At 43.8% G+C, this 144,179-nt stretch overlaps 2 protein-coding genes across 2 annotated transcripts; one reads left to right on the forward strand and one right to left on the reverse strand.

Moving 5' to 3' along the window:
* Positions 1-18,879: 18,879 nt before the first annotated feature.
* On the reverse strand, positions 18,880-73,004 carry stx18 (syntaxin 18). The gene is made up of 11 exons (XM_084316292.1): positions 72,829-73,004; positions 41,607-41,674; positions 39,537-39,652; positions 38,206-38,283; positions 33,028-33,094; positions 31,132-31,223; positions 30,046-30,137; positions 24,816-24,874; positions 23,124-23,193; positions 21,096-21,176; positions 18,880-20,118 (listed from the first exon to the last, which is right to left on the reverse strand). Exons 1-11 carry the CDS (start codon positions 72,982-72,984, stop codon positions 20,023-20,025), a joined length of 975 nt encoding a protein of 324 aa, XP_084172418.1. The 5' UTR covers positions 72,985-73,004; the 3' UTR covers positions 18,880-20,022.
* A 598-nt stretch (positions 73,005-73,602) lies between these two features.
* Positions 73,603-78,323, forward strand: LOC311229565 (uncharacterized protein; the record flags this gene model as incomplete). Its single annotated transcript, XM_084315641.1, has 3 exons — positions 73,603-73,897; positions 75,108-75,240; positions 77,885-78,323. The coding sequence occupies 3 exons, from the start codon at positions 73,603-73,605 to the stop codon at positions 78,321-78,323; spliced, it is 867 nt and encodes a 288-aa protein (XP_084171767.1).
* Positions 78,324-144,179: the final 65,856 nt, after the last annotated feature.

The following is a 144,179-nucleotide window of genomic DNA, read 5'->3' on the forward strand; positions in this document are numbered from 1 at the left end:
AATTGTGTTAGTATGGACGGTCGGCCAAGCCGGAGGCACCACAGCCGGATTCGATCCCACTGGCTCTGTGGTGGTAGACAGACGCTTAGTCCACTGCGCTACCCGGCCGCCCCGGGAAGCCAAATTCTTAATTGAAATTGAACCTGGATTAATCCAACCCAGCCCTTACAAGCAGTAAGGCCACGCTTTAAGATGCTCCCGTTTAGTTTCACTGTATGGCGCGTGTCTAATGTCCTGTGCTTTAGAATAGACACATCCCTTAATCAGTCTTGATTGGTCTGTAGCCGTGATGTAACCTAGAGACCGTGGCGGTTAGTGATTGAAGACAATGAGTCATTTTAAAGGGATGGTTTTGATTCTTGGAACCATAGCCCTATTTCTTTCTTACCGGTGATGCAGAGTCCTTTCTCAGCACAATCCATGCTGTTACTCATACTAGCTCCGGATAGTTGGCCACAAACCAATGCAAAGTCAATAAGGTCAAGCACCTGTCTGTACAAGCTGACTGAGGCCGGTGTGAGAAACAGCATGGATTGTGCTGAGACCATATCGATCAACATAATGATTGATGGGTAAGAAATAGGGTGCCTTTATCCCTTTAAGGAAACCAACCCCCCCCCCCCCCCCCCCCTAACAGTGTGCTTCTCCAAGACCCCTGTGTGTTGCCTATGCATCCATCCATTTATTGTCTTTATATAATCTACAAGGGCTGCCCTCTTAGTCAGTCGTCAAATCATTTAGTTAAGGATCCTAGTCAATTCAGACCTTTTTTTGTGAGGGTTTGTTTTGTTAATTGGTCTTTTTTTCATGCTGAATGAGTTATTTCCTGCAAAGTGATAGCAGGCCATTTCTGGCATCACAATAATATGTACACATATGTTTTGGTGTTTGATAAGCACTACATTTGTAGAGGTCCCTCTCCGCACAACAGCATTCATTTTCAGAAGCACAGTCAGTACAATGACACCGGGGAAAGCAACTGAACACAGTTGTCAATCAATCAATCAATCAATCAAATCCTTTATTTAACCAGATAAGCATCATTGAGATTAAAATCTCTTTTTCAAGAGCGATCTGGCCAAGCAAGGCAGCAGAACGTTTCAACATAAAAAAGAACATCACTGGGTTCGAGCCCAGCTCTCGGCGTTGCTACCAGCTTGGCTGGTCGTTCATACTAACACAATTGGCAGTGTTAGGGGTGGGAAAGCTGGTGGGTGGGGATTGGACATTGTGGACAGCGACTCCTACAGGTCGGTTGGTGCGCCTGTACAGCAGAATTAAGGAAGGAAGTAACGGGGGCAGCGTGAGCCTCCCACGCGTTACTCCTCGCCACTGAGAGATCGCGCTGTACAGGTGAAAAGATGCGACAGCTGCCTCCTTGTGTACCGGAGGGGACATGTGATGCAAGGCTTGGTCCTCACTGCAGCCGACCAGTGGGAGGCATAGTCTAGCAACGTTCGAGACAGGGGAGGGGAGAATTGAAGGGAGAATTGGCGAGGCGAAATTGGGATGGGAGAAAAATAGAAAAATAAGGAGAAAAAGTGGATAAAAAAAAAGAACATCACAATAAAATACAGATAAAACATTCACAGCAAGCTCCAATTTCAGGCAAGTTATCAAACAGGCAAATGATCAAACACAGTTGCACTGTCCGAGGGGACTGAGTTTGTAGGATTTTAAAATGGCTTTGAATTCTCCGAGGGTGACCAGACCTGGTAATTTTAGGTCCTCCTGTATCTTGTTCCAGGATGAAGGAGCAGCATATTTAAAAGCCCTTTTTCCCAATTCAGTTCTCATATGGGGAACTTCCAGTGTTAGAGCAGCTTGAGAACGAAGGGCATACTTATATTGCTTCGTGCACAGAAGCACACTTAGGTACGAGGGAACCAGTTTAAGCAGAGCTTTGTGCACAAGAGAGAGCCATCGAGAAAATCGTAGAGATGGGTAACTTGCAATGGCATATAGGGTGCAATGGTGCACTCGATTTCCACATCCCATGACAAAGCGTAAGGCAGAATGGTACACAGTATCCAGCTTTCTAAGGTACTGATCAGGTGCATAGTGCATACATGTAAAGTAAGTCACCATAATCGAGTAGTGGTAAGAAGGTGGTCGAGATCAGGTGACTTCTCACTTTAAGTGAAAAACAGGACCTAGTCGCCAGAAATCCTGTGATAGTTATCCACATCATAGGCCTTTTTTGCATGTTGTGTACATATTGACTAGCTGCCAACAGATGAAAGTCTGCGTCTACAGGCTGTTTCAGGCATCCTTTGATTTGAGAAAACCCTACTAGGTAAGGTAGAGAGAGATGCAACACTGGCTCAGCCAACCTGTTGTTCGCTCATGTTCCTGCTTTGAAGTGCTGCAGCTTCCTCTTCCACAGAAACACTCTTTTATCAACCCCCTGTTGCTTTTGCTACAATTTCCTGAGCACTGTACATAAAGACACAATCCGTTATTATTTTGGGGCCGTAGAAATTGTGGTTTGATGTGTAGGTGGGAAATATGCTACTGTAGTTGGAACTTTAACTCCATAATAAATCAAAATACAGTATAGGTCTGTTTCAACTTTCAAGCCAATGTTTACAAACATTAACAAAAAAAAAAAAAAAAACATTAACAACTTAATTAACAAGTACAACCTCAAAATAGTTATTTCCGGGAGGTTTCAATATCAATTCTCTGCTCATTTGATTGATTGATTGCAAATTTTATTCACAGATTGCAGAATGGGTACAAATAGTAGGGCTCAATACACACAATTGTTAAGGGGATGCAGACCAGAGAAAGACTTTCGTCTTGTTTACATCAGGGTCCCCCATTTTCAATTCATCATAACATATATGACATACATGACATACAGATAGACAGTACTGCTACATCTTGTTTAACATATTCGGGACGAGCCACGTATATATCCGTGTTTCGAATCCATGCTTAAGGGACCAACCACGGATATCTCTGTGGCAAGGTTGTTTTGGCTTTTATTCCATTTTAATAACCTATTCAAGGTATCCGAGCTGCACTGCAGATGTACCCTACTCTTTGAATTCGAAAAAGTGCATTACCGGCCAGATCCTCTTAGGGGCGCTGTATCGATAATGCAGTGTTCCCTGTGGCAGAAGTTGTCTTTTTTTTCTGGATTTCCAATGTAGTTTTCTACTCACCTGAAGCGATCCCTATAGACCACCGCAACACTTCCGGGATTCTGAAATCGAGGAGGAGATTGCGGGGGGGTCAAATGAATGAATGTGGATGAGAGCCTTGACATTAAGTGATTGCCGCTACGGCTGTGGGGGTGCTAGAGACATGATCGAATAGACTTGTATGCGCCTGAGTCTCCTGAACACGGCGCGAGACATTCCTAATCGATCAGAACTAAATTGGCAGCGAAAAAGACCGTTTTTTTAAGCATCGATTCCCCATGCACATGCGCAGATTGGCCACAGAGTGTGACGCAACGCACATCCACTGGAATGTTCCATTAGAGGGGCATTAGAGGGGGTGTTGTGTTGTGAGAATGATAAGATAGAATTAAATATACAGTAAAAGGAATACAGTACAAATATACAGAAGTCTACAGTAAGTGTAATATTGCACAGTGTTGTGCATGTATAATCAGTAGCTTAGGCTACATAGTAGGCTAATGACAGCCTATTCTAGTCTAGCAGGTGCTGGTATAGACTAGTAATGTTGATTTTCAGTCATCTATGACATTTTTTATCTAGGCAAAAAATGTCATATATGTCATATTATTATACATCTATACCAGCACCTGCTAGACTAGAATAGGCTGTCATTAGCCTACTATGTAGCCTAAGCTACTGATTATACATGCACAACACTGTGCAATATTACACTTACTGTAGACTTCTGTATATTTGTACTGTATTCCTTTTACTGTATATTTAATTCTATCTTATCATTCTCACAATACAACACCCCCTCTAATGGAACATTCCAGTGGATGTGCGTTGCGTCACACTCTGTGGCCAATCTGCGCATGTGCATGGGGAATCGATGCTTAAAAAAACGGTCTTTTTCGCTGCCAATTTAGTTCTGATCGATTAGGAATGTCTCGCGCCGTGTTCAGGAGACTCAGGCGCATAAAAGTCTATTCGATCATGTCTCTAGCACCCCCACAGCCGTAGCGGCAATCACTTAATGTCAAGGCTCTCATCCACATTCATTCATTTGACCCCCCCGCAATCTCCTCCCCGATTTCAATGTAACGCGGAAGTGTAGTGGTCTATAGCCTGTTGGGGATCATCCCTATGTTCCCCGGGTCCTATGTTCCCCGGGTTCTATGTTCCCCGCTTTGATTGATTAATAGATTTAAAATTTTATAAATGTTTATAATTTTATTAGTCCACCTTGTTTCGAACGGTTATGCTTAGGCCCTCTTTCGAACTGGTTAAGGTTAGAGTTTGGAATCAGGGTTGGTGGTCTAAAAATGTCAATCAAAGCGGGGAACATAGAACCCGGGGAACATAGGACCCGGGGAACATAGACATGCTCCCGCCTGTTGCACGGAATACGTTTTGGATCGCGGATTTCACTATGCAGTAAGGGAATATATCATCAGCCAATGGACATATCGATCTACCAGATGGCGATCGATAACTGGGAAATGCTCGGGGGATCCAACCGGCTCACGGTAAGATCTTTTTCACGTAAATTACATGCTGATCAGGCATTGTTTTGATAGCCATCCACTCGATCAATGAATGAGGCTAATGAGGCTAACGCGGTTATTGGTAATCAATCATCAGAAACGACGTCCCCCCCCCCCCCCCCCCTTCATGCATTCGTGGTGGACCATCATACCGATCATATGCAGTTTGAGTTTTAGCTTTAGCTTCTGTATAACCGAAATGCCATTGGATATAACGTTAGTAGCTTAGCAGCCTTTATCTCGCCTTCCAGGAAATATCCCAGCCGAAATCCCTTATAACGCTTATATTCACGGCGCTATAAAATGAGAACGTATTGCTGATTTTTTTTTTCTTTAAGCCATTTTGAAGGAACGGTTTATGGTCTCAATTGACAATGAGAATGGACAGATAGCAATACTATACAGTATAGATTTAGTTCTGCAAACAGCCTCACAAACTATGCAAGTCTATTATGAAATGCTGGCCGTCTAGAGTGATATTAGACGCATCCAAGTGGCCGGTTAAGAAGCACAGTGAAGTTACCGGTTGTTATTTGATTGATTGATTCAAAATTCTATTAACAGATTGCAGAATGGGTACAATACAGTACAGCTCAATACACACAATTGTTAAGGGCAGACCAGAGAAAGACTTTCGTCTTGTTTACATCAGGGTCCCCCATTTTCAATGCATCATAACATATATGACATACATGACATACAGATAGACAGTACTGCTACATCTAGACATTTATGACATACCAGATTTCCAAATACAGTACTGTTTGTGATACAAGAAGAGTCTGTCTCGCTTTTCTCTATCAAAACGCTAGGGGCGTTTAGTCCCTTGTTTGAGCCGAATCTGGGTTTAACATGGTTTGTGGAGCTCCCTCTGGTGTCTACTAGTGGATCTACTATTGGATCTACTTTATCTGTGGATGGTTTTGTGAATAAATCTCCATTATGCTTCAATTACTGTGTGTTTATTCTATAGCAATAAGGTTGGGTGAATTGGGCCATTGTATAAAAGACATTACACCACTTGTAGTTGTGTGTTATAGGAATTAGATCATGCCTAGGGGGGGTCTAACGACCCTCCGCTGCGCGTGGGGCCTAACACCCACCCCTAGGCATGATCTAATTCCTATAACACACGACTACAAGTGGTGTAATGCTTAACTACGTACTGATATGTGACACGGACTCTGATTTGTGCAAGAAAATACACTTTTAATGTAGCTAATAGCTATAGTAATAATATTAGGTGTTGATATGAATGTCCGAGGGCTGAAACGTGGTGGTGGTGTCTGTGTCGTCTCCAGGTGACTCTGCTGGTGATCTGTGCCCTGGCCTTCCTCGTTTGTGTGGTGTTCCTGGTAGTCTACAAAGTCTACCAATACGAGCAGCCTTGCCCCGACAGCTTTGTCTACACGGTGAGTGTAACTGAGGGGTACAATTCCCTGACTGTATTGTTAGATATGATATTTAATACCACTACCTCATGTACTTTAACTTCTGGCCACCCAGTACAAGATATAAGTATGATGAACACTTTCCCACCTGATGAAACGAATCCACACAAATGTACCAAATCGAAGGTTTAATACAGCAAAAGGTGTATACAACGATCACTTAATTACATTTATGATTTGAAATATGGAATATGCACTTTTATGGCAAATGAGTATTCGTAGGTAAATCAACATTGAATGTCCAATCTCTGGTTGCGCAGGGAGTAAGTATACAACCTGGAATATTTAGGAAACGATAGCGATGGTACTTAGATGATTATAGCTGGATACACTAAGGGGGGGGGGGGTCCCGCTGGTTGTAAGACAGTAGGAGGGGGGGGTTAGAGAAGCCACTGGCGGTATCCCATCTGGCCGACGGTGTCTTGGGAGAATCCAAAGTCTTGGACACGGTGCCCACAGAACCTCGGACCGCAGACGAATACAGCTGGACCCTCTGTGGACGGTAGCTGCCGGTCCACAACGGAGAGACGTGAGGCGACCTCACGTGTAGAGCGCCGTCTCACCTGGAGTCCTCTCCGGGGGGTAATTCCAACACTCCGCAGTGTTGGCCTTTATCCATGGAATAATCAAAGCACACAAAGCATAATCCAAGCCGTGGAAGGCTCGCCGTCGTCCGGGTAGAGTAATCCAATATACAGGTCCAGTCGCTCTTGGCCCGGAGCTCCTCGGATGCAATCACCACTAGGGGTCTGACCAGCCTGGTTAAGCGTCCAGATAACGTCAGGAACGATGGGGGTACTGATAACTTTAGAACTCTAACCGAACGATGCACCATACATAAATAGACTATTATTAGCTTAATAGAATACGTCCAACTCGACGGTATAGTGCCAAACTATGACTATTCAACTATTAATCTACACGATATCTCAATGCCTATTCTGGGCCAAGTAGGCCTTACTACACCGCACGTGCGTCGTGGGGAGGCTTTGCGTCTGTCACTCTGTTGGAGGGTAAAGAACTGGACTAAAAGAAAGTTCTACTTTACTTGCGCCATATATATATGCGCTATGAACAAATAGTACCATTCGTATTTCGCCCGACATATTACTGCGCGGAACCGGGGGTTGCCACGACATGTTAGGCGGCACGATTGAACTTGGACCTAGGGGTATGGCAACCTGGCGCCAGGTTCTCGTCCAATGGTAGAATGAAACTATTATGGGCTGTTTAGTAGACTAAAGGGATATTCCATGCATATTGTACAAGGAATATACAGGGGATATCAAACGATATACAAATACAATTGAATATATATATATAAATAAATATACATATTCGGTTTAATCTGATCCTTCACAACAGTGAGTCTACCATTACGAGCAGCCTTGCTTCGTCTACACTGTGAGTTTACTACCATTACGAGCAGCCTTGCTTTGTCTACACGGTGAGTTAACTACCAGTACGAGCAGCCTTGCCCCGACAGCTTCATCTACACGGTGAGTTTACTACCAGTACGAGCAGCCTTGCTTTGTCTACACAGTGAGTTTACTACCAGTACGAGCAGCCTTGCTTTGTCTACACGGTGAGTTTACTACCATTACGAGCAGCCTTGCTTTGTCTACACGGTAAGTCTACCAGTACGAGCAGCCTTGCTTTGTCTACACGGTGAGTTTACTACCAGTACGAGCAGCCTTGCTTTGTCTACACGGTGAGTTTACTACCATTACGAGCAGCCTTGCTTTGTCTACACGGTGAGTCTACCAGTACGAGCAGCCTTGCTTTGTCTACACGGTGAGTCTACCAGTACGAGCAGCCTTGCTTTGTCTACACGGTGAGTCTACCAGTACGAGCAGCCTTGCTTTGTCTACACAGTGAGTCTACCAGTACGAGCAGCCTTGCTTTGTCTACACGGTGAGTCTACCAGTACGAGCAGCCTTGCTTTGTCTACACAGTGAGTCTACCAGTACGAGCAGCCTTGCTTTGTCTACACGGTGAGTCTACCAGTACGAGCAGCCTTGCCCCGACAGCTTTGTCTACCAGTTAGAGAGGTGCACCATTGCCTCTTTTTTGCTGACCAAGTAGAAGGACTTTTTGACCATTTTGAGTTCTCGGTTACTGATACAGGGCACCGAAGTGAGTACTTTGCTTGATATTGACAATTTTTGACAGCTACTTTATTCTGTGGAAATATGTGGGAAAGCATTATTTAAAATCAAATAAAATGTATTTGTAGAGCCCGGGATCACATGGAAATGCCCCCATGGGCTGTACAAGTCAAGAAGAAACATCACAATAGATCAAGAACAAAAAAACACCATAAAATCAAATACATTTATTTGTAAGGCCCGACAACACACGTTAATGTCCCCATGGGCCGGACATGTCTTCTTTAACACTTTGCCGCCCAACCACGAGTTAACTCGGGTTTCGGTGCCATGCGTTGAGGACCAGAGCCACGAGTTAACTCGTGGCAAGTTGTTATTGTTTTATTCCATATTAATAAACGGATCAAGATCCCCGATCGACTCTGCAGATTTACCCGCCTCCTTGAAATCGGCGACATGAAATACCGGCCAGATCCTCTTAGGGGCGCCATCGCTCCACTGCAGTATCATTGAGGGCGAATGGGAAAAAAATTATTTTACTGTCTATGGGCGTTTCATATGAGCCTGGATCCCAAGCGAACATCCTCCATCTTGGATCACGGTTCGAAGCGCAGATTTCAGCCTGGAATAATGGGATTTATGATCAGCCAATGGACATATCGATCTACCAGATGCCGATGAATAATGGGGAAATGTTGCCGGCGATCACATGGGCTGACGGTAGGACACACTTCCCCCAAATTACAGCCGGATTGGACATTGTTGTAAAACGCAAGCGATTGATCAGTGAATGTGGCTACTTGAACGCACACTGTATTGCTAATCAATAATACTAATCGGCGTCCCCCGCCGCCCCCATTTCATCCATAGATGCTCTGTAATAGTCCGGATGCTAAGCAGTTTGTTTTATTTCATTCGTATATATACAACAGAAATGCTGTTCAATATAACGTGACTAGCCTTTAGCCCTATAAATAGCTTTCCAGAAAAAATACGAGACGAAAACTGCGATAAAGCTTATATTCACAACGCTATAAAATGACAACCAACCGATGGATTTTTATTTTCTTTAAGCCATTATGAAGGCACGGTTTATGCACTCAAGTGACAATGAGAATGGACAGATAGCAATACTATAAAGTATATAGCTATCCAAAAGTACATCGGTTTGTTTACAAAGCGTGGTCCTCCAGCCACATATTAGATGACTAGGGCCGGTCGTCAATGTGTTAAACAAGTCAAGAAGAAACATCACAATGAATCAAGAACAAAACAAAAACACCATGAAGTCCAAAAAATGTAAAATAAATGAATGCAACACTCCCAGACATACCCCACGCGACGGTAAGGGAAAACTCACTAAAACCTAGTAATAGGAAAAAATGCACCACAGGCAATGTGGAGGAGAGAAACCTTAGAAGGGCTGTTCAAAGTGGGATCCCCCAACTGGATGTCGGTGATAATAGTGTTGCTATGGATGATAGATGGATAGAGAATAGAACAGGCGAATAAATGTATGTATATATATGTAATGAAACACATATATATACATACATGGTAGCAATAGTATCTAAGATACAACCGATTATTTTTTTAAATTAAAATAAATAGAGCTAAGAACAACAACAAAAAAAGCATAGGAAAATGAGCGCTGGTATGAAAATAATATATAAAAAGACTTTGGTATTCCTACCATTCTTCTCACTGCCATTGATGTTGAAAATGGATGGAAATATACTCCATGAAAGTCGCTAGGCGTTCTGTAGGTAATTTACACTTGTTAACTACACCTTTACGTTCACTAAAATTACTGTATTACTCTGCTGCAAGCCATTCAAATGAATGCGCACCCAACTGAATGCAGAAGTGTGACGTGCAGGGCTTGTAGTAGAGTGTTAGCCAAAGTAAAACCACCCCAGTGGTTTTCACAACTTCAAGAGTCTCAAGGAGTATTTTCCACCCCTTTTCAACGTAATCGGCAGCGTTATAGACTGCGGCTACATTGATCCACTGTGTCTGTCCGTCTACGTCTTCTTTTAATTCATTTTCAATGAGGAGTATCCGTTAGTTTGACAGGGTTGAGGGAGTGAACTTTTGGAAGCTTTTGTTTCTGCAAATCGAATCAAATACCTACCTCCCTTTTTATTGTATCTAATGTAACTAACAGAGGAACATAATTTCATAAAACACCATTGTGCCAGTATCCAGTTTGTGGTATCTGTATCAGAGAATTGACCAGATACTAAAAACTGATACCAACGTCTTCCATGTCAGAAAGCAAAGCCACTTAATATTTTGCATTTCTTGGCACAAATATATTATAATGGGGGAAAAAATAGATTATATCTTCATATTTTTTCTTTCTTTTTTACAGCGAACCTAAACTAATAGCATAATCGTAATCTTGATCTGAATTCCATTCCATCACTGGTAATAAACATGACCGACTATTGGCCACTATTCACCTCTGCAAATCCCCAGGTAGGCTGTTGCTATGGTGAATCGATTCCTCAGTGGGTATTGCCTCATTTTCAATTATAGCCTAATCGGTTACCTCAAGCACTTCCACAGAATAAGCAACAGCAAGAGTTATTTGATTAAAGTGTGTTTCCCCTCCACTGTTGATAGGGTCTTTCATTTGAAAGTGTGACTTTCTCTTGTTATATTGGTGTAATTCTCAAATACTTCTTATTTTAAACTTTAGCTCCCCTCCCCATTCTAACCGTGAATCTCGTTACTGCCTGGTTTCTAGCATTGCATTATTACGTAGGTCTTAACAAATATGGTCATGTTTACACAGTCAGTGACTCAAACTTAAATAGGGTTTTTAACTTTAAAAAAAGTGTTTGTCTCAGTTTTCAAGCAAAAGAGCGGCTTGTAGCTGCTATTTAAAGGAACACGCCAACATTTTGGGAAATTAGCTTACCGTCTTCTCCAGAGAGAGACAAGAAGATAGATACCAGTTTCCTCTCTCTGTGCGTTCAGTAGAAAGCTATCAGACAATGAATGGAAGCGAACCTATCCTTTAAGAAACATGTCAAAAAAGTTAAACGCACAATTAATTTTAATTTAGTTAATTTTAGACAAATCCGGCATTTTTTAACAGTTGATGCTACAAAAAACTTATCTTCATTGCATGATATTCTCACATATTGAATACTGCTTCACAAACTGGTCATTTGCTGGTGTCACTGTCATGAAACACATCGAACAGCTTTATCATAGAGCCATCAAGGTATTTGCAAGGAAACCATTGGCATACCACCATTGCAATATTTTGAAACAATATAGCTTTTTGAGCTTTGAAAACTTCAAAGTCTTAAAAAGCTCTTGTTTCATCTACAAATGCCTACATGGACTAGCTCCCCCTCCTGTACAGGAATTCATCTACAAAAAAAGAAACACTGGACTCTGCACCAGGTCAGACACCAGAGGTGACTGCATGGTCCAAAGTAGACTGACCACGTTTGGCCAAAACATCCTGTCCATTAAAGGCAGTCAAACATGAAACAGTCTCCCCATTTCCATAAGGGAAAGCCCCACCCTTGCTTCTTTTTTAATTTTTTTTACTGTTTTTATGTGTCCTGTTTTTATGTATTTGTACATTTCTTACTGTTTCTACGAGTCCTGTTTTTATGTTTGGGGACAACGGATGGAAATTAGCCTTGTGCTAAATCCGGCAATTTTTACACTCCACAGTGTTCATTATCATTAATTTTGCATTGTCCCGTCCAAATAATAATAAAAAAAAAAAGAAACATGGCCGGTTAGCCTTCGGGAGAGGTGTTAGTTGGACAATGCCTAGGCTAACCGGCCATGTCCGCTTCCATTCATTGTGCTAAGCTAGGCTAATGTGCAGCCAGATAGTTTTCTACTGAACGCAGAGAGAAAACTGGTATTTATCTTCTTGTCTCTCTCCTTCCCAAATTGTTGGCGTGTTCTTCTAACATATATTGGATTATGGTGCTATTTTATATATGAATGCCCCAGAATCACATCTTCGTGCTTTAGACACAATATATCACGCTGCTTTACGATTTATAACAAACCGCTCATCCCTCACACATCACTGTGTATTGTATGATTTGTGAGGTCAGTCATCCCTGACCATAAGAAGACATACATTGGGGCAGCTACCAACTTACATAAGCACTCATTCGACCAAGAGGTGGCCATTACAATCTGAGATCACAAAATTATATCTCATATTATGTTCCCACTGTCAGAACTGAATTTAGGAAACATGCGTTCAGCTATGCTGCTCCATTCTCCTGGAAACTATTACTATTACAAAAGTTTATAATTTAAAGAAAGAATTGGGACACCTGCTTGCCATCGATTGCTTGTGTTTTTAATTTAGTCTTTTTCATTGAAAATTGAAATGTTCTCTACTTTTTAGTATGTGTGCGCTTTTACTATCTTTTCTTTTCTTTGTGTTTGTTTTAATGTTGTTTTATAAGTGATAATTAGCTTCTCGGCCAGGGTCCACTTGAAAAAGAGATGGAAATCTCAATGTGATACCCTGGTTAAATAAATGATATAGTTATTTATCTTAATGTATTGATCTATTTGACTGCTGGCTCCCTTTTTTACTTTTACCTTAAGTTCTGACTTTATTGTTTGTCCACCTCATTGCTTTGCTCCTTTCTTAACATTTCAACTCATTCTTTTACGTCTGTCTATTTCAAAGTTTGCCATAGGCCTACTGTTTGACTGACGAGAGCTACTGGATACCTGAATTTCCCCAAGGGGATGAATCTACCCATCTATCTAAATATAAATAAAAAATATATAAAAAAATTATGTGAATTCTAAGCATCCGTCAGACTCGTCACTCAGGCGTGAGACGTGTTATATAATATGGAGAGACTGGTAAGGCGGGGGAAGTCCATTGGGAGATTCTTCCCACAATCTACCATCGTGAAGCTACTGACATCATTTCAAACAGGCGACCTCTAAAGGTCACATAGAATACTCCTTTTCGACAAGTCGATGAGTCTCGGAGGTCTCCAAAACTTTGTCTTTGAACTTTATTTGCTGAAAATACTGAGTGTGCATTCCATCTATCATGTCTCTATACCCGTTTCAGTCCCGTTATCGACAGGCTGTTTGTGTGTCTGTAACTTTAAGTGCAAATGAGCTGCTGCACTCCGCTGTTATGGCATGAATTATGTCTGTGTTATGCCGGAGAATTGCATGAATCTCGCGGGAGGACGTGAAGGACTAAGGTATTTCTGCCCTAGAACATAACTATTTTATATTCTTAGTTATATTTTATATAACTACCTAATATATTCACCTACAGAATAAGTGTAATATGAATAATAATAATAATTATAAATATGTATTGTTTGTATCAATACACCACTTGGTTTGTATAGGGTCTAAAATAAGTAGATTAACGTTGTGCATTGATCTAAAGCAGAAACAGGTGTTATGCCAAGTATAGGCTGATGTGTACAACATGTACGTATCACTACAGAAATACAGTCCTTTTACATCCTCCCGTGAGATGCATGCAATTCTTGGCAGGCACTCAGAATTTGACATAACACTGGAACTGAAATTCAGATCAAACTGTCAAACTAGGCATTGCAGATGAAATATGAATTAAGGTCCAGCAATTGCATATCCTATTTCTCGCATGAAACGTTATTCAGTTCATATTTCAGTGAACCCTTTGGTGGAAAAGGAGAACGTTTACGAGGGAGCCACCATTTTGTACACACGTACACACACACACACACCAAGGACCATGTATTGTCTATGAGCCCCCACTTGACATCTGAATGGCTTGTTGAATCACGTGTTTTCTGACCTAGGCAGTGCAAAAACATCTGACTGGTTGTCTTATTTCAGTTTGTGTGTTAGTAGGCCCATCAGAGACACAAATGTATGTGCACATAACGTCTTTCATAATATGTGACCTTTAAAAATGTAATGTAGACTTAAAACCCAGCTATATCGCAACTGCAGTATTTATCCAAAACAATCGCAAGATGGTTTGTTTTTGTCCATATTGGGACACCTGTTTGCCATGGAGTCACTCATGTTTTTAATCTTTTTCATTGAAATGTGACATTTTCTTATCGTAAGATAAGATCATATTGTGCAGCTCTAGTGTTGTTATCTAAATCTTTTTTTCTTACTCACCTGTGTTCAACATTCACCCCCCCAACATCTCCTCACCTCTCTCCCCCCCCTGAATGACATGTCGTGTGTCCCCCCCTCACCCCTTCTCGTCCGAGCAGCAAGGCCGCTGTATGCCAGCAGGGCTGTACGGCTACTACCCCCCCCAGGGGCCAGGGGGCCGCGGGCGCCTCTTCACCATCATCAACCACTACAACATGGCCAAGCAGACCATCACCCGATCCGTGTCGCCGTGGATGACCGTCATGTCCGAGGAGAAGGTCACCCAGCAGCAGGAGACTGAGACGGCCCAGAAGCTGGCCTAACACCCCCCCTTCCTCCTCTGAGCGCTGGAAGGTGGCATCACACCTGCTGTGGGGGGCAGAATATTAAGTAGATAATGTGTTTGCGCAATTCAAGCAAACCCCAAATCCTGTTTTTTTATTTGGGGGGATAGGAAGTTGACGGAAGGTGACAAGTCAAAACCGAGCTGGTGTTGTTTGAAGTACAGTGCTTACTTTGTCGATGTGTTTTGGCTTGATGGAAGTGTGTCCTTAGTTTTCCTGTAACGTCAAACGCAATTTTATGGCGGCCATTTTGTGTCCCGCCCTCTATTCTACTACATTTCGGTTGAATTAAATTGGGGACACAAACAACAGAAAATGGCGCGTGTGAAAACGAGCCATCGTAGCAGGAAAAAGGAAAAGTGAATCGATGTTAAAACGGTGAAGGCGGGAGTTATTGTTGGGCAGATTTCCGGTTTGATTGAATAGCATGCGGTTATTTATTAACATTTTGAAAAACCGCGGCGAACACGCGTAAAAAGCAGCCATACGGACACGAACACTGACGCGCAGACGGACACGCAATCACTGACATCGTCTTTGTACATAAACACACGTGTGATCTCATCTCAGCGCTCTGATCGTGAAGTGACTGTGAACCATCTCGCGTCTGCGTCACTCGTTTGAGCGCACATGCTCGCATGACTTGAGTAACAATCAGTTTGCATTCAAATCTCTCTTCTTTTTCGAAATAAGTCAAGTACCGTCAGTGCATGTAAGACCTAGCCCTTGAGATCCAGCAAGTGACTGTTTTTATTAAGAAGCGTTCGTACGACGTCCGCAGCATATTACGCCTTCGAGGCGACGCGTCAAGTTTTATTCTCATGATGTTGTGAAAAAACGAGATATGACCTTTGAGAACACATTTCGAAAACGGCAAAATGTGATTTTTAAATATTTTATTTTGTGTGTGTTTTGGCTTTCTCCATACAGCTTTCTGGCTTAATCCATACAGTGCTGTTGAGACTTTTTACTAATATTTGACACAGCGAGCCTTTCATCAGCTATATTGACAGTGTCTATGAATTCATTTGAACTCTTTGTGAACAATATATTTCACAACATTTACATTTGAATCACACTACTACACGTAAATGCACATTTTTCCACAGCGTAACCTTTGTTATGCTCCTTTATTGAATGTTTTTCGCATCGCTCGTGAAGATACTGTATTGTAAAAATGCGTTGGACTGACTTACGTAGTCGCCACTATAGATGGCTATAGGCGGCCATTACGGCGATACTAGACCTAAGTTGTAGTGCTCGTCTTGTTGCTTTCCTGTATCTGTCCTTTAACTTTTGGTTGTCACAAAAATAATGTACCTTTTTGAAACATTGTACGGAATACCATTGAAGTGCATTTGCTACGTTGATTAACACATGATTAAATGGAATTTGCTTCGACAAAAAATGTAAACTTGAAGAATGGAAAATAAAAGTGCCCACATTTCACATCAACTACAAAGTCGTGGAATCCTCAAATGAATGCAAACTCGTTTTCAACTGTGTCAAGATATATTCATCATCATCATTTATTTATTCGTACATGGAATTACCACAGTCCAACAGTACATATTAATATAATCCACCAAATTCCATGGCCGAAAGGAACAGGAAGAAAAATTCTTATATATACCTGCCCCTACACATACACCGGCGATAGCCTTGTTGCGTAAAACCAAACAGAATATACCCATTTTGCAAAAATGGAAACATCAACACAACTAAATTAAATCAACATAAATAAACCCATTAGATTCATTCATTTATACACACACACATGTATCTATACATTTATATAATGTATTCTATATTATACTTCTATATACTATATAATTTTATAATTTTTATTTTATTATAATATAACTAAATCATACTATTTATACTACACCATATTGGTATACAGTATTATACAATATTTTAATACATTATTATTCTATGTTACACTGCTATATACTATATTACTATACTCATACTAGCCTATACTGCAATGCTATGCTATCCTGTTATGCTAAACTGAAAGATATATAATTAAAACATTAATATAAATGTTGATCAATCATAAAGGTAACAATTACGATAAAAAAAACGATAAAAGGCATACCACAGGTCAGTAGAGAATAGACTTTGATAATTCCAGGAAGTTGGTGCACTAGAATAAAAGGCAGACATTCCAAGTTCAGACACGAGGGACCTTAGGCATAAGCCAGTCATTTGAACGGGTTAGATACGGTCCAAAATTCCAATCTAGCATGGTTGAATAGGGTGGTAGGCACTTTCCGACAAGGGCCATAGATAAACAAATACCAGTGATCATTATGCCTCTCTGCCAGATCATAGAGGAAACAGTGGTGAGTGTCATAACTAGCACCAGTAATAAATCAAATTGATAGGCTGAGCAGCATTTCTATAAATTACAATCAAACACTGATTAGGTAACTTCAAAAATGCTTTTTCTACTATAGGGAAGCTGGTTCTATTTATGCCCTACTGTTCTATTTATGCTCTATGGTTCTATTAAGAAGCCTATTTTGTGATGCAATTTACTGACCAGATCATCTACAGTATGGTATTTAAAGTACATAAACTTCTCATCAAGCCAGATACCAAGGTACTGAGGCTACGTTCACACTTAGTGCTGAATTCAGATTTATTGCTCAGATCAGAGGATGTTCACATTCTTTTTTTTATGTGGCCAATATCAGATTCCAGTGTGAACTGGTCACGCTCCTGAACTGAACCACCAATGAACGGTAACAAAGATGGATGTAAACATGGATGACAATGAAGTCACAATTTGTGGTTTAATTTATAGGTTGATGTGCAGCGGTGGCCAGCCAATTTGTGAGCAGATGATAATGATGGCGATGAGGTGAAAGAGAGCTATTTCTTCTTTCAAAATGCTTTCAAACATAGACCTCAAGTTTTGCTTGTACAGAAGCTTTCCATATTTGTATCCAGTGACTCTCACCAGCTGAGAATTGTGATGAATATCAATCTATAGTGACATAAAACTTGCATGAATTCCAATATGACTGAATTTGACTGAGGTTGCATTGCAAAAATCTGACCTGTATCCGATTTAAGACCACATTATGAACGTGGATTTGTGCTGTTCACACTGTTGTGAAAAAACCTAACATAAAAACTGATTTGGGCCACTTTTGCATGCAGTCTTAGCCTTACATCCAGCAGCTATCACAATGTTAGATTTGTTTCTAATGGAAAAATGCATACTATCATAATCAATATGTCTGGCTCTATGAAATAGCATGTACTTTGTTTTATCAGTATCAAGTACCGGTTTAAGATTAATAAGCACATCCTAAAGAGCATAAAAGGAGAGTTGCAGGTTTTCAATGGCTAGCTATACAGAATCAGCTAGAAAATACAGAATAGTGTTGTCAGCATAAAGGTGAACCTGACAAGAACAAGTCAGTGAAGATACAATATCATTAGTTTAAATAGTAAAAAGGACTGGGCCTAGAATTTAACCTTGCGGGACACCCTTTGATGTGGACAAGAATTCAGACTGGACACTTCCTGACTTCACACACTGACGTCTCTCAAACAAATAACTATCACAGGCCATTCCATCTAAACCAATATTACATAACCTTTGTAAGAGCAAAGGATGATCCACTGTATCAAATGCTTTGGACACAAAGAGAGCAGCACAGTGTTTCTTACTGTCCAAAGCGGATCTTAAGTAATGGCTGAAATAGTGCTGCGATTGGCTCTGAATTAAAACGGAGTGACTAGAGAGAAATGCGTTGGTCGTTAACCAGGGCTTTAGTTGGCAGGAACTTGGAAGTTGGGCCTATAATTATTTAATAAATTTCTATCTCCCAGACAGCTCATTCTCTCCCGCAAGTGAGGATCAAAGGGGGATTTGTACGAGCTACACAACATTCACTGACATGTAGGTTAATTCTAATGAACAGACTGGGAGAAGCGTAAATTGGGCTACATCAGACCTCCACAGCTTATCTTTTTCAACTCCGAAAAAGCTCATTCTCTGGATCAGAGACAGTGCCACAGACAGTTACTGCAGTAGCTTCCCTGTGATCTCCAGGTTATCCGGATATTGTAGAGTTGGCGTAAAATTGGATTAAGAGTCATAAGGCAATATTCTGTAACTTAGGAGCGAAAAGAATGAAGATGAAAAATCACAATTTCAGCAAGAGTATCGCTTGGTTTTTATTGGAATCTGAGTGCTATATCAGTACAGTTACACTTTGATTTGACACCAAATAACGTACTATTCTGCTGCTTGAAAAAACAGAAACACATTCTCAAGGTTTTCGCAGTCCAAGTCTGGTGTTATCAGTGATTGGTGGACACAGTCCATTCCAAAAAGATACGTCTGGTTATTCTCAACGCAGACCCTATTTCCCCCCTATAATCTTACATCATGCCGATCGATTCCATGGCCAGCTGGAGCGTGACTGAGAAAGAGGTGCTTTCCTCTCGTACATCTTCAGTAATCCTGGGTTACTGGAGGTTGGCTGAAGCTATTCTGGTTGCAGATCAAACAAGGCAACCGTGAGACAGTCAAAGAAGAGGCCAAATATGTCCTTTATGGAACTCTCATACACTGAAAGGACAGTATTTGTGTGTTTGGTAACGTTCTTTATCTGTCGCAGAGTTGTCCCATTGGATTGCATTACAACTGAAGTGCCCAGAATAAAAAAAACACACACTCGCTTGTGGCCCAGTTGACAAGACTTTGGTGGGAATCGATCAGTATGACGCCAGAGGATAGAAAAATAGGGTCCGTGTTGACAAAAAGCGGAATTAGCCTTTAAATAGATACTTAAGAGAGACTGCAAGGGTTACATGTCTGACAAACCAACGCAAGTGTACACAGTACCCTCTAGTGCATTGAAAGCCATAATGAACAGTTAAATTAAGTGATTACAAACAGAACAGTCTCTTTTCTTGAGCAAGCCAATATAAGGACATCTGCTAATTGAGCCATTAGCATTTATTAGAGTAGTGTTCGTCTACACGGTACAACCGAACAGAGGACTTGCATATTAAGCCAAACGCATGATTCACTGCACAGGAAGTGCAAAAACGGTTGACTTGTGCTAGTGATTGACTCTAAACGGTTAGCATTGTGATAGAAGGAACACAGCATCTTCATCATGAGGATCACCCTCATGTTCTACTTCATCCACTCCTATCCAGCGTGACAACCGGTACGTTTAAAACATGTTTTTAAGTGTTTGTGTTACTTCAATGGGATAAGGCCTGGTCCAGAGTCACTTGTGGTGTGTATATATAGAGTCTAAGCGGGGTCGGGGGGGTTAGCTGTCGTACCAGTCCAGGAAGAGAAGAGAGAAGGAGCACATGACCAGGAAGAAGAGGATCCACACACGGAAGCCTGCGTTGTTTTTTATGGCCTTGAGACGGAGAGAGAGGAACGCAATTAAGAAAAAAGCCAAAACGGACTATTTGAAGATAATAATCTGTGGATTTCTTTTTTCACATGAATATATTGTTGTCAAAATAGTTTTGACAGCTTGGTGTATTTACCAGGGTGATCAATGACCTATATATATATATTTATAATATGAGACAAACTTAAGACTACATTTCAGACCCATTGCTTCCTGTCAAAGAGGATGTTATCTCTCCTTGTCAATGTTCATCCAAGTAAGGAAACAAGATGACGTTGATGATTGAAAAAAGGAAACAGCTAATAGATAGAGCAATGAGGTATGCTATTGTTAAGTTTTAAAACAGCTAAATTCTTTCAAAAAATCTCTACTCAGCACTGGTGTAATTACTCAAATAATCATGATCATGATTTTTGCCATAATCGAGCAGCCCTAATGACGGTCCATAGAGAAAACTGAATATGGTGTTTTTATTTAGATTTTCATATCCAGATTATCAATAAAACCATATACTTAAATAAGATAAGATAAGATATTCCTTTATTGATCCCCTTGGGGACATTCGGGCATCATAGCAGCATGGGGGAGGGGGGAGGGGAGGTGCATGTGGGCATAAATATAGGCAATACAATTATAATAAAAATAAACATTGTAAACAATATAATGAACTCTGAATATAAGAATATGAGAAAATAAACTGTGTAATCAATGGTGCAGATGAGGGTCTGTATGCCCTATCAGTTATATTATACATTACAATAAATAAGGGCAATAAAGAATTTGAATCTGAATAAAGGTACATGTACTACCGACCCATCAAAATGACAACATTAATATTCAAAGTCTACACGTTGCTGCCTCTGGACAGAATCTGTTGTATATGAATCTCGGGTAAGTAAAATGTCTAGCAAAGGACAGTATATATCAATTACAAAGTCCCTGTAGTGAGACAGCGAGCTCCGAGTGAGGGAAGTGGTTACCTCTCGTATGTCTTCATTGCCTTCCTTGACGTTCTCTGTAGCGCCAACGACCAGCTGGTGAATACTATCTATCTCCGTTTCCTGTCAGAGGAGGAGATGGAAAAAAATAAAAAAGGTTAACAGTCATACGACTTCAAGGCCAAATCTGTGATTGAATGAATCACTGCATTTATATAACACGTTCACAGCACTTTACAATGTACCGCGGAAATGGCCTCCACCACCATGTGTAGCACAAAACTTAGTGGGCTCAATGGCTGCCATACACTGACATGAGGCACATAACACACATACATACTGTATATTTCAGAGTTTTTCAGTTCAGAGTTTTTATTTGCCACATGGAATAATACAATCATAGTTTCTTCATTAAAAAATCATAAATAGCCATTCCATGGACAAAAGGAGCAGGAAGAAGAATAAATCTTATAATTACCTGCCCCTTATTCCTAAACTAACATGTATTTTCTTAATGGTCGGCGTATAACCTTATTTACACAAATAATCATTTATACCATTATAAAAGAAACACAATCCACAGTTAAACAAGAAAAATTTAAATAATAATAATAATGATAAAGAATAAAAAAGAAAAGAAAGAGAAGAGAAAAAAAAAAGATCTCACTATTCAGATCACATTTTGATTTTCATACTGACTAAATATTTTTTTTTTATAAATTTTTTTGAATTGATAAACACTGTTACATCCCTTAAGCTCGCTATGGAGAGAATTCCATAACTTTACACCAATAACTGAAGGACACATCTGTTTAAGTGTGGTACGTGCAAACTGATGTTTAAAATTGTATTTTCTCCTACTAAACTCACTTTCTAAATGAAAAAGATTTTGTAGTTTTTCTGGCAGTGTATTATTTCTTGCCCTAAACATAATTAACATTGTTTGAAACTTAACCATGTCTTCAAGTTTAATTATTCTAGATTTAATAAATAATATATTTGTGTTCTCGATAACTTTATGTGTGATTCGTACAGCCCTCTTCTGTAGTATATATAATGGTTTTATATTTGTCCCATAAGTATTCCCCCATACTTCAACACAATAACTGATATAAGGTGAGATGAGTGATATACCGTATATATATATTTATTCTTACCGTATATATATATATATATCTATCCACATCTGTCTGTACATACCTGCATATAATCCTTTTTACATATCTGAAGTGTAGATACTATATCTATCTATATCTGTACATATCCCTTACCTACTCTCACTAGTGATGCTGCCGGCCAGTATGACTTACTACCATAGTGTCTTTATACCTGTATCACTGTACATATCAATACTACAACTCTGTACATCTGATTAGCATGATACATGGTAGTACTCATTTATATATTTTATACCCAGTTTAAATCACCTGTGCATTGTATATTACTATTGCACTTCGCAGTTACATTTGCACATTTGACAATACATTTTAATCTAATCTAATCTAATCCATGGTGTTCCTTACACTAACTCTGGCTAGTTAGCCACAAGCTAATGCAAATTCAATGGGGTCAAGCTACTGTCTGTACAAGCTGACTGAAGCTCACTGTTATTTACTCCACAGTGCACACAAAGTAGATTTCAGTGAGCTTCAGTCAGCTTGTAGAGACAGGAACTTGACCCCATTGCCTTTGCATTAATTTGTGACTAACTAGCTGGAGCTACTATAAAGAGCAGCATGGACCGTGCTTAGAAAGGATTCTGCCAATTAACAGGACGGCACTCGCAACCGTTTGGCGTCTCTGTCGCCGTTAACAGGGACATTGTTACTGCCAAGTTACTGACAGAGTCCTCCCTGCTGGACATCAACACCACTTTCAGACAGCGGCCTGACTGGGGCTCAAACCCACAACCTTCTGATCATGAGCCTGGAGCCGTACCCATGTAGCTACGCTGCCGGATTGCAGTTTTAATGATTTGATCTTACAATATTTTACTCTGTAAGTTAAGTCTTGGCTCGTCCCAACAGTTTCCTTTGTGGATTCCAGACCAACAGGACATAAGGGACTTACTTGTTGAAGAACCTTCTCGGCGAAGATCTCCTGCAGTCGAGAGATCTCTACAACCTTTCCTTCAATTTGCCTGAAGGACAGAGACAGAGAGACAGGGTATCATGACAGATGGAGCCACTAAAGACTGGGCACAAAAGGAGGCCAGTGGGATCAAAGTGTGCATGCTTTACAATTTTGTGCCTCACATTCACCCATTCACTCACACATTCACACACCGACGGCGGAGGCAACCATGCAAGGTGCCAACCTGCTCACCGGGAGCAGTTAGGGGTTAAGTGTCTTGCTCAAGGACACTTCGACAAGCTGCCCCGGGAGGAGCGGGAATCAAACCGGGAACCTTCCGATTACCAGATGACCGCTCTACCTTCTGAGCCACTGTCGCCTTGTTGTATTATGCAGAAAATCTTTACTGAAGTATAGAGTAGGTTCACATAACTTAAATGTCTTACAAAGCATGTCACATATTCCTTGTGTTATACCGTATACATAAATTATTTTAATATTAAAATAAAAACAGCCATAAGTTATTGAACTTCACTTTATGATTTGATCAAGACTGTCATATATATAATATATATATAGTATAATGAAGTACTTCAGTAACATTTATTTTATAACAACAAGAAACACTTGCTTTGAATCATGAAATATGAAATCCCAAATTGTGTCAGAGTGGTTACGTCAATTAGACTACATGTGATTATACTAAAGTAATAACTGTAACAGTCGAGGTACACAGTCCTAACGTTGGATCGTGTTGGTGGTGAGAGCTATCAGCTATCAGGGAACATTACTGTGACTGTCGTGCTGCAGGGAACGTTACTGTGACAGTCTTGCTGCAGGGAACGTTACTGTGACTGTCGTGCTGCAGGGAACGTTACTGTGACCGTCATCTTGCAGGGAACGTTACTGTGACAGTCGTGCTGCAGGGAACGTTACTGTGAGAGTCTTGCTGCAGGGAACGTTACTGTGACTGTCGTGTTGCAGGGAACGTTACTGTGACAGTCGTGCTGCAGGGAACATTACTGTGACTGTCGTGTTGCAGGGAACGTTACTGTGACTGTCGTGCTGCAGGGAACGTTACTGTGACAGTCGTGCTGCAGGGAACGTTACTGTGACTGTCGTGTTGCAGGGAACGTTAGTGTGACAGTCGTGCTGCAGGGAACGTTACTGTGACTGTCGTGCTGCAGGGAACGTTACAGTGACTGTCGTGCTGCAGGGAACGTTACTGTGACTGTCGTGCTGCAGGGAACGTTACTGTGACAGTCGTGCTGCAGGGAACGTTACTGTGACCGTCGTGCTGCAGGGAACATTACTGTGACTGTCTTGCTGCAGGGAACGTTACTGTGACAGTCGTGCTGCAGGGAACGTTACTGTGACTGTTGTGTTGCAGGGAACGTTACTGTGACTGTCGTGCTGCAGGGAACGTTACTGTGACTGTCTTGCTGCAGGGAACGTTACTGTGACAGTCGTGCTGCAGGGAACGTTACTGCGACAGTCGTGCTGCAGGGAACGTTACTGTGACTGTCTTGCTGCAGGGAACGTTACTGTGACTGTCGTGCTGCAGGGAACGTTACTGTGACTGTCGTGCTGCAGGGAACGTTACTGTGACTGTCTTGCTGCAGGGAACGTTACTGTGACAGTCGTGCTGCAGGGAACGTTACTGTGACTGTCGTGCTGCAGGAAACTCACCGCACTTCATCCACCAGGCTGTTCATCTCACTGACCAGCCTCTGGTTCTCCTGCTCAAACTACACACAAAGCAAACGATACCTGTTCACACTTTTACATCAACACACACTTTGTAATGCATTCATACCTAGGACTGGGTATCAAAATTCGATACTGTTATGGTATCGATCAAATTGCTTCAAAAAATACTGTGGTATGGGAAATGGGTATCTCAGCAGCTATCAGTATCGAATAGCAGGTATCAGTATTGGCTAAATTATTTTTCAGCAATACCCAGCCCTATTCATAACCACTGAAGAAGATGGCCTTGATTAAACAAATACTCATCGCTGATGCAAGTCTTTCAGTTAAAAACAGCTATTAGACACGAGGTCCTTGTGTGACTTTGTGTAGTTTGAATAGAAAAGATTGGTGAATGCCCCTTTTATTTTTTTTATTTTGTTAGTGTTGTTTTTGTTTGTTCTGTAAAATGAAAACTAAAAAGAAAAACAGCTATTAGGAGAAGGATGTGTCTTTTGAAATTCTCGCTTACATAAAGCAAGCCAACACGTTGAGTGACTCAGTATACATTAATGTACCAGTAAGTGGATATGAAACTCTGGCATGTCATACAAGTCCTCATCATTATGACATCATCAAATATACATTTTTAAGGGCGGCTGATTGGCGCAGTGGGCAAGGCGCTCGCCACTAACGCAGGAGACGCTGGGTTCGAGCCCAGCTCTCGGCTTTGCTACCGGCTGGGTGGGAAAGCCGGTGGGTGGGGATTGGACGTTGTGGACAGCGACTCCTACAGGTCGGTTTGGTGACGCCGGTGCAGCGGAAGCAGGAAGTAGCGGGGGCAGCGTGAGCCTCCCACGCGTTACTCCTCACCACTGAGAGTTCGAGCTGCTGCGGTGAAAAGATGCGACAGGCTGCCTCCTCGTGTACCGGAGGGGACACGTGATGTAAGGCCTCTGTCCTCACTGCAGCCGACCAGTGGGAGGCATAGTCTGGCAACGCTCAAGACGGGGGTGGGAAGAATTGGATAATATGAAATTGGGATGGGAGAAAAATAGAAAATGGGGAGAAAAAGTTGACAAAAAAAATTATATACCGGTATACATTTTTACAAAAGAAGCCACCAGCTGCCGTTTGCACATCAGGTGATAATAATAATAATACATTTTATTTGTAACGCACCCTACCTTCCTGAGAATCTCAGAGTGCTACATAGTTAAAAAGAATAAAATAAAAATAGATATATATTAAAAAAAAAAAAAAAAACACATAGCAGAACAACATATGAAGACATAAAAACGAATAAAAGGCCTTTCTAAAAAGGTAGGTCTCGAGTCCACGTTTAAAAGTGTCAACAGTTTGTGGTGCTCTCAGGTGGTTGGGGAGAGCATTCCACAGTCTGGGTGCGGCAGAGCAGAAGGCTCGATCGCTCATTGTGTGCAGCTTAGTCCTGGGGGCTTTGATGAGGTAGGCTGTTCCGGAGCGGAGGGAGCGTGAGGAGGACTGGGGGGTGAGGAGTTCCTTGAGGTAGGCAGGGGCACCACCGTGTACGCACTGGTGAGTGAGGAGGGAGACCTTGTACTCGATCCTGTGTTCCACGGGGAGCCAGTGAAGTGATCTGAGGGTGGGGGTGATGTGGTCATGTTTGCGCACCCTCATCTTTGTAACAAGACATTTGTAAGTCTTTGTAACAAGACATTTCCTGGTGGGGGACCCCCAGACCCCCTGCTTAAAAAGTGGCCTGACTGGGGCTATATTTTGCACTATATTTCCTGGCCTGAATGATTTCCCCAGTCCGGCCCTGGTTAAAAGCCTCCAATGCTTATTAGTGTGTGTGCGTTTGAACGTGTGCATGTTTCAACCATACATTTCCATTTATAAAAAATAAAAATAAAATAATTTTTTTTTAAATGTTTTTACCTCCTATAATAGTGGGGGTCGTGGCTCTCTGACACCGTTATTTGGGGGTCGCGGCCTGAAAAGTTTGGGAACCCCTGATCTAGCCTCACGTTACCAGTGGGGATCTGTCTGAGCTCGAACAGGGAAAATACCGCCCCCTATCGTCTCTCCGGATGGTACTGCACCCCATTGGATTGGATTGAATGAAACGCATGGAGAAAAAAAAGTCCTGCTTCCACATTTTACTTGTCAGACAAGTAACCGGAGATGATCCAAGTCATTGCCCACCACAAGAACAGCGGAGAATATGTGTTTCCAGTACCCAGCGTTGGATCAATAAACACGATCGATATTTGGAATGGCGATCAGGAATTGGAATCATCTTTTTGGAGAACATGTGATCTGAGGTAAGGAATACATTTTACCAGTCTTGGGATAATCAGAGCTATTTTCACCTATATATCAGCGTGTGCCATATGTGTGTATGTGTGTGTGCGATCAGGAAAAAAGATAATCGATCTTTCAGCCCGCTTCTATAGCGTGCATAAGTACACATATACTATCGATAATCCAGCGTTTATTTGAAAACTATTCAAAATAGGCCGAAAAATGACAACGTATTTTGTGTATTCCAGTGTATTCCAGTAAAGGGCATTTATCACAGAATGTTAATTCTTTTCTGAAACTTTAAAAAAACGAGCGTTTTTCAAAATGGTATAAAACGGAAATGAGACGGTCAGGTGGCTTAGCGGAGATTGCGCTCGTCACCAATGCAAGAGGCTGCGGTCTCGACTCCCGGAGTCAGCATTGCTTGAGGCTTGGGCTGATCGTCATACTAACCCGTTTGGCTGGATTAGGGGGAGGGCAAGTCATGGGTGGGAATCTGGCGTTGTGGACAGCGACGCCTACAGGTCAGGTCTGGGCGCTTGCTCAGCGGAGGCAAGACTTGATGAAGGCAGCGTGACCTTCACCAATGAGAGTCCTCGCTGCCAGGTGAAAAAAGAGTCACTGGCTGTTGCCGCGCGTGTCGGAGGAAGCGTGCGGATGACTTCAGGATTCCCTTGCACCGACCAGTAGGAGAACATGCGCACAACAACCAGGTAGGGGAGGGGGGGAATTGGCACAACGACTAAATTGGGACGGGGAGAAAACAGAGAAAAATCTTGAGAAAGAGAGGAGTAAAAAAAATAAAATAAAAAAACGGAAATCGTTTCGACAATGTTGACTGCAAACAAGTCATTGATAAGCGACGGCCATATTAGACACACAGCCATAATTTAAGATATAGTTTATGCGTTCGCAAATATGTGAGCTCTGTCATTGAATAGAGTGGTGGCACGCAACAGGGTTCCTAGGCACCGCATGGCTGGCACGGAAAGTGTTAATGTTGTTATTTATAGAGAACTATAAGCTACTCTGTCCACAACTCTTTCATTACACAGGAGTAAGGAAAAAGGTTCTTCAGACACGTCCCCTTATGAGAGCCATCTAGAATGAACAAATATGTGTTCCTTATGCTTTCAGCAAATACATTGAATTGCTGATCCAAAAAATTATCCGATCTGTGACTCAAAACCTTGATATATTTCAGATAGATGTTGTGACGATTTGTGCTCTTGCAATTTAAAGGAACACGCCAACATTTGGGAAGTTATCTTACAGTCTTCTCCAGAGAGAGACAAGAAGATAGATACCAGTTTCCTCTCTGTGCGTTCAGTAGAAAGCTATCTGGCTGCACAATGAATGGAAGCGGACAGTGCCGGTTAACCTAGGCATTAATTAACACCTCTCTCGAAGGCTAACCGGCACTGTCCGCTTCCATTCATTGTGCTAAGCTAGGCTAATTAGCAACCAGATGGCTTTCTACTGAACGCACAGAGAGGAAACTAGTATCCATCTTCTTGTCTCGACGATAAGCAAATTTCCCAAAATGTTGGCGTGTTCCTTTAACACATTGTCCGCCATGCATTGTACCCATCCTTGGGCCCAGTCTGCTAGTGTTGTAACACTATGGAGATGTTTACCTTCTTTGCAGGGCTATAACTTTTTAAATATTATAGCTATATCGACATTACTATGGCCCATTCAACATCGGGTATCTATCGTTCCGGATGTGGGAACGTTATATTTTTTCATTCATACATTGTCGTGTTAATACCGTCGTGAATATAAGTATGTTTTTAAGGTTTTCTGCAGTAATTCCTAAAACGCGAGTTATAGGCCCTGACGCATATGATAGATTATCGATTGGCGTTTCTTTCCTATACACGCTATATTAAAAAATTCAAATGTATATGATCGGTATACATTATGCTTCATCATGCGTGAAGGAAAGGGGGGGGTCGTTTATAATTCCTTGATCGTCAGTAGCGTCTTTTTTTTTTTTTTTTTTTTTACTATGGGTTGATACGTTGATCAGATGGATTGCCGTGAAATGAATAAACAATCGGGCTGAAAATAACGCTAGATTCCTCTTACCGCTCGCCGATGAGACTGGAGGAAAAATATTCCAATTATTTGACGTCGATCTGCTAGATCCATTTCCCGTTTGTATGATGCAATAAACGCCGAAATCATATTGATTATTGCGCTTTGAAAGCGATCCCAATGCACTAAAGTGTGTATCTAGATCCACGCTACAAGATATTACTGCCGGAGGATTCTCCCAGATGCACCGAGCGCCACTTCCGGTTTGGCTTGGAGTGTAACTCGCCCGACATCCACCAGGCGGCGGTATTGAGGCGTTGCAACAGCGGAGGGAGGCTGGATGAATTATGAATGCCATGGTGAAAAAATTAAATATTGATCCCAAAAACGAGTTAACTCGTTTCTGGCGCACAACGCATGGCGGGCAATAATGAGTAGGGTTGGGCATCGTTTGGATTTGAACGATTCCGCTTCCGATTCAGATTCTCCATTTCGATTCCTGTTCTAAATTATTCTCGATTCCAATTCTTTGAGGTGCAGGTCAAAACAGGTCACAGCTTATTTCGCAGGAGATTTTTATTTTTTGAAAAATCTTAAATTTTTTTCATACTATTCACATCGTCAGTTGACTTGATACAGTTTAATTTGGTTGCTGTACCGTAACTAGTGTATTAATTAACAAAGAATCGAAATGAAGAATCGAAATGCAAATATGTTACTTCTGGTTCCAGAACCGGAAGTTAGGAACCGGTTCCTATGAGAACCGGTTCTTGGTGCCCAACGCTAATAACGAGTATACTCGTTTTTGGCGCACAATGAGTTAAGCATCCAGACTATTTTTCTTTGCAATCAAATGGTTAGACTGTGACATTTGCTGGATATGAAGAGCGCGGTGGTTCCGTACCATCTGGATCTCCTCAGCAGACAGCTCGTCCTCCGCCCGGCTCTCCTCCCATGGGTTGACGCTGTTGTCCAGGACTTCAGACACATTCCTCTCTAAAAGGGTACAAGTGTCAATCTACGGTTACACATGGTGTTTCATTGCCTTTTTATTTTTTTTTATAGATTTTTATTAATCAATTCTCACAAGTTAGATTTAGCTCAACTGGTAATCAGGTGAACCCGCAAAACATTTTGTTATTCACCCAATGTTCGCGGGTCTGATCGACCAACAACATTATTGGGATTTTAAAACAATAAAGCCATAACAATGTAAAGATACTTAACAGATGTTCACTTTATCTCAATTACAAACAATCTAGACAGGTTAATATTTGCCATTAACCTATGCTGGATCAAATGCATCAATAAAGTGCATTTTCTGTGATAAAATGTATGAAAAAGAAGCCATAATAATCAAGATATGAATGAAACAAGGTGGAGGCAGACAGTGAAGCTACACAGTGAACCTTTTTGTTAAATATTTATCATATTTACTTGTTTTCACTTAAAATGCCCATATTTTCAGGTCCAGGGGATGTGAAATATGTTCTTTTACACGTTCTTCACAGAAAACGAGCCAAACCCAATGAGTCTCAGGTAAAATAAATGATCTTTTAGTAAACATTGAAAACGGTTCCCACAGACCCGAACACCACACAAGGGTTAAACAGACCTCCAGATCTCCAATAGGTTGGGCTTGTATTATGAGTGGAATTCTACATAGTCTGAATTGCAATCCATTCACAGTGCATAAATGAAAGTGCATTTATTATGGAACAAATTTGCAGAGTGACAACAAACATGTCTTTTCAATGTGTCTCGTTTAGTTCTGCGGGAATGTCTGCGTTCATAAGCCAGTTTGTACCAGTAAGTGTAGTTTGTAAATCTGTGTCTTTTACATGTTTTTTTACAGATTTACAAACTACACTTACTGGTACAAACTGGCTTATGAACGCAGACATTACTGCAGAACTGAACGAGACACATTGAAAAACATTGCAGCAGGGACTGAGAACAGCTGGACGTCTCAGAGGACTCCTGGACCTACCGGCATTCTCCTCCTTCGTGGCCTTCTCCTCACTGGGCTCCACCTGGGGGGTCCGGTCCACCTTCCCATGATGCTCCGGCTCCAGCCTCGACCTGACGCCATGTTGACAGCCAAGAGCGTGTGGACGGTGTGGACAACGAAAACTCATTTGGCATCCGACCAGAGTGCAAATGTAACAGTAAAGTGCGATAGTAATATACAATGTACAGGTGATTAAACTGGGTGTAAAATATATAAATCAGTACTACTGAGTAATAGTGCTAATCAGATGTATGTACAGAGTTGTAGTATCAATATGCACAGAGTTGTAGTATCAGTAATACAGACACTATGGTAGTAGCATAACTACTAAGAGCAGGTAAGGAATATGTACAGATCAGATATATTATCTACAGATATGTAAAAAGGAATATATGTAGGTATGTACAGACAGATGTGGATAGATGTATATATACAGTAAGAATAAATATATGTATACAGTATATACAGCATTATTGTACATGCTATCATACAGAGTTAAATTGGTTATATGCAGGTGTATAAGTAGGTATATAGAAGGATTATATGCAGGTATATTCAGACAGATATGTTTGTTGTCATTGTTTCCTCCAACATTCCCAGGACTCAAATCCTCTCATAATTGTAATCATCACACAGTGGCGTTGTGTCAGAGAAGAGTAGAGATAAGGTGATGTGATGTGGACTCGTGGAGGCACTATTAGTCAGGAAGGCAAATATAATCCTTAGCAGAATAATCCGTTGTTTGGTTCTTAGTTGACAAAGAGCTTTCTCCCGACCCCCCCCCCCCCCACACAGCCGAGGGCATCAAACGCCGTTTTCCGGTCAGACCATCAGTCACTCAAGTCATCAAGGCTTCACAAGATGACCTCTAGAGGGCGTATTATTGACATATCTAGACTTGTGCTTTGTACAATCAATGACGATAAAGTTGAAGTGAATTGAAATCCATGGAATTGAACACAGGTGCCACGGGCTTTACAGGATCTGTGCTCGTTATCTGGCGAGTGTGTAATTTATTATGTCCGCTGAATTAAGTTTTCTTCCTGGAAAATGATTAAGCACGACTCACAGTATCACGGCATCACAATAGCATTTACAATGATGCTTTAGTCTTCTTTAGTAAGCACTAGATTTCACAAGATCCTTTCGCCTGAGCGCATTCATTTGCAGAAGGGCAATTATGTAGGAGACACAATTATACATTTTTTTTTTTTTTTATTATCTTTTTCCCCTCTCCTTTTTCCGATTTTTCTCCCATCCCACTGTTAGTCGTTATGCCAATTCCCAACCCCCTTCCTGGTTGTTGCGCACTCCCCCCTACTGTTGGTCCGGGAGGCCGGAGATTTTCACATGCTTTCCTCCGACGCATGTGCAGCCAGCCGGCAGCCAGCCTGGCAGCGCAGATTCTCACCGGGAGAGTGTAACGTGTGGAAGGTCACACTACCTCCCTCCAGATCCTACCCTCGCTGTACAGGTGCCCCGACCGAACTGTAGGGGTCGCTGTCCACAACGCCCAGGACCCACCCATCAGCTTTCCCACCCCTAACACTGCCAATTGTGTTAGTGTGAACGACCAGCCAAGCTGATAGCAACGCCGAGAGCTGGATTCGAACCCAGCGTCTCCAGCATTGATGGCGAGGCGCCTTGCCCACTACACCACCTAGCCTCATACCGTTTTGTTGATAGAAATAAACTATTTAATTAGTTGACTAAAAATGTGTTGAGTGAGGTCGGCCCTTGTTAGTTACGATACTCAATATGATGAAGTGGATCAGTAATGGAGGTTATACTACGAGCTGGGTTGGTCTATTCATTCTGAACAGAACATGAAAAAGGCATGAGCAGATGCCATCGTCAGCCAATGGGAACACTCACAGCCTCTTCTTGTCCACCACTCGCTTGACTCGTATAGCCCTCTGCTCAGAGTACAGCTTGCACACTCCTTAGAAACAAACAACAAACAACACATTCAGATTATTTCATTGCCACATATTTTCAAAATGTACATACAGGTGATATTAGTACTACTGAGTAATAGCACTAATCAGTTGTATGTACAGAGTTGTAGTATCAATATGTACAGAGTTGTAATATCAATATGTACAGTGATACAGGTGTAAAGACACTATGGCAGTAAGTCATACTGGCCAGCAGCGTAACTAGTAAAAGTAGGTAAGGGATATGTACAGATATAGATATTATCTACAGATATGTAAAAAGGAAAATATGTAGGTATGTACAGACAGATGTGGACATTGTCACAGCTTCTCTTAAATGTACATACATTGAGAAAAACGTGAGATGCTTGTTTTCCCCACCTCCTCAACCGTAGTAGATTTGTAAACAACGATCTCTACAATACAGGCATATGTATTTTACAGCAGATACATTTGTTTTTAATTCTACAGTGTAAATAGCAGCAGTTTGTGCGTGTGATAAGTGTGCTTGTGTGGTGTGTAAGTCACTGAAGGTGCTTCTGTGTGTACGCTCATGTGATCATTCAGGGTCTATCCGTCAGTAGTCTGTTTGTAGTAGCTGTTCAGTGTTCTTTTGGATGTGGACCGGAGACTGTGTGTATTGATACATTGCAGTCGTTGCCATGCAACCGTTTAGTAGCAGAGGTGGTAGGAGGTCATATTTGGTGAGTTCAGGTTAGCATCAAAGTGCCACTTCGCCCCCTACTGTTCTGTTGCGAGGAGGACATACAGGTACGTCTCAATAAATTTGAATATTGAAGAAATATATTAGTTGCCTACATGCCACACCACATTGATTCATGTAAAAGGAGCCCTGACCAAGTCATATACTTTTCAGTAGGCCTACATTTATGTAATATATATATATTTTGTATTGGTCTTATGTAATGTTTTAATTAGCTGTAAGCCATAATCATCAAACATTTTAGAAATAAAGGCTTGAAATATTTCACTCTGTGTGTAATGAATCTATATAATATATGATTTTCCCTTTTTTAATTGAATTACTGAAATAAATGAACTTTTTCTCAATATTCTAATTTATTGAGATGCATGCCACGTCATGTATGCAGAGTTCTCGAGACACAGAACACGTTGGTACGTTTTATATCCAATTGTCACATGTCCTCCTCACAACAGAACAACAGGATTCAGGTTAAAAACAAGACAAGATGCCTCTTTGCCTCTCTGTTCGATACTTCAGGCTTTCAACAGGAGATTTGTGTTTTCCAGATTAGATTGAGAGCCTGTCTAATCTTCTTCATACACACTTCATTCCTTGCATGAATCAACGTGGCAAGTAAACTATTCAATCACTGTGCCGTCAGACTCAGCCTCTCAGGTGCATTTGAAAATGGATGAGGACAAAGCTCCCAGGAAGCAATATTCCTGCACATTTCCTGGCAAACATCACACAGCAGATCTCTCTCTCCTCTCTCTCATAAGAAGTGCAAGAATGCACACGGTGTATCCTGCCCCGTAGAAGCTAACCGCAATAACTACAATATTTTTCAAAATTGAGTTATAAGTGAAATTGAACTTCTCAATATCCGTTTTATCTTGTGACAGTTTCAGAGTTCAATCTTGCTGTTTTAGAGAAAAGGGGTATAAATAATTACAGTAACTCTACAAAATCACTGGATAGTCAAAGAACGTTGAAGCCATTCTTCTCATTTTCACGGTTTGCGTCGTTACTGCGGTCAGCTTCTGCAGGGCGGTATAGTTACTGCGGTCAGCTTCTGCAGGGCGGTATAGTTACTGCGGTCAGCTTCTGCAGGGCGGTATAGTTACTGCGGTCAGCTTCTGCAGGGCGGCACAGTAGAGTTGCAGTTGTGATTTGAGTTAGTCGACATATTAAGTGTCGACATATGTGCTACGATTCATGGTGAATATTCTATTACTGCATATCTATGTTTTATGAAGTTAATTGTGAGCTATGTACTTAAAGGAAAACTCCAACATTTTGGGAAATTAGCTTATTTGCCATCTACCCTGGAGTTAGACAAGAAGATCGAGGTGGACAAGCTGATCGAGCTGGGTCTGAGCTCCGCTCTGAGCGCCTGGATACTGGACTTTCTGAGCGAAAGGCCCCAGGAGGTCAGGGTGGGGGGTCAGACCTCCAACACCATCACCCTGAGCATCGGGTCCCCCCAGGGCTGTGTTCTGAGCCCCCTGCTGTACTCACTATACACACACGACTGTGTGGCCAAGTTCAGCTCCAACTCCATAGTGAAGTTTGCTGATGACACAGTGGTGGTGGGGCTGATCTCGGACAACGACGAGAAGGGCTACCGGGAGGAGGTTGAGGTACTGGAACGCTGGTGCCAGGACAACAGCCTGCTCCTGAACATTGGTAAAACCAAGGAGCTGATCGTGGATTTTAGGAGGAGACAGCAGGAGACACACACACCACTGAGGATAAACGGGGCTACCGTGGACAGGGTGAGCAGCTTCAAGTACCTGGGGGTCCACATCTCAGAGGACCTGACATGGACAACACACATAGACTCAGTCGTAAAAAAGGCGAAGCAGCGCCTCTACCACCTGAGACAGTTAAGGAAGTTCAGAGTATCTGGGAAGATACTCCAGTCTTTCTAGTCCGGAGCTGTAGAGAGCATCTTGACTGGAAACATCACTGCCTGGTATGGCAACAGCACGGCACAGGACAAGAAGGCCCTACAGAAAGTGGTGCGCTCAGCCGAGCGTACCACGGGTATTGCACTACCAACCCTGCAGGTCCTATACAACAAGAGGTGCAAATCCAGAGCCTGCAGGATAATGAAAGACCCTCATCACCCCAACAACAGCCTGTTCATGCTGCTGCGGTCAGGCAAACGCCTGCGAACACCAGTAACGAGGACAGAGAGACTTCGGCTCAGCTTCTTCCCCCAGGCCATCAGAGCCTTGAACACTGAACTCTCCACGCACAAGCACACATGAGCACACACACAACACACACACTGTACACACTCACACACTAGCAGCCACTTTAACATGAGCACACACACACTCATGCTGCACACGCTCACACTTATGGACACTTTACAGAAGGAAAGGTCACTTTAAGAATAGTATAGTAGAGCTTGAGATTGTATAATATAGCATTGTATAGCAGTGTACATAAAGACCCAGTGCCTCATCCATAGCCAACAGTGTACTGCACTACCACAGGACCTAGCATGTCCTACCATGCTCTGTAAATAACTCATGTACAGATACCGATATGCCCTACTTTGTTTACTTGTTTATTGCACAATGTCGCTCTTGGTTGGATTCTTATTATATATTATTACTATTGTATTATGCACATCGTTACAGGCAAGACCCCCCGCATTTCACTGTATACCTGTATGCCGTGACAAATAAAACTCTTGTATCTTGTATACATACCTTTTTTCTTCTCTGTGCATGCAGTAGGAGTAGGAAGACGCGCACTGTTAGCCTAGCTTAGCGTCAAGTCACTGGAAGTATGTTCCTCCATTAGCCTAGTTCCCAACGTCTTCCTACTCCTACTGCATGCACAGAGAAGAAAAATGTATGTATCTTGTCTAACTCCAGGGTAGATGGCAAATAAGCAAATTTCCCAAAATGTTGGAGTTTTCCTTTAAGTCATTAAGTAATTTACAAGTTTGAAGAAAACCTCACTTTTTCCCCACAGCCTAATGTTGGCAGATATTCCCAACATTGGAGAAACCTGCGCTAGGAGCCTGGGTCTGAACTACGACCAGGGAGGGACGTGAACAGAGTCTAGGAGCCTGGGTCTGAACTACGACCAGGGAGGGACGTGAACAGAGTCTAGGAGCCTGGGTCTGAACTACGACCAGGATGGGACGTGAACAGAGTCTAGGAGCCTGGGTCTGAACTACGACCAGGGAGGGACGTGAACAGAGTCTAGGAGCCTGGGTCTGAACTACGACCAGGGAGGGACGTGAACAGAGTCTAGGAGCCTGGGTCTGAACTACGACCAGGGAGGGACGTGAACAGAGTCTAGGAGCCTGGGTCTGAACTACGACCAGGGAGGGACGTGAACAGAGTCTAGGAGCCTGGGTCTGAACTACGACCAGGGAGGGACGTGAACAGAGTCTAGGAGCCTGGGTCTGAACTACGACCAGGGAGGGACGTGAACAGAGTCTCGGAGCCTGGGTCTGAACTACGACCAGGGAGGGACGTGAACAGAGTCTAGGAGCCTGGGTCTGAACTACGACCAGGGAGGGACGTGAACAGAGTCTAGGAGCCTGGGTCTGAACTACGATCAGGGAGGGACGTGAACAGAGTCTAGGAGCCTGGGTCTGAACTACGACCAGGGAGGGACGTGAACAGAGTCTAGGAGCCTGGGTCTGAACTACGACCAGGGAGGGACGTAAACAGAGTCTAGGAGCCTGGGTCTGAACTACGACCAGGGAGGGACGTGAACAGAGTCTAGGAGCCTGGGTCTGAACTACGACCAGGGAGGGACGTGAACAGAGTCTAGGAGCCTGGGTCTGAACTACGACCAGGGAGGGACGTGAACAGAGTCTCGGAGCCTGGGTCTGAACTACGACCAGGGAGGGACGTGAACAGAGTCTCGGAGCCTGGGTCTGAACTACGACCAGGGAGGGACGTGAACAGAGTCTCGGAGCCTGGGTCTGAACTACGACCAGGGAGGGACGTGAACAGAGTCTCGGAGCGGAGTCTCGTGGCCGGTACAGAGAGACTCAAAAGGAGCGTCTATCCCCAGGCCATCAGGATGCTCAATGACTCTATGCAACACTAACACATCCATTCTACATTCATTGCACACACTCACTTTAAACAAACACTCACCTTTAACATTCACTTCAGACACTTTTAACACTACACCATATTTTATCTATTTATTACAAAAGATTTGCATTTTGTACCTCATTGTTTGCATTATTGTACTTCATTTGTACTTTAGTTTGTATATTTTGCATAGTGTTTGGACTTTATTCTTTTGACATTTTTTTACTGTATGAAGCACATTCTCAGGGGGCTCATACAGAACCAAGCATTTCACTGTAATGTACTGTATATGTGACAAATAAAACAAAACTTGAAATTGAAACTTTTAAATCACCTTTTAAATACATCTCGACGAGGTCCAGGACTGCTCCCCTGTGCTGCCTCACCTGAGCCGAGATCACCTGCTTCTCAGCTGCACGGGGGACGACAATACCAAACACATTTATTAACCCTTTCAGGTGTATGAGCTCAGATGTGAGATTAACATTTTCAGAACTCACTGGTAGAAATCAAAGATATAATTTTTTCTCACTAGCCATCCGGGGTCGAATCCGAGCACGATTGCCCCAAAACTAGTGTAATGATTGAGAACACTCCGTTCCATCGCCGGGGACGCTGATTCTCTCCATGCCGGGACCACTTGAAAAGGTGGTTTTGGGAGCGAATCGGCGTCCCCGGCGACGGAACGATCGCAAATGTGCAAACAAACTGTACCAAAACACGGAAGAGGCTTAACAAGTGGTTCTGTTGGTACTAACCTGCTTGCCCAGAATAGCTCGCAAATATCACTGTCAACCTGCTGCAAATGTCATTGCACAAGCTCCCACACGCGCACCCGTATTCCGATCCATGCAATAATATTCACAGGGGTATGTCTCGTCATGCGAAACAAGTTCCCAATGCATTGTCCCGTGGCCGCGGCGAAATTAATTGAGGGGCGGATTTGCGGTGATGGAGAAATATTGCCAAGTAGTTTTCACAATTTGCTTTGTCGTTACATTAGCGGACAGACATTATCAGACAGATAATCCAATAAAGAGGTGGAGTAAAATAAAATGAAATATAAACGGTGTGTCTGTGTGTGTGTGTGTGTGAGAGAGAGAGAGAGAGAGAGAGAGAGAGAGAGATAGAGATAGAGAGAGAGAGAGAGAGAGAGAGAGAGAGAGAGAGAGAGAGAGAGAGAGAGAGAGAGAGACACACAGACAGACATCAGGGCGCAGGGAATGCTTATTGTTGCGTCATCTAACTCGCTAAACTTACGCCGCTCCGTCCCGAAATGCTTTATCCAAGAGCAAAGAAGGGTTGAAGCGCCAGCTATAGCAAACCGACTAGGTGCATACCGCCACCTGCTGTATCGGGGTGTTGCTCCCTCAAGTTGGCTCGGGGACGAAACGAGATTGGTAGTGAGGAAGCTGGCCAGCGGGGGAGCGGGGACTATCGTTCTCGAGGACGGAACGGACCAACCATTCCTAATGAGAAAACGCCCTTACTAGGTTTACATGATCTACAGGTAACAGAGCAAACATGTGACTCACACATTATTTGATTTTGCTGAGTTACTACAGCTGCTGAAGTGTGTAGATATTGTCTGTATATCGCCGTATTGCTATACTTAGATGTTATACGAGTGGTTTATGAAGCGTGCACATGTAACCACACACACACCTTCAGAGCGTAGCTGCTTGATGGCCTCAGAACAGGTTCTCATGAAGATCTGAGCGTCTTGGTCAATCTGATCTCGCTCATTGTCCGTCATGCGGGTGAGGTCTGACGAGATGAGGCTGGGAAAACACAACAACAGGTCTCAGAGCAGTTTCATCTATGCTGCCAGCCTCACCGTCAGACAGTTCTCACTCACTGTGTTAGAACCCCCATCCTGTCATGACTGAAGTTGAATATAAAAGCATAAATGCCTCCCTCTGCTGGGCATCCATGATACAATAACACTGGCCAATAGGGTTGGGCAATATGGGATTTTTTCAATATCACAATAACATTTTGGTGTGCGAAATCATGTTATAAAATGTTATCCATTTATCATATTGAAATATTAATATATATATTGTGATATTAAACTGTTATTTCTAATTGACATTCTGAAGTATTTCAGAAATTGGTACAAATTTTGCCACTAACGAAACTATACAATATCAGACTAATAATAACAAAGATCAGTATATTGCCCTGTCACTGTCCAATTATCAAAATACAAGGTATGGTCAAAGTAAAGGAAACACCAACCTAATAATACTTATGAACTAATAAATACATCCTACTAATAAACTAATGTTGTCCTCCAATAAATACATCCTACTAATAAACAAATGTTGTCCTCCAATAAATACATCCTACTAATACTAATGAACTAATGTTGTCCTCCAATAAAGACATCCTAATAATCTAATGTTGTCCTCCAATAAATACAATATACATCCTACTAATACTAATCAACTAATGTTGTCCTTCAATAAAGACATCCTACTAATATTACTGAACTAATGTTGTCCTCCAATAAATACATCCTAATAATACTAATGAACTAATGTTGTCCTCAAATAAAGACATCCTACTAATAAAAATGAAGTGCTTATATTTTTGCAGTAATCACAAGGGTTGCAAAGGGTTGGAAATCTTCCAGTAACACATTTATGGACATTTTTCATGGGAAGTTGAACTCCGCGCAGCGGACTAAGCGCTCGTCACCAACGTGAGAGACACTGGTATCGAATCTGGCTGTCAGCGTTGCCTCCGGCTTGGCTGGCCGTCATACTGGCTCAATTGGCAGAGTCAGCGGGAGGGAAGCCGGTGGGGTGGTATTCTGGTCGTTGTAAACAGCGACTCCTACAGGTCGGTCAGGGCGCCTGCACAGCGAGGGAGGGAGATGGTGAGGGTAGTGTGACCTCCCACACGTTACACCTCACCAATGAGAGTCCGCGCTGGCAGGTGAAAAGATGCTGCTGGCTGTCTCCTATGTCTCGGAGGAAGCATCTGATAGACTTCAGGTCCATAAAAAAAGTTGATAAATAAAAAATAAAAAAAATGAATCTTAGTCCCTAGCGACCAATTAGATGCCTAATCGACAAAGAGGGAAGGGCCCTAGAGAGTAGAGTGGGCGGGGCTTGAAGCCACTCCCCTAATGCCTTTTCCCACAGCTAAAGAGAAACTTACTCCGCCCGCACACATTTGCCGTGTTTTCTCAATCTATTCTGGCCGAGCTTTTATCAACACGCTTAACAAAACACTGGCCGCTCCGCACACCCACACGCAGACACAGAGGGGCCTTGACAAGAGGAAGGGCGGGATTAGTCCCAGGGCGTGATTTTCTCTTCACTTGGTTGCAGCTCAATTATTCCAGACAATTAGACTGGAGCCTACTGCTGGAGACCACCCTACTCGCCGTCGACCTTGTGCCAGCACAGCCAGCCCCCGCACACACACACACACACACCTCAATTAGTGTAGATAAACTCTGAGGAGTCTACAACATACCCTGTAGTTACACATCTGACTGACTGACTGACTGTCCCGTCAAATCAGCCTCAAGTCCTCCCCGACCGCCTTTGAGTTTGTGTCGGAATCCAACAAATTACCAGTGGGGCCATCATCGCCACCCTTCCCTGCAGCATGGAGATAAGTCTCTCTCAGTCTGAGTGCCGTGTCCATTACAGAGAGTGGCGCGTTGTGTAATCGTCGGTTCTCGAGTTTGAAAAGGTGGCTCGAGGCGGAGCGTCTTACCTTCCGGCGTTCACGTAATCCTTCCTGTGCTGCAGCAGGAAGTCCTTCAGCTTGGAGATGTTCGAGATCTGCGGAGACGGACAGAGAAGAGTTTACCTGACAGGTTTCTCTTTCATATCGACCTGCGAGAGGCCGCTGCGTGCCCTCGAGGCCGCGTCACACAGTGTGGCTTCAGGAAAAGGTCTCAGAAGAGGGTTTTCATGAGGAAAGTTGACCCGGGGAAACTTATTTTCCCCCTGGCAACATTTGCGCAAAGCCGGAGTGAATGTGAGAGTTTGTACTTATTTACTGTGACATGCGCCCGTGTCCACCTGCCTCTGTGCATCTCTCAATGTTTACCTTTGACAATTCGTTTACTCTTGAACATACCCGAATCAAACCGGCAATTTCCTCGCCAAACGGCCCTCGTAAATAGAAAACCAAACCATGAGCTCCTTTATACGGATCCCTGACCGAGCGATCTCTAATGAGCCTGAAATTCATGATGTGTTGCTATTTATTCCCGATAAAATGTCCCAAGTGTGTGTGGGAGTAAGGAAAACCAGAGGAAACTCCAGTTCGATCCAATATTTGCCCCTGTAATTCGGTCAAACATTGAAAAAGACCAAATTGCTTCCCTGTCCACAGAGTGCCGCCGGCAGGGAACTGGGGGGGGGAGGACACGCACACAGCGGGCTCTGTCGGGGCCTGAAGACGACATTCATACGAGCCCAGGATTGAAGAACGACACAATGGCTTTGACTGTGACAGAGACCCCTGAGCGTGGGAGATTATTTTGACAGCAGAGCCTATGCTGTCTTCAACCTTCAGCCTTCTGGGTCTAACAACCTTAATTATCAAATTGCTTCAGTCGTGAGGCGTAACCTCGCCCCGGCCCTGTAATAAAAAAAACGCCTGCTCCAGAGTGGCGGAGGTCGAAAATTGTGTTTCATTTGAGGCAACATTTGAAAGATGACAGGTTTCTCATTGCTGAAAATAAGGCGTCAAGACAAACACAGCCGAGCAATTTGCTGGAAACCTCGCTCACCTCTCCCTCGCTTTAAAGAAACGAGATGTTGACGTACGGCGCTGGTCGGGACATAAGCTCACTGAGGGAAGGGCTGTTGAGGCAAGGCGACCCCAGTAATGATACCATTATCAGGGGTCAAGAGTTAATTGCTGTTCAGAGCACTTGAGCTTGTTGAGGGGTCAGAGGAGAAAAGGGCCTTTCTCATGGTTGAAAGGCTGTAAAACAATGTCTGAAGAGAGTCCTCTGTCCTTCAGGCACCTCGTGCTCCACGGGACAGGATCTGCTCTGCCCCTCGCCATAAAACCTCCAGTAAAGGTTCAACTTCAAATAGAAGTAGCCTCGAAGATCTTCAAATGAAGTGAACCGTCGCAACGGAGAACCATATACTGTGGGCCGACTCGGCTTTTAGATGTTTTGGGACGGATCGTGTATTCAGTTCTAAAGTTAAGAGGAATTTAAGAGGGAATAGGTCACCTTAACCTCTACTGTCTTCAACAATGAAAGAACACAACACTCCAACGTACCATCTTAAAATTTTCTTAAAACTTTGTTTATCTGAAGACATATTAAAATGTTGGCAAATAAAAGCCCCTCTCCAATAAATGTCAGCAATAAAAGCGCTCATGCCACCACTGAAATATGAAAGCTACAAGGTAACGAAGGTACTGCAGGTTTTCATTTAAAAATAGGTTAACCTATGTGCCGAATGATACGAGTCGAATATTTACCCGTACATTTCCGTCTGCTGTACAACAAATTAATTTGTGGCATCTTGGTTAGTGTCGCACTGTATACATAATAATATCCCCAATAATAACGCGTATCAAATAAACACCAGGTTAATTTGGTTGTCAAACGCCTGGCTCCAACTGAAAACGGTGTCCGCCTTCTCGTCGGCTAAATGATAAATAAACGGGCCACATAAGTGAGCTCATGACTTCAAGTGAAAACAAAAGGATAGGTCTCCATCTCCACCTTCAGTAGCCCCGTCAGCCTGATACAGTATTTAATCCTAAAGGCTCTATGAGAGCCTATAACCCCCACCCTCCATCCTCACATAAAACTCCAGCTACATCTTACTGGCAGTGCCACCAACTAAGCCTCTGAAAAGGCCAGCAGAAGCCCTTGCGGGAGAGAACAACTTTGAGCAATTCATTCACATCTACGAAAGTGTCAGCCCTGCCAGGCGGCGGGATTCAGTCTAATCTTCGACATAGCATGACTAATGTATCTTAATGCATATAACCTTTACTGCATTCAATGCTTGCCTATAGAAGCTTATTTAAGTACATAAAATGTATGGCCTTCCGTCAACCAGGTGTTTTGACATTTAGTCATTTAGCTTTAGGCTTTTATCTAAAGCAACTTACAAGTTGTGTACAATAGGCCAGCAGGAAGGGTACAACTCTGGCAAATAAGTAACATTGTTCCTCAAACAGTGTCCAACTTCAGTGATACAGTCTTGAGTGCATAGTAGTAGTAAAGACACATTAGCATACTGGGTAGTAGCATGGGCAAGGTAGATTCCTAAGTAGCAGAGTGCATACTAGTAAGAGACAGTAGTCTTTTTTTTTCGCTCTTCATTTCAGATATTGATATTAAGTTTGTTCCTTCAATCAATGGGTGGTTCCGTGTCCTACGTCCTTCTGGCCAGCAGGTGGCGCCAGGCCCACAGGCTTGGGCGCGCGGGGTGGAGGGGTGCTGCTCTGGGGGTTGAGCTGTCTCCTGTGTGTATACATTGGAGCTCAGATTCCCAGTGCAACCTCAAGGGTTTGCAGGGGGGTCAGTGGGATCAATTGCTCTTGTAACTTAAGACTCTAAAGAGCGAGTAATACCTAAACAATGAGGAAGGGGGTGGCCTTGCGCTCGCGGCTCGTCCCGTGTGTGTGTGTGCGTGCGTGTGTGTATGTGTGTGTGTGTGCGTGTGTGACTGTGAGGGACAGAGGCAGGAGGAGACAGTCTGCCGGGCTTCATCTAATCTCATCATCATCATCAAGGACCCCCACTTTACCTCCTCACTTTCTCCTTTCTTCCCTGTTCCCTGCAGCCCTGGTTCAGCCCAAACAAACCATCAGGGGGATTATTACGAGGAAGAAAAGAGAAAAGGGCTTAGCTGGCAGATTTCTAAAGAGCTCGGACGGCTCTCTTTATTTGGCTAAAGCCAGGTAACTGACGGTGTTTGATAATGACTCGCCCTGCAGTTGTTTAGGTCTCTGAGCGCCCCTGACCCCCCGGTTAGTCTTATCCGGGCTCTTCTCAAGATGCGGAAAAGATGTGGAAGCTGGACTTGGTTGCATGTTGATTTTATTACCGTGTTTACGTCTCTCTCTCTCTCTCTCTCTCTCTCTCTCTCTCTCTGTGTCTCTCTCTTTTAACGGTTCCATCTTTGTCTTTATGTGTATTTGGAGTTCAGTCGCCACAACACAATAAACAAACAAAGTGGCGAGGGTGAACAAAGCTTCCAGGGATATTTATACGTGGTGTCCGTCTATATTAAAATGTTGTCAGGTGAGGTCGTTTGATTTTTACTAGCAAGGGATGCATTGATTACTGGTATTGGCTAATTCAGGCTTTGTAAACCGCAATCGAAATTGCTCTCGTTGTGTTTTGCGGCAGATTGTTGGCCAACTATAGAATTGGCATTTTATTACCTTTTACTTTCTTAATACAAGTGCCAAGTGAAAAGAGAATAACAAGGCCTTTTGTTTAAAGGGAAAATACATTTCACTTAATTTAGCTTTTAATTTAGATGGTTACTGCACTTATTTGTTAAAGGGAGTGCTGTAACCCTACACTAATGATACCTCTCGACAATCTTGAGATAAGTGTGTCTGAAAAGCGTAACCTGGTTTATACTTGCGTTTGGACTCAAATTCTTTTAACAATTGCTATTGGCAGATATTGGTGGGGCCTTTTTTTCTTTAATATTGGCATCGGTCTTAAAGAACTAAGATAGCCTATCGGTCTTAGAGAACTAGGATAGCCTATCCGTCTTAAACAACTAGGATAGCCTATCATTCTTAAAGACCTGGGATAGCCTATCCGTCTTAAACAACTATGATAGGCTAGCCTATCGGTCTTAAAGAACTATGATAGCCTATCTGTCTAAATTAACTAGGATAGCCTATCGGTCTTAAAGAACCAGGATAGCCTATCAGTATCTATCGGTCTTAAAGAACTACGATAGCCTATCGGTCTTAAAGAACTAGGATAGCCTATCTATCGGTCTTAAAGAACCAGGATAGCCTATCTATCGGTCTTAAAGAACCAGGATAGCCTATCTATCGGTCTTAAAGAACTACAATAGCCTATCGGTCTTAAATAACTAGGATAGCCCATCAGTCTTAAAGAACTAGGATAGCCTATCAGTCTTAAAGAACTAGGATAGCCTGCCCTATCGGTGTTAAAGAACTAGGATAGCCTATCAGTCTTAAAGAACTAGGATAGCCTATTGGTGTTAAAGAACTGGGATAGCCTATCAGTCTTAAAGAACTAGGATAGCCCATCAGTCTTAAAGAACTAGGATAGCCTATCGGTGTTAAAGAACTAGGATAGCCTATCAGTCTTAAAGAACTAGGATAGCCCATCAGTCTTAAAGAATTAGGATAGCCTATCGGTGTTAAAGAACTAGGATAGCCTATCAGTCTTAAAGAACTCAAGTGCAACAGTTTTTACTGGTGGATATGTTTAGATCAGTTGCATGTAGCCTCATTTCATTTGTCGACATGCTTGGCTTTTTGGGTTTGGGGGGGGGGGGGGGGGGGGACAGATGACCTTTTTCATGAGAGGACAAGACCTCTCCATATTAAACTTGGGTTTTTATTCTTGGAACGCGGAGGCCTTTCAACAAAGCCACATCATTTGAGAAACAAGAGAACAGCAATGAGCAATGTATCCTCCTAGGAGAACAAAGCCTCTTCAGCTGTTGAGGTGAAGTCTCTCTTTGGTCTCACGGATGCTAACAATATTGCAATACTCAAGCCTCATTGGAAGCAGAGGAAACAAGACATAGGGAGAGCCTGTACTTCCCGGGCAAGGAACCAGATTCTGCAACTCCATTAGACTGTAAAGCCAACCGTTTCTTTAGACCTTTGTCTCTAGCTATGCCTTTCATCTAGATGTTGAATCGGCCCGAACACAACTAACAAGCCAGAACATCATGTTGTTTGTTCTTGTATTCAAAACAACACTAATGTCTGGTTTAGTTTCACTTGAGGAACTCGTTAGCAAAGCGAGTCTGAAATAAGTACTTTATAGTTTGGATTTCACAAAATGCTGCTCATATTTATTTCACAAGGTTGTCACTTTTTCAGCAGATATGATTCATACACGCATTCAAGCTTCCACACGATTTTCTTTTTGTATCCTTTCAGCGTGTCCTAGATTCGAGATTGAAAACATATTAGCGGCTATTTGTTTAGTGTAGTCGAGACTTCATTCCAAGGACCTCATGAATTGGAAGTCGCAGCCTCTGCCTAATTAGCCTACTCCATAATTATTTAGATCTTGACTAAATGACTTGTTCATAACAGCCAGAGCCCACAGCTCCTGCAGTAGTCAGGTCGAGGGTATAGGTATGCCGCCGTGAACGCAGCCCAGGTTTATGTCTATGAACCAGAGTCTTATTTTTGTTCCCAGTTAAAGTGTTTAGTCTGCGGAGTGTCTGGTGACCATCTCGCCGTTTGACATCCATCCATAGATCTCGGTTTTCAACACTTCATTATTTTTTTTATTTTTTTTTTTAACTGTCAAGCTGTGTAAAAGCAGATTAGGAGCATACAGAAAATAAAAAATATATATATCAAACTAAAGATAAAAGGGATATAGAACAATGGATGTAAATCTATGCTCTCAGTATGACCGTTTTAAATTGGGTAATTCAATCAATTATAGGTATTTGTTATGGTAAAATTGGCATAGGCAATTTGTGTTCTATTATATAAACTGTACTTGTTGCATTGACCGTTTACTGTCTTAGTTTTCACAAGTCACAGTTTAATGGAATAAAACAAATGTCATCTGAATTGAGGATACATTATTATTGTATTTTTAGGCATCTACAGTAGTATACTGGTGTGGATGTATTGTAACTAAGATTGGATGATTGTGTATGTATATGTGTGTGTGTGTGTGTGTGTGTGTGTGTGTGTGTGTGTGTGTGTGTGTGTGTGTGTGTGTGTGTTTACGTATGTATACCAGCACGTACGATAAACAATATGTCATCAATGTGTGCGAATGTTGCAACATATGTTTGTACTTGTATACTGTAACACTTTCTGCTAATCTGTACTAGTAATAGTATGTTATTTTAATGCTATGGAAGAATAGGCTAAAAGCGACCCCCCCCCCCCTCAAAAAAGAAAAAGACAAAAAAAGGGAAAGAAATGTAATCAAATAAAAAACAAACGTGCAAAAAGCCTCTCTCCTCACGCGTGAATAAGAACTGACTCAGTGAACGTGTGACTGGTTCCAGTGGAGCGGTGGCTGGTGGCTGGCCTTGGTGGGAAAACAGAGGGGAGATTAGGCCAACTGGTAAAGAGCCCATTTAGCAGCACGCTGAGCTTCAGCCAAATCCCTGCAAATCACTACCCGATGGTAAAGGTAGAGCGCCGAGGCCTCAGTCGGGATGATTCCTCTGCTGCATTGTGAGGTTTGACTCGTCCTCAGCCCCCTGATAAGTCCTTTCTACGCACAGTTGCAGTATGGGATTATTAGTGGACGGATGAATTATGAAATATTATTTTGGTGTCTTGTTATGGAAATACTTGGTCTACTTATGACCGATACGGCAGTGATGATGGTGCAAAGAAAGGTGGATAAAACAGCCTGAGTATTATTATTAGATTAGATTAAAATGTATTGTCATCATACAGCACGATGAAAAGAAGTTTGGCATCCAACCAGAGTGCAAATGTAACAGTGAAGTGCAATAGTAATATACAATGTACAGGTGATTAAACTGGGTATCAAATACATAAATTAGTACTACTGAGTATAGTGCTAATCAGATGTGTACAGAGCTGTATAATTAATATGTACAGTGATACAGGTCTAAAGACAGTATGGTAGTAGTCATACTGGCCAGCAGCATAACTAGTAAGAGTAGGTAAGGGATATGTACAGAGATAGCCTAGATATAGTATCTACAGATGTGTACAAAAGGATTATATGCAGGTATGTGCAGACAGATGTTAGATATGATCACATTTACCTTGGGAAATGATAATTCAATATATATAGATATATATATATATTAGGGGTGTAACGGTACACAACAACCACGGTACGGTACGTACCTCGGTTTTGCAGTCAAGGTTCGGTACGGGTTTTCGGTACAGTGGGGGAAAGTTTGGCTTTCCATGTTCCACTCAGGGGTGATGTAGTGTGGAGTAATGAATTGTACTTGTAGGGCTGTCAACGAATATTCTATATTGAAATTAATAATCGACTTGTAAAAGAAATTAAAAAAAAAATTTAATAATTAGATTGTGAAAAAAACAGCTCCCGGTGGGCGGTCGTTAGTGGTTAACATACCGTTGTATTCGTTCGGTACACTACACAGCCGTTCGGTACAGTACGGTACACACTGAAACGGTTCGGTACGGATACGTGTACCTTTACACCCCTAATATATATATAGGTTTTTGTACAAATATATACAAATACCACATTCTCCATGGTGTTGACCCTTTGTCAGGGTGTTTGTAAATGTTTGTCTGTCACAAACTGACTATGAAAGTCTATGCACTGGATGAGTACATTTACCTAACATACCGATATGGGCTAAATCTGGTGGGTACGAGATTGATTGATTGAAAACTTTATTAACAGATTGCAGAATGGGTACAATACAGTACAGCTCAATACACACCATTGTTAAGGGGATGCAGACCAGAGAAAGACTTTCATTCATGATGTTGGTATTAGTAAATTGTGGGTTTGTCACACTACTATACAGACGGTTCTCAGGGGCATTGCTTTAACAGCACTTTGCCCCCCCACCCCACCCCGCCCCCCAGCCCCGCCCCCCTCGACTTTCTCAGGCAGAATGTCTCATGAGGTTTGGATCTAATGGCAACACAGTTAGGCTTTAATCTATTAGCCTATTTCCTTTATGAGTTGAAGCAAGTTACTATTATTTTTACGATCATTTCCCTGTAAGGATGGTTGGGTTTGGGCAGCCCGGACCATCTCTTCAGTTAGGTTAACACATTCTTTGCCACGCTTATGTACATCATTATACCATCCTCTGCCAGCTCTATTTGTCTATGGAGAAGTTCCCCTTCTTTGCAGGGCTATAACTTTTTAAATTGCATTGCTAAATTGACATTACTATGGCCCATTCAACGCCAATTATCTATCGTTCAGGATGTAGGAACGTTATACTTTTTCATTCACATATTCATACTAAAATACGGTCTAAAGTATAAATATGTTTTTATCGTTTTCTGCAGCATTCTGCAGAACGTGATTTATAGCCCTAAATGCATTATATTGATGATCAAATACAGTTTGATAGCGATCGGTGCCAGATAAAAAATTTCAAATGGATGTGCTTTTAGAAGTTACTACTTATCATCTGATGTTGACCGGATGGGGGGGGGGTCGTTTATAATTCCGTGGCCAACGTTAGATGATTCATGTAGTGTCGGTCATTAGAGCAGTTTGTATCGAACACGGTAAAAATAAATGCTGAAACTTACCACAGTCTCCTCGGGCCGTTGGACGATGAGCGTGGAGCAAACATATTCCTATTATGGGATGTTGAAATATGCGATCCATCTCCAGGTTGTATAATAGTATATACGTCCAAATCATGTTTATCGAGTTATTGGTAACGGATCGATATCCATTGTGTCGCGCTCGAGTCCCGGGACCTATAGCGAGTGATCGGACCGAATTTGGATGAGCACCAGTTTCCGTTTCCGGTTTGGGCGATCCGCCGATCGGCCACCAGATGGCGCTCTTGAACCATTGGAGAGTTGAGAGGGGATCAACAGTAGATCTCAAGTCTCCGCGGGAGAAATATGATTGCGATCACAGATTTTTGAAATATTGATCTCAATGACGTGTTACGGCGTCATTGGCAGAATTAGCATGGCGGGGAATGACGTGTGAAGGCGTCCTTGGCGATTAAAGTGTTAATAAAGAACATTGGCTATTCAAGCCGGGTCCGCTACCCGTACATAGGAAACCCGGCAACAGCAGTCGACTCACTAAGTTAGCGACAGGGGCCCAAAACCCCACCAAAAAAAAAAAAAAAAAATTGATCAGTTCCCCGCAGCCGTGCGCTCACCGTTCCCTAAAGTAGTTCACATTAATGACCCACTCGTAAAGACGACATGGCTGAACACAGCGGTGATCCGGTTGTGGAGGAGGCTGCGCGCCGTCTGACGGCCACAATTAGTTTGACGTGAGTGTCAAAAAGAAAATCTACAAACGCAACACTTTCCATTTTCACCCTGGAGCAAGCGAGTGGCGGCGGGACGCGTACAGGGGGCCGGGGTGAGCTGGGAAATCAAAGACGACAGCGGGATGAATCAACTTACAACCCCCTTTTCAGACAGCCATCAATTAGAACCTCAGAACGACCGGTGTCCTGCTACCTGCGGGTTATCCCCCCCCCCCCCCGCTCTCGCCTCAAACGAGCTCAGACGCTAGTAGTTTGACATCACATTAGGGCCTGCGCGGTTTTGCACTAACCCACCAATATGTTTAGCCCGTTTCAAAGTAGGGGTTTTGTTTTTCTAAGATTTGTCGTTTGAAAACTCCTCAGACGTGAAACGTTCTCCCAAAATCGCTACAACAAGAAGAGGGGAAAGGAAAACACAGCCTACTTTAAAATGAACCACAGTCTTCCAGCTCAAACTCTATGTTTTGACAATACGCCACATTATCATTTCCATTTGAAAGTCTCCGTATGGAAGACCCCCCCCCCCCCCCCCCCCCCAACGGCACATACTTCTAAGCTCTGGCCGATGGCCACACTTTTGGGGGGGGGGGGGGGGGGTTTCAAAGAAAACACTGTGAGAAGGAGCCAATTTAGGAATACCACTGGTGCAGGCACAGCGGGGTGCCAAGCGCTATTTTCTACACACAATTTAACCATTTTGGGGCGACCTCCTCCATTTAAACACGAGAAGGGCGGCGTGCTGCGGAGAGAGAGAGAGGGAGGTGAGCGGTGAAACGGAGATCACAGTTGCCCCAAGCCGACCCCTAGGAGGTAAAAGAAAAAGACCCCCTACACCACCCCCCACCCCCCCTCCAGAACCGAACCACACCCTGCAAACACAGGACTTCTTAAAGAGGTTCCCACGGACAATGCAAAATAAAATTCAAGGACTTGATTGCCTAAGGCTAAATTCATGATATACCATCCGTTGCCAGCTCTATTTAACATGGAGAAGTTCCCCTTCTTTGCAGGGCTATAACTTTTTAAATTCTATTGCTAGATTGCCATTATTAGGGCCCATTCAAGGTCCTATATGTATTGTTCATTGTGTAGCAACGTTAAACTTTTTCATTCACATATTCATAGTAAAATATGGTCTAAAGTATAAGTATGTTTTCATCTCTTTCTGCAGCTTTCTCCAGAACGTGATTTATAGCCCCAAATGCATTATATTGATGATGAAATACAGTTTGGTAGGAATCTGTGCGAGATCAAAAATTTCAATTGGACGTACTTCTAGAAGTTTCTACGTATCATCTGATGACCGGATGGGCGGGGGATCGTTTATAATTCCGTGGGCAGCGTTATATCATTCATCTAGTGTGGGTGATATGATCATCAGAGCAGTTTATATCGAACACGTTCAAAAATATCGCTGAATCTTACCGTATCTTCCTCACGCCGTTGGACGATGAGCGTGGAACTGAAATATTCCTATTATGGATGTAGAAATACCCGGTCCATTTACAGGTTGTATAATAGTATATACGTCCAAATCATGTTGTTTATCGAGTTATTGGCAACGGATCGCTGTGTATTGTGTCGAGATCGAGTCCCGGGACCTATAGCGAGTGCCCGGAAGTAATATGGGTGAGCAGCACTTCATCCACATAACTTCCTGTTTGGCGCTTCTGCTGATCGGCCACCAGATGGCGCTCTTGAACCGCTAGAGGATTGAGAGGAGCTCAGAACAGTGTGTGAAGGCTGCGGATGGAAAATATGATTCCGATCACAGATTTTTGAAATATTGATATTAAAGACGAGTTACGGCGTCTTCGGCAACTTGAGCATGGCGGGGAAGGACGCCTAAACTCGTCCTTTGGCAACTAAAGTGTTAAGTACTTTTTCAAGCACTATTTTTCATTTTCAAGGATGTCACTCGAATGCTGTTTTTTTAAGCATCTTCTTGGCCTGCTTATCAGCTAGAGCATCACATCAGACAGTTCTGGGCAGATTTGATTAAAACAGAACAAAAAGAAACTATTTCTTGATTCAGAAAATGTTTTGATCATGGATGAAGAAAACATTCAATGCAAATGGTTGATTTGAATTTCAAGGACTTTTTAAGCACCTTGTTAAGAAATGGGCTTCACTTTAAGGACCTTGTGCGAACCCTGTTATTAGTCTATTGAGCAAAGTTTCTTTTGGCTCCTAAAAAAGATGTTACATTTCCTCACACTCGCTAGGTTTTGAGTGGAGAGAAGAAAAGGAAGTCTTACAAGTCACTCTATATTTGTTTACTTTGATGTTTTTTTGGGGGTCTTTCTTCTCCTTTTTATCTATTTTTTTTCTTCTCTTTTTCGCGGAGCGTCAGTGGGAACCTTGAGAGGAAGCCGTGCTGCACGTCTTGAAGGGCACCCACATCTGTTGTGCGTTAGCCGTCGGCCGTCAACATTGTTACTGGGGACCTAATTTAATATTTTCTCTGTTTTGATCTTCCACCTTTAATCACTGGCTCTGGGGAGGATCGGCTTTCCCCGAGAAATTGTTCGAGAGCCGAAAGAAAATGTTATTGCAGCATGTTTATGGAATCATACATGCGAAGAGAGGGGCTTGTGCAAAAAAAAGAAAAAAAAGATGCTGTCTATCTCAAGTTGTAAGAGAGAGAGAGAGAGAGAGAGAGAGAGAGAGAGAGAGAGAGAGAGAGAGAGAGAGAGAGAGCTGGAAGACGGGGGGGGGGAGAGAGAGAAACCACAACATAACTGTAAGCAGTCAGAACATTCCAAACTTGCAATTCCAATTTCTCCAAACGTTGGTTCGCCGAGATGGTTGGAGATGATATCTGCATTGCGAGGGAGACAGCGGTGGGGGAGGCAGGGGAGGGGGTAAAGAGGGCAGGCACCACAGGCGAGGTTAGAGTTTCTTGCGAATCAGCATCCCCTGCCTTTATTAAACCACCATTTCCAATATCAATGCGACTGGGAGGGGGGGGGAGCGCCGAACCTAACAAAAGTGTGGTTGTTGCGCGGAGCCGCTTTCTGACGGGCCTGTGTGTCTGTCTGCCACGGACCGGGGGGGGGTGGAGACATCAGGTACGGATCAGAACCGCTCGGGAGCCCCTGGGGAAACTCCAGAGCACTTCTTCAAGGTGCCTTTGAAGGGGCTTGTATTCATGATATTCATGTCGGGCCGCTGACCTCGTGCTGCACAGCGATAACGCCGCCGTGTCCCACTGGCTTCCCTCTCCTGTTCACCGGCGCGATGGCCTCGTCGCGACGCCAAGTATTCGCTAATTCGACGGACACAAAAAAGTCAACCAACGAACACGATTCTTGCACCGGATCTCCTCTCTGGTAAACAACAATACCCTGAAGACTAACAGGAGCACTCATTCAAGGGTACTAGTACGACTATGCGTGCACCTCATGGTAACAAAGCACCTCAAAGGCCCTAAAAACACGACTACAAACATCTCAAAACAAACTGGTCAGACTACTGCTTGACCTTACTCCTAAAACCCACCTCACCCCTGCCCACTTTGACAACCTAGGATGGCTTAGAGTAGAAGACACAGTACAGCAACTTGCAATGGGCCTGGTCTACAAGATACACTACATCACTAAGATACCCATGTACATGTCGAAATACTTCCCAAAGGTCAGTGAATTCCACGACCACAACACCAGAGGGAGTTCCACAAATCATGTTCAACCCAGATTCGGCTCAAACAAGGGACTAAACACGTTTCGCAATTATGCCACAACAATGTGGAACGCCCTACCCACAGCCGTAAAATAATGTGAATCCATACCCTCCTTCAAAACCGCTCTCAAAGAGCACCTACGGGTGGCTGCAATTAGAAACTGGCCCCGGTAAATGTCCAACCCCCACCCACCCACCCAACCCCCTCCAATGTACAGTTTCTTCCCCTTCGAATGTATATATTTTTTATTTATATGATATTATATGATATATGATTTAATTACAGTACTGTATATTGTGTCATGTCATAAATGTCCTGATGAATTGAAAATGGGGGACCCTGATGTAAACAAGACGAAAGTATTGTTTGCATCCTCTTAGCAGTTGTTTGTATTGAGCCATACTGTATTGTACCTATTCTGCAATCTGTTAACACAATCTGCGCCAGAAACTAGTTAACTCGTTATTACCCGCCATACGTTCAGCGCCAGAAACTAGTTAACTCGTTTTTTTGGGATCGTTATTTCGTTTATTCGCCATATAATAATTTATAATAATTCATAATTCATAGCTGCAGCCTCTGGTATACCCTTCAGATCCTGTCTGAACAGGCAGACGGTCAACACTGCCCTCTACTGCCATGCGGAGCTATTGCATCTCATTGAAAATGGGCTGGTGTGTTTTAGGAGCCGATCTGACCGCAGAGCGGAGCGGCAGAGCGAGCGGAGCGGCAGAGCGGCAGAGCGAGCGGAATTATGTAACCGTCCTCCATGATTTTCATTCGGCGCTTCAGCTCACCTGGCAGAGCAGCGGTCCTGCGATCCTGCGGTCCGTTGTTGACGAGTTCGAATCCCATCGATTTTTTTTTTTTAACGTGATTTTTTTTTTAACATGTATTCTTTCGCCGGTTAAGGTTAGGCATGGTTAAGGTTAAGGTTAAGGTTAGGCATTGTTTCGGAGTTGGTTAAGGTTAGAACGGTTAAGTTTAGGCGCTGTTAAGGAGCTGGTTAAGGTTAGAGTTTGTCTTAGAGAATGGCAATATTCTTTCTATGGTTAAGGTTAGGCATGGTTAAGGTTAAGGTTAAGGTTAGGCATTGTTTCGTAGTTGGTTAAGGTTAGAACGGTTAAGTTTAGGCGCTGTTAAGGAGCTGGTTAAGGTTAGAGTTTGTCTTAGAGACAGCCTATTTCCGCACTGCCGCTCTCCCGCGGTCACATGGTCAAATTGTCACATTCTTGCACTGCTGCGCTGTTAAAAAGCAACACGCAGCCGGGCGGGCGGGGTTTAAATACTCAGGCGAGCCAGTTCTATACAACGATGGCATCGAACAGTAACCCCGCCCGCCCGTCATTGTGAAATGGTTGGTAGTGTGGTACGGACCTCCACGAGCAGTATTTGGAATTGTGATCAGATATTTGGATTATTTCTTTTGCATTACATCAGATACAAGGTAACACTATATATAAATTTGATCGTTGATCTGACATTTATTTCTACCGCGATCACAGCTATCTGTGTGTAAGTGTATATGCTTATTACGTTGACTGCGGTGGGGGGGGGGGCGAGCGCCCTGCTACGACGGTCATTTCATGTATGCACAACGAGATATAATAATGATAATCTAGCGTTGATTTCAGGATGATTAGATAATCAGCCGAAAAATTATAACGTGATGACTGGATTACAGTAAAATGCCTTTTTCTCTTCTTTTTCCTGGAATTACTCAAAAGCACCCAAACCATACTCTATTCAAAGCGGTATAAAACGGAAATGTACGGATGAAAAAACAATCTGTTTTGGGCATGTTGACTGGAAGCAACTCACTGACAGTCGACGGCATTATTAGACCCATAGATATAATATAAGATATATTTTAAGCACTCGCAAATGTCACAGTCTAACAGTCTAACTAAAACTATATCCATTGAATAAAGACCTGGCGATGAAGGGGGATCAGCGCCCCCTGCTGCTGGCGGTCAATGTGTTAATAAAGTTTTCAATCAATCAAGCAAGAGGAGAACGCCGGCCGCGTTAAGAATGCCGATGTGTTATTTAATTGGACTAGGCACGTTTTGATTGATAATTCATCATAACATATATGACATACATGACATACAGATAGACAGTACTGCTACATATATACATTTATGACATACCAGATTTACAAATACAGTACTGTTTTTGATACAAAAAGTCTAAAAAAGAGAGTATATACATTTGACATAGAAACTGTACATTGGAGGAGGTTGGGGTGGGGGTTGGGTAGGCGGGGTGGGGGAAACTGTACATTGGAATATCGACGAAACCTTACTTGGTCCCAAGAAGAGGGTCTCGTGTATTATTGGGTTGACATTTACTGTACAATCGATCGTCGTGAACTGCTAGCGCTGCAACTAACGACTATTTTGATAATCGATTACTTTGAATAATTGGATGAAAAGAAAAAGGTTTACTTTTATGCTAAAAAAAATTATATTCCTCATCTTGAACAATTCTCTTTCAAACAACTTGCAAATTGACGGTTAATCAAGAATGCAAACATTTGTTTTCAAGTCTTCAGTTTGAAAGGAGATGAGCAGTTTAAATAATAATAAACAACAGGCTTTGCTATACATCAAATGTCTTCAACAACAGGCCATGGAGGTGCATCATAACCTCAACTTTTTTCTTTTTCTTTTTTATAATAAACTATTAGTTGTGGATTAGTTGTTGCAGCCCTATGAGCTACTCTCTCTCTCAAAGCCAGAAACCACTCAGACATCATCAAGTATAAAGTCTAGAGCTGCTCCGACGATGAATAGGAGACTGATTTTGTGGACTCACATCATTTGTGTTTTCTTTATATATTCTTCTTATACCCAAATGAGCTTTAAACAGAGAATAAACACATACTCAGAACATTCTCAATGCCATCTTTACCATCTCTCCCAAAGCATCGTCTATGGAGCAGCTTCAGACTTAATACTTGATGACATCACACATTTGACCTTTAGCACTGATTTGTGAGTTTACTAACATTTGTGTACCGTCTTAGTATACCACAGGAATAAGTTATTATGCATTCTGAAATTTGGCGTAGTTCCCCTTTAAAGGCTGTAATGTCATCAAAGAGCAACCTCTCAGGCGCTCCAGTAGCACACCACTGAGTCGCGAAGTGGTCGCCCCGGGTTCGATTCCCCGACCCGGTGGCCATGTGCCGCATGTCTTCCCCTCTTCTCCTCCCGTTTCACCCTCTCTCCTCTATCGGTCCTGCGTGGCCGCTGTTGGTCCTGCATGGCCAAAAGGTCCTGCGTTGACCAAAAGGTCCTGCGTTGACCAAAAAAGGTGAAAATGCTATAAATAAAATCTTTAAAAAAATTTAAAAAAGAAAAGAGCAACCTCTCTAGGCAAAAGTGCCCCGCTTGGTATTGGACTTTGTTTACATTTTTAGTTTTGGTCTGATGTGTGGGTTGGAGTTGAGTGGGGATAGGGATATTGTATTACTATTGCAGGCTCTGCCAAGAGAGGTCTGGAGAAATTCACAATATAATAAGTTACTAAACTCCAGCCAACACACCAGACCAAAGAAATATAAACTCAAAAACCAAGTGGGGTTATTTTGCCTAGATGTCACCGTTTGATGGCATTACAGATTCTATCTTTAACACAATTTCTAAGGTTCAAGACAGCAAGGAGGTATTTTCACATTGACATATCACTGCCAATTTTTTTTTGATTGTGAGGTAAAATAAATAAAATAATGAAAAATAAATTTTAAAAAGAATGTCAGTAGGGGGGCTGGGTAGCGCAGTGGACTAAGCACTCGCCTACCACCGCAGAGACACTGGGATCTAATCCAGCCGTGAGCGGTACCTTCGGCTTGGTCAGTCGTCCCTACTAACACAGTTGGCAGTGTTAGCGGGTGGGAAGCCAGTGGGATATGTGTCCTGGTCGCTGTAAACTGTGACTCCTACTGGTCGGTCGGGGCGCCTGTTCAGCGGGGAGGGAATTTGGGAGAAATAGCTGAACCTCTGCACGTGTTACGTTCCCCCAGTGAAACTCCTCGCTGTCAGGTGAGAAGATGCGGCTGGCGACTCCACGTATCGGAGGAGGCATGTGGTAGTTCTACACCCTCCCCAGTAGGACTGAACGATTAATCGTTTTTTTTATTGAAATTGCGATTTGAAATGATGCACTTAGCAAATCGCAAAGCCTGCGATTTGGGACAAGTTATGCAGCGAGTCTGATTCAAGGTTTCTTCTTGCGTGCCACTGCCAGTCATGCTTACCAATCAGAAGTGCTGTGCTCTCATTGCTCACCAATCAGAAGTAGCCAAAGGTAGCTACGTATACGCCCATCAACAACAGCTCATGAAACGTCCGTGTGTGAAGACATTACAGCATAGCTCCAGAGTGCTTTGGTCGCATTTAGCGACCCGAAATAAGTCCCAGCTTTTTCCCCCCGTGCAGTAAAAACTCCAATGCTTCTAACTAGGGCTGACCCCTATTAGTCGACTAATCGGTCGAAAGGAGCCGTAGTCGACTGCCAACCTCTTAGTCGAATAAATTTTTTTTCTTTTTTTTTTATTACAATTATTTAATTTTTGTATCATTCTTTCCAAAAGAAAAAAGAGGCCTAGAAGCGTGGCTAACGCTAATGGCACGCATACCAGAGGCTAACTGCCTAAGAAAACAGGCACAGAGGCACTTAAAGAGGATTTCACCCATCTAATGAACACACTAGACTAGACAAATATCAAGATGTATCCATCAGTGGACCAATTGCATGCTTTTGCAGAGGACAAGAAGCCTTCAGTCGACTCCTTCAGACATTAAGCACCCCCACCGCCCAAATGGAATGATAAAAATTAGGGATGTCCGATATTATCGGCCGATATCGGCATTAAAATGTGATATCGGAAAATATCGGTATCGGTTTTCAAAAAAACTATATATTTTTTTTTTTACATTTCTATAACCTTTATTTACCCAGGCAAGCAAGTAAGAACTAATTCTGATTTTATTTATTGTCAAAAGTATGCATAATGTTGTGTTAATTCCACAACAAGAGATATGTAAGGGATAATGTATAGCTACGAGGTCATTGTCGCAAAATAATTGACCGACACGGAGTTTAAAATACCGAGCCGCTTCGGCGAGGTGTTTTAAACGTCAGTGAAGGTCAATTATTTTGCGACAATGACCGAGTATAGCTATACATTATCCCGCTTATTACATGGCTAACTTACTAACAATATACCTAATTCATTTTACATCGACTCGCAACACTGGTTCTGGCTGCGTTCTGGCTCCGCTCGTCGCTCCGCCCCCTGTCATCGCCGGCAGCAGAACACCGGCAGTGTCTAATTGCACTGAAACAGTGTGTGTCAGTGGGCTTGATTGCGAACAGCTGCGCACAGCGGTCATTATTGAAAAAACAGCGGTCATTATTGAAAAATAATGACCGCTGTCGGGGGGCTATTGACCAATCACAAGCAAGCATTTCGGCGAATGTGAAAACGCCATGTAATAAGTAATGTTAATTACCTGAAATTATTCCATTTTTTGGGGGGGGAAACCCTGCATATATCGGTATCGGTTGATATCGGTATCGGAAATTAAGAGTTGGACAATATCGGTATAGGTAAAAAATCCAATATCGAGCATCCCTAATAAAAATATATATATATTATACTTTTTTTTTTTGTCTGTTAATAGTCGACTAATGGCAAATGTTGGCCAATCATAGTCGACTATCCAAATCCTTAGTCGGGGACAGCCCTACTTCTAACAAGCAATGCATCCTCGTCATTCCTGATGCCCACTAACGTTAGCCGCTAGGTTAGCTAACACAGTCACAGACAGAAAATCGTTATGATTTTATTACCGTGTTTACGTTTACGTCTCTTCTCTCTTCTCTCAAAAAAATTTGTAGGAACGGTTTGGGAGAGGAAAGTAGGGAGGGGTTTTAGATTGTGTGTTGTGAAGTTTAGACTTCAGAGAGAGTAAAGTACATAAAGAAGGTACCGTTGGGTACCGGTATCGATTCCCAGGTAAAAGAAACATTTCCAGGCTCGGTGTCCCAAGCCACCCCAGCGCATAGGCCAGATGCAAGCCGTATTTTACAATAAACCTCCATTGGGCTGCTTTAAAAATATATATAATAATAGCACATTTAAATCGATATCGCAATATCGGTCAGAAAAATTGCAATTAGATTATTTCCCAAAATCGTGTAGCCCTACTCCCCAGGCCAACAGTTGGGCAATGTGCGCAATGTGCGACCAGGAAGGGAATTGGCATAATGACAATATTGGGATGGGTGAAAAATACAGAAAGCCCAAAAATATGGGCGGTTAGGTGGCGTAGCGGAGATTGCGTTCGTCACCAGCCCCGGAGCGCCTGTTCGAATCCAGCTCACAGCTCCGGGGTTGTCACCAGCTTGGCTGGCCGTTCACACTAATACAATTGGCTGTATTAAGAGGGTGGGAGAAGCTGGCGGGGTGGGTCCGGGTCGTTGTAAACAGCGACTCCTACAGTTCGGTCGGGGCGCCTGCTAAGCGCGGATAGGACCTGAGTGGGATAGTGTGATCCTTCCACACGCTACGCCCTCTCAGGGAGGATCCGCGCTGCCAGGTGAAAAGAAGCGGTTGATTGGCTGGACGTGTGTCGGAGGAAGCACGTGATAGCCTCCACTCTCCCAGATGATCTGACTGTGGGGGGTAAGTGCGCAGCGACCAGGAAGGGGAATGGGAATTGGCATACGACTAACATTGGGATGGGAGAAAATCGGAGGAAAAATGGAGGGGGGAAAAAAAGAAAGCCCAAAAATAAATTGAATAAAAAGAAAACAAAGAATGCCAGCATCAATGAGATCAGCAACAAGTTAAGCGCATCTATTAAACCAAGTGTCCTCTATTAAACTCACTTCCATGTTTGATCTCAAATTAAATAGGCCTAAACAATTGTGCCCTTTTTAATGTAACTTCACTTATCTCTACCATTGCACAACATTGATTTCATAGGCTACCCCTTTTCATTATCTGTCAATGAGATGCTCATTAACTGGGATATGATTCACCTCCTAGTGGCCATTATGAAAGTAAGGGAAAATTATTGTAAAATATAGAGACTACAACGGCTTATAGCCTAAATTGATAAAAGAACAAATCCTAATGCTTATCACAATAGTAATGTCTTCCATATCACCCAGCTCTATTTAATGTACACATTAATGTAATGTACAGACCCGTCGCCCTGACCTCTGTGGTGATGAAGTCTTTTGAGTGCCTTGGTGCTTACACACATCAAATCTATCACAGACCCTCTCCTCCTGGACCCCCTGCAGATCACCTACAGCGCCAACAGGTCTGTAGACGACACTGTCAACATGGCACTCCATTTTGTCCTCCAGCACCTGGACTCTGCAGGAACCTACGCCAGGATCCTGTTTGTGGATTTCAGCTCTGCTTTCAATACAGTAATCCTGGCCCTGCTACAGGACAAGCTCTCCCAGCTGAGCATGCCCGACTCCACCTACAGGTGGATCACAGACTTCCTGTCTGACAGGAAGCAGCACGTCAGACTAGGGTTGTCACAATACCAACATTTTGGTTTTGATACTATACCAATATGAATTTCGATACTTGGATACTTTTCCTCAAAATCAGGGAAACACTCTCAGATGTCATTATTGTTCTTTATTTTAAAACACAACAATGAACAATGACAATAAATAAATTAAATTAAAAGCAATGGCATTCAAAATGCTGGAGAACTTTTTTTGCACTCAAAACAGTAGCTGTACAAGGTTTCTGAACCCAGCTTTCTCAACTGTATATATATTGGAACTTTGTCCATACAGATGAACTCTGCGACTGCCCTGTTGAGCCTTTTATCATCTTTGGACTAATTTGTGTACTTAACACTTTGAGTGCCAGCGACGTGTTATGTCGTTATTTCATGCCCCCCGTTGAGTGCTGATGACGCGAATTGTCGTTTATTTTTTTTATTAGCGATCTGAATTCATATTTCATCAACCGAGTCTCCCATTGGTACAGCAGCCCCTCTAGGAGCTCCGATGGGAAAATACCGCCCCCTATCATCTATCCCTGTGTAACTGCAGGCCATTCGATTAGACTGGTGGATCTGTGGGGGGGGGGGGGGGGGGGGGGGGAGCCTACTGGCTCCACTATGCTGGCAAGGGATCTGATGAAGAGGGAAGTGATCGCGAGATGGAAAGCAGCCTGGAATATATATTTACAGCAGCCTATAATCAATCAATAAACGCGATCGATATTTGGAATGGCGATCAGGAATTGGAATAATCTTTTTGGAGAACATCTGATCTAAGGTAAGGAGTCTATGTTACCAGTTTTAGGATAATCTGAGCTATTTTCACTGAGATAACAGCGTGTCCCGTATGTGTAGGGATGGGTACCGAATTCGGTACTTTTGAGGTACCGAACCGAAACACGTCGGTACTACCGAGTATCGAATCAAGTGAGAAACCGAATTTTAAAAAAAATAAAAAATAAAAAAAATCTTTTTTCATTAATTTTTGTTTTACTTTTTTTTTTTTTTTTTTTACTTTTTTTTTTTATGTCAACGTTCACACGCACAATATATGCTTACCTAGGATTTGACTTGATTCAACAACAAAGCAGTCGGAGCAATGACAAGCCGAAAACTGTCGAAATTGTAGTTATTTGAAGTTTGGATTTTTTTTTTACGACTGAGGTAGGTAAATTAAATTTCTTGAGACTAAAGTACCGAAAAAGGTACCGTTGGGTACCGGTATCGATTCACAGGTACCGGTACCGGTTCAAATGTGAAAGGTACCCATCCCTACGTATGTGTATATGTGTGTGTGTGTGTGTGTGTGTGTGTGTGTGTGTGTGCTGTTGAAGAAATAAGACAATCGATTTCTCAGCTCGCTTCTATAGCGTGCATAAGTACACATATACTATCGATAATCTAGCGTTTATTTGAAAACGATTCATAAATAGGCCGACAAATGACATCGTGTCTAGTGTATTCGAGAATATTCCAATAAATGCCGTTTATGACGGAATCTTTCTATTTTCCGGAAATTTTCGAGAAAACTATAGCTTTTCGAAATGCTATAAAAAGGATATGAAGGATATTTCGACAATGTTGACTGCAAACAAGTCATTGATAAGCGACGGGCAGATTAGACACATAGCCATAATTTAAAACATAAAACATAGATTATGCGTTTTTAACGCTATCATTGAAGTGGATGCTGGCACTCAACAGGGTTTTCATTGTTAAATGGCCGGCACTGAAAGTGCTGCTCAAAAAAAGTGGAGTTTAGGTTGCTTCTGAGTGGGGGGAGTCACTCTGTGAGCCAAATGCAGCAGACTTCTGTAGTTAAAAAAAATTCAAGGGGTAGAAAAAGTATGGTTGTATTATTATACATTTGTCATAGCAGAGGGCCTAATTAGTTTGAGATACCATATAACCTAGAAAACATTTTGATGAGTGAGACTGATTATAGCCTATCATAATCTAGAACTAGGTTATGTCATATTGTAGGCTGTTTAACAAAAATAAAATAGATTTCCGTTGTCTTTATACAGTATGTATGAACCATTAAATGGGCAATTGTCAAATGTCACGTTTGTGACTAAGCTATAGAGATGCAGTGTGCATCAATTCATTTCTGTTGTGGGTAGGCAACAGGGGATGCTGTGTTTATTAGCCTTCAGCACGGCAGTTTAGGCTATGTATAGCTTATTATTAGGCTTTTCAATTTATTTTCTATTCTTGCTAATAGCATTGTGGACATTTTCTAATGCTCGTATAAGGAACTGTAGTCACAAGAGCTAGCATAGCTCGTCCAACGAATGTTGGCATCAATGGCATGACTACAGTACTGATAGAAGCTACTGTAGCACGTAACGTTAGTTATCACAACCATCGGCAATCGCAGTGAGGATCTTTATTGATTAACGTTAGCTAGCACATTTTGCATAGAATAAACTCGGCTAACGTTAGCTTATATAGCTAGCGAACTATAATTCTAGTTAAAGCTAGCTAGCTAACGTTAATCAATAAAGATCCTCACTGCGATTGCCGATGGTTATGATAACTAACGTTACGTGCTACAGTAGCTCCTATCAGTACTGTAGTCATGTCATTGATGCCAACATTTGTTGGACGAGCTATGCTAGCTCTCGTGATTAGTTTGTTGTTCTTCATTCCAGAAGGTTGCTTCCGGTAAACTAGCGCAACGTCACCACTGACAGCAGCGCTGTGCTCCAATAGGAAGGCATTCGCATGCATAAATGAATACATTTAATAATAAAAAATACCGTTTTTTCCCCAAACGCAGTATAGTATCATTTCGAACACTCTAGTACCGCGGTACTATACTAACCCTACGTCAGACTGGGGAAACACACCTCAGACTCCCAGACAATCAGCAGCACAGGTTCCCCCCAATGCTGTATTCTTTCCCCTCTTCTCTGCTCCCTTTATACCAACAGCTGCACGGTCCAGTCATCAGTCCGTCAAGCTCCTGAAGTTCGCGGATGACACCACCCTCATTGGACTCATCTCTGGTGGGGCTGAGTTCACCTACAGGTGGGAGATTGACCATCTGGTGACCTGGTGCAGCCAGAACAATCTGGAGCTCAATGCTCTCAAGACACTGGAGATGGTTGTGGATTACAGAAGGACCCCAGCCCCACTCAACCCCATCATCACCCTGTGACTCCCCAGTGGACATTGTGGAGTCCTTCCGCTTCTTGGGAACCATCATCTCCCATGACCTCAAGTGGGAGCTGAACATCACCCCGGTCACAACCTGTTTGAGACACTCCCCCTCTGGCAGGAGGCTGCGGTCCATCAGGGCCAAAACCTCACGCCACAACAACAGTTTCTTCCCCTCTGCAGTGAGCCTCATCAACAAGGCTCGGGACCCTCACTGACACCACCCACTGTGATACATTAACACACCCCTACTGGACTATATACTTGCATAAACAATCAAAACATACTTGTTCATACTTTGCTGATTCATACTCTTTGCCCATAACGGCCCAATTGCACAGCCCTACTAATTATCCCATCCGATCCCACTGTATTGTTATTTCATTCTACATACTTGACCACAACTTGCCCAGTTGTACAGCCCTGGCCTATTCTTATACCTTTATTTTTTAAACTTTATTATGTTTTACTTATAATTGTACTATATTCTATTGTGCTATATTTAATTTAGTTTATATCCCATTTTATTTCATTCAACCTCTTTATTTACAGTTGTACAGCCCTGGCCTATATTTTATTTCATAATTATATTCTATTATTGCTTAACTTAGTTCATATTTCATTTTATTTGTGCGGCTAGGTGGTGTAGTGGGCAAGGCGCTCACCACCAATGCAGGAGACGCTGGGTTCGAGCCCAGCTCTCCGCATTGCTATCAGCTTGGCTGGTCGTTCATATTAATACAAGTGTTAGGGGTGGGAAAGCTGATGGGTGGGGATCGGACGTTGTGGACAGCGACTCCTACAGGTCGGTTGGTGCGCCTGCGCAGCAGAATCAGGAAGCGACGGGGGCGGCGTGTCCCTCCCACGCAGACCCCCGCCGCTGAGAGATTGCGCTGTGCAGGTGAAAAGATGCGACGGCTGCTTCCTCGAGTACCGGAGGGGACACGTGATGTAAGGCTTCGTCCACATTGCAGCCGGCTTGTGGGAGGCATGGCCTAACAGCGTTCGAGACAGGGGAGGGTAGAATTGGACGATACGAAATTGGGATGGGAGACAAATTGAAAATGGGAGGAAAAAAGAAGATCAAAAATATATATATATATTTCATTTTATTTTACTCCACCTCTTTATTTTATTATCTGTCTGTTAATGTCTGTCCGTTAATGTTGCACCGAAAACGACCAAAGCTATTCTGATTCTGACATTGTGGAAACCTATAACAGTGTAAAGTCAACTTATTGTGGGAAATAAGAACAGTTAGAAAGGGTCAAGCATAGGTCTGATGTCTTACGTTTATCCCCAGTAAGAAAAGGAATAAGATGAACCACATTTCAAACTTTCTGGCATTGAGCTTCTTCCCCCAGGTCATCAGAGCCTTGAACACTGAACTCTCCACACACAAGCACACATGAGCACACACACACAACACACAAACTGTACACGCTCACACACTAGCAGCCACTTTAACATGAGTACACACACACTCATGCTGTACACGCTCACACTTATGGCCACTTTACAAAAGGAAAGGTCACTTTAAGAATAGTATAGTATAACTTGAGATTGTAAAATATAGCATTGTAACAGTGTACATAAAGACCCAGTGCCTCATCCGTATCTAACAGTGTATTGCACTACCACAGGACCTAGCATGTCCTACCATGCTCTGTAAATAACTCATGTACATATACCGATATGCCCTACTTTGTTTACTTGTTTTATTGCACAATGTCGTTGTTCTATTGGATTCTTATTATATATTACTATTGTATTATGCACATCGTTGCGGGCAAGACCCCCCGCATTTCATTGTATACTTGTATGCCGTGACAAATAAAACTCTTGACTCTTGACTTGAGTAACTATATGGCAGTTGTGGTGGCAGAATAATAATCCTCCCCCATTCACCCTGTGTCTCACCCAGTGTTGCGTTCCTCATATCAACACTGGTTGCACGCACGCTAATGACGCCAAGTGCACGCACGCTCCCGGGGCGCGTGCGCATAAATGTTCCCTCGCATAAGGACAGACTAAAGACAGTGCCTAATTGCCTCTATTTGATGATGCGCCTGCGAGTTGGCGCATCAGTCGAGTGCAGCGCATTCCTGTGTGCACGCGCTTCTGCTCACAACTTTGGTTGCACGGCGTGCAACCCCGTCCCATGAGCAACGCATCACTGGTCTCACCTAACCAGTGTTGCGTTCCTCATATCAACACTGATTGCACGCACGCTAATGACGCCACGTGCACGCGCGCTCCCAAATGGAATGTAATACATTTCAAGTTGTGTGAATGTTTCTGAGAACGTATTTAACACACCTGACGACCGGCGCTATTGATATGCAAAGGCCATCAGGATGCTCAATGACTATGTAACATCATCAACTAGGGATGCCCCGATCGATCGGCCACCGATCGTTATCGGCCGATTCAGTATAAATATGCGATCGGTGATCGGTGATAATGCTTTATTTTCGCCGATCATCAAAACCGATCTCACTCGCTGTCTCAGTTCTGTCTCAGACACCGGGTTGTGCGGCGTCTGCTCATCCCTCCAGCCCCTCCCGCACGCATGTAAACACGGGTCTAGTCTAGTCTAGTGGGACGGCGTCTCCCTGAGCTAACGTTACAAAATGACCCAGTCAACTATTCACTTTTAGTTTAATACATGATGAGGCATTGTCTAACCGAACGGTATCTAGCCGGCTAGCTACCGATAGCTCCTGATATCAACAAATGCTCCAGCAATAGTCTAGTAGAGACGTACGTATGATACCTGTTAGCTCTCGTTAGCGCAAGTTAGTTCACTGTTCAAAACGAAATGTCCCATTGCAGCGCAGGAGAATCCTTGCCGTAGCTCGAGGCTACTCGAGTATAGGGTCCAGGTGCAGCTCCGGAGAATCCTGGCAGTAGCTGGAGGCTACTCGAGTACACACAGACAGTGGAGCTTGTTGCGTGGTGGCGATGTCTCGCAGATAATACAAGTACAAGTCTAATTATATAATATATATATTTTATAACAAAAAAATTATATAAAATAATTTAAAAAAAATTTTTTATCAAAAACGATCGGATCGGTATCGGCCGATATGGCTCACGACGATCGGTGATCGGTATCGGTGGCAAAAAACATGATCGGGGCATCCCTATCATCAACCCATCCATCTACACTCATTGCACAGTGCACACACATCCACATGCACACACTCACTCTAAACTAAACACTCACCTTAACACTACATTATATTTATCTAAATTGTTTATTAAAAAGATTTGCACTACATTCATTCCACATTTGCACCTTGCCTTAAAAGTGTTGTACCTCATTAAGTCTGCATTTGTACCTCATTGTCTTTCATTGTACTTAGGTTGTACTTTAGTTGTATATTGTATAGTGTTATTCCTCCTTTACTTTTTTTTTTACTGTATGAAGCACATTCTCAGGGGCTCATACAGAACCAAGCATTTCACATGGAAGTACACATACGTTTATATGTGACAAATAAAAACAAATGTGACCTTCATTGATCCGGGAGGATTCTCTCACACAGTCCTAGAGATGAGCAGACACAGTGTGGGCCATAAGGTGAACACAGCTGAAGGAATAGGTGGTGGGCCTGCTGTGCTCATTTAAGACATAGGCTAAAGCCTAAAGCCAATAAAGCTTGGTGTATCTGCCCAACCATACTGATGTTTATTGAAGTAATTTTAGGACTTCATCAAATTATAAAGGAAATATGGCATATATAGCAAACACAGTTTAGCCTATGTATCAGTATCTAGGCCTGCCCCGTCATTGTCCATTAAACGGTAGGTTTAGTCTTAGTTGACCGATTTGTTAGTAGATTACTCCGTTTTTATGTATTCTTCCATACTGAATGGAAACATTTAATGAGCACATCTCTGGTAAGTATGAGATGAGAGGTTCTTTTGGATTATTGCATGTGGGACATTCACATTTTTACAGATTAGTCAATTAGGCTAAATCAACTATTCATTTGTCAACAAAGTCCTGAGTATTAATTTGATTACAAATGTCTTAAGTCAGGGGGCGGTCAGGTGGCGTAACGGAGATTGCGTTCGTCACCAAACCCCGGAGAGGCTAGATTCGCCTGTTCGAATCCAGCTCACAGCTCCGGGGTTGTCACCAGCTTGGCTGGCCGTTCACACTAATACAATTGGCAGTATTAGAGGGTGGGAGAAGCTGGCGGGGTGGGTCCGGGTCGTTGTAAACAGCGACTCCTACAGTTCGTCGGGGTGCCTGCTAAGCGCGGATAGGACTTGAGTGGGATAGTGTGATCCTTCCACACGCTACGCCCTCTCAATGAGAATCCGCGCTGCCAGGTGAAAAGAAGCGGTTGATTGGCTGGACGTGTGTCGGAGGAAGCACGTGATAGCCTCCACTCTCCCAGACCGACTGTGGGGGGTAAGTGCGCAGCGACCAGGACGGGGATTGGGAATTGGCATAACGACTAACATTGGGATGGGAGAAAATCGGAGGAAAATGGAGGGAGAAAAAGATCAATACAAAAAGAAATTTAAAAAAATTTCTTAAGTCGGGCGGCTGGGTGGCGCAGCGGACATTGCGCTCGTCACCAACGCAAGAGACACCGGGTTCGACTCCGGCTGTCGGCGTTGCCTCCGGCTTGGGCCAGTCGTCATACTAACTCAATTGGCAGAGTTAGCGGGTGGAAGTCAATGGGTGGTAATCTGGACGTTGTGGACAGCGACTCCTACAGGTCGGTTGGGGGACGCCTGCACAGCAGAGACAGGAAATGGCGGGGGTAGTGTGAGCCTCCCACATGTTACACCTCGCCAATGAGAGTCCGTGCTGGCAGGTGAAAAGATGTGACAGGCTGCCTCCTCGTGTATCGGAGGGGACACGTGATGCAAGGTTTCTATCCTCCCTACAACCGACCAGTGGGGGGCATATGCGAGCAACGTTCAAGACAGGGGAGGGGAGAATTGGCACAGCGGGTAATTGGGATGGGAGAAAAATAGAAAAAGAGGAGAAAAAGTGGATACAAAAAAATAAAATGTCTTAAGTCGAGGACAGCCCTACCAGTAGTTGTTACAGCCACAGCCTTTCTCTCAGCAGGTCCCCGCTACCATTATGGGCCCCTCCATGTTCCCGCTTCACCCTCAGCCTGCCTACCTGGGCCGGTCTACACACCTGAGACACATCTCATCATCACTGAGCCAGGATAACAGGCCTGCACCCCTGCCACTCCTGGTCCGAGAGTGTTGTTTCACCTGTCTTGGTATTAGGACTCTTATCTGGATCTCTATACTCTATATATTTATAGTGTTTTTGTGAGCTCTGTAGCCTGCGTCGTTCTAACCCCTGTTCTCCTGTGTGTAGGATCACACACCTCTGGCCTGCACCCCCACCCTTGGACATCACCAGCCTGGACTATCGCAGGACCTCATGGACGACACCCCTCACCTGTATTCCCTCACTGCCTGCCTTGTCATCTACAGGGTTTTACCGCATCATTATCCTGTGCCTTGTGTTCTGCTCTTGGGTCCTATAGACACCACCCTAACAGTAATGTGAGGATTTTTCTGATATACTGTACCTAACTCTGTAGCATGTAGCCTAACGTTATGGCTGAAGTCATTGAATGAACAAGGTCTACAGTGCAATACTGTATGTGTGGAACGAATGACTGAACAGTAAGAAACAGTAACGATGTTATGATTCACACATTTCTTGACAGGTCTTTCTGCTAAGGACTAACAGTAGACTTGGACTACAACTAACCATGATTCAGTTATTAATAAGACCAAAAGATCCAAGCATTCAGAATAGATTTAGAACAGCTAGGGGCCATTTCAGTTTCTCTATACACAATTACCTTGCTAACAGTGATGCCGAAGACCACAGTATTGCCAATACACTGATAATGTACAAAATAAACCTATGTTGTATAATAATATTTTGCTATATTTATTCAAATTACACTATTTTCATGTTACTACTTGGTAGCTATAACTACGATTTGCAACCGTGAAGATGATGAAATGTGCGTAAATTGAAAGGTGGTTTGGTTTCCTCTCTACACTACACCCCTGCTCACTCATTTATGTGAATGAATGAAAACTTTATTTAACAGTTTGCAGAATGGGTACAATACAGTACGGCTCAATACACACAATTGTTAAGGGGATGCAGACCAGAGAAAGACTTTCATCTTGTTTACATCAGGGTCCCCCATTTTCAATTCATAGTGACATTTATGACACACAACATACATGACACACCTAGGCTAGGATGGCTTAGAGTAGACGACAGAGTACAGCAACTTGCAATGGGCCTGGTCTACAAGATACACTACACGACCAAGGTACCCATGTACATGTCAAAATACTTCCCAAAGGTCAGTGAATACCACGATCACAACACCAGAGGGAGCTCCACAAATCATGTTAAACCCAGATTCGGCTCAAATAAGGGACTAAACACGTTTCGCAATTATGCCACATCAATGTGGAACGCCCTACCCAAAGCTGTAAAGGAATGTGGATCACTACCCACTTTCAAAACCTCTCTCAAGGGACACCTACGGGAGACTGCAATTCAACACTGGCCCCTGTAAATATCCTAACCCAACCCCCTCCAATGTACAGTCATTTACCTAGTATGGTTGTCAATAGTCCAATGTACAATTTTGTTTGTTTGTACAGTGTCTCCCCCCCCCCCCCCCTCAATGTACAGTTTTGCTTGTTTATACAGTGTGCCCCCCCCCCCCCCCCCAACCACCTCCAAAGTAGATAACCCAGTATGGTTGTCAATATCCCAGTGTACCCAACCCCCCCCACCCAACCTCCTCCAATGTACAGTTTCTACGTCAAATGTATATACTCCCTTTTCCTGACTCCTTCTGTATCACAAACAGTACTGTATTTGCAAATCTGGTATGTCATAAATGTATAGATGTAGCAGTACTGACTATCTGTATGTCATGTATGTCATATATGTCCTGATTAATTGAAAATGGGGGACCCTGATGTAAACAAGACGAAAGTCTTTCTCTGGTCTGCATCCCCTTAACAATTGTGTGTATTGAGCTGTACTGTATTGTACCCATTCTGCAATCTGTTAATAAAGTTTTCAATCAATCAATCAATCAATCAATCAATTCAATCAATCAATCAATCAATCAATCAATCACATCATGACATACAGGTATATAGTACCTAGCTAGCTAACGCAAGCATTGAGCAAATGACTGGCTGTGTTAACTAACGGTACTTATTATATTACAGCTAACATGTCATTGGCCAACTATATATAATAATAAGTAAGTTACTGTTCAGTATATGTTTAGCTGTCAGTGTGAGATCGTGTCAGTGTGGTGGTCATGTCAGACTAGCAAACTTAGCTTAGCTGTGGAGACACTCACCACCTCCTTCGCTTTGGGAGAAAATCCATTCTTGGGTTTGCTCCGCTTGAAAATTTCATCTTTAGTAGTAGAATCGAAGCCAACACCTATGGCTTTGTTTCTGGTTTTGACCGTTTTCACGCTGGCTTTGAACAGTAAAGTGATATCGACAGCCATCCTGTGTGTGCGACGCGCCGCTAACTGGTGTCAACAAGGCGACACGTCACCAGGGTTCACGTCATCATCCCGCGACGCACTGAATTTTCCCTGAGACGGCCGAGAAAGCCTTACGCTATATCTTAAGGTTTTTTAACTGTATGTGTTGCGTTATAGCGTTTATTGCACCTTTCATGCTCGATAACCCGTAAGTGGTCGATCAGCCTTTATTTACCCATTGATTTGAGTATTTTCTGAAATAGCTGTGAGCTTTATTTGCACGTGGCTCATTTATTCTTAGAGAAAATCTTAAATTTCAAACAAGCTCTTAAGCAAAAATTTCTTAAGTGATAAAAAACAGTACAGCAGAATGATGCAAGGTGGGGATGTTGAATAGTGTCATTAGTGGCAGTCGAAATACTTAATTGGATGCAAAATCAGTGGCAATGTTTTAACTGTCTAAATGATGAGGCTAGGCCCTTTGTCTTGTTTCAGGTGTCATTGATTTAGCAAATCAAAGCTGCACCACATTTCCTGTTGCAGATATGTATAATTTGGCAATGGTACACTGTCATAAGTCATACATATGAAGTATTGTATTTATCTCTCTCTCTCTCTCTCTCTCTCTCCCTCAGGAAGATGCCTCTGCCATTAGAAGGATTGTCCACTAGAAAGCGAAGGCCTAACTGGACTGACCAAGAATGCCTGCTTCTTGCCCAGCTGATGGACGAAAGGAAAGAGGTCATCAGAGGGAAGTGCAGCACGGGCATCACGTCGCAGGATAAGAGACAAGCGTGGGAGGAGATCTCCCAAACCATCAACGACACCTTCCCGCTGATTCAGCGGACGGTCTCGGACTGCAACAAAAAATGGGAGAACTTGCTGGCAAAGTCGCGGGAAGAAATAAAAAGACATAAAAGTCATGTCGGCGGAGGTAAGAAAGAAGTGCCTGGAAGTGTTCCGGACTTGACATGTCATGGTTGGTGAGACAAGGGAAGGCCTTCACCTTGCCCTGTAGATCATGGTTTCTTAAAGGAACACACCAGCATTATGGGAAATGCACTTGCCGTCTTCTCTGGAGTCAGACAAGAAGATAGATACCAATGTCCTCTCTGTGCGTTCAGTAGAAAGCTGTCCGGCTGCAAGATAGCCTTGCACAAATGAATGGAAGCGGATACGGATCAGCTAGCCTAGCTTAAAACTCTGGCAGAGGTGTTTTTGGGCAACCCTTAGGGGGAAGGGGGAAATTTCATGTCTCTGTATGTCTTGCACATTACGAGAGGTGACAATAAAGCTGACTTTGACTAGGCTAGCTGATCCGCTCCTATTCATTTGTGCTAAGCTAGGCTAGCTTGCAGCCGGATGCCGCTTCTACTGAACCCACAGGAAAGGAAAGTGGTATCATCTATCTTCTTGTCTGACTCTTCAGAAGATAGTAAGCTCATTTCCCATAATGTTGTCGCCGTGTTCCTTTAAATTATGGGTCGGGACCCTGTCTCTGGTGAACTTGTATTGATGCAGATAGTCCAGTATGTTTTACTGCTACTGGGTCCCAGAGTGAAACTAATTTACTGGTTTGGGTTCCATGCTGAAAAATAACCCCTGCTGCAGAGGAAAATATGGGGGAACCAACCATAACTTGTTGGTATTGGAAGCCTAAATCTAAATGAGGGATGCACCGATGTCGGTCCGATACCAGGCCAAAATAGGGTATTGGTTTTGGAGAATTTGATCAGATAACAAGAAATGTGTAACATGCTAGAAATCAAAGCAAAGTGAGATCTTTCTAATGGAGAAAAATGTATCAGGCCGTATATATCTGTACACTGTATATTTTTGTACAATGACCCCAAACTGATGGTCTAAGTCTATACACAGTCAAAGTGATGGGTCGGTACTTGGTATCAGCTGAGGAATATGTCAGGAATATGTATCGGCTGTGAGAAAGTGGTGTCTGTGCATCCCTAATGTAAATGTAGAGATGGCAGCCTTAATTAATGCTATTGCATAGAGTTGTAATTGCAGCAGTACAACCTTAAGACAACTTAAAACACAGTTGTACCTCTGTTGAATACATTTGACTTTTAGGCCACTCTAGATGTATAGGATGGATGTCAATTCTTGTCGTGAATTTCCGTTCACAGAAGAAGACTTGTGCCTTGAGCAATTCACTGAAGTGACTCAGATAGTGATCTCTGTGATGAACCTCTCAGACTCTATGTACCCGGAGGATAGGAAAGACCCTTCCATTTTGCAGCTGGTGGATTCTCAACACAGGTAAGAGGACCGTTTCTATTATCTCCCTGTGAGGATGGATGCCCTGGGCCTAGGTGTTTGTAGGCCGCTTCAGTGGGATGTTTGTTTGCTGAGTTGCCGACTATTGTTGACAGTTTTTAGACAGTTTATTTATAAAAAAAAATTACCCAGGGACAGTGCACATTAATCAACATCGTCAGTTTCCACATCAATGTAAATGTGCCAGAAGTAGCTAATGAGCTAGTTTTCATCTGTAGTCCCTGCCTGCCTACCATGCATGTCTTTATGGTGTGGGAGGAAACCAGAGTACCCAGAGGAAACCCACGTGAACACAGGGAGAACATGCAAACTCCACACAGAAAGGCCCCCTGCTGGGGTTCGAACCCAGGACCTTCTTGCTTTGAGGCAGCAGTGCTAACCACCGTTTCACTCCCAATCATAAGAATCATAAGAGAATGGGTTAGTGTCATCAGAGAAACATTCCAAATGAATCGTGTTGTGAGAAGTAGCGGTTTCTCAGTATAACTTGCCCCCTCCCTCCAATATCACACAGCCCTACAGTTGATTTCCTTTTGCATTCCTTTTGCCTCTGTCATGTTTGCTAACATCGTCTTAAAAAGCTCCTGCTGTCTGTCTGAGGCTTCTTTTAAAGGAACACTCCACCATTATATTATATTAGATTCAAATTTGTTGTCATTATACAGTATAAAGTACACAAGTACAACAAAAACAAGTTTGGCATACAACCAGAGTGCAAATGTAACAGTAAAGTGCAATAGTAATACAATGTAAACTGGGTGTAAAATATACTATGGTTGTAAGTAGGGATGTCTGATATTATTGGCCTACCGATATTGGCATAAAAATGTGATATCGGAAAATATCGGTATTGGTTTTAAAAAAAATATTTTCTTTTCTCTTTTTTTTTTACATTTATTTAACCTTGATTTACCCAGGCAAGCAAGTAAGAACAAATTATTATTTTATTTATTGTCAAAGTATGCATAATGTTGTGTTAATTACACAACAAGAGATATGTAATGTTAATTACCTGAAATTATTCAGTTTTTTGGGGGGGGGGGACCCTGCATATATCGGTATCGGTTGATATCGGTATCGGAAATTAAGAGTTGGACAATATCGGTATATCGGTATCGGTAAAAAAGCCAATATCGAGCATCCCTAGTTGTAAGTCATACTGGCCAGCAGCGTAACTAGTAAGAGTAGGTAAGGGATATGTACAGATATAGATATAGTATCTACATATATGTAAAAAAGATTATATGCAGGTATGTACAGACAGATGTGGATAGACATATATATGGTATATACAGCATTATTGTACATGCTATCATACAGAGTTATATGGGTTATATGCAGGCGTATAAGTAGGCTTATAGATGGATTATATGCAGGTATATTCAGACAGGTATGGATATAATATATACTACCGGTATGCAGTAAATATAAATATATAAATGTATATATACAGAGTTATATGGATAGACTATAGGATGAGGTAGGTAGTTGTGATTATTATGATTACAGTGTAGGGCTGTTGTAGACAGTGATGATGAGTTCAAATCTGGGAACCTGGAATATTGGACTGACTAGCACCGGCTTGTCTACTTCTTTTATACACCAAAATTCTATATTTCATACACAGTGACAGGTCCAGGCCAGTGTGTGTATGTGCACATGTGTATGTGTGTGTTAGCACATTGCAGAAGGGTACCAAATAAGGGAAATCGAATACCGAAGAGGTGTTGAGCTGACTGTGCTCAATGTTTACATATAAACATACAGATATGTTTACATATGTTCCAGATATATGCTCAATGTTTAGTCTATAGCAACGGCTCTTCTGCATACCCTCTGGAACTCTCTCCCCCCCCGAAATCCGCAACGCCCCAACCCTGGACACCTTCAAAACTGCTCTAAAAACACACCTCTTCACCAAGGCTTTTCCCCATCAGTTAGTTTAGATTAGATTAGGTCCATTATCCCTTACCTTCCCTCATCCCCTTTTTTCCCCCTATTTCCCTAGCCCTATTTTTTTGTCCTGATTGTGAAGCGACCTTGGGTTCTATGAAAGGCGCTATATAAATTTGATCTATTATTATTATTATTATTATTATTATTATTATTATTATTATTATTATTATTATTACTCTGTATTCACACGGATTCACACAGGCCTCAGTCATTGCTCATAATAGGGTAAATAACATGAACAGGTTATAATAAAAAATATACTACACCTTCTTCTCCAGACAAGAAGATAGATACCAATCTCCTCTCTGTGTGTTCAGTAGAAAGCTATCCGGCTGCAAGTTAGCCTAGCTTAGCTAAATTAATGGAGGTGGATGTGGACCACCTAGTCTAGCTTAAAATGGCGGGAGAGGTGTTTTTGGCCAACGGCTAGGCTAGCTGGTACGTCTCCGCTTCTGTTCGTTTGTGCTAAGCTAGGCTAGGATAGCTTTCTACTGAACACACAGAGAGGATGTATCTATCTTCATGTCTGACTCAGGAGAATATGCTAAGCGCATTTCCCAGAACGTTGGCGTGACCCTTCTTAAAATGCAGGATTGTTTTCACATCCAAGAAGACAATGTACATTGACCTCAAAGAAGCTAATGTCCCTGCCCTCCCTCTCTGATTCTAGCTTTCATCACGATGAGGAAAACAACTCCACGGGCGAGGCATCCACGGCGATGCACTCCGTCATGATGGACACTCCGTTCCCGGCCTACACGGTTTCTCCGAACACGCACTCCATACAGTACAACTCGTCCGACGGCTCCTCCCCGCCGGCGGTGCCCATCATCAGCCCTTACCCCGGCGCGCCCACCTCCACCGCGATACACTTCACCACGCCGTGCTCCGCCGTCCCCATGGCCTCCAGGATCCACCTGGCCACCCCGCGGTGCTCCACCCCGGCCTTGGTGCACCACACCGCGCTGCAGGACAGGATGGACCTGGAGATGTCCGTTCTCAGGAGGCAGGAGGCGGTCCTGAAGCTCCAGGAGGAGTATTACACTCTGAAGATCCAGCGGATAAAGGAGGAGCAAATGGATGAGCCGCTGAATAAAAGGCTGAAGTAGTTCAGTCCGAGGGCCTCGTCGCACTGTGGCTTTTAACCGACCGGTAAGGTCCCGGTGTCTGGCTGTGAAATGTGACCAATACAATTGTAGAAGAAATAGAGCTGAGATCTGCCTGTTTGGTGACTTTAAAGGTGCTGTGTATATGGTATTTTCTTTGTTTAAATAAGTGTTCTACATGTTCTCACTGATACAGAGTACCAGTAATGTTTGGTCAGTAACATGGGTCCCCCAGTCCCTCCGCTCTGCAGTAAACAGAAAATACATTTCCTGGTATCCTGTTCTCACTTTATCCAACCAGGAGAGAGAACTCCACGCTGCAAAAATGGTCTGACAAAAATAAGAAATAAGAACAATATGTGCTTGAAACAAGTAAAATAATCTGCCAGCAAATCTGATTTCTATATATCTAGGGTTCTCTCTCCTGATTGGATAAAGTGAGAACAGGATACCAGAAGATTTATTTTCTGTTTATTGCAGAGTGGAGGGACTGGGAGGAGACCCATGTTACTGATATCCATGATGGCTGTCAGAATGTAGATCTATTTAACACTTATTTTAACAAAACACCTTTAAGTACTGTATGTTCTATTTTGTTATCTTTGCCAAGAACGTTGTGTTCACATCCGTTTGTCTGTCTTGTTCGTAGAAATCTCATGACCCCGAACAGAAGACACTTATTGATTCTGGTGACCCCAATGCCCTTTCCTCTAGCGCCACCATTGGGCCAAACATTCTAATGAGTGTATCTCCTGACCCATTTGTCGGACAGTCGTAAAATTTGCTGTGAACATTCATGACCCCCGATGTTCTTGTGACAAGATATCTCGAAATGTAATGGCCGGATTGCCACCTTCTCCTTGCATTCTTTATATGGAATGGAAATAAAATAACGTTGGTTCAGTACGTCAATCAACGGTCTGTAGGTGTAAAGCAGGAAGCCCTCCGCGATGAGGACTACTACTACTACTACTACTACTACTACTACTACTACTACTACTACTACTACTACTACTACTACTACTACTACTACTACTATTATATCAGAATATTTGTATCCAGGGTGTCATTGACGGCGCAAGACTTCTCAAACTTCACTGGGGAAGTAATCGTACGTAGTCATCAGCAGTGTTGGGTAAACTACACTAACAAACAATTGCCTATACGGTACAGACACCAGGATTGGTTTGATGAGAACTCCGAAACAGAAATGGACTTAACACTTCCAGACCCTTCCGAATGAGGAAAAATGCTACATTTCAGGAAATATGTAGTTACTAATTAACTACCATAACGACATGACCAAAAGTAGTTGACTACTGGATAAACTATTATGATTCTTTAATGTAGTTAAACTACCACCCAACTACTGTGAAATGTAGTTAAACTAATGATTGAACTACATGTAATTAACTACTCGGTCACAGCAGTCTTCAGTAACGCTGAATGCTGATCCTTTTTGTGAATAGATTTGTTCTTTGACGTAACAATATCTTTGTTGGCAGACGGCTCCTTCAGACAATCTCTTATCAACACTGCTAGCTAGCATAATTAGCAAGCATAGCGTAGCCCGACCTGTGTACTTCATACTGGCTGCTTCACTGGGAAAGATCGTTCATCACTGCATCGTTTACATAACTTGGTTTAATCCAAAAAGTCAGTTTGGAAACATTGTATAATGAAATCCGTCATTCAGGGAATGTCTGGTCAGTTGTTATTATTATGTCAGAGTTATCAGGAACTTAACTCATTCGGCGCCAGCTATTTAAAAGTTAGGGCCCGCTGTAGCTAGGCCGCGCTTTAAACGATAGGACTGAGTCACCTTGTTTGTAGAGCTATAACTATATTCTATATTATAGCTATGGATACAATACTATGGCCCATTTGACATCACCTATCGTTCAATATGTGAAAAAGAATAAATGTTTCCATCCATACGTTCCTGTGTTATACCGTGGTGAATATAAGTATGGTTTTAGAGCGGTCTAGGGTAATTCATGAAATGCTGAGTTATAGCCCTATACGTCAATTCCACTATAGACGTTGCCATTTCTTGCCTGTATACGCTATTATCCCAAAATCAAATCTATATCATGGGTATTATGTGCCATCATGAAAGGGGGGGGGGTCGTTTCTGATTATTTGATTGTCAGTAACGGCATTCGTATTGAACACTAAAAACGCTTATCAGCCCGATCGGTATAAAGGCATTGCAGGATCAAGCAAAAATTTACGTCAGATCGTTCTTACCTGTGATCAGGAGTATTCCAAAAATAATATTCCAATTGTTTGATCGCCATCTGGTACATCCAATGTCCATTTGGCCCATGGCATAATCCACCACAACATATGATCAGGGATATTTGACGTGCTTCAATGGAACCGGCAGAACGGCTGCCCTCGCCCGACATGAAACCGGAGACGTTTGGCCATTACACAGGCCAAGATACAAGGTTACAAAGGGTGCTCGATACCGCCGTCTAGCGGGATGCGGCCGGTATTTCAGTTTGGCAACCTCAGACTCATTCCCTAGGGCCTATGGTAACACAGAGGTCCGTGGATGAATAATGAATACAAATATTGAATAAAGGAATAAACGACCAAAACCCGAGAAATCTCGGGTCTTGGCGTCCAACGGTTAACCCGGGATGCATGCGTGTGTGTTCCGGTGTGTGTGTGTGTGTGCTAACCGCGTGTGATAACCGCTAACATTGAGGATAATTGCATGCCAAATAAAGACCTCTGCGACAGGTCCTGCATTATTATTATTATTATTATTATTATTATTATTATTATTATTATTATTATTATTATTATTATTATTATTATTATTATTATTATTATTATTATTATTATTTATGTCTGGCGCCGAATGTGTTAAACACACTTTCCCAACGCGGTTGGCTGTCAAAGGTATGAGAGGCGGCTGGGGTCAAAAAGGGTACAAATTAATGCATTAACTTTGACAGCCCTAATTATTTAGATTGTTGATAAGCCAAACCATATGACCCCCAGATCCAATCAATATCATCTTACTGATATGTTGAGTGTGACGGTTACAGCGAAGGGTGGAGATTGTTAAGCTTCGGCAGAGGAAGTGAATTCTTCTAGTTTGTGTGTTTGTTTACCTGTTTGTCAACGATCATTAGTAGGTAGGTTAGTGTTACTTGATGGTTTCGTATATCAGTCACCTTAGAGGATTGTAGAGGGCTGGGAGGAATGGGAAGGCTGTGTTTTTGTGTGTTTTATTTTTATAATCATTTGTTTGTCAAATTTGCATTCAGTTTGTTGCAATGTGAATTATGTAGTTTTTTAAGCACACATACACATATAAATTCATGGCCAACAACCAATTTAATGATAAAAAGTCATACTTTTCCAATGTATATATATAATGTTTTTTTATTTGTAATTATAAATTTGGTCTGTTTGCAATTATGGTTTACATTAGTCAAAATGTGTGACTATCGGACCAGGTCATGTTGGATGTTGATGAATTCATATCAAAGTATGTGTTAAAGAAAGTGTATGTTCGGATTTTCTACTCTGAGTTTAATGTTCTCGTAGCTGAATCTTGTCATGGATACATTTTAACTGGATTTTATTTTATTTCTTTTAATATTGACGTATTAATTAAGGGAATGTCACCCCTTTAAAAAATTCACATATGTTATTCCTGTGTCCCTGGAAAGCTCAGTGAATGCTCATTTGTGAGCATGCACCACTCTCTCCTAAAGCTATGAATCACAGAGAGAACCCTTGAATCTGTGATGCCACTGGATGTAAAAATCTGAGGCTGCTCCATGGACCATGTGGAGCCATAAAATCAAACGTTGAGATCTCACATCCAAAAAACGTTCATATTCTAGTATTACTAACAGGTCTGAAGACAAATTTAAACTTCATTTGAAGAGCTCATGCTAACATGTTATGGCCTCAGTTAGAGACCCATTTACTGTCTATGGAGCAGCCCCAGATTTTACATCCAGGTGACATCACTAAGTCAAGGGTTCTCTCTCGTTGATTTCTAGCTTTAGAAAGAGAGAGTGGTGTGTGTTCACAAATGTTGACTGGACTTTTCCTGGAGGCACAGGAAGAACATACGATTTATTAAAACGGGTGATGTTCCCCATTAAAAGAATGCAGTGACAGTTAGCCTTCGGGAGAGTTGTTAGTTGGACAACGCCTAGGCTACCCGTCACTGTCCGCTTCCATTCATTGTGCTAAGCTAGGCTAATGTGCAGCCAGATAGCTTTCTACTGAACGCACAGAGAGGAAACTGGTATCTATCTTCTTGTCTCTCTCTGGAGAAGACGGTAAGCTAATTTCCCAAAATGTTGGCGTGTTCCTTTTAAGTACACGATAAGCTTACAGGGAATGTACGCTTTACTGTCTTAATGTATACAGTTAATTCTGACCTCAAACAGCGACAAGGAGGTCAATGAAATCAGCGTCTTTGGTGCCTCATAATGACCACGATGCAAGTCACTCGGGAGGGGCCTCTTTCAGACATTCAGGTACCTCGGAAAAGTCTGGAACTGTGGGACTTCGGGGGCTAAGCGAACACGTTCTCGAAAATGGTCCTCGCTGGTGTTTAACCCTTTCACTACCACACTACAGAAGGTTAACCCTTTCACTGCCAGCCGTCTGTAGTGTGGTAGTGAAAGGGTTAACCTTCTGTAGTGTGGTAGTGAAAGGGTTAAGCTGAAGTCTTGTTTACTAAGGTGGAACAGTCCATTTCTCATGTATAGTTTTACACTGTTGGGGGAAAAAAACGTTTAATTGCCAATGCATGTCATTTATTATTCATAAGTGCATATTTGGAAGCTGTAAATGTTTGACATATACCAATATACATATTTATGAAAATTGCACTCGGTCATGCCAATGTAACTAAAGCTAAAATAATGTCCTGTCTAGACGAATGTAGTAATTTGTACATAATATTTCTCATAAACCCGTTTATTTGTAAGTGACTTGGGTTGGCACCCAGATGTGAGCGGAGGGGGCCCGGCGAATAAAAGGCTGTTATTTGCTGTGCGGTTTGCTCATTTCCTTTGTTAGTGTTGTGCCAGACTCTGTTTCTGCGGAGCGGTGTGACCGTCTGTCTCTCCTCTTCTGCAACCTCAGCGTTCCCCTCTCCTACTTGTCAGTCCCCCCCCCCCCCTAGAGGCTTTGCCCCGAGAAAAGAGAGACTCCTTTCATGGCCATGGATGTGAGACTGAGACGAAATAGTCGTTATAAAAATGTGTCAAAATGAGGTCTAGCCAAATATTAGCGTAAGCGTCTTTCATCTCAGGCGTGGATCAAACGGAGCTCTGTTAGTGGAGTGTGGCACTGTCGTGTCCCGTCCCGTCATTGGCTGAGCCACTGGGTGGTGGTGTGTGTGATGATGAGGGGGTGATGGACTGTTTTCCAAGCAGTAATCATATTGTACAATGAACTGGGATTCTCAAAGAGCTATGGTAGCTGTAACATACAGTGTATATATACCGTAGACGTATCATACTAAATATATATCATTCAGCAGGCTGGCTGTTGGCTATTAAACTACAATCTGATGACACTCTAGAGATATTTATCCGCCACATCATCATTCTATTCCACAGCCAAGTGCGCTTTTAGAAAAATGTTCATATGCGCAGAAGATACTTATGATATCGACAGTTTATCCTGGTAAATCTGTGTGCTGCCACTGACAACACACAGCAGACTGAGCATGTTGTACAGACCATGCTATGTAGGAATTCCAAGATATCTATCCTTCAACATGGGAGTGGTGGGGGGGTTTAGAAGTGTAGCTGACTGTATCCATTCCTGGTCTCTGTGACAGGTGAGCCATGTTCTTCAGAGTGCTCCGGGGCAGGTCCACTTAACTGGCTGAAAAGGAACTCCCTTAATCTTCACTTTCCCTTTGTTTGGGCTATTATCAGACCTGTCAGTCCTGGCCCACTCCATCTTCACAGGCTTCATCTATTGGCTGTTTGACATGGGGGCTTGATCCAATCAAAGGTCCCTTATCTCTCCGTGGCCCGAGGACGCATCCTTCCGGTGACTGCCTGGAAGAGGTCGGGCCTGAGATCAGAGGGCAACTTCTTTCTGGGTTGACAACAGTGTTTTGGGTGCAGGATTAGGGTTACGCCGATACCACTGCTGGTATGGGACCAAGTCAGTACCGGGATAGTAATGGGTGTCGGGAAATGTACCCAGTGCTCAAATCTATTAAGAACCATGTGTAGCAGCTCAGAAAGACTTGGATTTTCCTTTAGAATTTTACGTTTCCTTTTTTTTGTGAACACATTTTTTATTTATTTTTTGACATGACATACAAACATTTACAGTAGAAATCCACTATAAATCACAGGGCTATTACCGACATAATACTAACAATAATGACAGTTTTTAAAATTAAAATAGATTAAAGATTAAAGATATACACAGATTAATTACAATACAATACAACACATAAATGCTCTTGCTCGTTCTCCCCCCACCGGACCCCCCTTTTAATCCTTGATACCAAGGATTAAAAGTTCAGTTATCCTCTCCACCACTTTTTTTTTGATCCACTTTTTCTCCCATTTTTCTATATTTTCTCCCATCCCAATTTCATCCAATTCAACCCTCCCCTGTCACGGACGCTGTTTCTTGCCTCCCACAAGCCGGCTGCAATGTGGACTAAGTCATACATAGCACAAGTCCCCTCCGGTACTTGAGGTAACAGCAGTCGCATCTTTTCACCTGCGCAGCTCGATCTCTCAGTGGCGAGGAGTAACGCGTGGGAGGCTCACGCTGCCCCCGACACTTCCTGATTCTACTGCGCAGGCGCACCAACCGACCTGTAGGAGTCGCTGTCCACAACGCCCGATCCCCACCCATCAGTTTCCCACCCCCTAATACGGCCAATGTGTATTAGTACGGACGACCAGCTAAACTGAAAGCAAATGTGGAGCGCTGGGCTCGAACTGACGAGCCCAGCGTCTCCAGCATTTCGTTGCGAGCGCCTTGCCCACTATGCCACGTAGCCGCCCTCTCCTCTCCACCACTTATTATTATTTTTTGTATTGATCTTTTTCCCCCTCCTTTTTCCTCTGATTTTCTCCCATCCCAATGTTAGTCGTTATGCCAATTCCCAATCCCCTTCCTGGTCGCTGCGCACTTAGCCTCCACTCTCCACGTGCTTCCTCCGACACACGTCTAGCCAATCAACCGCTTCTTTTCACCTGGCAGCGCGGACTCTCACTGAGAGGGTGTAACGTGTGGAAGGATCACACTACCCCCCTTAGATCCTATTCACACTGAGCAGGCGCCCCGACCGAACTGTAGGAGTTGCTGTTTACAACGACCCGGACCCACCCCGCCAGCTTTTCCCACCCTCTAATACTGCCAATTGTATTAGTGTGAACGGCCAGCCAAGCTGGTGACAACCCCGGAGCTGGGAGCTGGATTCGAACAGGCGAATCCAGCGTCTCCGGGGTTGGTGACGAACGCAATCTCCGCTACGCCACCTGACCGCCCCCTTCTCCACCATTTCTAACCAGATTGCTATGCTGGCTTCATTAACACCTAGAATTCGTGCGGTAGATATCTCTAGGTAAATCACATCAAGATAGGTAAGAATCCATACCCTCCGGCACATTTGATCAGGTTGAATCCAGCATGATGCTATTAGCTTTTTGGCAGCCGTAAGACTGGACAAGATTATCCTTTTTATAAGTACAGAGTGTGATAACTGAGAGACATCATTCAGCAACAATACAGAAGGCATTACAGCAGGTATTGTCAAAAACAAAAATCCTGATAATAGTGTGGTTATTTCTTCCCAAAATATCTTAACAGGCGGGCATTCCCAATACATATGCATAAATGTACCACTATCACCGTTTGTACATAAGGAACATCGAGAGTCTTGTTTAAGCCCCATACGGTTCAGTCGAATAGGAGTTAGGTAAATCCTATGAATAAAATTAAGATTAATCTGTTGATGATCCGGGTTACGTGACAATAGCCGAACGTTTGCCCAGACTTCAGCCCAATCAAAATCTACTTCCAAGGTAAGGTAAGGTAAGGTACATTTTATTTGTATAGCGCTTTTCCAGATTAAAATCACAAAGTGCTTTACAGGCAGTAAAAGGTTAATCAGAATAGAATAATCACGCATGTTACATCACATACAAGATTGTAGAATACTTCAAAATAAATTAATTAAAATATAATCACATATACACACATGTTATACCACATACATGATCAATTAAAAGCCTGACTGTATAAGAAGGTTTTTAGACCTTGTTTAAAAGACTCCACACTAATAGCAGACCTGGTTTCATAAGGTAGCTGATTCCATAGCTTGGGTGCTACGACTGAAAAAGCCCGGTCACCCTTGGTTTTTAGTTTGGTCCAGGGGACGACGAGCTCTCCTTGGTCGGAGGAGCGAAGAGCCCTATTTGGGCAGTAAGGGGTTATAAGCTCAGCAATGTAGCTTGGGGCTTCACCCTTTAAAGCCTTGTAGGTGGTGAGCGCAATTTTAAAATCAATCCTGTATTTTACAGGTAGCCAATGTAGTGTGGCTAATACAGGGGTAATGTGTTCTCTGCGTTTGGTTCTGGTTAACAATCTGGCGGCCGCATTCTGAATGATTTGAAGTTTAGCCAAAGCTGCTTTGTCAAGGCAAGTGAACAGAGAATTACAGTAGTCAATTCGTGAAGAAATAAAAACATGGATAACCTGTTCAAGACAGTGATATGGGATATTGGGGCGTAATTTTGCAATATTTCTTAGTTGGAAAAAACAAGACCGGGTTAGTGACTTTAAGTGGTCATTCAAATTTAGAAACTGATCAAAGATGACCCCCAGATTTCTTGAGCTTGGCTTCAGGTAAGCGGCTAGTGGACCAAGTGCAGTTACAACATCAGCTTTTTGTGTGTCTGGCCCGAAGTATAGTAACTCTGTTTTTCCCTTAGGTAGGTATATCCCTCCTCCAAACTGAGTCTAGGGGAAGGACTTCATACGAAGATGTAAGTAAGTGACGGTAAAAGTCCGAGACAAAACCTCTCGATGTCTCCCTTTCATAAAATAATTGTGATATCTGTGGTGCTCAAGTGGTACCTTTAATGGGACTCCATGAGCCTTCAAACATGCTAATAACTGTCTGTAGAAATAGTATGTGGAACTGGTGAGGTTAAATTTGTTATGTATATCTTGATAGCTACAGAAACCCTGTTTGTTGAAGATATCTCCCAATGTATGTATGCCATTCTTTTCCCATTTGGGAAATCTGATAGGTTGTTGTGCATTGTTATTAAATATGGGAGAGTGTCTATGCCATTTATGTTGGTTAGTAAAGAAAAATTGTGTTTCACGCCATATCCGGATCATATGTGTAATAAGAGGGCCAAATTTCATGTTGCATTGCTTAATTGATAGGTTGGTGTATACTACATCCTGCAGTCTATGTGGTGCCACAATGTTTTCTTCTAATGTTCTCCAGGATACGGATGCTTGAGAATCAAACCAGGTTTGATTGATTGATTGATTGATTGATTTGATTGATTGATTGATTGAAAACTTTATTAACAGATTGCAGAATGGGTACAATACAGTACAGCTCAATACACACAATTGTTAAGGGGATGCAGACCAGAGAAAGACTTTCGTCTTGTTTACATCAGGGTCCCCCATTTTCAATTCATCAGGACATATATGACATACATGACATACAGATAGTCAGTACTGCTACATCTATACATTTATGACATACCAGATTTGCAAATACAGTACTGTTTGTGATACAAAAGGAGTCAAGAAAAGGGAGTATATACATTTGACGTAGAAACTGTACATTGGAGGAGGTTGGGTGGGGGGGGGTTGGGTACATTGGGATATTGACAACCATACTGGGTAATTTACATTGGAGGTGGTTGGGGGGGGGGGGCACACTGTATAAACAAGCAAAACTGTACATTGAGGGGGGGGGAGACACTGTACAAACAAACAAAATTGTACATTGGACTATTGACAAAACCATACTAGGTAAATGACTGTACATTGGAGGGGGTTGGGTTAGGATATTTACAGGGGCCAGTGTTGAATTGCAGTCTCCTGTAGGTGTCCCTTCACTCCCTTGAGGGAGTGATCAGTGGTCTTAAAGAGTACGCTTTAAAGTAGTAGTAGAAGTCTGGAATGCTAGACCTCCGTCGGCTTTATTTCTCTGTGCGGTGGATCTTTTTATTTGTGGAGGTTTGTTGTTAAATTTATATGCGACGGAATGTAATTTTTTCCAGTAACCAGCAGGGGGGGGGGGGGGGGGTAACGGTAGCATTGAACTGAAGAAGTTGATTCTAGGTAAAACATCCATCTTAACTATTGACACTCGGGCCTGTACTGAGTTTTTAAGTTTTGACCACCTGTCAAAGTAATTTGTGATCCTATCTTGGATTCCTGTATAGTTATACTTCACTGTTTGGCATATAGTGGGGAATATTTCAACTCCAAGACATCTAAAGTGTTCTACCATTTGTATATTTTCTGGAAGGAAGGTAGAACTTCCCCAGGGACGTCAATATGGCACTCATATCTGTCCTCCTTAAAAAAGACAAAGACCCCACCGAATGTGGTAGTTATAGACCCTTAAGCCTCCTCGGAACCTATCTCAAGCTGTATGCTAAGGTACTAGCCATCAGACTTCAAAAGCATATGACATATTTAGTTCATCCTGATCAGACCGGCTTCATAAGAGGCCGCCTGATCACGGATAATATTAGACGGTTACTACATGTGATAGACACCAGCAAGGATGCCGTGCCTCCTACAGCTATATTATCCTTGGATGCGATGAAAGCCTTTGATATAGGTTGGAATGGTCTTATTTATGGGCAGTACTCGGTATGATGGGGTTAGGAGTAGGATTCATTAATATGATTAAAGTACTATACACAGAGCCATCGGCCATGGTTATAACAGGTAAATTCACCTCCCCTCTCTTTCCTGTCTTGCGCTCGTCCAGACAGGGTTGTCCTCTTAGTCCCGGACTATTTGCTCTATCCTTAGAACCTTTAGCACAGTATATAAGACAATCCCAATCCATAGAGCCGATCTCAATTAGGGGCACACAGCATCATATTAGTTTATATGCGGACGATGTAATATTGTTCATGCAAAACCCTACCACCTCACTGCCTCATCTTCTCAAGCTGATAGATGATTTTGGCAATCTATCGGGATTTAGGATAAACTGGCCAAAATCGGCCTTCCTTCCACTTAATGTCACTGCAAAGGTTACGTTTCCTTTTTTGACACATAGAGAGGCATGTTAGATCTCTTGGATCTAAATCATTATGGTTAAATGGAGACGGATTATCTGTTCAAACTGGATCAATGTTGTCTGAATATTGGAGTGGGCTAACTGTTTACATGCAAAGGAGTTTATATAGGTAGCTGTTTATATGTCCACTGTATCTAATTGGAGTTTATTCTGCATTCGGTACTGTTATGTCTCGCTCTTCTACACTAATTGGTAGAGTAAACGTAGAATAAATAAAGTTGGAATGCCAGTTTTGTATCAGAGGGCCAATGGCACTTTGTATGTCATGCACCTCATCTTTAAGGGGCACACATGAGATAGGCTGATGTCCTAAAGTTCTCCCTTTTGAGTGGCTTTTGAAAATGGTTTCCCATAGCATAGGCCTTCAGTAGAGGCCTTGCATGGAACGTATTTCTTCCAGTATGGCTGCCTGTAACCATTGGTAACCAATTTCAAAAGAAAAAGCTTAATTTCGGTGCAGTGTTAAGTAGGGCTGGGCGATATGGGAAAAAAATCATATCGCGATAACGATATGATAATGTTATCATATTTCTCGATATCGATAATTATCGAAATTGTTATACCGGTAAGTATATATAAAAAAAAAAAAAAACGTTTTTTTATTTTTTTTATAAACAACAGATGTATGTTTATTTTGCAGCAATTCTTTGTCATTGCCGCCATCTTTAGTGTTATATCCCCTCACACAGTTCTCAGGCTGCAGCTGGTTTAAAAGCTAAAGTAAACTGGCTTCTCTGCTGGCTGTGGCTCCAGGGGAGTTGAACAGTTCTGGCTCTGCTAGTTTATTTTCGATCTTTTGGCGCTTTTTTGGTGGACAAACCACTGCACATGTGCACCGTGACTCGTGACTGGAGTCTAGTTCTGCTAGCACACATAGCCTACTGTGTACAGACGGTTTCAAACTGTATTTTAAATTAGAAAGCAAACAAAATAAATGGACAAGAGAAAAATAAATCTCAATTTGGTCAGTATTGTTATTTGGACAAGCAAAGCCATTACTTTAAGTTGCAGGCAAGAAAGACAAGTCTGTCCACTGTCTCTGGTTTTAAAACTGCCCTGTTGCAGGTCAAAAAAAAGATATTTTTTTTTTTTTTTTTTTTTCGATATTCGATATCGATTATTAAAATATATCGCGATATTTATCGTTATCGTTATATCACCCAGCCCTAGTGTTAAGAGTAGGTAAAACACTGGAAAAGCATGATGTGACTTGTTTACAATATCAAATAATAAGACACAAAATTATGTTTTTGTAGATATATTTCCCATATATCAACACATAGCAACCGTTGTTTTACACCTCATCTACCATTGTCTCCTCCATTGCCATGTACAAACCAATGGTTGCTATGTTACAGGCAGCCATGTTGGAAGACGGATAACTACACAAACATTCAGTGCAAGGCCTCTATTGAAATGTTGAGGCCAATCTGATTATCGTAGTCCAACTGTGTTTATAATGAGGTCACTTCATTTGGAGTGGGGCTCAAGTGAGTCTATGCTATTATTGAGTAAAAGTAATGGATCAGATCGGTACCCAGGCCTAGACTGGACGACACTTAAAGGAGCACTCCACCAAAAAAATTATTTAGGCTAGAACACAGTTGCTAGAAAGGCAGACGCAAAATACCTATTCTTTCCATTTTCATCATTTCACTGAGATCTATTTATTACTTCCTGGAACAATATCCATCACACTGTAATTCCAAGCCACATTTTCCATTAGCGGAATAGTCCGAAAGTTAAGGCAAAAGTGAGACAATAATCCCATTCTGATCGTCCACCGTCGTTCCTGATTAGAGACGTACAGCGGTCTAGCGTATTCCCCCCCCCCCCCCCCCCTCTTTGATGTCGGTTACCTCTGCCCCTTCGCGACAGTTCATTCCTTGAGGAACGGTCCGACGGAATGTCACGCAGCTAGATCTAACGAAGACCAATTACGTGGGATAGGGGGGGGGGACGGGGGCGGTTGCCTTTGAGGTGGAGGTTTACCTGCCACACCCTTGAGGCTTACAAATAAGCCCCTGGACACGTCCCAGTTCTACGAGAATGGGCTCTTTTCTTTGCCTCCTTTCCCTTCCATGACTTATGGTGTGACGGGATCTGACAGGTGGGGGGGCGGTCGGGGGACTTGGCTTCAGGGCTTTGAATGAACCCATCCAGTTCAGTTAGATCAGCGGGCGTTATATAGGAGACAGAGTAGAGGAAGGCATTTCGCAGAGCTGGGTAGACGTGGCCAGGGGATCGGGACAGCTGCTCGGAGCAGCTGTTCATCGTTCAACAATAATGCAAGTATTGTTTGGGGATGTGATGTAATTAATTTCACATTCAGTCAACAGTGAAGATTAGTTGATGAAAACTGAAGAGTTTGTTTCCTTTTTCTTTGTTTGCCGGTGAGGCATGAAAGAGATACTTTCCTGTCTCTGAAAGGTCACAGGTTCGATCTCTCGACGCCGCCAATGTGCCCGTCCTTGTTGAAGCGTGCAGGCGGTAAGCGAGGCGTTAAACCCCTACCTGCTCCAGGGGGTGTCTCTACTGGATGAAACTGCACTCTGAGTCCTCTGGTGAAGATGCCAACATAGTACAATAGTATCTCAGCTATGTGAAGAAATAACCCCTAGTTACACTATCTGTGAAAAGGCAATAGAGAAAAATAAATCTATCAATCTACTGTATGATTTGTTTTGTTTTGTTTTTCATATCCATCTGGGGGATATTCACCTACATTCTAGGTGGGTTCATCTGACCTGTAGATGAAAAATACAGTATTTGGAACTTTCTTAATCCATTGTAAATAGAAAAATATAGATCTGTTACTCTGGTGTTTACAGACATTACAAGCAACAAGTGAACAAACCTCATATAGCCGCAAAACACAGTGAATATGATTAACAGCACATTTACTCGTCTAGTGCCATTGGGGGCGACGGTGGCTCGGGAGGTAGAGCAGTCGTCTGGTAATAGGAGGTTCCCAGTTCGATTCCTTCTCCCGGGCAGCGTGTCGAAGTGTCCGTGAGCGAGCCACTTAACCCCTAACTGCTCCCGATGAGCAGGTTGGCATCTTGCATGGCTATGTCGTCGGTGTGTGAGTGAATGGGTGAATGTGAGGAGCAAATTGTAAAGCGCTTTGGATAAAAAGAGCTCAGCCAGTCAACTAGAGAATAAAAGCATGTCTCCATTCTTATTTCCTATTTTTGGTGGTGGTGGTGGTGTATGTGTAAGAGGGAGAGAGAGGGACATTGTGTGCATGTGTATGCTGTATGTGTCTGGGTTTGCATGTCTGAGAATATTTAGATGTTAATTCTTTATACCACCATAATAACCAGGTCCTGGTTTTGCATATTATGAATCATAGGCATTGCATGCAAGGTCATGTACATGCACTTCAAGTTCTCTGGAAAAATAATCATGGAAAAGACTGCAGCTTAGCTGCTTTAGAGCAACAAAGAAGTGGCAGTCCTACCCATAGGTTAAGTACAGATGTTGCAATCACAAATTGGATTTTCCATAATGCCATCTCTGTTGTAAACGCTTAGCTTTATTTAGATTAGAAAGGGCATTGCCCATTACCAAGAGGCAACATGCACAACGTCTCCACTCCATGGATTAACCATCATTTATGTTTTTATTTTATTTTTTGTTGGCGTGGTGACGGCGTAGAAAGGGAAAAGTAATGGTTACAAGGCAAATGATCCCTCACACCCACATGCTTTATTTTGATTTCCCTTCCACCGCAAGTACAAACAAAATAGTTATTAAAGAAACAACCTCGTTGTTCGTAGAGGATAATGATTATAGCCATGAATGGCGTTTTTGTTATCCCTTTTTTTTTACCTTTAGTGGGTAGACTTACCACTGGAAGGGGAAAAAAGGTGGTTCTTTATCATATCCTGTTTTAGAATGTTCCTATGAAGTTCACAGAAATGAGATTCTAAACGCATTGAATAATTACACCACGGCTTCGTTTACTGGGCAGGTTTGGGCAACAAGGCTATGCTTGACTTCACAATTTTCCGCAATGGTCGTCAGAAACGGACAGCAATTGGTCCACCAGTGAAAGGGGATCCTCTTTGTAATTAAAGCCAATAGAATGGCATAATTTTTTTTGCCTGGCCTGCCTCCACATTCCTGCTTAATATGCCATTGGACGCTTTTGAAGTCGCCGTCCTGCCAGTCTCAAATTATACCTTTCATCAGCCAATCATAAGAAAATGGCAACCTGACATCCTCAATAGCAACATGCTTTTGAGCTGGAGTCCATGTGATCATCAACAAAGCCTCTAAAGGGGCACTTTGCCGAAAGAAACGACGCAGGATCATTTTGAACACAACCCTTACGCATATCCCGAAAACTGTAAACACAGTCTCGCACAAATTTACTTGGTTTGCAAGATGTTGAGAGTTTAAATTTGTCCTCAATGACGTCGATGAAACCATAACTTAGCCTGACGTTTTATGGATGGGTAACATAATATATATAGACCATAGCATAGCTTTCTTGGAGAATCAACCACACTTAACACTGGGAGTAATAGTTTGGATGTAGGCTATCCGCTGTTTCTAATACCCATTTAGTCCTGCTGACAAAACAACAATGAATGTTTCATTTGTATATGTAAAAAAAAAAAAAAAAACAGTCCTTCTACATCATGGCTTGTTGGATGGTTTATACTCAAGTTCAAAGTGACAACCGTTTTCACGGCGTCTTTCATACCATGTTGTAATAATATATGAATCATTATTCAGTTACATTGATTCAAATTATCCCATTGTAGGTGGATCTTCAGTAATGCTACTTGGTAATCCCGCTGTCAAATCCAATGTGCAGTAGTCGGGGGTGGTATGCAGTGGGCTGGGGACTGTGGAGGTGGAATGTTGGGTCTCGTTACTCTGGTTGACCAGTTTCAGATGTGAATCAGCAGGGGATGAGCCTCCTTGTCAAACGTGGTATAGGGTTAGCATTAGCCCGAGGACACGGAGGACTGAGACACATTCACACAACCTGAATGGACAGAGTGGACCTCTCCTGGTATATCACGGTCGTATCCTTTGGTAAGACGCTAAGGCGGCTGCCATTGGACTTTGATCGTGTTGGCAAAGGAATGAACGTTGTGTGCGTGTGAATCGATAAGGTTGGAATGTTCAACACGACTGCCCTCTGGAATGTTCATCCTGAATGCCATGGCTGTGGTGATATATCAACTTTTCTGGGGGCCCTTCACCAAACCAAAGAGACTGGAGGGAGAGAGTTCAGATTTGTAGGCATTAGCTGTAACCCCATTGGAATACATTGAAGAAAAAACATATTCATTATCTCCCCAAAGGAGGTTATGTTTTCACCCCCGTCTGTCTGTTTGTGAACAAGATATCTCGACATTCATGACACCCAGAGGAAGATGAGTATTGGTTGACCCCGTGACCTTCCCTGTATGCGCAACCATCAATCATACATTTCAAAAACAGTTTCTCTTCTTGGCCCTAAATAACAGACTTTTGAGTATCATGCCTTAGTTTTGTCATTTTTATGGCAAGACTCTAAAGCCGTTTTTAGACCATTCTTTATCTTCGGTGGTTGCAGGGGTTTGAGTGTTTATAGTTCCACGTGACCTTTTAGAGCAAGGTCAATGTGGCAAGTGGGCCAATCACAGTGCTTGCAGTAGCCTACTGTGTCGCTCTACGCGCCGTTACATTTTGCTCTGGCGGAGCATTGGTGACACTTTGATGTTGTTGGAGTATAAATGTGTCTTTGCTATTCCAGCATGACCCGATGATCTTACGTTGTCCCCCGTCTTCAGTAGCTGACCTGCCTCCTCGTATTTTGTAATTAATGTCTGAAGCCGATGCCTATTACCATGACAACAGATTATCAAACATTATATGCACCCATACACCAAAGAAAGTATAGATATGGATGGGAATCGTTGCTCTATGCATTCACATTCTCTCTCTGATTCCCAGCTTTAGGAAAGAGTGTTGCATGTTCACAAACACCGACTGAACTGTCCCGGGACACGGGAAGAACATAATGTGAATTCTTAAAATGGGTGACATTGCCCTTTAACCAGAGGTCAGGATTAATGCCATCATCCTGTCACCTCCCCCTTGCATTGCGTGCTTGAATTGAGCCCATTTGTAGCATATTCAGACTGTAGCCGAATGCTGACAGGTATGCACAGTCAACCAATCATCCCTTGACACAGGTGATACAGACGGGTTCATTCACTCTGACACAATGGTGTGCGAGGGGGGAAAAACCGTGCCATGGAAGAGTTTACAGAGCCGGTCACCGGTTAATCCCATTGCCTCATCATCCTCACTGGACAGCCGAGACACCAAAACACAGTTGAAATGTATGAAATTATTTGAGCAAATTATGGGCGTAAATGTGAGTCATTGGGTTTATTCAGTAAGTCGTACGGCACAGTAAGAACCTTTGAGTGTAGCACGTGGTACTACAGGTCTAGAGGTCCAAACTTAAAGGTAGAATCTGTAATGCTGTCAAACAGCAACCTCTATAGGCAAAAATGGGCCGGCTTGGAAGTTGGAAGTACACTCTGTTTAGATGTTTTTGTTTTGGTCTGATTTGTGGGTTGAAATTTAGTAACTAAATTTTTTTTCTTTAAATTTATTATTTTTTTTTATCCTCTCTTTCTCCGATTTTTCTCTGTTTTCTCCCCGTCCCAATTTAGTCGTTGTGCCAATTCCCCCCCTCCCCTACCTGTTTGTTGTGCTCATGTTCTCCTACTGGTCGGTACAAGGGAACCCTGAAGTCATCCGCACGCTTCCTCCAACACGCGCGGTGACAGCCAGTGACTATTTTTTTTTCACCTGGCAGCGAGGACTCTCATTGGTGAAGTGTAACACGTGGGAGGTCACGTTGCCTTCATCAAGTCCTGCCTCCGCTGAGCAAGCGTCCAGACCTGACCTGTAGGCGTCGCTGTCCACAACGCCAGATTCCCACCCATGACTTGTCCTCCCCCTAACCCAGCCAAACGGGTTAGTATAGCGATCAGCCCAAGCCCCAAGCAATGCTGACTCCGGGAGTCGAGACCGCAGCCTCTTGCATTGGTGACGAGCGCAATCTCCGCTACGCCACCTGACCGCCCTAGTAACTCAATTCTAAATACTAATACTAAATACTGTGTACTGTTACGTCAGCTAAATTACTAAATGTAAATGTGTGTATGTCTCCAGACGTCTCTTACAGAGCCTGAGGTGTGGCCAGCATTAGCAACACCTCTCCTATCCCCACTCGACTCTGAGTCCAACCCACACGTCAGACCAAAACTAAATATGTAAACAAAGTGCAATACCTAGCGGGGCTCTTTCGTGACATTTGAACTGCCCTCATAGTACTGCATACTGGCACCGTTTACATTTCTTTTTAAAAATGTCTCCCATTTTCTCGATACATGTGGAGTTGCCAGCCGCTTCTTTTCATCTGACAGCGTGGAGTTTCACTGGGAGAGTGTAATGTGTCACACTATCTCCCCCGGATCTTCTCCCTGTGCCTTGACCGACCAGTAGGAGTCACTATTGCAATGACCAGGACCTTTGGATAAAGGTGGGGTATTAGGAGTTTACCAACTCAATTTCAATGCACACATCAGACCAAAATAAAAAAAAATATATAAGCAAAGCGCAGAAGCAGCCTAGGGGTCGCTGTTTGACGGCATTACAGATTCTACCTTTTAAGTATAACAATGCCTACAAAAATTTTATTCTTCCCTCGACCCACAAGCCTGAACAAATTGGTTAATTTGTGATTCATGGTCTTCTATTTTGCTGATGCACTGTGGGTTGACTAGCGATAACGTAATGTAACGTAGGGCAGTGTAACATAATGTAGCGTAACGTCACATAACATCACACCACATAACATCACACCATGTAACATCATGTAACATTGCGCCACGCAACATCGTGCCACGTAACACTGCACCGCATAACACCACGTCGTGTAACACCGTGCCGCCTAACACGTGCCATGTAACACCACGCAACGTAACATCACGCCGCGTTACATCACGCAACATAACATCACGTAACGTAATAGTTCACAAAGTAGATTCAAGAGAACATACCAATGAATTATTTATTAAATCCAGACTATTGAAACTTAAAGAGTTAGCTGAACTACAGACTTTATTAGTTTTGTTTAGAGCAAAATGCAGAGTATTACCAGCATATATACAGAGGTTGTTTGTTCCCTGTCCAGGTGACAGCAGAAGGAAATTAAATTTTAAGCACCAATTTGCACTAACCACTTTTAAACAAAGGTGCACCTCAGTTATAGGTATCAAACTATGGAACTCTTTGCAGAATGATGTAAAGAGTTCCACTAATATATTTCACTTAAAAAAGTTGTACAAAGAAAAGACAAATAGACACTATAGCACAGTTTAGTATAGTATTGCAGTTTAGCATAACAGGATAATATAACATAGCATTACAGTATAGGCTAGTAGGAGTATAGTAATATAGTAATAATAATAATAATAATAATAATAATAATAATAATAATAATAATAATAATAATAATAATAATAATAATAATAATAATAATAATAATAATAATAATAATAAATAATAATAATAATAATAATAATAATAATAATAATAATAATAATAATAATAATAATAATAATAATAATAATAATAATAATAATAATAATAATAATAATAATAATAAATTGTATTTGGAGCCGCCTTTCAAAACACCCAAGGTCACCTTACAGGGCATAAGAACAGAACAATCAGGATTAAAACAATGATCTTTGCAAAAGTGTCAGTGGAGTTAAAAACAAGACAAACAATGTAAACGTATGAAATATAAAACAGTGGCACACAGGGTGCAGTTATAGTGAGTATGCCCAGTAAGCAAGGCAGTTAAAAGACAAGGTTAAGAAAAGAATAAGATAAACAACAAGAAGTATAAAAAACAGTGAAGTTAAAATAACAGACAAACAAACAGCAGGGGGTATTGGGCAGTGATGGAGGTTATAGTGAATATGCGAGTTTGAACAGATGGGTTTTCAATTGTGATCTGAATGATGAGTCTGACTGTCGGATGTGTGGGGGCAGGGAGTTCCAGAGTCTGGGAGCCGAGCAGCTGAACACTCGGGCACCCATGGTACTGAGGCGTGAGCTGGGGATGGATAAGAGTCCAGTAGAGGATGAGCGGGGGGTGCGGGAGGGGGTGTAATCTTGGAGGAGGTCAGTGATATAGGTAGGGGCTAGATTGTGGAGGGCTTTGACGGTGAGTAAGAGGTTTTTGAAATCAATCCGGTTGTGCACAGGGAGCCAGTGTAGTTGAATGAGGACGGGGGTGATGTGGTGGGATGAGTTTGTGTGGGTGATAATCCTAGCAGCAGAGTTTTGGATGATTTGGAGTCTGTTGATGAGTTTGGTGGGAAGGCCGGTGAGGAGAGCGTTACAGTAATCGATCCGGGATGTGACAAATGAATGGACCAGGGTGTCTGTATTTGATTGGGACAGGGATGGGCGGAGTCTGGAGATATTACGGAGGTGAAAGAAGGCAGACCGGGTGGTGTATTTGATGTGTGGTGCAAAGGAGAGGGAACCGTCCAGAGTGACACCAAGGCTTTTGACTTGGGGGGAGAAGGGTACAGGGAAGCCGTCGATGGTGATGTTTGGAACTGGGGTGTTTTGTGATTTGGTGAGGGTGGATTTGGAGCCGATGAGCAGGGCCTCGGTTTTGCTGCCATTTTATTTCAGGAAGTTTCTGCTCATCCAGCTCCTAATGTCCTCAAGGCAGGTGGTGAGGTAGGTGGGGGGAAGAGCAGTGGTGGGTGTGGAGGAGATGTAGACCTGTGTGTCGTCTGCATAGCAGTGGAAGTGGACCCCATGGTGACGGACCCCATTGTGCCCAGGGGAAGGAGATAGATGGTGAATAGGAGGGGACCCAATACTGACCCCTGGGGGACACCCAGTGAAACAGTTGAACACCCTGACTTGTGGGTCTTGAGTTGAACAAACTGTTGTCTGTCAGTGAGGTATGATGTAAACCAGGAGAGTGCGACACCAGTGATCCCAATGCCAGCCAGGCGGTCCAGGAGTATTGGATGGGAGATGGTGTCGAATGCCACACTGAGGTCGAGCAGGATGAGGATGGTGAGAAGTCCAGAGTCAGCTGCACGGAGGAGGTTGTTGGTGATTTTTACAAGGGCTGTTTCGGTACTGTGTTGTGGGCGGAAACCGGATTGAAAGGGTTCGTGGAGATTGTTTGTGTCGAGGTGGGATTGCAGCTGTGCGGCAACCACCCTCAAGGGTTTTTGAGATGAAGGGAAGGTTGGAGATGGGCCTATAATTATTTAAGTCGGCTGGGTCAGCACCAGGTTTTTTGAGGATGGGGGTGATTGCAGCCAGTTTGAGAGTGGGGGGTACGATTCCAGAGACGAGGGATGAATTTATTATGTCCGTGATCATGGGTGAGAGTGATGGCAGGCAGGCTTTGACGAGGGTGGTGGGAAGAGGATCGAGCTGACAGGTGGTGGTTTTGGCTTTAGGGATGAGCTCTGAGATGGTGTATTCTGATGCTGGGGTGAAGTTGGAGAGGGAGCTGATAAAATGATGGCCGGTGGTGATCATCCAGGGTGGATCACATGGGGAGGTGCATGATGAGGCCAGCTGTAGGTGAATGGTATTGATTTTGGAATAAACAAATGGCTGAAATGCAGTGCACTGCTCAGTGGAGATTTCTGGAGGGAGGGTTTGAGGGGGGTGGAGTAGGTGGCTGACTGTGGAGAAGAGGACTCTGTTGTTCCCTTTACCAGTGCTGATGAGGTTGGGGTAGTAGGAGGATTTGGCAGTGTAGAGAGCGTTCTTGTAATGGTGGAGGTGGTCAGAATACATTTGGGTGTGGACTGAGAGACAGTTTTTTTTGCACAGCCGCTCCAGTCGACGTCCTGTGGTTTTGAGCTGGCGGAGGTCAGAGGTGAACCAGGGGGCGGAGTGGGTAAATGAGACTGTGCGAGTTTTCAGGGGAGCCAGGGCGGTGAGGGAAGAGGAGAGGCAGTTGTTATAGTGATTCAGCAGGGGATGGGGATGGGGGAGGGCTGGGGTAGGAATTGATCAGGGTGGTGAGATCTGTGGGTTTAATATTTTTAATATTTCTGAAGGAGATGCGCCGTTGTTCTTTGGTTTTAGAAAGGGGGGCCTGAATGTCGAAGAGCACAGCTTTGTGGTCGGAGATGGGGAACTCAGTGACAGCCAGGTTAGTGGGAGTGATACCAGTGCAGCAGAGTAAGTCCAGTATGTGACCTTTGTTGTGTCATTCAAAAGAGGAGTGGTGGGGTAATATAGTATATAGCAGCTTAACATAGAATAATAATATATTAAAATATTGTATAATACTGTATACCAATATAATATAGTGTAGTATAAATAGTATGATTTAGTTATAGTATAATAAAATTAAAATAATACAATTATATATAGTAGTATAATAGTATAGTATAGAAGTATAATATAGAATAATACATTATATAATAGAACAGTGTACTATAATTATATAGATACATGTGTGTGTGTGTGTGTGTGTGTGTGTGTGTGTGTGTGTGTGTGTGTGTGCATGTGTAGGTGTGTGTGTGTGTGTGTATGAATGAACCTCAGTAAATATGCAATTAACTGATAGATACACAAAATGTATTTATTTATGTTAATTTAATTGTGTTGGTGTTTTCATTTCTGCAAAATAAGTATGTACATTCTGTTTGGTTTGGTAAACATTGCACTATGAACAGTCTATCAGTGTACTGTAGTTTTCTTTCTTCTTACATTTATTCATTTAGTCATTTAGCTGACGCTTTTATCCAAAGCGACTTACAAGTTCTGTACGACAAGTCATCAGGAAGGGCACAACTCTATCAGCTGAGTAACAATGTTCATCAAAGTGTTGAGTGCTACAGTGTAGGTTAGTTTATTAGGACAAGTGCATGACAGTAAGAAAGTAAATCTTTCCTGTGACAAAATGGCATCCAATGTAATAAAAAAAGTCAACCAACGAACTCGATTCTTGTACCGGATCTCCTCCCTGGTAAACAAGAATACCCTGAAGACTCTGGCAGGAGCACTCATTCAAGGGTACTACGACTATGCTTGCACCTCATGGTACCAAAGCACCTCAAAGGCACTAAAAAACAAATTACAAACATCTCAAAACAAGCTAGTCAGACTACTGCTTGACCTGACTCCTAGAACCCACCTCACCCCTGCTTTGACAACCTAGGATGGCTTAGAGTAGACGACAGAGTACAGCAACTACGCGACCAAGGTACCCATGTACATGTCAAAATACTTCCCAAAGGTCAGTGAATACCACGAGCACAACACCAGAGGGAGCTCCACAAATCATGTTAAACCCAGATTCGGCTCAAACAAGGGACTAAACACGTTTCGCAATTATGCCACATCAATGTGGAACGCCCTACCCAAAGCTGTAAAGGAATGTAAATCACTACCCACTTTCAAAAACACTCTGAAAGAACACCTACGGGAGACTGCAATTCAAAACTGGCCCCTACAAATGTCCTAACCCAGTTGTACAGTAAATGACCAAGTATGGCTTTGTCAGTATTCCAATGTAGTGTACAGTGTCCCCCCCCCCCCCCACCTCCAATGTACAGCCCCCACCCACCCACCCAACCCCACCCCACCCACCCAACCTCCTCCAATGTACAGTTTCTACGTCAAATGTATATACACTCTTTTTCTGGACACTTTTTGTATCACAAACAGTACTGTATTTGCAAATCTGATATGTCATAAATGTATAGATGTAGCAGTACTGTCTATCTGTATGTCATATATGTTATGATGAATTGAAAATGGGGGACCCTGATGTAAACAAGAAGAAAGTCTTTCTCTGGTCTGCATCCCCTTAACAATTGTATGTTTTGAGCTGTACTGTACTGTACCCATTCTGCAATCTGTTAATAAACTTTTCAATCAATCAATCAAGGTTAGTTAGGGTTAGATTTATTTTTAATACATTTTTTTCTTTTTTTGAGATAATGGTTGAAGAAGTGTGTCTTTAGTCGACGGCGAAAGATTGGACGGGTTTCGGCTGTCCTAACTGGGGTGGGTAGTTCATTCCACCATTGTGGGGCAAGGACTGAGAAAAGGCAGGTTCTCCTTGATGACCCTCCCGGAGCTCGGATAGGAGTGGGTCTGAGACGGCCAGAAGATGCAGAGCGTAGGGGTCTTGAGGGTGTGTAGTTAGAGACCATTGACTGGAGGTAGGCGGGAGCGGTTCCCTTTACCGCACGGTATGCCAGGTCGAGGGCCATGGAATTTAGTGGATCATATTAATTAAATGAACTATATGTACTGAAGACACTGTTGGACTGTAAAAATTCCATGTACGAATAAATAAAAATTATGATGATGATGATGATGATGACGTAACATCACACCACGTAACATCACACCACGTAGTGACTCCACGTAACATCACGCCACGTAACATCACGCCACGTAACATCACACCACGTAACATCACTCCACATAACATCACGCCACGTAACATCACGCCACGTAGTGACTCCACGTAACATCACATAACGTAACATCACGCCACTTAACATAACGCAGCGTAAAATCACACCACGTAATATCACACCACGTAAAATCACACCACGTAACATCACACCACGTAACATCGCGTAACGTAACATCACGTAACGTAAAATCACGCCACGTAACATCACACCACGTAACATCACGTAACGCCACATCACGTAATGTAACATCACGCCACGTAACATCACGTCACGTAACATCACGTAGCGTAACATCACGTAACGTAACATCACGCCACATAACATCACGCCACTTAACATCACGCCACATAACATCACACCACGTAACACGGTGTAACGCAGCGTAATGTAACATAACATATTCTACTCCTTCATATGTTTCCACTGCACTTTTTCACTAGAGAACACAAACCGACTTCCCTAATAGAGACACTAAGATGAAACATGAACAAATTTGTGCCTTTTCGTGGTTTTGTCTTCCCATTCTTAACCTCGGGCTCTACCCAAGGCTAACCGTTTTTTGGTTGGTTTTTTCCCCCACAAAGGGTTTGATGTATTTATAAATAGGCAAAGAGAAAGACACGGGTAAGAAGAAGGAGCCCGAAGTCCATGACTGGAACCATATGGAGTTGTTGGAAAGTAACTCATCTTGTGACAACAGAGCGTGGCCGCCTTCCACCCACCACCCCCTCACCACCACCACCACCGCCGCCACCACCACCACCACCCCTCCTCCGAGTCCCACTCTGTCTCATGTCACAGTCGTTCAGTCGGTGGCGAGGGTCCGAGAACAAAGTGAATCGTGATTTCTTTCCCTCCAAAAAAAAGTACACACGGGATCTGAGGAGGAAATGGCTTTGCCGCCAAAACACTCAATTACACGTAATTACAATAATTCAACCTTGGAGGATGGTTTATTCAATTTTATTATGAGGTTTTCGCTTTCATGTCCTGCAACGGGGGAGGCGGCGTACGAGGGGAGCATTGAAAACAGTGAACGGAGACACTATATGTGAACCAGATACTCTCATCTCTCATCTCAATGCCTTCATTTCCCCCCTTTTATCTGCTGATGAGTTGAGACTGTGGTCATTATGTTATCTCAAGGTTTGATAGGTCTCCACACACACACACACAGAATGCCACTTGTCTTTGTCGCAACCTTTGTGCTTTGTAGCGCAAACTGTAGGCCACAGAAAATTAAAAGACCAGTAGTATCTGTTAAGAATATAATACACCAATACGAGATGTATTTATCTTATGGATAATGTTACTTGAATTCTTGTCACTTTCTGACAGTTTCTCTCCTCTCCCTCGACGCCAGCAGAAGTTCTCTTGAGCAAGGCACAAAAGCTACTCGGTGGCCAGCAGGGTCTGTGGTTTGTACAAGGCAGCTTCCCAGGTGTGACGGTTGCTTACACATGGACGCTGTTGCGACAGTTATAATCGATGTTCCTTTATTTCTCCATGTTAGGTTCACGGAACATGTATTGTAGTGAATTCAGGGGGCAGCCGGGAATCTAACACGCGTTGCCCAGACCACAGGCGCTAGCGCTAGCCGGGCAAATAAAGGGTCCAACCCAGGCGACCCGGGTTTGATTCCTGGCTCCTCCCTGAACTCGCTGCAGTATCATAGACTGTATGCATGTACTGGTATACTCTGGTTTACAGTAGTGCCCTGCTTCACATTCACACAGTTCCAAACATTCACTGGAATTACAATTTTCCACAGTTGGCCACTCAGGGCTAGATCCACAAAGAATAGATTGCACAGTGCAAGTTGCACCCTTACTTACAATTCATTATTAATTGAAAATGGGGGACCCTGATGTAAACAAGACGAAAGTCTTTCTCTGGTCTGCATCCCCTTAACAATTGTGTGTATTGAGCCGTACTGTATTGTACCCATCCTGCAATCTGTTAATAAAATGTTCATTCAATCAATCAATCTGCGCGGTGATTGATTGAATGGAAATTTTATTAACAGATTGCAGAATGGGTACAATACAGTACGGCTCAATACACACAATCGTTAAGGGGATGCAGACCAGAGAAATACTTTAGTCTTGTTTACATCAGGGTCCCCCATTTTCAATTCATAATGAATTGTAAGTAAGGGCACCTAGCACAGTGCAATCCATTCTTTGTGGATCTAGCCTGAGTGTCTTTTCAGAACAGGAAAAAGCATTTAATATAAAAGTATTCTGTATTTTTGTATGACAACTAATAAAGAAACTTGAACTTCCCTGGAGCAGTTGGGGGGTTAAGGTGGTTTGAGTGGAGAGCGTTATTCATTAACTTCCCCCGCAAACATTTTGAATGCCGGGCTACTGGGGCTCGAACTAGTGACAGCATATTTAACCTCTAGACCACTGCACAAATGAGCACATTTTGATCAGATGTCTTATTTATGAACGTGTTAGCTGTCTGTCGCCTAGCTAAACACAACAACTTAAAATGTATGAACCACGAACCATGTATTTCTTTCCTCTGCGAGGTTGAGGGGAATATTGAAGTGGAATTAAGGTAAGTAAGTGTTAGATATTATCTGTAGCCCAGCTACAACTAGGCACTGTTGTGGCTTAAAGGAGAATATCATCCATTTTAAGAATTTGCATAGTTCTTCCTGTGCCCCAGGACAGTTGTACAAAGATGTCGTATAGTTGATCCTCTGAGATGTTGAAGCTGCTGAATTTCATGGCTTTCACTTGCATGCCTCGAGCGCATAAAGAATTCCCCTGTCCCACTGTATATAGATTCAGGCCTTGTATTACAAAAACACACTCAGCAAATATCAGCCTGTACTCAGTTGGACTGTCGGAACGCTGAGGTACAGACACACACACGCACGCACGCACGCGCGCACACACACACACACACACACACACACACACACATGACCTTCAATGAAATTAAAAGTGACTATCAATCACACAAGAGTTCTCAGTCCTCCGTCGGGGGGGTGCGGTGGCATGTGTGTGTGTGTTTCTCCGCTGAAATATAGGCCCCTTAACAAGACCGAATCACAGACGCGGGCAGGGAGGGAAGACTTTGAAAGGAGGCAAACCCTTGAACCAGAAAATAATCAGGGAGACTTAGGCATGGCACCGTGGCCGGAAATTCACTGTGAATACTGGTTTCAACCATGACCGTTTTTTCCCCCTGAGCCCGCGCCTTTTTGGCTTTCACATTGATTTTGAGTACCTCCACCAGCACCCCCCCCCCTCCCCCCTCCACCCAACCCTTCACTTCTCCCTCTCTGTATGGTACACACACACACGCATGCACGCACACACACACACACACAGGCATTTTGTATGAATGTGTACAAATTTCAATAATCAATAATGGAATATCTAGTTGTATCTTATTTTGAATACAGTACTTTATTGAAGCCACAGATCAAATCAACATCCTCAGGATTCAAATATAGGTGTTCGACATGGCCTTATGGACGTCTATGGATACAAAAAGCATCTTCTCCGCCACACTGTCTGGCTACCGATTACAGCAGAGATGGAACAAAATCTGGCCAATTGTTTGGCCTTTCTCCTTGACAGGCCTGCAATCCTCATTTTGTGTATAACTAAAATGTGTGAGGACTATTGTAGGCTACATATTCCATTGACTACATTAATTTCCTAGTCCCTTACCTTACCCTACAGTAATACTCTTTAGTCTGACTCTTCAGTAATAATTTCCATACAAAACATGAGATGACTTTAGCCATCTGACAAAGTGGGCAAATCAAGCTATTGGCTGCTCAAAACGAAAAAGATGAATGTAATGATTACATAAAGAAGTACGTCTTCATCATTTACTACTACTACTAGTTACATATTTTAAATAACTTATTTCGGCACAAAACACTTTACACACGTTTTGTGTTTCTTAATAAAAAAATAGGCTAACATATTTTCCCATGATGCCCTCGTTGCTAACGTTACCTACTCGACTGTCAAGTGGTAAACGCACTTCGGGCAGCAGGATGTCTGAAGACTATTTGGAGGCCTCCATGCTTATGGATATAAGTTATGGTAACTCATAAAGCTGGATTTCGGACAATGTAGTTGACAGGGTTGCAGGGGAAAGCACATTCCAGCCGTGTTTACCAACTACGTGAAGGTAAGCCAGGCTATTATTATGGCTGTGTTTAATATAGAGTAGCGAAGCTAGTGGTTGTATTGTAGCTATCAAGCTGGAATGGGATGTTGGAAGTTGAGTTATAAAAAAAAAAGAAGCCCAATGACATTTCAAATATACATTTGATTATGGGTTATAAATGTGTAGCCTACAACTGGAAGTGCTTTTGGTATGTTGTAAGTCAACTGTTTTATAATTTCGCGCCTGTGCGTAACCTCACTTTAGTAGTGGGCTACCCAATGTATAATACCAGTCATATATGAATATTACTGGTATTATCAGTCAATAGACCACCGCAACACTTCCGGTATTTTGAGCTCATGGGAGAGAGCGGGGGGAGCGCGTGAATGAATGTTGATTAGAGCCTTGTAAGTGGCGTGGTCTAATAAACATTCATTAATTGTATCCCCCCGCACTCTCTTTCCCCCCCTTCCCCCTACCACTCACGAGCTCCATGTAATGCGGAAGACAAGTGCAGTGATCCGCAATAGGGTCCAGCTGCAGCGCCGGAGAATCCTCTCACTGGACAAGCCTGTGGCAGCCACGAACCTGCGCTGTTTTAAAGGCCAACTTGCAGGTTGTATTTTTGTTCAATAAACAATGTGACTAGGCCAACGCTGACTTTCATGAAGTGGGGAAAAAAATATTATCGAAATAAGTTTTAGCGTTTTTATCAAACATTTTGTCGACCAAACCACAACCTCCACGCACATTCATATTTTAATCCATGGTTCATAGCGTGCATGTGTCATCTTAATGATGACGTCACACTGGGTACAGGACAGCAGGGGGCTGAGAGTCGCAGGCAGGTAGTGGCAGAAGCAGAGCCTAGGATACTAGCCGAGGATCAAGTACAGTGGCGTCCTTTCAGTAAAAGGCAAGGTATGGCGAGGAGGGGGTTGGGGGGGGGGGGTGGTGAAGGGGGGGTTTCCCCCCCTTGGTAGATTTTTTTTGTCAAATCAGTTGTGCAATAGTCACTTTTGGTGAGTTGTTTCTATACAATTCAGTTATATGACATTTCGGTATGACACAGGACTACACACGCATTTTTAGTATAGAAATGTGTCAACAGACTAAAGCAGGGAACCACAATATTTTGCATACGAATTATGCAGAATGTAATATCATAACTGTCTATTACTTTTCTTGCAATTGAGCCAATTTTCCTTAGGTACGGTTTTGAGGTGTGTGTTCAACAGAATGTAGTATCAAAAACACATTCACAAAAAGTATGGGTTACTGAATGCTGAACTGCACTATTATAATCACTAAGCCAGACCTTACCTGTGTCCCTGTATCACTTGTCTCTGCTGCCCTTTGATAAAAAAAACGTCCCTATGTCCATTTTCCTTTTTTTTGGGCATATTTCAGTTAGTCACAGTAAAAGTCACCTAGTAAAAGTGAGATAATTGACAATATCAAAACATGCTAGGGCTGTACCGAATAGTTCGAAGCTTCGTTCATAATGTTGACATTCGAATTCTAAATCAACATAACAAATTGTAAAGTGCCATACCTTGCCATACCAAATGGACGCCCCTGATCTAGTATCTGTTTCACCTAACACTAGTGCTCCGTGATCATAGCCATTCATCTCTAAAGCTAACCACTATTTGTAAAAGCCATAACCACGTTACCATATTTGTAATAATGTAAATCATTGTGTCGTTGTACATATTGTGTTTATAACGTTAGTAGCTAAGGCCCCGTTTAGACGGAAACGCTAGCAGGTGAATCCGCAAAAATATTTTCTTTCGTTTATACGGAAACGGCGTTTTTACGGGGTGAAACCGCAAAAAAGTGAGACTACCTTCCAGGGTGGAATTCCTAGAAACGCAAAACCTTTGCGCTTTCGTCTAAACTATCAAACCGTATAAATCTGTTAAAACGATGACGAAAGGGTTGTCACGGCTCTGGTCGCACGTACTGCTTACGTCACAGGTAGCAGGTAAGCGCCAGTAGCCGAGACGTAAACAAAGCAAGTATGTCTGACGGAGATCACTTGAAGGCTACATTGGCAGTACTTTTAAAGACACAAGAATCAGTCCAGTTTTAAGATACGCTATTGGAGCTGGAATTACCGCGGCTGCTGGCACCAGACTTGCCCTCCAATGGATCCTCGTTAAAGGATTTAAAGTGTACTCATTCCAATTACAGAGCCAGCAGGTGCCTCGACTGAACCATTCTGTGTTCTGAACGTAGCGTTATAGCAGTACTTTTAACCCTTTCACTCAGGGCTCGAGACTAACGATGTCCCGTCGTCCCGGGGACGATCAAATATTGATTTGGGACGAACAGAAATCTTTTTTGGGACGCAACCGGGACGGGGAGGATTTTTTCTTTTTTTTCACAGGAAATGTAAATTAGCGACTGTCAGTGCGCGCATATATTGCTGTCAAATGGTGAATCTAAACGTTGCATGATTAGCCGAATCCAATGTCTATCTCCGTCTCCCAAGGCAGCGATACGCTAATCCAACATCAAGCTTCTACCCACCACTCCTCAGCCAGTCGCGCTGCAGCATCAAGCTCCTACCCACCTCTCCGCAGCCAGTCGCGCTCCAGCAGCAGCAGCAGCATCACACCCCAAATGAATCTCGCTCCAAAAAATTAAAACGTGTTAACAGGTGACTAGGTGAGGGAAATCTCTTTTACCTAGGCTTTCTCCACTGTACAAAAACACAGCGAAAAGTAAAATAAATAAAAAAAACACGCTATACTGTCACTGTGGCATCCTCTCAGTGAAGCGAGCACTGTAAACAATAAACATGCTGCGCTATTTGAAGAGGGTGAACACAGCAGAAGATGGAGAACAGTCCCAAACTGACCAACAAGGAACTGCATCCACATCCAGCAATACTACCCCAGGCCCAGGGCCTGAGTCTAAGGTGAGGACACATTTAAATCACAGAAGTGTAATGTTAGTCTATTGGAACTGTATAGAGTTATCGACGCGTTCTAGTTATAGCTGCTTATTATAGCTAACGTTACTGACTAACGTATCAGACTGCCACTGATTAATCCATAGTTCACTATTTTATTCTTATTGTTAATATTATTATATTGTTATTCCTATTTTAGTCCTATATTGACCTAAATGTTTATTGTTGTTCAATGTGAGCGATACATAGTCTGCTCTGTAGTGCCGAATTTCCCTCGGGATTATTAAAGGATTTCTATTCGATTCTATACTAACACGTAATGTTACTACCATTGCAAGTTAATTGGCATAACGTTACATTTATCGAAACGAACGCGGAGAAATAGACGACAGGCTATAGGCAAACTTCACTTCAGCTACACAATGAATCCATATTCCGTGAGGAGGGCCATCTGGAATTTAGCAGCAGTTCGACCAGGAGGACAGCACGATCTAAGGGACATGTTTCATTACTAGTCAAGTGTCATTACTTTAGTTATCAAAGGTGGAATCTCTGGACGCAATGACATTATATAGTTTAAAGCTAAACAACGTTTTTCTTTCTTGTTAGAAGAGGGATAACTTATTCAGTTAGATTTGATTTGATCTTTATTTATCTCTAACATTTTCAACCATAAACACACACATTTGTAATAACAAAAAAAACTAAAACAAAATAAAATACAAATATATTTTCCTATGGAAGGAATAATCAACATGGCTCCAATTGGTTGAACCGTGCACCGTGACCAAATATCCCTATACTAGCACCTTGTAAACACTTTGCTTTGGTCCAATCACATTCCCCATCCACAGTCTGCGAATCAGAGGCAGAGTAGGGCGGGTCTTCACAGCACGTCATGTGACATATGCGCCAATCGTGTGACAGCGGTGCTCCGTCGTTACAGCCTCGTCTGCACAGAGAATTCCACCCCAAAACGCTCGTCTAAACGCAAAATTAAAAGTGAAACCGCAAGACGACTTTTGCGGTTTCTGTTCACAAAACGCTCGTCTAAACGTAGCCTAAGTTAGCTAGCTTGGTAGCCAGCATTCTCGAAACTCCTAACATCACCCGATTTAAAATGGTTCTCTCCTCTTTGTATACCTTTGTCCTCACAAGTATTCTGCCAGGGAACTTATGGACACGACAATAGTAGTAGTTATAAGGTGTTTGAGCTTGTAACGTTAACATTAGTTAGCTAATAGCTATCGTGGTAGCCCCTTTCGTGACTGTGATGCACCGAGTGCTATCCAAGGGGGCTACTATCGTATCAACATGCCACGACGTGTAGCTTGCTAGCCGGCATGATGCGTGTGCAGTGCTTTGCCCCACAGGTCTGAGAAGAGGACCTGCACATTTTACTCATTCCCAAAACTCTTTTACATGCACGACAGTAGACATAATGCTAACGTTAGCGGGGTAACGTTAGCTAGAGCCATATAGCCAGCTTGATACTATGACCCGGGGATAAGGCGACAGACCAGTAGCGCTGCTGTACTGAACAACAGGCCTAGTGGTAAATGTAGTTCTTTTTTTACGACATTAAAAACCTTATAACTACCTTGTTTCAACCAGTTGTAGCTGGTCCATCAAAGTCTCCGACGATTAAACCCATTTGCGTCTTGTAAGGCGTCCATTTGGATCAAGGAAATAGCTTTCTGCACTCGTCAAAACTCCTTGTAGTGGATCAGAAGTAGGGAAAGTTGCCTCGAGTGACGTCACGGCCCTGCTAGCGTCTGATAAGCTTTTAGATTTGCTCTGTGCATGTTATTCGTGCGTGTACCTTTTTAACCCTTTCTGAGTGGCATTTCCAGCGTCAAATGGAAAAAAATAAATAATGAAATTAGATACCAATGATGTAAACTACCCATAATTGCAGAGTAGGGTTTAACCTGCAAGTTGGCCTTTAAGTGAGCGTGTGTTATTGGATTGATTGATTGAAAATTGTATTAATGTCCGCCTTGTTTCGAACTGGTTATGCTTAGGCCCTCTTTTGAAGTCGCCCTCTTTCGAAGTCGGTTATGCTTAGAGTTTGGAATCAGGGCTGGTGGTCTATCGCCCTGCTCTAAAGATAAACTCTAAAAGAAAGAGGGCCTAAGCATAACCAGTTTGAAACAAGGCGGACATTAATAAAATGTCCAATGAATCAATCAATCAATCCAATAACACACGCTCACTTAAAACAGCGCAGGTTCGTGGCTGCCACAGGCTTGCCCAGTGAGAGGACTCTCCGGCGCTGCAGCTGGACCCTACTTGTGGTCCGTGTCATAAATGCCAGGGGCGGTTGTCCCCCCCCCCTGTCACGTGCTACTCTCTACAGCTGATTGATATAACACAGTAGTAGTGAGTCTTTGATTGTTTGTTTGAAAACTTTATTAACAGATTGCAGAATGGGTACAATACAGTACAGCTCAATACACACAATTGTTATGGAAATGCAGACCAGAGAAAGACTTTCGTCTTGTTTACATCAGGGTCCCCCATTTTCATTCCAGTCCACCTCTACCCAGTTCATGAACGTATTTACATTTGACTACATTTCATGTTATGATTGCACTGGTGTCTGGTAAGACATTCCGTGGAAAATCATCCGGTGCACAGGAGATGACTGTTTTATGTCACCATATTCACACTGTGGCCATTTTGCAGGAACCCAACCTGAGCATGACATAAGAGTGAAATGGCCAGAATAAATTGAAGACTAACTTGGTAATTAGCATGACTTTTCATGGAAAATGCAACAGAAATTACAGCTTATAATGATAGATGTTGCATACATAAAATAATAATGAGTTAACCCTCACCACACAACCCTAACCAGTGGTGCAGTGGTGGTCCCACATGGTACAACGCCGACCCAGCAGTTTTCTGAGCAGAAGTACGCGCACGGATGTGCATGTGCGTGCACGCGCGCACACACAAAAATGCATTCACAACTTTCACTCGACTCGTCACGCCGTGCGCCAAGTACCCGGCACTTATCTATCACCTAGTCTTTGCATAACAATAGGACACCAATAGCATAACAAAGAAAGAGAAGTGCAAAACCAAAATACAAGCCCTGTACTAATTGGTGGGGGTTTGCTTGAGCTGTGGAAACAAATGGTCCCGACTGAAAGTATGAGACATTAAGTTGTGCTTCAGAAGGAAACTGTAAACTGTAAGTTACATTGTTAATTTAGTTTGTATTTACTTTTCTAGTTTAAGTTAATTCAATTAAAGAAATTGTAACTACAATATTGTATCTACAATTACATTTAAAACATTGTTTGTTTTTCAACCATATCTGTTGACAATATAATTTCTTTATATATTGAAGGCTACTTCCTGCTACCTTTTTCAGCTTCTCTATTTCAAGGAAATTGTTGAAGGCAGAGGTTCTGTGTAGGATTGTTAGTAACTGTCTAAGGCCCCGTCCACACGAACGCTGGGTTTAATGTAACCGTGATTGTATGTGCGCAGTTGCACTGTTCGGCCACACACAACCGGGGATTTGCTACACTGCAACCGCGGTCTTTTGAAACCGGTGGCCAGGGTGGAGTTGTGCGGTTTTGCAGTTGCGTGTGGGCATAGCAACCGAGGTTATTCCCAGTGTTTACAGCAGAGCTGTCGCAATTATTCCCCATGTTCACGGCAGACCGCGGGGTAGAGAGATTAGAGCAGAGCCAACTACACCAGTGTTTACAGCAGAGCTGTCCCAAGTAGCGTTATATGAAAATGATTGTAACAAACTTTTGTTCAAAACGTATCGTCTGTGTTGAAGAGTGTTGTGATCGACTGATGTCTGTTGACGCTCAGAGTAAACATGTAGCTGCAGCTAAACTAAACTCATGTGTTGTCAAGTTATTGTTATAACTTATAAGGAACCCAGTCCAGACTGCATCCCCTTAACAATTGTTTGTATTGAGCCGTATTGTATTGTACCCATTCTGCAATCTGTTAAATAACGTTTACATCCATTTCATATCGGTAACGTTACTTCTTCTTCTTCAGTTAATTAATGGCAGATCGCGACCCAACCGGAAGTTTAGTGAGCGTTCAGTCTTTTCTGATTGGTTGAAATGGCCTTCATGTCTGAACAACATCGCCGCCTACTGCTTTGGCATTGTATTACATTGTACTAAATGTATCGGTTGCTGGGTTCCAGCTCTGCCCGTGAGTACGCAGTTATACACGGTTGTCCACCTGTGTTCACCGTGTGGACGGAGTTTTATTTTTTCAAACTTCGGTCATATTAAATCCAAACTCTCGTGTGGACAGGGCCTAACTCCATATATAACTGTTCTGTTTCGTAATGGATCTCGCTCAGCGTCACGACTGCACTATACTTCACTTGTGCACGCGCACTGAATAAAAAATTCCACAATGTACCACTACCTTTACATCCCAACATTCGTCTGGCCACACCCCTATCAGCTTACCTTCATAAGCAGGTGTGTGGTCACCTACTCGCCTCCTTCTTCGCTTTCACCACAAGGAAGTGCCTTCGGTAGATCCCCACTTGACGAGGTTGTTAGTAGAAGAAAGTTGGAAAACAAGAGATACGTTGACATCATATCTTTATTTTCTCTCTCACTATTTTCGAGAAAATACGGCGATATTGTCTTCGTTACTGGAGTGTCTGGAAGATGATGATCATTCTACACCCCCACCTGTTTTTTTGTATTAGGAGCTCACGCCGCTGACATGCTTCCCAACTACAATCCTGCTTGCTGCGGCTGGATGGGGTAAGACCCTCCAGCAACACAGCTGGACTGTAGGACACACCGGCTGTTGTGAGAAGCGGTGGGTTCCAGGTTGGGTATGTACTGTTTTGATTGCGAGCTCTGGTTGTTGTTGATGCTATGGGGGTTAGCTAACAATTTACGAAATGCCGACCCCAGGCTAAGGTCCTCTGCTCGGCTTAAAACGGTGGTCGGAGGATCTTGGCCTGATGCCCATGATGACTAATCTAGTGGCCCGCGCTAGGTTCTGGTGATCCCAGGATTCTAGAGCGGATGCTTCTCTGTCCCGTGTAGGCCCCATCTTTCATATACAAATGAAAGTTTACCCTAACGAGGAAATGTGGGCATAAGATCTTCTTTATCGGAAGTTCCATGCTCAAAGGGCCCCGTGTGTGTCTGGATCACCGTTGAAACTGTGTTCTGACATCTCTTTTTCTTTTCCCTGTTAGGGAAGGGATTGGGACAGCGGCCTGTCTGCAGTGTAGCTTGTTATGTCATTGTATACAGTTCAGGTGTTGGCTGGTTAGCTTGCGTGCTAGTTATGGCCTACTGCCAGTCAGCTGTTAGCCGCGCAGCTGTTAGCTGCGGCGTTAGCTCGCTGTGTTTACCAGGCTGGTATACGTTAGCTTGTGGCTATCAGCCGATCGGCTGTTAGCTTAATGCTACACTGTTGAACGTTCTGAGACTATAACATGCTTTAAACACTCTGACTACGACGTCATCTTTGACAGAGGATGTTAGTCGAACCTACCGGGAGCCCGGCCGGCGAGGACTGTGTCAACAAGGAGAACCGTAGCGGCGGGGTGGAGCAGCGACGCTGCCCGTGTCGTCAACACAGGAATGCTGTGTTTACTATCGGTGCCCTGTTAGCCAGACTGCAGTTCGCGTGGTCTGCGCTCACGGTAGGAAAGGTCCCGACCAGACCTTAAAACGCGTCTTCTTCCTTCCCTTCTAATGTTTTGTAATAACGATGTTTTCCAAAACCGGTGTTGCTGCAATACATTTAGGATACGACGCAAGTTGTGTGTGAATTGTCTTGTCACTGGTATTAGCTTCTCCATGCAAATCGTTTTTTTTGTTACATATGTAAAAATGATCTGGTTTGTTGTGTTGAGAAACATCATGTACCGTGTACTCACAACTAAGGGGGTTAAATTAACCTATAAAGCTATGCTCAGTGACATATGAGTGAAGAATGAATTATTTTCTCAGCCTTTTGTGGTGATAAAGGGTTGTGTGTGTCTTGTGATCTACAACTGGGTTAGGTTGGCCACAGAAGCACATGTGTGAGTCTGGTACCGGGGCTCTTAAGGGGGCCCTCTCTATTCTGTGTTTTTTCCTTAGTAAAAATCAGATAGCAGGTTAGCACATGAGCTGTGTGAAGCTGTTAGACACTTCATGTAGCTGACTGTGACTGTGTCATGCTCTTTTTTGTCATTACATCGTATCATGGGTCAAGTCAAGTCAAGTCAAGAGTTTTAATTGTCACGGCATACAAGTATACAATGAAATGCGGGTGGTCTTGCCCGCAACGATGTGCAATACAGTGTTACAACATATAATAGAATCCAATAAAAAAACAACATTGTGCAATAAACAGGTAACAGGTAACATGGTGTGACATCTCGGTATCTGTACATAGTTATTTGTACGGGTGTGGGGTCGTAAAGGGGTGAACTGGTAATCCTTTCCTCCCCTTTTGATGGGCAGGGGTTACAACCTCCTGTCCTTCAAGGTTCCTGTCACGTTGCTGTTCGGCACGTTACAGGGTAAGAGGGGGGGGGGGGGAGGGAGTTTCCTGGTCCCACGCCCTGGAATATTGGGCGTGTGCACCGCAGAAATTCCCCCGCCATAGAGTACGTCACTGTGCGCGTCTCTGTTGGTAAGACTTCCGTGAGCTGTTCAGGTCCATATGATGGATCTGTTTCAGGGAGTGGTCAGGGCTCCTCCTCACAAAGCTCCTACTCGGGCCTTCTGTGAGTTAGGACTCTCCTTCCCGGTGAGGGAGCCTATTGTGTGTATTCGATTCAATTCGATTATTGAGTGTGTATTGGTTCAGTGCCTCCTCCTCGGAGAGCCCTAACCCAAAATTTTACATGGCTCAATGTTGCAATATATTCTTTTCAATCTATACAGCTCGCGTGGGAAGTCTCTCTGGGGATTTCCGTCTCCTCCCTATGGGAGGGTGGTGGGATGTAAAAATGTAAACAATTTTTACCCTCAGCGACGTCACGAGGGATTCATGTCAGTCTGTGTTCTTTTGAATAAAAAGAGGAAGGTACATGAAGCACGACGGCTCCGTGTCGTTCTCCCAGGCGACTTGGAGGAACAATGTTTGGTGTCTTGCTAGACTATCCATTGATGTGTTTGGGTCTCGACGCATACATAGTGCTGGCTCAGGTGTGTTTCTGTGACAGAATCACACAGGGGCTAGGTGCGCCTTGGTTGCTTGTTAAAACAGCGTTTTTATAGGGCAACTGGGATGGAGTTTTGTCTCTTCCGAGCGCCAGTTTACTAGGTTGTCTCGATGAATTCTCATTCATATCTGGGGGATGTTAACGGAATAGGTAGAGGGGTCTCACGCCCTTGGGGTGGGCCACTGAGCACGGTCTAAATGGGGACCGTCTGGGTGGCGCCCTCTTTTCATGTTTTAGATCGACACGCATACCTACCCCCTCTCCTGGAGTGGGCATGTCGGCGTGGTTAGGACACGGGACTGGTCTGGTCACGCTGGTCCAGGTCAGTTAACCCGTTGTCCGCCGGGGATGCAGATCTGCTGTTCTGGTACCCTGAGGGACTTGTGCTTATTTCGGGGGGAAAAATGCCGGGTCGGTCCGGGTGTCACAGGGTTAGGCGTTATGGAGACCCTTTGTTGGGTACATGTTGTACTCTGCACTATCGTAATGGCTTACGGCCATGCCAACCTGTTCCGGGAGCTAACGTTGATACCTGGCTGGTGCTGGCTAACTGGCTATCGTTCCGGGAGCTAACGTTGATACCTGGCTGGTGCTGGCTAACTGGCTATCGTTCCGGGAGCTAACGTTGATACCTGGCTGGTGCTGGCTAACTGGCTATCGTTCTGAGAGCTAACGTTGATACCTGGCTGGTGCTAACTAACTGGAGCCTGCGCCGGTCTGTCTGTCGAAGACCGAGGGAACCGCATCAGGCTTCAGCTGATTAGTGGTCTTCTGGACAAACCTTCCACCCCAACAACATAATCCGAGGCAATGAAGTGTTCGCTGGAGATCTTCATTCCCTGTCCAACAGGCTGATCGCGCCGCCTGAGTGCAGCCAGCCTGAGTGCAGCTAACAGTAGCTACTGTCTGTAACTGTGATGCATTTTCTGTTGCAGTCCAATGTTCACCAAAACACACACCCACACACTTATAATTTGTTCCTCAACGTTATATAGACAGGTCATGTTTTGTAAACTAACGTTATGTTTAGAATGGAATGAATACATGGGTCGGGAAAGATAGTTAGCTCAAAGCTAATCCGGCCTGTTTAACCACTAGCTTCTGTTAGCTAATGCTGGCTGAGCAAGGAAACTAACAGTAAACGTTTTTACATGAAATACAGCCCAAAAACCCTGCTGACAAACGTTTGCTTATTAAATACATTCTATACTATAATAATACAAACGTTTCATTGCCTCTCTGTGATGACAAAGTTGTTTAAATAAGGGAAGAAAAGTAGCTAAAACCAATGTATTTGGATGGGACAGGAAGTGCCATTGGCAACCGGAAGTCAGCCGGAAATGGCTACTTTGAGATTGTGCAAGTGGAGAATACTGTACAGTCAATGAAATGTTACCATAGCTACTAGCTAGCAGAGGAGGAAATGGGAGTCTGAGAGGCGGGGTGTTTAAAGACAATGATAGGCGTTTATTCAACATCCAAGAAGGCTAACATACAACTGTGTTTTACTAACTCCAACCGGGACTATTGCCGCTGTCCCACTGCATGTTGATGTTATGAACTCCTCCGGAGCTGATAACATTGCCTGAACTGAAGGTCCGTCGCGCTAAAATGTCCCTGCGGACCCGCCAACCCATAGATAGTTCCAACTCACCGAATTACGTAATCCACCACATTTGCACTCAATATTTAAATAATGTTAGTCTAAATAAATGTAGACAGATAATGTACGTATTTTAAAAATAGAATGAACAGAGCAGTGTTTTTTTTTAAACAGTACAGTTTGTGTGTGTTAGTTTGATGTATGATAAGAAATCCAGCCATATTCCTTTCATTGTATTTCAAATACTGCACTTTAATTTCAAGCAGAAAACGAATCTTTCCATTAAGAACTGACAATCAGGGAATTTAAACATGGTTGACATTGTTTCTTTGTGTTTATATTAAAGAAAGGAAAGTCTAGTGCTGGCTGAGCATATTGTTTGTTTGCACTAAGTTAACACTTTGGTTGCCTTGGGTTAAATTAATGATATACCATAGGTTGCCGGCTCTATTTGTCTATGGAGAAGTACCCCTTCTTTGCATGGCTATAACTTTTTAAATTCTATTGCTACATTGCCATTATTAGGGCCCATTCAAAGTCCTATATGTATTGTTCATTGTGTAGCAACGTTAAACTTTTTCATTCACATATTCATAGTAAAGTATGGTCTAATGTATAAGTATGTTTTCATCTCTTTCTGCAGCTTTCTCCAGAACGTGATCTATAGCCCCAAATGCATTATATTGATGATGCAATACAGTTTTATGGCAATCAGCGCGATATAAAAAATTCCAACTAGACGTACTTCTAGAAGTTACTACACGTCATCTGATGTTGACCGGATGGGCTAGGGGGCGTTTATAATTCCGTGGGCAGCGTTATACCAATCATCTAATGTGGGTCAAATGTTGATAATATCAGTTAGTATCGAAGACGGTAACGTTACACGCTGAAACTCACCCCAGTCTCCGCGCGCCGTTGGGCGATCATCGTCGAGTTGAAATCTTATCATTATGGGATGTAAATTTACCCGGTCCATCTCCAGCTTGTATAATGGTATATACGTCCAAATCATGTTGTTTATCGAGTTATTGGCAATCGATCACTGTGTAGTGTGACGAGCCAGAGTCGCGGGACCTATAGCGAGCGCCGGAAGTACTACGGTCGTCTAGGACAACCTCTATTCAACATCCTGTTTGGCGATTGCGCCGATCGGCCACCAGATGGCGCTCCTGAACCGCCAGAGAGCTCAGTGGGTCCTGCTGGTGGATCTCAGGCCAGCGGAGGGGCATTATGAATCCGATCGCAGATTTTTGAAATATTGATATAAGGACGCTGTACAGCGTCCCCCGGCAACTTGAGCATGGCCAGCAATGACGTGAAAAGACGTTTCATGGCAGTCAAAGTGTTAATACTTTGACAAATGTAGCCTATATTTTTCAGTCAGTTCGGTCTTTGTGTGCCAAACATTATTTAAGGCTGTAAACACTGTAACACTGTAAACTTTTTTTTTTATATAAATGAGAAGCATGTTTAGATTTTTGAGTGTTAAATATTTTTTTAATAAAAATTAACGTATATCGAACCGAACCGAAAGCCGTGACCCCAAAACCGTGATACGAACCGAACCGTCCATTTTGTGAACCGTCCCACCCCTAATACTCAGTATTACCAATTTATATATTTTATACCCAGTTTAATCTCCTGTACATGTATAATTAGATCTCATCTTGGATTCTGCTTCCCTACGGATTATGTTATAGGTCAGTATGAAAAAGCCTCCTCCTAACATATTATGAGTATTGGTATAAAACACACATCTATGCATACTAGCATTAGGGCTGTCTTAAATACTTCGAAGCTTCGTTCGATGGCACAAGCTTCGAACATAAAAAAAAAATTATAAGTTATAAAAAAAAAAAAATTAAACGTTTTTTTTTCTTCTTTTTTTCTCCAAAATCTTGCGGCTCCATTCCAATGAAACAAAAGTAAGCGGCGCCTCGACTCCACCTCTCTACAACAAGCATGAGGAGATTATCTGTGTAGAAAACAACAAGGACATGTGTTGTGAAGGATCAGATTAAACCGAATATGTATATTTATTTATATATATATATTTAATTGTATTTGTATATCGTTTGATATCCCCTGTATATTCCTTGTACAATATGCATTGAATATCCCCGTTTCTACTAAACAGCCCATAATAGTTTCATTCTACCATTGGACGAGAACCTGGCGCCAGGTTGCCATACCCCTAGGTCCAAGTTCAATCGTGCCGCCTAACATGTCGAGGCAACCCCCGGTTCCGCGCAGTAATATGCCGGGCGAAATACGAATGGTACTATTTGTTCATAGCGCATATATATATGGCGCTCGTAAAGTAGAACTTTCTTTTAGTCCAGTTCTTTACCCTCCAACAGAGTGACAGACGCAAAAGCCTCCCCACGACGCACGTGCGGTGTAGTAAGGCCTACTTGGCCCAGAATAGGCATTGAGATATCGTGTAGATTAATAGTTGAATGGTCATAGTTTGGCACCATACCGTCGAGTTGGACGTATTCTATTAAGCTAATAATAGTCTATTTATGTATGGTGCATCGTTCGGTTAGAGTCCTACAGTTATCAGTACCCCCATCGTTCCTGACGTTATCTGGACGCTTAACCAGGCTGGTCAGACCCCTAGTGGTGATTGCATCCGAGGAGCTCCGGGTCAAGAGCGACTGGACCTGTATATTGGATTACTCTACCCAGACGACGGCGAGCCTTCCACGGCTCTTGGATTATGCTTTGTGTGCTTTGATTATTCCATGGATAAAGGCCAACACTGCCGAGTGTTGGAATTACCCCCCGGAGAGGACTCCAGGTGAGGCGGCGCTCTACACGTGAGGTCGCACCACGTCTCTCCGTTGTGGACCGGCAGATACCGTTCCACAGAGGGTCCAGCTGTATTCGTCTGCGGCCCGAGGTTCTGTGGGCACCGTGTCCAAGACTTTGGATTCTCCCAAGACACCGTCGGCCAGATGGGATACCGCCAGCGGCTTCTCTAACCCCCCCCTCCTACTGTCTTACAACCAGCGGGACCCCCCCCCCCCCTTAGTGTATCCAGCTATAATCATTTAAGTACCATCGCTATCGTTTCCTAAATATTCCAGGTTGTATACTTACTCCCTGCGCAACCAGAGATTGGACATTCAATGTTGATTTACCTACGAATACTCATTTGCCATAAAAGTGCATATTCCATATTTCAAATCATAAATGTAATTAAGTGAATGTTGTATACACCTTTTGCTGTATTAAATATTCGATTTGGTACATTTGTGTTGGTTCGTTTCATCAGGTGGGAAAGTGTTCATCATACTTATATCTTGTACTGGGTGGCCAGAAGTTAAAGTACATGAGGTAGTGGTATTAAATATCATATCTAACAATACAGTCAGGGAATTGTACCCCTCAGTTACAATTGGTCCTTCGAGCCGGAGGGTAACTAGTGTAATATTAATATAGTGTTATTAATATCGAAATGGCCTATGATGAACACTCCACGAAACGATCCTCCTAACCTAGAACGCCCGCGGCGCAGACGACAGACACCTCAGTACTTAGAGGCTTACACTGTCAGTCAACTACCTAGCCTTCGACAAACGGTAAACGTGGTAAAAGTAGAAAGTAAAATTATGTCTGACCTTAACGACCAGGTTTCCCCGACCACAGAGGCCCTAGTAGGTCCTAATGTAACTGACCAAGCCCACGGTGGGGACCAGGAGGGAATTGACATGCCTTTACCCCCCGCCACTACTAAAGAAGTAGTCCCCGACAAGCCCCGGGAGGAAGACAACCCTACAGAGAGAGAACTCTGCACGGAGGAAGAGGAGGAGAGCGCCGAGGAACTAGAGCTCCAGGACTCCCCAATGAGTACCCCCAGGAGCGGCTCACGCAGGAGCGGCTCACCTCCACTACCGCCTTCCCCCAACGAAGCGGAGAGGACCCTACAACAGGCGTTCCTCGTCAGCCTGACAGCCTCCGCCGAGCGCGATCGGCTCCAAGCACAGATGCTTGGCGAGCGCGAACACCTCCAAGCGCAGCAACGGAGCGAAGAACAGCGCACATGTCTGGAGATGAGACGCTTCCAGATGGAAGAGAATATGGCAAGAGACCGGGCCGACGCCCAGCGCGCCGCTGCCGGTGCCCAAAGAGACGCAGAGCGCGACAGACTACAAGCGCAACTAATAGAGCAGCTGATCAAAAGGACAACTCCCTCTCCCTCCGCCAGGGGCTCAAGGAACTCGTCGAGACAACAGTCAAGAGCAGCGTCACCGCAACGAGCAAGCGACCCTGAACTTGACCAACAGACCGAGTCTAGACCCCCCGCAGATCCCCTTCCCATACCGGTCCAAGCGAGACCCAGCTACAAGGAAGGAGCGGCCTACACTGCGGAGAAGCTAAATAAACGATTACAGGATCTGGAAGATTTGATAGAAGAAGAAGAGGGAGAAGAGGAGAACCAAGCCCGACGACAGCACAGTACTCCACCGGACCAGGAGGTCCCATACAGTCCAGGCTATACCCCCGCGGCGCTGCGCTACAGACCCCCGACTCTATTCACGGGTGAGCACGACGCACGACCAGCCCCGAGGAACAGTACCTGGACCAGCGGGCCATGGTACCCTGCCAGTACCAGCCCACAGCGAGGCGCAAGAGGGGACTCGCCCAGGAGGTCTCTCCCCCAACGCTCGCCGATGTATCAGCCATCCACGGCGTCATACAACGCTACGCCGTCATTCCCAGACTTCGCCTATGAGAGTCGAGCACAGTACACGGAGCTCCGGATGTGCTTAGAGACAATGATGGTGGATGTCGCTAATGAACGCCACAAGTATGCAATATTATTGAAGCACCTGAAAGTACCGCGAGCGCACAATATAGCGCTAGCCTATGCTACCTCCTCGACCGCATACACAGCGGCCCTTGCAGCGCTGGATCAAAGATATGGACGTATATGGGATTACGTAATCCAGGAGATAAGGCATATTGACCGCCTACCCCCAGCCACAGACAATCGCTCACTAGACGACCTGTCAATCAAAGTGCAGTCCCTGGTGGGGATGCTGGGAGCTCAACGGGAGAAGGGCATGCATGAGCTGTACGCCAACTCTAACGTTGAGAGGATTTTGGAGAAGCTGCCACCCGCAAGACAGGAGCGCTTTCGGCGGCAGAGGGACTACCGAGATCCCGACGGCCCCGAGCCATCCCTCCTTGATCTGGCCGACTTCCTGGCGAGAGAGGTCAGCAGCTTACGACTGGACACCTTCGGGCGGAGCACGCCAAGCTCCAGAGAGGGACCCAGGAGAATAAGTGATGGAAGAAGATCGGTGACTGTCATGCACCAATCAGAGTCAGTACCGAGCAGTAAGAGTCACAGCACCCCCTCGAGAAAGGAGAAGTGGAAGATAGCGTGTCCCTACTGTGAGAAAGAACACTGGCTGTCACAATGTGACTCATTCACAAAGATGAATGCAGAAGAAGTGAGCCAATGGATAAAGTCCAACCGGCGTTGTTATCGATGTGCGCGGCCCCACATGGCAGCCGAATGCCGCCTAAAGAAAAGGTGCAGCCGGTGCGATGGAGCCCATCTAGATATACTACACGATAGTAACGGAAGACGGCCTATACCTGCACCACGGAGCGGCACCAAGGCAAGTGTCATGTACATTGACCCCGCCAGCAGCAACGGAGCTCAAGTGCTCTTAAAGGTAGTCCGTGTGACATTGAGCTACCAGGATAAAGTCATGGACACTTACGCCGTCCTTGATGACGGGTCAGAGAAGACCCTTCTGCTCGCCTCCGCTGCGACTCAGCTGGGACTGCGGGGGAGCAAGAACGAAATGACGATTCGGACAATAAGAAGAGATTTAAAGACGATAAAGGGCGAGAATGTCTCCTTCACTATCGCAGCCAACGGGCAGCCAGAGCGACGGTACCAGATCACAAATGCTTTCACCAGCCAAGAAATAGGACTATCGCAGTACACCTACCCTGTCACCAAGTTGATGGATAAATATGTGCACAATTACCTATCCCGCTCATAGACGGCGCTACCCCGACCCTGTTGATAGGCTCCGACCATGCAGAACTCATAGTCCCGATTGACCGGGTCCATACAGGCCCCCGAGGCTGTCCTGCAGCAGTCGAGACCCGCCTAGGATGGACATTGCAAGGCCCCCTCGCTAAATCTCTCAACCGAACAGCAGCCACTAGCTGCTTCCACTCCAGAACGACAGAAGAAGACACCACTCTCCTGCAGCATGTCGAGAGGCTATGGACCCTAGAGACAATGCCCTTTAAGAACGAAAAGAAAGACATTCGCTCTAAAGAAGACATTTACGCCATCAACCTACTCGAGCAGGGGACAAAGAGAGTCACAGTCGGCGGAGTGATGAGATACGCAACTCCACTCCTGAGTAGGGATGGGAATTGATAGGATTTTATCGATACGATTCCATTATCGATTCTGCTTATCGATTCGATTCTTTATCGATTCCCTTATCGATACCTGATCAATTTATAATTTAAATAAATAAATTGGAAATGCAACAGAACTACATTTAGTCATTTAGCTGACGCTTTTATCCAAAGCGACTTACAAGTTCTGTACGACAAGCCATCAGGAAGGGCACAACTCTATCAGCTGAGCAACAATGTTCATCAAAGTGTTGAGTGCTACAGTGTAGGTTAGTTTATTAGGACAAGTGCATGACAGTACGGTTAGTTAGGGTTAGATATATATTTTTTTATTCAGATAATGGTTGAAGAAGTGCGTCTTTAGTCGACGGCGAAAGATTGGACGTGATTCGGCTGTCCTAACTGGGGTGGGTAGTAGGGATGTCCCGATCCGATCACGTGATCGGAATCGGCGTCGATCACGTGCTTTTCAGAGTATCGGGGATCGGGAAAAAATAATAATAAAAATCGGCAGTCAAAAAAAGAAAATTTTTATTCAACAAACATGACCATGTCCACGTCTTAAACTCATACGGAGGCCTTAGTTTTGGTTTTAAATTACATATAATATATCATCATTAATGTATTTATTGTCACACAGAGCAGAATAATTTTCCACAACAAACACATTCCCCTTTAATTTTCACCGTTGCAACAAACACCCCTTTAATTTAGACGCTACACGCTACACGCGGCTCGACCACAACAACAACAACACGTCGCTCCCGAAACACGGTTAATATCCACTGACTTGAGCAGCTAGACTTAATGTCAGAGGTTTGGAACTAAGCATTTAAAAATAGAAAGTCAAGCCAGTTGCAATGTTTGCAAGGAGGACAGCCGGCTGGAGGCGAAGTTTTCAGACTAACTTTTGGAGGATAACGTTACGTGACTGAGGATGATCGTCGGCGTTTCAGACCAGAATGGACCATTACGTAAGTCGAACACTGAATGTATACTAATGTGCAAACATATATTGAAACTTTTAATATTTCTCATATGAAGCAGAAGCACATTTCTCAGGGTGAATGTAATAACAAACGCCTCCGCGCTCGCGCCCCGGATATAGGCAACAGATGGGCTTGTCTCGCTCCACCAGTTTCTGACAAATGCGTCAAAATTGATTACTAATGTGAAATATCGGATCGGAAACGATCGGATCGATAGATATTTAAAATCACATGCTCGGGATCGGATCGGAAGCAAAAAAAGGCGATCGGGACATCCCTAGTGGGTAGTTCATTCCACCATTGTGGGGCAAGGACTGAGAATAGGCGACTTCTCTTTGATGACCCTCCCGGAGCTCGGATAGGAGTAGGTCTGAGGCGGCCAGAAGATGCAGAGCGTCGGGGTCTAAGCTGGTTAGAATAACAACATGCAACTTGACATTTCTGATTGTCATTTATTGTTGAGCCCCCATGTCAGAAAAATACAAAAACTGTAAAAAATAAAACATTAACTATAGCCTACACTTAAATAAAATAATGTATTTGAGATTCTCTTAAAATGTATTTATTTTTTTATTCTTAAACGAATTTAATCTATTGAATAACAGGTTGTTATTCCTCTGACTTCTGTCTCTCACTCACACTCTCTCTCACACACACACACACACACACACACACACACACACACACACACACACACGCACACGCACACACACACACACACACAGAGAGAGAGAGAGCTCCCTCCCCGGGCCCCTGTCCTTTAAAGTATTGGCTTGTGTTGCACCATGGTACTTCCTGTCTGACGGACTCAGAGTAGACTAGTAGAGACTTAGTAAACAAACAATCCGGCTCTTATTATATGTGAACTAAAGAGTACAAGGTTTACACAACAGTCCCCACCCGCTGTTTTATTGTATTTGTACCTGTACTATCCGCTGTCAGCTGTTTATCTCTCTTTGTGAGCTTGATTAAATAGCGTTAGCTCACGTTAGCTAGCGATAGCTCCGCGGCTAATTTTAGCTCACCCTAAACTAAATCAATGACTGTTCTAAAGCATTCAAGTAGTTTTCACTGCACATAGAAGTAGCCAAACAGCGGGAGCATTTCGGGAGCATATTACCAAAACCCAGGCAATTTCAAGCCCTTAAGGAATCAAATAGAGTCTGCCATGGCTACATGCTAACGTAACGTTATTGCGCAACTGTAGGCAGCGATAAGGGAATCGAAAGTCACAGGAGCCACACGGTTCCAGGCATCGGCCAATTAGGAACCGGTTCCCAACGGGAACCGGTTTTCGATTCCCATCCCTACTCCTGAGGCGAGAGGGAATGCCCCCCTTTCACGCAAAGAAAGACGCCACGGAGCGCTATCTACTGAACACAGAGCGGCGCCTAGCCAAAGACCCCGCTCAACAGAGTGTGTACCGAGCTGAGATTGAGAAGCTAATCACAGCGGGACACGTAACAAAGATTGACATTAAAGAGGCCGATCAGACGACCGAATCATGGTACGTGCCGCATCACAAGGTCCATCACAACGGCAAGGATCGCATTGTGTTTAACTGCAGCTACCAGATCGGATCCCAAAATCTGAATAAAGAGCTCTTGCCCGGCCCCACACTCGGCCCCTCCCTACTAGGCGTGCTACTGCGCTTCCGCCAGGACAAGGTGGCTATAAGCGGGGATATCAAAGGGATGTTCTTGCAGGTGAGACTAGTAGAGGAGGACAAGCCTCTGCTACGGTTCCTATGGAGAGAGAAGATCGGAGATGAGAACCCATCCATCTACCAGTGGGAAGTACTCCCCTTCGGAACCACATGCAGCCCGTGCTGTGCTACATTTGCACTACAGAAACACGTCACAAAGGACCCAGCAGCAGATGAAGAGGTCCAACACAGTGTGAAGAACAGTTTCTACGTGGACAACTGTCTACAAAGCGTCTCGACTCAAGAAGAAGCCGAGGCTCTCCTAATCAAGTTACGCGCCTCCTTAATCAAAGGAGGCTTTGATCTCAGGCAGTGGGCCAGCAGTGACCCGCACGTATTGCGCAGCCTCTCCTCCGCAGACAAGGCTGCCAGCAGCGAGACCTGGATGGCGACAATCCCAGGAGAAGCCCAAGAAATGACACTAGGATTAGTCTGGCGCTTCAAAACAGACTCGCTCCACTATAGACACAAACCCTTGGCTCCAGAGCAAGGAAGGTCGGCGGTGATACCGACCACCCGACGGAGTGTGTACAGAACACTCGCCAGACAATATGACCCGTTGGGATGTATTCTACCTTACACCACCAGGGCAAAGATGATTGTACTAGCACTATGGGACAAGGACCAGGGCTGGGACGACCTAATACCCGCACACCTTGCCTCAACATGGAGAGAGTGGGAGACGGAACTCCGCTCACTCCCAGGTGTCAATATACGCCGCAGCTACTTCCCATCCACAGTGAGGCCAGAGACATGCGAGATTGAGCTACACGTCTTCAGCGACGCCTCCGAAGTAGCCTACGGATCGGTTGCCTATTTGCGTGCCCAAGAGATGGGAGGAGAGATACACACTGCTTTCATACTGGCCCGCTCCAGAATAGCCCCACGTAAGCAACAATCTATCCCACGTCTAGAGCTCTGCGCAGCCCTCGCAGGAGCGCATCTAGCCACGTTAATCCAACGTGAACTCACCATTCCAGTGCATAGAACAATCTTGTGGTCAGATTCCACGACAGTACTCACATGGATTAAGTCTGATTCATGCAGATACAAAGTCTTCGTGGGAGTCAGAGTCACCGAGATTCAAGAATTAACAGAAGAAGCAAGCTGGAGGTATGTGGATACCAAACACAACCCAGCTGACGTCATCACCCGGGGAATGTCCCTGGATGACCTAACCCGTCGCAACATCTACAGTGACGGACCAGCATTCCTCCAGCTCCCGGAAGGAGATTGGCCTACGCCCACCCCGAGGGAAGCAAGTAACAAGGAGGCTGAGAACAAGAAGCCTATGTTCTGTGGACTGAGCACTGTCGCCTCCACAGACCCCAACATAGATGATTGCATTACCCTAGAGAATGCGCAACAAAGAACATTCCTGCGGCACCACCCAGAGATTCAGTCCACCACTGACATGTCAGCAGCTGACTACGAAGAAGCAGAACTTCTTCTACTACAACGAGCCCAGAGAGACTCGTTCCCCGATGAGCTAGACTGTCTACAGGGAGGAAACCCCGTCCCATCAGACAGCAGACTGATTCACCTGGCACCAGAGAGTGACGCACATAATCTCATCAGAGTGGGTGGTCGCCTGCGGAGAGCCCCCGATCTACCAGATGACATTAAGCACCCGATCGTCTTGAACAGCCGACACAAGGTCACAGAGCTGATCATAAAGAAATACGACGAGGATGTACACCACGCAGGAGCAGAGAGAGTCTTCGCGGAGATCAGACGTCGTTATTGGATATTGCAAGGGAGAGAAGCAGTACGGCGCTTCCAGCGAACCTGTCTAGACTGCCGTAAGTGGCGCGCGCAGCCCAGCATACCACGGATGGCTGACCTACCCCCCTGTCGCCTCCGAATCGGCGACAAGCCATTCCACTCCACAGGCATGGACTGTTTTGGCCCGTTGTATATAAAGAGAGGAAGAGGCACCGAGAAGCGGTGGGGTATTGTATTCAAATGCATGACCACCAGAGCGATACATATCGAGCTCCTTCCGACCATGAGCACAGACTCATTCCTTATGGCCTTCCGGAGATTCATATCACGGAAAGGACAACCGTCTACATTGTTGTCTGATCACGGGACCAACTTCAAAGGCGGAGAAAGAGAGCTGAGAGAGAGCTTCCAAGCTATGGGCCCAGAACTTAAGACCCACCTCGCTCCAGCCCAGATTGACTTCCAGTTTAATCCCCCGAACGCACCCCACTTCGGTGGAACCTGGGAACGAGAAGTACGTTCTATAAAGACAGCCCTGTATGCCGTACTCGGAGCCCAGACTGTGGCAGAGGAAGTCCTAATGACAGTCCTCACGGAGATCGAGGGAGTATTGAACTCAAAGCCCCTCGGTTACGTCCCCAGTGATGTAGCAGATGTCGACCCAGTCACCCCCAACACACTCCTAATGGGGCGGCTGGACCCCGCGCTACCCCAGACAATGTACGGGCCCGAAGAAGCGAACGGCCGAAGAATGTGGAGGTACAGCCAAGTACTAGCTGACAAGGTTTGGAGCAGCTTCCTACTTCACTACCTACCGTCTCTACAGACCCGCCAGAAGTGGGTAAAAGAGAGAGACAATTTGACAGAAGGAACAGTCGTCATGATTATTGACCAGTCACTCCCCAGAGCTATGTGGCCGGCTGGCCGCGTAAGCAAAGTGATCACCGGTGCCGATGGCAAGGTCCGAGCAGCTGAAGTACTCGTCCAAGGGCGCACCTACACACGTCCCGTGGCGAGGCTCATAGAACTGCCCCGACTCCCAGATACTATCGATGATGACCATGACCCTATGACTTTGTGAGTTGACTGACCCTTACAGCGGACCTTGAGTGGTAGACAGTGCGGTTAATCTGTCTCTGCTTAGCTAATTAGGTGGGACTAATTAGGGGGCGGCTGTTGTGAAGGATCAGATTAAACCGAATATGTATATTTATTTATATATATATATTTAATTGTATTTGTATATCGTTTGATATCCCCTGTATATTCCTTGTACAATATGCATTGAATATCCCTGTTTCTACTAAACAGCCCATAATAGTTTCATTCTACCATTGGACGAGAACCTGGCGCCAGGTTGCCATACCCCTAGGTCCAAGTTCAATCGTGCCGCCTAACATGTCGAGGCAACCCCCGGTTCCGCGCAGTAATATGCCGGGCGAAATACGAATGGTACTATTTGTTCATAGCGCATATATATATGGCGCTCGTAAAGTAGAACTTTCTTTTAGTCCAGTTCTTTACCCTCCAACAGAGTGACAGACGCAAAAGCCTCCCCACGACGCACGTGCGGTGTAGTAAGGCCTACTTGGCCCAGAATAGGCATTGAGATATCGTGTAGATTAATAGTTGAATGGTCATAGTTTGGCACCATACCGTCGAGTTGGACGTATTCTATTAAGCTAATAATAGTCTATTTATGTATGGTGCATCGTTCGGTTAGAGTCCTACAGTTATCAGTACCCCCATCGTTCCTGACGTTATCTGGACGCTTAACCAGGCTGGTCAGACCCCTAGTGGTGATTGCATCCGAGGAGCTCCGGGTCAAGAGCGACTGGACCTGTATATTGGATTACTCTACCCAGACGACGGCGAGCCTTCCACGGCTCTTGGATTATGCTTTGTGTGCTTTGATTATTCCATGGATAAAGGCCAACACTGCCGAGTGTTGGAATTACCCCCCGGAGAGGACTCCAGGTGAGGCGGCGCTCTACACGTGAGGTCGCACCACGTCTCTCCGTTGTGGACCGGCAGATACCGTTCCACAGAGGGTCCAGCTGTATTCGTCTGCGGCCCGAGGTTCTGTGGGCACCGTGTCCAAGACTTTGGATTCTCCCAAGACACCGTCGGCCAGATGGGATACCGCCAGCGGCTTCTCTAACCCCCCCCTCCTACTGTCTTACAACCAGCGGGACCCCCCCCCCCTTAGTGTATCCAGCTATAATCATTTAAGTACCATCGCTATCGTTTCCTAAATATTCCAGGTTGTATACTTACTCCCTGCGCAACCAGAGATTGGACATTCAATGTTGATTTACCTACGAATACTCATTTGCCATAAAAGTGCATATTCCATATTTCAAATCATAAATGTAATTAAGTGAATGTTGTATACACCTTTTGCTGTATTAAATATTCGATTTGGTACATTTGTGTTGGTTCGTTTCATCAGGTGGGAAAGTGTTCATCATACTTATATCTTGTACTGGGTGGCCAGAAGTTAAAGTACATGAGGTAGTGGTATTAAATATCATATCTAACAATACAGTCAGGGAATTGTACCCCTCAGTTACAACATGTGCAGCAGACATGTCGACGAAGAAGTCATCAGACGTGTGGGTACACTTTAAAATATGCAAAGACAATGCCCAAAAAGCAGAGTGCCAGATATGCCAGAAGAAAATGGCATATCACAACTCAACTTTGTCAAATCACCTAAAAAACTTAAGTATCGTTGTACACAATGGCGACACCACACAAAACATTAATAAGGCTATGCCTATGCTGCTATGACTAATGTGTTACCAAGTCGGCTAATTTAATTGTAATCATCTGCTTTTGTAGGTGCATTGTCTGATATAATTATAAATTATAAATTATAAATTAAATATAATATAATTGTTTGCTTGATAGACGAAGGTTGCAACATAATTATGTAATGTCATGTCGTTGGCTGTGAGAGCAGCCCCACTGCACCCAGGCAGCGCAGCCGAGTGAAACCTTGTTGGCTGCGTCACAGTCACGAAAGGGGCTACTTAATTAATTAATCCAATCCACTTTATTTATAGAGCACATTTAAAAACAACAAAGTTTACCAAAGTGCTGTACAAGTCCCACAACATAAGATGAAAAAAAAAAGAATTATAATATTTTTTTTTGAAGCTTCGAATTCAAATCGAAGCTCGGCCCAGAGGCTTCGATTGCCAAAAAAAGCTTAGAAGGTCAGCCCTAACTAGCATACTAGGACCGTTACTGTTCCTAATTTATGCAAATGACATGTCATCAGCTTGTGATGCAACTTGTTCCTGTTCGCGGACGACTCAGCCCTGCTGGTCTCTGACAGGGACAAGTTGCAGGTTGAAAAAGCCCTCAGCTCTGAACTCGGCAGAATCTGCACCTGGCTCGCTGATAACAAACTATCATTACACCTGGGTAAAACAGAGTCCATTCTCTTTGGATCAAATAACAAACTCAGCAAGGCCAACAGCTTCTCTGTTACAGTGGGTGACAATATTGTCACAAGGAAAGATGAAATTACATACACTGTAAACCCGAATAAGTTTCCAGAACTTAAAAAAATTGAGGCCATCCCATGCCTCAATTTTTTTAAGTTGATAAACTCAAATGTTTTCAGTTGGCTAAGACTTACAATTCTCAGTTAAGGCAACTCAAATATGGTCTGTTACTGTGACTTAAGGTTCTCAGTTAAGTCAATTCAAATATATTCAGTTACTGTGTGTAACTGAGGGGTACAATTCCCTGACTGTATTGATAAGTATGGTATCATTAAACCACTACCGCTTGATGTACTTTAACTTCTGGCCATACAGTACACGATATCTAAGTATGATGAACACTTTCCCACATATGAAATCAGGTCCACACAAATATAACAGTCGAAGGTTTAATATAGCAAAAGGTATATACAACATTCACTTAATTACATTTATGATTTGAATGCACTTGTAAGGCAAATGAGTATTCGTAGGCAAATCAACACTGAATGTCCAATCTCTGGTTACGCAGGAAGCAAGTATACAACCTGGTTCTTTAGGGAACTATAGCGATGGTACTTAAGGATTATAGCGGGATACTAAAGGGGTCCTGCTGGTTGTAAGTCAGTAGGGGGGGGGGTTTGGAGAGCCGTCAGCTGCATCCCATCTGGCCAACGATTCCTGGGGAGAATTCAGGTACAGAACACAGTGCCCGCAGGATCTTGATCCACAGATGAATACACTTGGGCCCTCTTGTAGACGGTAGCTGTAGGCTGTAGGTCCACAACGAAGGAGAAGCGAGGCGGCCTCGGTCTGGGTTGAGCGCCGTCTCACCTGGGCTCCTCTCGGGGGTAATTCCAACACTCACCGGCGTTGGCTGTTATCCGCTCCACAAATCAAAGCACCCAAAGCAAATAGATATTCCATGCCGTATAGGCTCAGCAGTCGTCCGGGTAGGTAATCCAATGTGCAGGTCCACTCGTCCTCGCCCAGAACTCCTCGGATGAAAGCACCACGCGTGGTCTGCCCAGCCTGGTTAAGACTCTAGATAACGCGAGGAAACGATGGGGGTGCTGCTCACTTTAGAACTCTAACCGAACGATGCACCATACATAATAGACTATTATTAACTTAATAGAAATACGTCCCACTCGACGGTACAGTGCCAAACTATGACAATTCAGCTATGAATTTACACGAGGTCTCAATGCCTATTCTGGGGCCAAATAGGCCATACTGCACCACACGTGGGTCGTGGGTGAGGCTTCACGTCTGTTACTAGGTTGGAGGGTAAAGGACTAATGGACTAAAAGGAAGTTCTACTTTACTTGCGCCATATTTATATGCACGGTAAACAAATAGTACCATTCGTATTTCGGTAGCCGTATTCCTACGCGGAACCGGGGCTAGTTGGGACATGTTCGTCGGCACTATTGAACTTGACGCAAGGGGCTTGTCTGCTGGCGCCAGGTTCTTGTCCAATGAGAGAATGAACTATTATGGGCTGTAGTAGACTAAAGGGATATTCAGTGTATATGTACAAAGAATATACAAGGGATATCAAACGATATACAAATACTATTAAATATATATCCATAAATAAATATATATATTCGGTTTAATCTGATCCTTCACAACAGCCGCCCCCTAATTAGTCCCACCTAATTAGCTAAGCAGAGACAGATTAACCGCACTGTCTACCACTCAAGGTCCGCTGTAAGGGTCAGTCAACTCACAAAGTCGTGGGGTCATGGTCGTCATCGATAGTGTCTGGGAGTCTTGGCAGTTCTATTAGCCTCGCCACGGGTCGTGTGTAAATCCGCCCTTGGACGAGCACTTCAGCTGCTCGGACCTTGCCATCGGCACCGGTGATCACTTCGCTTACGCGGCCAGCCGGCCACATAGCTCTGGGTAGTGACTGGTCGATAATCATGACGACTGTTCCTTCTGTCAAATTGTCTCTCTCTTTTACCCACTTCTGGCGGGTCTGTAGAGACGGTAGATAGTGGAGTAGGAAGCTATTCCAAAACTTGTCGGCCAGTACTTGACTGTACCTCCACATTCTTCGGCCGTTCGCTTCTTCAGGCCTGTACATTGTCTGGGGTAGCGCGGGGTCCAGCCGCCCCATCAAGAGTGTGTTGGTGGTGACTGGGTCGACATCTGCTACATCACTTGAGACGTAACCGAGGGGCTTGGAGTTCAATACTCCCTCGATCTCCGTGAGGACTGTCATTAGGACTTCTTCCGCCACAGTCTGGGCCCCAAGCACGGCGTACAGGGCTGTCTTTATAGAACGTACTTCTCGTTCCCAGGTTCCACCGAAGTGGGGTGCGTTCGGGGGATTAAACTTGAAGTCAATCTGGGATGGAGCGAGGTGGGTCTTAAGTTCTGGGCCCATAGCTTGGAAGCTCTCTCTCAGCTCTCTTTCTCCGCCTTTGAAGTTTGTCCCGTGATCAGACAACAATGTAGACGGTTTTCCTTTCCGCGATGTGAATCTTCGGAAGGCCATAAGGAATGAGTCTGTGCTCATGGTTGGAAGGAGTTCGATATGTATCGCTCTGGTGGTCATGCATTTGAATACAATACCCCACCGCTTCTCGGTTCCTCTTCCTTTCTTTACATACAACGGGCCAAAACAGTCCATGCCTGTGGAGTGAAAAGGCTTGTCGCCGAGTCGGAGGCGACAGGGAGGTAGGTCAGCCATCCGGGGTATGCTGGGCTGCGCGCGCCACTTTCGGCAGTCTAGACAGGTTCGCTGGAAGCGTCGCACTGCTTCTCTCCCTTGAAGTATCCAATAGCGACGTCTGATCTCCGCGAAGACTCTCTCTGCTCCTGCGTGGTGCACATCCTCGTCGTATTTCTTTATGATCAGCTCTGTGACCTTGTGTCGGCTGTTCAAGACTATCGGGTACTTAACGTCATCCGGTAGGTCGGGGGCTCTCCGCAGACGACCACCCACTCTGATGAGATTATGGGCGTCGCTCTCGGGTGCCAGGTGGAGCAGTCTGCTGTCTGATGGGACGGGCTTTCCTCCCTGTAGACAGTCTAGCTCATCGGGGAACGAGTCTCTCTGGGCTCGTTGTAGTAGAAGAAGTTCTGCTTCTTCGTAGTCAGCTGCTGAAATGTCAGTGGTGGGCTGAATCTCTGGGTGGTGCCACAGGAATGTCTTTAGCTGCGCACTCTGTAGGGTGAGGCAATCATCTATGTTGGGGTCTGTGGAGGCGACTGTGCTCAATCCACAGAACATAGGTTTCTTGTTTTCAGCCTCCTCTTTACTCGCCTCCCGTGGGGTGGGCGTAGGCCACTCTTCTTCCGGGAGCTTGAGGAACTCTGGTCCGTCACTGTAGATGTTGTGACGGGTGAGGTCATCTAGGGACATTCCCCGGGTGATGACGTCAGCTGGGTTGTGTTTGGTGTCCACATACCGCCAGCTCGCTGCTTCTGTTAACTCTTGAATCTCTGTGACTCTGACTCCCACGAAGACCCTGTATCTGCATGAATCAGACTTGATCCAGGTGAGTACTGTCGTGGAGTCTGACCACAAGATTGTTCTTTGCACCGGGATGGTGAGTTCACGTTGGATTAACGTGGCTAGATGCGCTCCTGCTAGGGCTGCGCAGAGCTCTAGACGCGGGATAGATTGTTGCTTTCGTGGGGCTATTCTTGAGCGAGCCAGGATGAAAGCGGTGTGTATCTCTCCTCCCTTCTCTTGGGCACGCAAGTAGGCCACAGATCCATAGGCTACTTCGGAGGCGTCGCTGAAGACGTGTAGATCTATCTTGCATGTCTCTGGCCTCACTGTGGGTGGGAAGTAGCTGCGGCGTATGTTGACGCCTGGGAGTGAGCGGAGTTCCGTCTCCCACTCTCTCCATGTGGAGGCAAGGTGTACGGGTATTGGGTCGTCCCAGCCCTGGTCCTTGTCCCATAGTGCTCGTACAATCATCTTTGCCCTGGTGGTGTAAGGTAGAATACATCCCAACGGGTCATATTGTCTGGCGAGTGTTCTGTACACACTCCGCCTGGTGGTCGGTATCGCCGTCGACCTTCCCTGCTCCGTGGTCAGGGGTTTGTGTCTATAGTGGAGCGAGTCTGTTTTGAAGCGCCAGACTAGTCCTAGTGTCATTTCTTGGGCTTCTCCTGGGATGGTCGCCATCCAGGTCTCGCTACTGGCTGCCTTGTCCGCGGGGGAGAGGCTGCGCAATACTTGCGGGTCGCTGCTGGCCCACTGCCTGAGATCAAAGCCGCCTTTGATCAGGGAGGCGCGTAGCTTGAGTAGGAGAGCCTCGGCTTCTTCTTGAGTCGAAACGCTTTGTAAACAGTTGTCCACGTAGAAACTGTTCTTCACACTGTGTCGGACCTCTTCATCTGCTGCTGGGTCCTCTGCGACGTGTTTCTGCAGTGCAAATGTAGCACAGCACGGGCTGCATGTGGTTCCGAAGGGGAGGACTTCCCATTGGTAGATGGCTGGGTGCTCATCTCCGATCCTCTCTCTCCATAGGAACCGCAGTAGGGGCTTATCCTCCTCCACTAGTCTCACCTGCAGGAACATCCCTTTGATATCCCCGCTGATAGCCACCTTGTCCTGGCGGAAGCGTAGTAGCACGCCTAGTAGAGAGGGGCCGAGTGTGGGGCCGGGCAAGAGCTCTTTATTCAGATTCTGGGATCCGATCTGGTAGCTGCAGTTAAACACAATGCGATCCTTGCCGTTGTGGTGGACCTTGTGGTGCGGCACGTACCATGATTCGGTCGTCTGATCGGCCTCTTTAATGTCAATCTTCATTACGTGTCTCGCTGTGATTAGCTTCTCAATCTCAGCGCGGTACACACTCTCTTGAGCGGGGTCTTTGGCTAGGCGCCGCTCTGTGTTCAATAGATACCGCTCCGTAGCTTCTTTCGTGGCGTGAAAGGTGGGCATTCCCTCTCGCCTCAGGAGTGGAGTTGCGTATCTCATCACTCCGCCGACTGTGACTCTCTTTGTCCCTTGCTCGAGGAGGTTTATGGCGTAAATGTCTTCTTTAGAACGAATGTCTTTCTTTTCGTTCTTAAAGGGCATTGTCTCTAGTGTCCATAGCCTCTCGACATGCTGCAGGAGAGTGGTGTCTTCTTCTGTCACTCTGGAGTGGAGGCAGCTAGTGGCTGCTGTTCGGTTGAGAGATTTAGCGAGGGGGCCTTGTAGTGTCCATCCTAGGCGGGTCTCGACTGCTGCAGGACAGCCTCTGGGTCCTGTATGGACCCGGTCTATCGGGACTATGAGGTCTGCATGGTCGGAGCCTATCAGCAGGGTCGGGGTGGCGCCGTCTATGAGCGGGATAGGTAGTTGACGCAGGTGCACATATTTATCCATCAGTTTGGCGATGGGGTAGGTGTACTGTGATAGTCCTATTTCTTGGCTGGTGAAAGCATTTGTAATCCTATACCGTCTCTCTGGCTGCCCGCTTGCTGCGATAGTGAAGGAGACATTCTCGCCTTTTATCGTCTTTAAATCTCTTCTTATTGTCCGAATCGTCATCTGGTTCTCGCTCCCCCGCAGTCCCAGCTGGGCCGCAGCGGATGCGAGGAGAAGGGTCTTCTCTGACCCGTCATCAAGGACGGCGTAAGTGTCCATGACTTTATCTTGGTGGCTCAATGTTACACGGACTACCTTTAAGAGCACCTGGGCGCCGCTGCTGCTGGCGGGGTCAATGTACATGACACTTGCCTTTGTGCTGCTCGATGGTGCAGGTGCAGGCTTTCTTCTGTTACTGTCGTGTAGGACATCTAGGTGGGCTCCGTCACACCGACTGCACCTCTTCTTTAGGCGGCACTCGGCTGCCATGTGACTGCGCGCACATCGGTAACAGCGCCTGTTGGACTTTATCCATTGACTCACTTCTTCTGCATTCATCTTCTTGAACAGGTCACATTGTGACAGCCAGTGTTCCTTCTCGCAGTACGGGCACACCATCTTCCACTTCTCTTTTCTCGAGGGGGTACTGTGGTTCTTACTGCTCGGTACTGATTCTGATTGGTGCATGACAGTCACTGATCTTCTTCCATCGTTTACTCTCCTAGGTCCCTCTCTGGAGCTTGGTGTGCTCCGCACGAATGTATCCAAGCGTAGGCTGCTGACTTCTCTCGTCAGGAAGTCGGCTAAATCGAGGAGGGATGGTTCGGGACCGTTAGGATCACGGTGGTCTCTTTGCCGCCTAAAGCGCTCTTGTCTGGCGGGCGGCAGCTTCTCTAAAATCCTCTCGACGTTAGAGTTGGCGTATAGCTCGTGCATACCCTTTTCTCGTTGCGCTCCCAGCATCCCTACCAGGGACTGCACTTTTATAGACAGGTCGTCTAGTGAGCGATTGTCTGTTGCTGGGGGTAGGCGGTCAATATGCCTTATCTCTTGGATTACGTAATCCCATATACGTCCATATCTCTGGTCCAGCGCTGCTAGAGCCGCGGTGTATGGGGTCGTAGAGGTGGCATAGGCTAGCGCTATATTGTGCGCTCGGGGTACTTTCAGGTGCTTCAGTAATATTGCATACTTGTGGCGTTCGTCAACGACATCCACCATCATTGTCTCTAAGCACATCCGGAGCTCCGTGTACTGTGCTCGATTCTCATGGGTGAAGTCTGGAAACGTCGGTGTGCCAATGTATGACGCCGTGGATGGCTGGCACATCGGTGAGCGTTGGGAGAGAGGCCTCCTAGGCGAGTCTCCTCTTGCGCCTCTCTGTGGGCTGGTACCGGCAGGGTACCATGGCCCGCTGGTCCAGGTGCTGTTCCTCGGGGCTGGTTGTGCGTCATGCTCACCCGTGAATAGAGTCGGGGGTCTGTAGCGCAGCGCCGCGGGGGTATAGCCTGGGCTGTACTGGACCTCCTGGTCCGGTGGAGTACTGTGCTGTCGTCGGGCTTGGTTCTCCTCCTCTCCCTCTTCTTCTTCTGTCAGGTCCTCTAGATCCTGTAGTCGTTTATTTAGCCTCTCTGCAGTGTATGCTGCTCCTTCCTTGTAGCTGGGTCTCGCTTGGACCTGTCGGGGAAGGGGGTCTGCGGGGGGTATAGGCTCTCTCTGGTGGTCAAGTTCAGGGTCGCTTGGTCGGTTAGGGGATGCTGCCCTTGACTGTTGTCTCGACGAGGCCCTTGAACCCCTGGCGGAGGGAGAGGGTGTTGCCTTGGTGTTCAGCTGCTCCATTAGCTGCGCTTGTAGTCTGTCGCGCTCGCCCTGTAGTCTGTCGCGCTCGGCTTCGCGCTGGATGAGAGCGATGTCGCGCTCTGCTTCTCTTTGGGCACCGTCAGCGGCTCGCTGGGTGTCGGACCGGTCTCTTGCCATATTCTCTTCCGTCTGAAGGCGTCTCATCTCCAGGCGTATGTGCTCTTCTTCGCTCCGTTGCTGTGTTTGGAGTCGATCGCGTTCACCCTGAAGTCGATCGCGTTCACCCTGGAGTCGATCGCGTTCGGTAGAGGCTGTCAGGCTGACGAGGAACGCCTGTGACAGCATCCTCTCCGCCTCGCTGGGGGAAGACGCTTGTAGAGGTGAGCCGCTCCTGGCTGTACTCGTTAGGGAGTCCTGGAGCTCTATCTCCTCGGCGCTCTCCTCATCTTGTTCCGTGCAGGGTTCCACCTCTGGAGGGTTGTCTTCCTCCCGGAGCTGGTCGGGGACTACTTCTTCGGTATTGGCGGGGGGTAAAGGCATGTCTGTTCCCTCCTGGTCCCCACCGTGAGCTTGGTCAGTTACATTAGAACTAGGGCTGTCAGTTTATCGCGTTAATTAGATTAATTAATTACACAGCAAATTATCGCGTTATGAAAATTAACTCAAAATTAATTACAATTATTATTATTTTTTTTTTATATAATTTTTTTTTTATCTCGTTCATTCCATAAGAACGTAGAATACACATTACAGACTTTTTTTTATATGGTCCATTTGCATGTTCTTGGTATCTGATTCTAGGGACATCTATGGATCTCAGGGAATGTATTCCCAGTGTCAGAAATACTGTGTCTGTTACTAGGCTTGAGTAAATTGTAATGAACCAAATGAGAATATCAATAAATTTTTTTTATATTTAATAGTATTTGTATATCGTTTGATATCCCTTGTATATTCTTTGTACATATACACTGAATATCCCTTTAGTCTACTACAGCCCATAATAGTTCATTCTCTCATTGGACAAGAACCTGGCGCCAGCAGACAAGCCCCTTGAGTCGATTAAAATGCGATTAATTAGATTAATTAATTACAAATCCTGTAATTAATTAGATTGATTTTTTTAATCGCCTGACAGCACTAATTAGAACCCACTAGGGCCTCTGTGGTCGGGGTAACCTGGTCGTTAAGGTCAGACATAATTTTACTTTCTACTTTTACCACGTTTACCGTCTGTAGAAGGCTAGGTAGTTGACTGACAGCGTAATCCTCTAAGTACTGAGGTGTCTGTCGTCTGCGCCGCGGGCGTTCTACGTTAGGAGGACCGTTTCGTGGAGTGTTCATCATAGGCCATTTCAATATTAATAACACTATATTAATATTACACTAGTTACCCTCCGGCTCGAAGGACCAATTGTAACTGAGGGGTACAATTCCCTGACTGTATTGATAAGTATGGTATCATTAAACCACTACCGCTTGATGTACTTTAACTTCTGGCCATACAGTACACGATATCTAAGTATGATGAACACTTTCCCACATATGAAATCAGGTCCACACAAATATAACAGTCGAAGGTTTAATATAGCAAAAGGTATATACAACATTCACTTAATTACATTTATGATTTGAATGCACTTGTAAGGCAAATGAGTATTCGTAGGCAAATCAACACTGAATGTCCAATCTCTGGTTACGCAGGAAGCAAGTATACAACCTGGTTCTTTAGGGAACTATAGCGATGGTACTTAAGGATTATAGCGGGATACTAAAGGGGTCCTGCTGGTTGTAAGTCAGTAGGGGGGGGGGTTTGGAGAGCCGTCAGCTGCATCCCATCTGGCCAACGATTCCTGGGGAGAATTCAGGTACAGAACACAGTGCCCGCAGGATCTTGATCCACAGAAGAATACACTTGGGCCCTCTTGTAGACGGTAGCTGTAGGCTGTAGGTCCACAACGAAGGAGAAGCGAGGCGGCCTCGGTCTGGGTTGAGCGCCGTCTCACCTGGGCTCCTCTCGGGGGTAATTCCAACACTCACCGGCGTTGGCTGTTATCCGCTCCACAAATCAAAGCACCCAAAGCAAATAGATATTCCATGCCGTATAGGCTCAGCAGTCGTCCGGGTAGGTAATCCAATGTGCAGGTCCACTCGTCCTCGCCCAGAACTCCTCGGATGAAAGCACCACGCGTGGTCTGCCCAGCCTGGTTAAGACTCTAGATAACGCGAGGAAACGATGGGGGTGCTGCTCACTTTAGAACTCTAACCGAACGATGCACCATACATAATAGACTATTATTAACTTAATAGAAATACGTCCCACTCGACGGTACAGTGCCAAACTATGACAATTCAGCTATGAATTTACACGAGGTCTCAATGCCTATTCTGGGGCCAAATAGGCCATACTGCACCACACGTGGGTCGTGGGTGAGGCTTCACGTCTGTTACTAGGTTGGAGGGTAAAGGACTAATGGACTAAAAGGAAGTTCTACTTTACTTGCGCCATATTTATATGCACGGTGAACAAATAGTACCATTCGTATTTCGGTAGCCGTATTCCTACGCGGAACCGGGGCTAGTTGGGACATGTTCGTCGGCACTATTGAACTTGACTCAAGGGGCTTGTCTGCTGGCGCCAGGTTCTTGTCCAATGAGAGAATGAACTATTATGGGCTGTAGTAGACTAAAGGGATATTCAGTGTATATGTACAAAGAATATACAAGGGATATCAAACGATATACAAATACTATTAAATATATATCCATAAATAAATATATATATTCGGTTTAATCTGATCCTTCACAACACTGTGACTTAAGGTTCTCAAGTGGTGTCAACTCAAATATGTTCAGTTACTGTGACTTACAGTTCTCAGTTAAGGCAATTCAAATATATTCAGTTACTGTGACTTAAGGTTCTCAAGTGGTGTCAACTCAAATATGTTCAGTTACTGTGACTTACAGTTCTCAGTTAAGGCAATTCAAATATATTCAGTTACTGTGACTTAAGGTTCTCAAGTGGTGTCAACTCAAATATGTTCAGTTACTGTGACTTACAGTTCTCAGTTAAGGCAATTCAAATATATTCAGTTACTGTGACTTAAGGTTCTCAAGTGGTGTCAACTCAAATATGTACAGTTACTGTGACTTACAGTTCTCAGTTAAGGCAGTTCAAATATGTTCAGTTACTGTGACTTAAGGTTATCAAGTGGTGTCAACTCAAATATGTTCAGTTACTGTGACTTACAGTTCTCAGTTAAGGCAATGCAAATATATTCAGTTACTGTGACTTAAGGTTCTCAAGTGGTGTCAACTCAAATATGTTCAGTTACTGTGACTTACAGTGCTCAGTTAAGGCAGTTCAAATATGTTCAGTTACTGTGACTTAAGGTTCTCTAGTAGAGTCACCTCAAATATGTTCAGTTACTGTGACTTAAGGTTCTCAAGTGGAGGCAACTCAAATATGTTCAGTTACTGTGACTTAAGGTTCAACCTTAAATCCATGTGATTAAGTTAACAGAACTCAACGACATTGAGGCCATCCCATGCCTCATTTCTTTTAAGTTAATCAACTCAAATTTTTAAGTTAATCAACTCAAATATTTGCAGTTACTATAACTTAAGGTTCAGTTTTAAAATCCATGTGAATAAGTTAACAGAAAAATAACTACACAAGCACATTATATCAACTTCAAACAACTCTTTTATTTTTTTATTTTC

The sequence above is a fragment of the Notolepis coatsorum genome (genome assembly GCF_963971535.1).
Source record: "Notolepis coatsorum genome assembly, chromosome: 6".
Lineage (NCBI taxonomy): Eukaryota > Metazoa > Chordata > Actinopteri > Aulopiformes > Paralepididae > Notolepis > Notolepis coatsorum.

What these genes read in the sequence shown, in the direction of transcription:
- stx18 (XM_084316292.1), bottom strand. Translation starts at nt 72,984, where the DNA reads ATGGCTGTCGATATCACTTTACTGTTCAAAGCCAGCGTGAAAACGGTC. An exon ending in CACGAAGGAGGAGAATGCCG is followed by an intron (nt 30,138 to 31,131) that starts GTAGGTCCAGGA and finishes GTACCCTTTTAG; the next exon opens with AGAGGAATGTGTCTGAAGTC. An exon ending in CTGCTGAGGAGATCCAGATG is followed by an intron (nt 24,875 to 30,045) that starts GTACGGAACCAC and finishes CTTTGTGTGTAG; the next exon opens with TTTGAGCAGGAGAACCAGAG.